The sequence below is a fragment of the Monodelphis domestica genome, chromosome 2 (genome assembly GCF_027887165.1).
Source record: "Monodelphis domestica isolate mMonDom1 chromosome 2, mMonDom1.pri, whole genome shotgun sequence".
NCBI lineage: Eukaryota > Metazoa > Chordata > Mammalia > Didelphimorphia > Didelphidae > Monodelphis > Monodelphis domestica.
Genome location: NC_077228.1, coordinates 200776266 through 200920444, shown reverse-complemented (window position 1 = coordinate 200920444; position 144179 = coordinate 200776266). Strand labels below are relative to the sequence as shown.

The 144179-nt window shown below is 40.3% G+C and overlaps 1 protein-coding gene across 2 annotated transcripts; it reads right to left on the bottom strand.

Annotated features, from left to right (window-relative positions):
- Positions 1-72973: 72973 nt before the first annotated feature.
- On the bottom strand, positions 72974-142454 carry IGF2BP1 (insulin like growth factor 2 mRNA binding protein 1). Of its 2 annotated transcripts, none has more exons than XM_007482375.3 (15): positions 141900-142454; positions 140624-140684; positions 101154-101202; positions 99060-99111; positions 95912-95975; positions 93795-94076; positions 92542-92676; positions 89184-89306; positions 88602-88737; positions 86818-86940; positions 86247-86363; positions 85319-85393; positions 84183-84314; positions 83362-83475; positions 72974-80022 (listed from the first exon to the last, which is right to left on the bottom strand). In XM_007482375.3, the coding sequence occupies exons 1-15, from the start codon at positions 142072-142074 to the stop codon at positions 79930-79932; spliced, it is 1731 nt and encodes a 576-aa protein (XP_007482437.1). In that variant the 5' UTR covers positions 142075-142454; the 3' UTR covers positions 72974-79929. The 2 variants fall into 2 exon arrangements, with proteins under 2 accessions (XP_007482437.1, XP_001367379.1); XM_001367342.4 differs by having other exon boundaries at positions 86247-86366; positions 141900-142451.
- Between the last annotated feature and the right edge of the window lie 1725 nt (positions 142455-144179).

Below are 144179 nucleotides of genomic sequence, written 5' to 3'. Positions count from 1 at the left end.
GAGGATCTGGAGGGGATTCTGTAGTAGAGGTTAGTTTTGGGGGAGGGGAAGGTCTTGACTGCTCCGCAGCCAGTGTAGGAGATGTTATCTCCCTACCCCTCACAGAAGCTAAATTGCTTGGGAGAGCTAAGTCATCCAGAACATCCTGTTGGGGACTTTCCCCAGAAGGGGTCAGTAAGGAGGTGGCAAGGCACATTCAACATGATCATCTTAGCTCAGGATTCTGGCTGAGTTTAATGAAAGCGGAAATGTGGGGAATGGCTGTCCATTTTCCTTCCCTTCTGCAGAACAAATCCAATTGTCTGATGGTGTTATAATGTAGGGTACCATGGATAGGCCAAGTTTCTTGATTATCAAGGATGTAACGTGGCCAGACAACATTACAAAAATAAATTAATTGCTTTTTCTTTAAGCTGTTTAGTGCCAATTTTTCCAATGATTAAGTATACACCCCAAAGGGGAATCTCCAGGTATGCTCTGTCTCTGTCCCATTTAGATGCAAAAGTGGCCAATTCCACACCGAGGGTCAACAGCTATGCGTCCACAGGTTTCCCGACCAAGAATACTCAGTTCTAGCACTGAGGCGGTGTGAATTTTAAAAGTCTCCATCTTGGTCTAGCACCCAAAAATTGTGCACACCCACACTACACGGGCATGTGCTAGTCAATGACAAATCAGAAATAACTAACTGCCCACCTGGGCTGTCCTAAGCCAAGCTAGAGCCAACCATTGGATTTTGTGAGACACAGGAAGTGAGGTAGGGAACAGCCTCTGGAATTCGCGCACTTCCTGTGGGGAGAGGGGACGCGAGTGGGTGTTAGGAAGAGTTGGTGTTAGGAGCTTGGAGAGGGAGGACGCCCGCAGACAGCTTTCCTTCAGATTGGTCACGTGAGTTAAGGACTGACTCTTTCCACCTGGGCCTTTGGGCCTAAAACTCCCTCTGCCTTGGTCAGAGGTTGAGTAGCCCCTTTTTCCCTTTTCTCTTCTCTCCTTCTCTCCCTCTCCTTTCCCTACTCCCAGTGTGATTAAACCTCCATAAACTTCATTCTGACTTGAGTGTTTCATTTTTAGGAATTTCATAAGTAAATTCCTTGGCGGCCATTGTTTAATATTACATAAATCCTGTAGCCACATTTTAGCCATTACAATATTATAACCTTCTCCCAGAGACCTAAATTTCCACCATTACAGCGGCAAGACTTTCCCACACAACTAAAACGTCTTCTAGTATACGGGGAAGCTGACAGACAGACCCCAAACTCCAGCGGCCAGACTGAACTGGGGCCGATGGGAGAGAGAGCACGAAAGAGTTCCCACAAAGATATCACCCAAAAGATGGGGGTTTCAGGAGTCAAAGAAAAGCTGTGTCCTCGTGGACAATCTGGGGTACAGGCATAGCTTTCAGGAGAGCCAAAAAACCACATTGGTGCCAAAAATGTTATGGGCATGGAAGGATAGCCTTTTTGGGGTTCAGGTAAGATAGCCTTTTTGGGGTTTGGGAAGGATGCCTTTTGCAAGCATGCAATGACTCGAAAACTTAGCTTAAAAACAAAAAGAGATTTATTAATTTAGAAAGTAATGTTGAGAGTGGCCAGGAGGATAGCAAGGTAGGACAGCAAGGTGGGGAGCAGTTCCCTGGGAGGACAGCATGAAAGGAAAGGCTGTTCCCCCAGATGACATCAGTTCTGGGGATTTTATACATTTTTCACAACAGATAGTCACTCAGGCATGAGGTGGGGTGATCATACTGGGGTCTGCCTGGGGACATAAAGATTCCTTAGTTTTAGGGGACAAACAGATGTCTGATAGGATCAAGGTGTGGCTTGAAGGTGCATCTTTCTGTCCATCTAGAGGACGATCAAAGGAAGATAGTCATCTCAGGACCCTAGGTGGGCTCATTGGGTGTTTTTAGTCTCAGAGTCAGAAAAAAAACAAGGGAGTTCCCTGATAACAGTTTGCCTGGGTTTCTGGGGTACAGTGCCCATGTCAGGAGATTGTAACCATGAAATTAAAAGATGCCTGCTCCTTAGAAGGAAAGCCATGGCAAATTTGGAAAGTGTACTAAAAAGCAGAGACATCAACTTGCTGACAAAGGTCTGTATAGTCAAAGTAATAATTTTTCCAGTACATATGTATGACTAGGAAAATTGGACTATAAGGAAAACTGGGCACTGCAGAATGAATGCTTTCAAATTGTGGTGCTATAGAAGACTTTGGAGAATCCCTTATAAACTGTAGCAGTTAAAATTAGTTTCCCTGCTAGAAGTATTATATTTTTATGAGGTTTATTAAAGATTAAGAATTAAAGAAATATACAAAATAAGAAAGCACATATCTAGCTCGTGCAGGTGGGAACTCAGGTGAGACTAGAGGGCATCCTGGGAACTAGAGCAAGGACTTCTGGGGACTGAAGTCCGGGGTTCAGATCTCCATTTTTACAATCCTCCGTTTGATAGTTATTGGGGAAAGAAGTTTCCCCAAAAAGGATCATGAAAACATAATCAACTTAAACATTACACCAATTGAGGATAAGAGGGGGAAAAAAGAACAAAGCTAATAATTGCTAGATGCATTGACAAAAAGCCAGTTGGGGGCAGTGCCCTTTGGCATGAAAGTATACATACAAATAAATATTCAATCAACCACACCCAAAGTTCATTTTTTATCTTCTTGTGCAGCTTATGATCTAGAGGCATCTTTGTGGTGTCTTCTCCAAGCAATTCAGTTTCTGGATTCAGAGAGGTATCATGTTTCTTTACCTAAAATTTTTCTTAAGAGGAATTTAAACTTTGCAATTTAAAAATAATAATATTTTTACATTTCCCTGTGAAGAGGGTGATTGAAAAACACAGGATCAATTAGAGATGCATGGCTGACTGGGTATATGAATCAATTGGTAAGAGAAATTTTAAAATCATCAGAAAAATCCAAATAAAAAAATTTTCTGGATGAAAATATAGATTATCAAAGTCTTATGTGTAAAAATTCCAAGTAAAAGGAAAAAAAATCTATAAGAGGTCCTTGAATCAGGGCCCAATTAAAATGTTCTAAGCAATGATGCATTTCCCCAGTCAGTAGCCAGGACTACAGAAAGTTTGCCACTCTATGAAAGACAGAAAAGGGACCAGATTTTAGGAGTCAAGTAGGAGCCAAGTTTGGGGATACTTGTCTGTATTTTCAGAGTGAGTGTGGACACAAGGAAGGCCTATGTCTTAACAGTGTTAAACATAGAAACCTCAAGTCTTCACACTAGGTTCAAGACCTTTGTATTGGCTTGGAAGTGCATCAATTCATCCTGGATTGGTTTATCTTTGGCCCTATGCAATGGCTCTTTTGTGTATATCTTGTCCTGGAATCAGACAGAATCATAAAGCAAAGTCCCATAATTTTTTTTAAACAATTAGTGACATCATTTTTATAGTCTCAAGCTTTTAGGATATGCATTAGCATTATAGCAAATGTATTTTAAACTTATATTACTGCAAAATTTAAAAAGTTAAAGAAAATTCTTAATACTGGTGACATGTGCTTTAAATATAAAAAGGAGAGGAAAAATAAAAAAACTGAAATAGTATATTGCGCATGCAAGAAAATATAATAATAAAAGTTTTAAAATAAAAATGTAGCTTATAATCATTGACACACTGTGTCAGCTAAGAAAATATAGAATGCAAGGCTTTCTCACCAAAAATGAGATCCATTTCCTCTTCATATCTGGTCATGGTCCACTGTGAATGCAAGCAAATGAATTGAACAAGGTAACGTTTTTCATTTTTAAAGAATAGTAGTACAAATATGTAGGAATCAGAATCCCCAAAGTTCTCAATAGCCCAATTAATTACAATAGCAAACAAACACACTATCATATTTCACATAAGTTGCTGTGTGACATTTTTAAAAGTCTATGAACTGATAGATATTTGTCACAATTTTTACAAATGTAGCAAATCTTTCAAGCTTGGTAAACATATTTTTAAACAAAGTAAAACTCATTTTGGGTTTAGAACATCATCAAGAAATCTAGATATTCTGGTGGAAGCAAAGTAGTGAGCTGAAGAGTTATAAATGAGGGGTGCTCCTTTTTGGGGGAGGCTTCTAGGGGTACAAATGCCCTGAGATTAACTGCCCAACTTCCATTCACATTTTTAGAAATGCAGGAGTTGGGGGTTAAATTGTATTTCACTTCAGCTGCTAGAATGGGCCTTACACCTCATGTTAGGGGTAGGCAAAAATGACCAGAGATTGTTAAGAAAAATTCTAAAAATCATGTCTAAAGAACCCTTAAAATCGATTTGAGATATTTAGCACATTAAATTTTCCAAAGGTTGTTATAACAATTTTTCTGATGAAGTCCATCTATCCTCTGTGTGACAATTTACAAAGTCAAAAATAGAAAAGCTGTTTTTTATATGGGCTTATTCAATGTTTTTTTCAGAATGGTTATAGGAGGAAAGCAATAGAATTGAACAGTAGTTAAAACTCGGTACATTAAAATGATTCAGTGTAACAGAATAGGATGGAATGCAGTAATATATGAACTTAAAATCACAAAGTTAAATCTTAAACAAAACAATCAGCAAATGCAATAGAATACAGAGATTTTTATAAAACACAGATTTTGAAATGTCTTAAAAATATAACCTCCAATCTCTTTAAAGTTCCTTGGGTTGTTTTTTTTTTTTATCCATTTAGATGCCTATTGTCAGAAGGCAGATTGGTAATGGTTAGGCAATGGGGTTTAAGCGACCCATCCAGGGCCACACAGCTTGGAAGTATCTGAGGCCAGATTTCAACTGAAGACCTTCTGTCTCTAGGCCTGGCTGTCAGCCCACTGAGCCACCCATCTGCCTCTCCAAAGTTAGCTAAAGAGTTGCAGAGAGCTGAATTTTTCCCCTGAATCTCATGTGAAGTAAATTAAATTATCAATATAGTTAAAAGATATCCTTTTAAAGTAGCCATGCTTGTAAGTTCCTGTTTGGAAAAGTCTCTTCCTTCTTTTCCTTTCTTTCTCCCCTCCTGCCTCCAGTCCATGTGGAGGCTAATTGTAGCCTAAGGGAAAATTACCCTCATTTTTTACCAGCTGATAGAAATGAGTCCTGGGCCTGGGGTAATGAGTCAGAATTGCTGGGCTGGGTGGTTCATCTGGGTCGGGATTGCAGGCAGGCAGAACGAGCTGGGACTGGGGCCAGGTGAGCAGCAAACAGCAAACAGGTCTGGAGCAGAGGGAGGAATGCAGGCAGGCAGGACTGGGAGCTGGGAGTCCATGAGCTATCTACTGGCTGGAACAAGCTGAATCAGCAACAGCTTTGTGAAGATAAAAAAAAAACCTTGGCCAGAGAAATGTGGCTTAAAAAAATATTCTAGGCAGTAGCTATGAAAAGCTGAACTTAGTAGAGAAAAGAATCAGAAGGTTGAAGGTATTTTGTCAACCAACGTGGCTCGCCAAACTGAAATTAGTTTTCCTGCTAGAAGTATTATATTTTTATGAGGTTTATTAAAGATTAAGAATTAAAGAAATATACAAAATAAGAAAGCACATCTCTAGGCCCAGAGAGCCCATTCACAACCACTCACATTTGCCTGCTAGGTAGAGAGCCGTGTGTGCTCTGAAGTGGAAGTAGGAAGAGCGCTAGTAGGCTTTACAGCCAGTTTAAATAGAAATTTTGATCCCATGCAGGTGGGAACTCAGGTGAGACTAGAGGGCATCCTGGGAACTAGAGCAAGGACTTCTGGGGATTGAAGTCCAGGGTTCAGATCTCCATTTTTACAATACCAAGGAGAATAAATAAATCAGTCAATACTTACAGAAATTAATTCAGACTATTTACTGAAAGGTCACATACTGAAGCTAAAGCTTAAATATTTGGATCATATAATGAAAATACAGGATTTGTTGGAAAAGACCTTAATGTTGGAAAAGATCAAAGGCAAAAGAAGGAGAAAGAAGAAGATGAAATGGATAGATAAAAGAAGCAACTAATATAAGTTTAGACAGACTTCAAGAAATAGTGGAAGATAGAAAGGTCTGGTGTGCTATGGTCCATGAGGTCACAAAGAGTTGGACTTGACTGAACAATTGAATAAGTTGCTAATTTGAGGTCTATTTCACCACCTAGCTTCCTCAGAAGGAGGGACAATTAAGAGTTAGTAGATGATGGTTGTGAGTCTTGGTGACTAGAAAGATGGAAGTGATAAAAAAAAAATTACTCTATAAAACATCCCAGAATGGACAAGAAGCAAAACTCTATAAGTGGGATAGGGGTAGGGTTGAGGGAGGATGTATAGAACTTTGAGGAAGAATTTAAAGTACAATTAATGCAGTCATATTGTCATCAAGCTTCAAAACTAAGACAAAAACAATACTTCAAATAACAAGCAAAAGAAAACCACAAAGTAAAAATTTTCCATCCAAATATCACCAAAATTTTTATCAAATTTGAGAAGAACAAAGATTATATAGCCTAGATCCAAGAAGCAATGGGATTCACTCCCCACCATTCCCAGACAAATTGGTCTACTTGCTGTTCTTCCCATATGACATTCCATCTCTCCACTTCCGTGCTATATATTGTTCAAGCTGCACCTCCTGTCTGAAGTGCTTTCACTCATTTCAACTGCTGGAATTCCTAGCTTTCTTCAAGATAGCTTCAGTGCTACAGAAGGCCTTTCTGATCTCCCTGGTTGTTCATGCCCGCCACTCAAAAATTATATATATATATATATATATATATATATATATATATATATATATATATATATATATATAGGGAGAGAGATTAATTCATTTTGTTTTTCCTTATTTGTGAAGGCATTGTTTTCCATCCTCAATAGAATATCATCTGCTTGAGGAAGACAAGGCTCATTTCACTTTTGTCTTTATAATTCTTATACCCAGCACAGTCCCTCACATATAGCAAAGGTCTTTCCAATGCCTGTTGAATTAAAAATGGAACAAGTAAAACCATTTTATCAAACATCTTGAAATCTCAGTGTAAGAGAGAGAAGAAAACAAAACATATTGACTTTTCTGGATAGGTTTGGCAAAGGAAAAAAAAAAACAGGTGAACAAAAAAAAAGGATTTGAGACATATCAGAGTATATTTCAGAATGCCTTAAATATCATTTCAGAATAACAAAGAAAAAAGAATAATTTTTAAAAGGGGAGGTAGAGACAATTAGATGGTTCAGCAAATAGAGATCTAGATCTGGAAATAAGAGATCCTGAAGTCAAATCTGGCCTCGGACACTTCCTAGCCATGTGACTCTGGACAAATCACCTGACCCTGTGAATTTTAAAACTATTCCACCCTAATCAGACCATTCTTTAGAAGATCTGATTTAGCTATTTCCTGATCAATAACAATGGAGATACTTGGAATAGCAGAATCAGGTCTTGGAAACTCTACATTCTCCACCCTTCTTAATTTAACAAGATTAGGAAGGTCTGCATCAACCTCAAGATTTAATTATCTGAGGAAATGGCCTTCAACAGACATGTGCAAAAAAAAGGACAGACCTCTGGGCTGTCCTAGGTCAAGCTAAGTCATCATTGGTACAGATGAGACATAGGAAAGTGATGTAAAACTGTCTATATAAGGCATGTCACTTCCTCTCTCCTTCTCTTTCCCCAGAGAGACAACTCTGGCTGGCAGCGTGCTAAGTGTTCCGACATCTTGGAGTGTTGGGTGGTGAGTTTTGCCCTGGAGCTGATTTCAGGTTTGGGCATCTTAGCTGAGCCCCTTTGGAGGTCAGGCTGATTCCTTCCTCTTTCATATTCCAAACCCTCACTCCCTTATCTCCTGATCTCCTCGCCCTATACTAATCAGGAGAGGGAGAGAAAAAACCTACTCCTTCTTCTTCTTCCTTCTCCTTAATCTTCTCCACTATCAATTAAATCACCATAAAACATTCCAGCTGACTTGGGTATTTTATTATTTGGGATTTCCCTTGGCGACCACTTAAATTTAGATTTTTTAGTCTCAACCATAATTTTAACCTTTACAACCCCAGTTGCCTAACCCTTAGCACTCTTCTGCCTTGGAACCAATACTTAGTATCAATTCTAAGACAGAAAGTAAGGATTTAAAAGGGGGGGGGGGTTAATCTCAGGACAAAATTTCCAAGGAAAACCTATAAATCACTTAACCCTTTGTTCATGTGCCCTTAAAACATCTTTTATTAATTCTTTAAGACCAAGAAGCCATTTCAACAGATTCTTACCTGCACCAGGGTTAAATGACTTAGGGATGATTGGTTAGCAGATGGTCACAGAAAACTTAGCTACTGAGTAGCGCCACTCAAGACTCACTGGAAAGAGAGGGGATAGAGAGTTGGGGCCTGAGTATCTCCACATCTGGGTTCAGCTTCAAAAAACTCTATCTTGAAGAAGGGTAAGAGAATATCATGAAAATCTTTTATACCTTTTCATTGTCCCTTTCTCATATCCTGTGTTATATTCTAGAAAATCCTTCATTTCTCTAGGCTACCGTTTCCTTACTGATAGGAAATCTTTCTTTGACTCAAATGTGAACACATCCTTGTCTCTATGTCTACCTCTATGTGTTTGTGTGTGTGTCTTTTTGTCTGTCTGTCTCCATCATTTGGTGAAGAAGAAGGAGGAGGAGGAGGAGGAGGAGAGGAGGAGGAGAAGGAGAAGAAGGAGAAGAAAACAGATAAAAAAATATATTGTCCAAAGGCAGCTAGGTGACTCATTAGATAGAGAGTTTTGAGTTCCTAGGTTTAAATCTGGCCTCAGACTCTTCTAACCTATGTGGCTCTAGGCAAGTCACTGAATACCAATTGCCCAAGTACTTACCACAGAAGGAGAATTAGTTCGGTCCAAAATTTAATTATAAATGATAATCATATTTTGGGACATGAGGCCTTCTAATGGTCCCAATCTTCCATTAGGAGGGGGCAGTGGCCAATAATGGGCGAGATATACTTGCTGACCTTCAACTTGTAAGACTTTCATGGTAGGTAGTTATATTCTCCTTATCAGCAGCCATGCCTCAGTGGTTCCTGGAACCACTGTTCTGTTTCATGAGTGGCCCACCCTCCTCCAGCATGTAGGTGTTTGGCAAAACTGCGAGAATGGGGACAGTCTTACCATGTGTGAGTCCAATTGTATGGCTGTATCAGCACCCTGAGTGCTGATAAGCTTAATGGAAAAGGAGGGGATGGATATGCAATAGATAAAGTGCCTGAGGAATTCAAATCATTTGCAAGCTGTCCACATAAGTTATCTATCCATGGAGGATGACTTTTACAAGGCAATTCCACTGTGATTTCTGAAGGCAGTTGTCACATCATCTTGGCCACACTGGAAACGCCACATCTGGGAATTGTTCACATGAAAGCTACATTGGCTAGAAGTTACATCTGATCTGATGGCCTGGAATTGATTCAGATATTTTAAAAGGCTGGGAGAAAGTTTGAAATGTGCCAGGCTACCTACCATAAGCATTCCCATTAATTCTATAGGACCACTACAGGACAAGGATATATTAACTGTTGTAGACCCCCCCCCACCCTCCAAATGGTTTAAAGTAGACCTACTTCCACCTTAAGCATCTTAAACCTTTATACAACAATCACTACCCCACTCAAGGAACAGAGGGATATCATGTGTGTGTATGTCTGGGGGGGGGGAGGCGGATAGCATAGCATTGGGGCCATCATGATCTCTCTCTCTTTCTCTCTCTCTCTCTCTCTCTCTCTCTCTCTCTCTCTCTGTCTCTATCTGTCTGTCTCTGTCTCTCCTTCCCCCCTCTCTCTTTTTCTCTTTCTCTGTCTCTGTCTCTCTCTTTCTCTCCTTCTCTCTCTCTGTCTCTGTCTCTCCTTCCCCCCTCTCTCTTTTTCTATTTCTCTGTCTCTGTCTCTCTCTTTCTCTCCTTCTCTCTCTGACTCTGTCTCTCTCTCTCTCTCTCCCCTTCCCTTCCTCTCTCTGTTTTGCTCTGTCTCTCTGTTTCTGTTTCTCTCACTCTCTTTGGACCTTCCCTCTACCCCTCCTCAACATGATCATCAGGTATCCCAAAGTGACTTAATCTAGTTTAACTATCAATAAGCACAGATAAACAGAAGCCCTGTGAAAATATTACAAACCTTGCATGGTCATAAACTTTATCCAGATTTTCCAGAATTTTCCATGTTACAGATGAAAAACCTGAGAGTCAGAAACATTACATTACTTGCCTTAAGGCACATAGCTACTTATTGCTAGAGTCAAGACTTGAAACTCTGGGACACATCTATGGGAGGTATTTCCCATCTCATAGACATTGATGTCAGCATAGGGTAGGAGTAAGAGTGGCATGTGAAAAGCAGTATAAGAGAAGAGTAATGAGGATGCTCTAGAAAGAGTCAGAAGGTCTAATAGTCCTAGTTCTATATCTAAATTGCTCTCAAACTTTGGCCACACAGCTTCCCCTCTCAGGTCCTCTGTATTCTCTCAATTACAAGAAAAAGGACCCAGATGAACTGATCTTCCTCCACGAATTTATGATCTAAATAAATGGCAGGAGAGCAAGGCTAATCATAGTGTAGAATAGTCATTAGGAATGTCTTCCTGATCAAAATTGTCTCCCTCAACTGCCATGACCTATATTTCAAAGACCTTCCTTTGGGTTATTCAGTCAAAAGACTTTCCCTTCTGGTTCTCTTAAAATCAAATTACCCCTGCCCTTTCAAGACTACTGTATTAAGCCAGTCACAGGCATTAACACCTATTTCTACCAAATTTGTCAACTATCTGAAATTTATCTGGGAGCCTCCCATCTCCTCTACTTTTTTTTTATCCTTATTTTTTTGTTTTAGTAACAACTTTTTAAAAAACTCTTACCCTCCATCTTAGAATCAATAGTAAATAGGAAAAATGCTAAGTTTAAAAAATAGTAAATCCAAAGCAGAAGGGAATTAAGGACTAGGCAATTAGGATTAAAATGACTTGCCCAGGGTCACACAGCAAGAAAGCATCTGAGGCCAGATTTGAATCTAGGTACTTGTGACCCTAGGCCTGGAGTTCTATCCACATAACCACCTAGTTGTGCCCCATTTCTTCTACTTTAACAGAAGTGTTCCTTCCAAGTATTCTGTCCAGTCTCAGTCCTAGATTTCCCACATTAGAAAGGGAGAGTCAGAACTGGGACAAAGAAGCCAGGACTTTGGTCTCCAGGCCATATTCTGACATCTCCAATAAGGAACTTGGAAGTACTTGTCAACATCTCTCTGTCCTTCACTCTAAATTTAAAGATATCAATTCTAGAGTTATAAAAATGCCATAATTTTGACCTAGTCCTATTGTTCATTCTTTTAGAAGCCTCTAGGCCAATTTTAAACTCTAAACTAGGAAAAGGAATTGTCCAAAAGTGACTTTCCTGTTCACAAATTCTCCAGCACTTCTAGAACCTGGTCCTGATGTCAGCATTCCCTGGTTCTTTCACTATCATCTTTAAGCCTAGCACAAGACCCCTAAAGAGGCTGCTTCATCTAGACCTCTGCCTCTAAGCAGTTCCCCTACCCATAAAAAACACACAACAACATTCTATCCTAGGAAAAGAATTCATCTATTCATTCAATAAACATTCATTAGGCACCTGTTACATCTATTGCATTGTGCTAAGCACTAAGAAAGAGGCAAAATTAAAGTTGCCCTGATCCCTCAAGAAGTTTAAAAGTTTAATGTCTTACATGCTTAATCCTTCCCAGAGAAGAAAATGTAATACCACCTCAACTTCTCTCTCTCTCTCTCTCACACACACACACACACATACATACCCCAACAATACTACCAATCTCCATGTCACCTAGTCAGTAAGCTTTTAAAATTTTTTTTATTTAATTAGATGATTTAGAATATTTTTCCATGGTTACAAGACTCATGTTCTTTCCCTCCCCTCGCCTCACCGCCTTCCTGAATCTGACATGCAATTCCACTGGGTTTAACATGTGTCATTGATCAAGACCTATTTCCATATTATTCATATTTGCACTAGGGTGATCATTTAGAGTCTACATCCCTAGCCATTTCCCCTTGACCCATGTGATCAAGCAGTTGTTTTTCTTCTATGTTTCTGCTCCCACAGTTCTTCCTCTGGATGTGGATAGCATTCTTTCTCATAAGTCCCTCAGAATTGTCCTGGATCATTGCAAATCTGCTAGTAGAGAAGTCCATTACATTCGATTGTGCCACAGTGTATCAGTCTCTGTGTACAATGTTCTCATGGTTCTGCTCCTCTCACTCTGCATCAATTCCTGGAGGTCGTTCCAGGTCACATGGAATTCCTCCAGTTTATTATTCCTTAAGTTTTATTTTATTTTTATTAAGCTTTTAATATTTGGCCTCTAACCTCTATCCCTGATATCATAGCTTCAGTTCAACATTCCCTTAACAGCTTGAAGGGACCATATTGTCTCATACAGAAAGGAGGGTCTGTGCCTTCTAAATTAGAGATATTTTGCATGAGTCCCAGTACTTTAGTTTTTGTTCCAGAGACAATTTAATAACCCTCCATCTGTAAAATTGTTTCCATTACACCAGAATGGCATAGCCCTGGTAATGGAAAGAGAAGGAGCCAGAGAGTACAGCAAGATTGGGGGTGGCAGACATTCACCATATTTCTTCATATGTAAAGATGTTTCTGAGTTCTTCTTGAGGCAGGAGCTTCAGGACAAAGGGAGCAACATTCGGAGTATCCAAGAATGGTATTAACTTAGTCTGGAAGTCCAAGATATCTCAGTAGAGAAAGAAGAAGATAGCTAACAGCAGAGCTATCAAGTACAACTTCTTCTTGAAAGAGCCTATTTATCATTGGGTTTCTCAACTGCTGAAAGAAATATAAAAATGAATATTATTTTAAAATTATCATTTTCCCCAACCCCATCACCAAAGATCCTTAGGGTGATACCATGCTGGAATTGGTTATACAAAAGAAATACTGCTCCTGCCCTCCTATAATTAACCAAGATCTATTTGTGGCATGTGAATATAATGGAATAGTCTAGTACTCTAAGAAATTATGAAAGAGGTGGTTTTGGAGAAGCTGAGGAAGACTTGTATGAACTGATACAGAACAAAATGAGAAGCAGGAAAATAATTTCTACAATAACACCATTGTAAAGTTAAACAACTCTGAAAGACTTGAAAACTTTATCAACATATGTGCAACCATGATTCCAAAGTACCAATAATGAACAAAGAGGCTTTTGTTTTTCTTTTGTTTCAAAAGAAAGAAGCAGGAGAGAGAGACAGAGACAGAGACAGACAGAGAGAGACACAGAGACAGACAGATAGAGACACAGACATAGAGACAGAGAGAATAAGTGCTTGTTAATTTTTTAAAGGAGTTAATTAAGCTTTTGAAAAGACTAAGATATGAGTGCAACTTGAGATGTCAGAGTGTCCTAAATAGTAGAAACATTTAACCAAGACTCAGTGAGACAATCAGTTAATAATAATACCTTATATTCAAGTAATATAGTAAGGATTTCAAAGTACCTAATCATATATTATCAGATTTCTCAACCTGAAACAGGTGTTGATTTTTTTTCCCCATGCATAGGGACTAATTTGCACTTAACTAACCACATTCTTCCCCATTTCCCTTTATGGCAGATATGAAGTGGCATTTAATAACAACAATAAAAAATGGAATTATCTCCTGCATAAAGCAAAATGGGTTACACTAGGGTCAAACCCTTAGGTCTGGCCCACTTAGTTTAGTACTTGACTTGAAAGTCAGAAGGCCTGAGTTCTAATATCAGTTTTCTCACTTTTTTCCTGTATGACCATAGCCATATTCTTTTATCTCTCTATGCTTCTGTTCCCACAGATTCACATGGAAATAGTAATCCCTGCCTTGCTCATATCATGAAATTATTGTGAAAATCAGATGGGATGATGAATGAGAAATGTACTTTAAGAAGTATAAAGCCATTACTTCCCATTGATGGGGACAACTCAAATTATAGTCATTAACTGAGTTACTCCTTGGAATAAAGAATATAAGCAGGAAACTATGAGGTCCTCATTGGTCCAAAAGTACAAAAGTGGGAATGAAATAAAAGAGGTTTTTTTTTGTTTGTTTTATGTCACAGGCAAGGTCCAGACTCACTCATGACTCCAGGGGTTCCCAATGTGACAAGGAAATCACTTTAAAAGACTGATATATATTAATTTAAGGTCATCAAGGAAATCAGCTATGTAATTCCTAAATGAAAACTCAAGTCAGCAGTCAACCTTTTATAGAGTTTAATTACAAACAGGAGGAAGAAAGGAATTAGAGATAGAGAGAGAGAGGGAGAGAGAAAGGGGAGAGAAGGGGATAGGGCTTAAATACCCCTTCTGTTTAGGCTGGGCCAAAAGGCCCAAGCCCTTAGATAGCTGAGGCAAAGAAAGGAGATCAGTCCCTATTACTCACATGACCAAAATGGAGAAACAGTCTCAGGGGCCTCCACCTCCAGCTTCCTTCAGAGCCAACTCTCAAAGCACCACCTCTCAGACCAAAAACCTCTCCAACCAACCCCCCTCAGTCCTCAGATCCCTCTATCTTTAAGGAAACCATCCAAGTTCCCTCCCCTCAGTTCTCACATCCTCCAATCACTGTCCATGTCTTCCCTGTGCCAATGGTGGCTCTAGCTTAACCCAGGACCACCCAGAGGTCTGTGGCTTTGCACATGTCTGTTGAAGGTCATATTCTCAATAATTAAATCTTGATCCTTTGCTGCAGCCCTTCCTAAATCCTGTTAGGACTGAGTGGGGTCGAAATTGTATTTTCCAAGACCTGGTTCTGTCATTCCAAGTATCTCTATTGTATCAATTCTAAAATCAATCATGACTCAAAGAAATTCCTGTTCTATGCTTAAGCATAGGTCAAAGCCCTTTCCATTGTTCAGCAAAAGGTTTCTGTCCTAAAGTAATCTTAAGAAGGGAGGAGGAGGAACCTCCCATGCCAATGGGGTTCACATTCCAATAGAGTTCCCACTATCAATAGGAAATTTTTCAAGTATGAAATTTCCCAATGGTGAAATTTCCAACATTTATAAGTCTAAGAAATTTTAAGGTTTACATCAACAGGTGGCAAATGATAATCAAGAAAATAACAAACAGAAGACAGCTGTATCTTTATGGCTATAGGAATGCTTTGCATCTGATAGCTGCTCCACCATCCCGAGGCTTGATGTTTATTTTTATACCCATTTTCTTGGCACACAGATACATTACCTAACACACATGTCTAAATAGAGATAATTGGAAAAGTGATACATTAACTTTTAACAAATCACTTGATTAACATTCTATATTCTTGTATTGTGATTACAGATTCTTGACAGAACAAAGGTTTCACATGAGATAAATGATTTTGTCACAGGTGGCTTAAATTTCTCATTACCCTGTGAGAAGTTTTGAACTTACAATCAAGAAATTTACTTATTACTTTTAATAAAAGGAAATAACCAATCAAAAGCTCTTAAAGACAATTCAACAATCATATCATTGAGGTTGAGAGGTCTTGGGAACACAATTCAGATTTCATATTAGACTGATCATTTCTCAGGGTTTACTAGGGAGTTTCTGAATTACTGGTCTGTGAAGTTGAGTCACTGAGGCATGTTGAAGCTTGGTGTACCTGTAGTGTATCTGTACATCTTGTATGGGCCTTTATGATTTATTTGTGTGCTGGCTTCATGAGAATAAGTTTCTGTGAGTGGGAAAAATCTGGGCCTGGCCTGTAGCTGCGGTTTTACTGGGAATTATGTACCTAAGTAAAAGTTAACCCATGATAGTCTTTTGGGGTTGGGTTTGAGGGTCTGATCTTTTGGTGATGTTTTGGGGAATTGGGGTACAGGTATTTTGCTCTTGCATTATTCCTTCTGAGACTAGGGGGAATAATAATCATGTCAATTCCATAGCTAAGGGATAAATATGAGAGAGACTATGCAAAGGGGATAGAGTGGGCAGTCACATCTTGCCAAGGACCACTCTGTGGCCTACTTAGCTACCACTCGTGACTTTGTCAAGGTGTCATGGCCTGATGGCTTCCAACAGTTTTGGGGTTTTTTTTGTTTATTTTATTTTATTTTAATTTATTTATTTAGTCAATTTCAAACATTATTCCTTAATTACAAGACTCATATTCTTCCCCTCCCTTCCTTTCCCCCACCCTTCCTGTAGCTGACATGCAATTTCACTGGGTATTACATGTGTCCTTGATAAAAACCTATTTCCATGTTGTTGGTGTTTGCATTAGGATGTTCATATAGTGTCTACATCCCCAACTATATCCCCCTTGACCCATGTAATCAAGCAGTTGTTTTTCTTCAGTGTTTCTACTCCCACAGTTTTTCCTCTGAATGTGAATTATGAATCTTAAAAACTATTCAGACTGTACTTTAGAAGATTGGATTTAGCCATTTCCTTATTGTAACAATGGAGATACTTGGTCTAACAGAACCAGGAATGTCTTGGGAACTTTACATTACTCCACCCATACTTAGACATACTTTAGGGGAAGATAAAGTTATAAACTCCTGATTGAACAATGAAGGTACTTAACTCATACCTTTGTAAAAATGGAGACTTGAATCCTGGACTCCAATCCCCAGAAGTCCTTGGCCACTTCCCAGGATGCTTTGTAATCTCACTGAATTCTCACCTGGGCAAGAACACAAATTATTATTTAAAGGAGCTCTCCGCCTACTGAGGGCTCTTTCTGTTTTTGCTTGCGAGCAAACACATTTCATGATGTAGGTAAGGTTGAATGGGCCTCTCGGCCCACCTAGACACGTGCTTTTCTTGTATTTTCTTAAACTCTTAATCTTAAATAAACCTCTAAAAATATAATACTTCTAGAGAGAAACTAATTTCTACCTGCCTCAGTTTGGCCCCTAAATTTTAATCTTAACACCTTATAGTGAAGCTAGAACCTTAAGCTGTCTATTTTTAGATCTAATACAAAAAGGTGTTAAGTACCTGTAAAGGTTAAATTAATCACAAAAAGGTCAAGTAACTTACAAAAGGTAAGCTTAACAAAAAAGTGTGAAGTACCTCAGAAGATATAATCTAACCAGAGAAGGTGAGAACTAAAAAGTGGTGAGAACTAAGAATGGACAGTCCTGGAAAAAAGTGTCTACTGTGATTGGTAGATGTAAAAATTTAGGGGACGTGACATAAGAGAAAATTATCTTTAAAGGGAGGCTAATAGTCAGTTCAAGATGGTCTGAACTCAGTTCAGGAGATTGAGTTTAGTGGAGGACTGGAACCCAGCTTGGAGATGGTTTTGTAGTGAGTCACTTTGGCCGAGGCCCTTAACTATTGCCTGGCTCAGTTTGAGCCAGAGCAGTTTAAATTAATTCTCTCTCTCTCTCTTTCTTCTCTCTCTCTCTCTCTCTCTCTCTCTCTCTCTCTCTCTCTCTCTCTCTCTCTCTCTCTCTCTCCTTTCCTTAATTCCTTCTCTATATATTAATTAAAATCTCCATAATTCCCAGCTGACTTGGGTATTTTATTATTTGGGAATCATCCCTGGTGACCAAAATTATTTAGATTTTTAAGTCAAAACACTAAAATTATCCTTACAGGTTAGTGTTTTTTTTTTCTCATAGATCCCTCCAAGTTGGTCAAGATCACTGCATTGCCACTAATGGAGAAGTCCATTACATTCAATTGTACCACAGTGTATCTGTCTCTGTGTATAAGGTTCTGCTCCTTTCACTCTGCATCAATTCCTGGGGGTCATACCAGTTTCCATGGAATTCCTCCAGTTCATTATTCCTTTGACCACAATAGTATTCCATCACTAACAGATACCACAATTAGTTCAACCATTCCCAAATTGATGGATACCCCCTCATTTTCCAATTTTTTGCCACCACAAAGTGCATGGCTATAAATATTTTTGTACAAATCTTTTTCCTGCCAGGCTGCTTCTTGACTTACCTCACTGTGTGATTGTCCTTTGTTAACTTTGTCACAAAAAAAAACTTTGATCCTGGGAGAGGAATGCCTGGGGGAAGGAGTACCAAAAGCCACACAATAAATCAGCTTGTTGGAATGAAGGGAGAACTGGCAGAACCAACCTTAAAATCTTTTATCCTAATCTCAAGATGGAGAAAACAGCAAAGAGAAAACCAGAGACTCTTTCACAGTTGATTTTTACTGGTTTATGGGAGGATAGTTGGTTCTGGTTTGCTTGCCTTCTGACCTGCTAAGCTTCAAAGTGAAAGGAAACCAATTTTTTCTTGTCTCCTCCTTTCCTTAGTCATCCAGCACATACTACAATAGAAGGGGAAAGGCACCTGGAGACTGACAGTCTCTCTGAGATACTCCCAGGGCAAATTTCTTATTACCAGGTGATAGGAACTCCCAAAATCCTTCCTCTTCACTATGATGATTTATTGAGTATGGAAAGAGATGAGGTGAAGAGATATGTTCCTGCACTCACAGTTCCCAGGCCTGCAAACATCCATAAATGGTAGACAGTCAAAGAAAAATAGTTCTTCCCCTCCTAAAAATCTGAATTCTACTGCCTGGTACCCTGAGCTGGAACTTTGGGAATCTGGATATTTGGAATGTTCCAATTCAGCATTTCCCAACAGAGGCTGATATTCTATGTCCAACAGTTCCAAGGGAACCCAAAACTTCTGATGTGGAGGCTGACTGAGGTCTGCTCCAAAGAGTTAATTGATGGCTCAAACTGATTCCATTGCAAGAAAACAAGCTTCATTATAAGAGAATATAGTGATAATGTGGCTATAGATAGTTAGCCAGCTAGTATAATAAGGTAAGGTAGGTAAGTAAGGTAAGCAAAGGTAAAGGGCAAAAATGGTAAGCAAAGATTAAAAGTTAGAAAGTGAATAGGAATTTTCAGGAATGTTTTTTATCTTGATTAGTTACTAAGGAAGGAGTCATTTGTTTGGGCAATTGTTGCCCTGCCATTTCCAGGGAACTGGCATCACTTTACCCATAGTCTACATGGGTCTTCATGAATTTACTCATGATTCACTCTGTATAGGGGAGGGAGGGAACAAATCACAATATAAATGGGATGCTAATGATATGTTAAATAATCTGGGACAGCTTTTGGTCAAGTATTGCTCTTTTTTGCTTGCTCTTTTTTATCTATTATTATTACTACTGACCTTTCCAAAACCTTTTCAGTAAATGGTTAGGATCTACTTTTTTTCCTACTGACAACTAGGAATCAGCAATTAGATGGATGTCATTTATGACTAACATTTGCATCCAAGATACATTTGGACCTGAGAGCAGCCCTCTACTTCCTGTCTTATGATTGTGCAATAGGGTGTGGTGGGCTTGGTTGAAACTTTTGGGTTTCAGGTTTCAGGTCAAAATGCTTATCAGCAAGATTTTATACCACCCTTAAACTGTATTTTTCTTACTTACTGTTTATAATTCATATAAGGCAAACTATATCATTTGTGTTATAATCATGATGGCTAATACTATTATAAACATAAAAGGGGGCAGGGGATTTCACACTCATACCTCCCAAATTCAATCAGTTGCCAAATCCCATCCCTTCTGCTCCATTATATTTCTCTCATTCACCCACTCACATGGCCACCACTATAACCTCTTGATTGCTCTCCTAGATTTTTAATCCATTCTGCTATCTGCTTCCATTTTATGGGTGAGTTCATCCCATTCACATTCACAGTTACAATTACTATCTGTGTATTCCCTTCCATTTTGACTTTCTTCTTTAATCTTGACCTTTCTCTTTTCATCTTTCCCTTCACTCCAGTGTTTTGCTTTTAGTCAATCTCTCCCCCTTTCCCCTCCCTTATATTACTCCCCTTATCATCACCTCCCTTCTTATTCCCCTCTTATTATAGGACCTTTTGATCACTCACCCAACCTCTCCCTCCATTGTATTTCTCCCCTCCACACCACCACCCCATTTCTTATTCCCCTTCTACTTCTCATTAGGGTAAGATACAACTCTAAACCCCAATGAGTCTAACTGTTCTTTTCTCTCTGAGCCAATTTCAATGAGAGAATGGTTTAAGTATTCCCTGTCACCAACCTCTTCCTCTCTTCTATTATATTGGTCTTACTCACACACACCCCACTCCCATCCTGTGCTTCTTTATGTGATATATTTATCCCATTTTGCTTCTCCTTTCCCATTTCTCTTAGTATTATCCTTTTTCACCCCTTGTCTTATATATATATATATATGTGTGTGTGTATATATATATATATATTTGACATATCATCCTAAACAGCTTACTACCACATCCTCTTATATATATACTTCTTCTAACTATTATGATAATGATAATAATTTTAAGACTTATAGATATCATCTTTCCATATAGGAATATAAGTCATTTGGCCTTATTGAAGCCTTTAAATATTTTCTCTTTCTTATTTACCTTTTTATGCTTCTCTTGGATTTTATATTTGGACCTAAAATTTTCTGTTTAAGTCTGGTCTTTTCTGCAGGAATGCTTGGAAATCTTCTATTTTATCAAATGACCATACCTTTACCTGAAAGAATACAGTCAATTTTGCTAGGTAATTAATTCTTGATTGTAGACCCAGTTCCCTTGCCTTCTGGAATATCACATTCTATGCCTTTTGGTCCTTTAATGTGGAGGCTTTCAAGTCCTGTGTGATCTGTCTCCCTTTCAAGTTGTATTCAGCAGGAGACTCCTGTAGCTCCATCTTGTTGGGTTTGGACTTCTATCTTTTTTGAAGTGCTTTTTTAAAGTTTGGTATGAAAGTATATTCAGAGAGTTTTCAACTTCTGCCGCTTCCAAGCTACCATCTTGACTTCACTACCAGGAAATGAAATGCCACGGGCAAGGTCCAGCCTCACTCGCAACTCCAGGGGTTCCTGACAGGAGATGAATGATCAGTCAAGAAAATAACAAACAAAAGACAGCTTAATCATTATGGCCATGGGACTGCTTTGCATCTGCTCCACCACACCCATGCCTGATGTTTATTCTTATACCCGTTTTCTTGGCACACAGATACATTACCTAACACACATGTTCAAAGAGAGATAATTGGAAAAGTGATACGCTAACTTTTAACAAATCACTTAATTAACAGTCTATATTCTTATATTGTGATTACAGACAGCATACAAGATAAATGCTTTCATCACAGGTGGCTTAATTTTCTCATTACCCTGTGAGAAGTTTTGAGCTTACAAACAATCAAGGAAATTTACTTATTGCTTTTAATAAAATGGAATAATTAATCAACAGTTCTTAAAAGACAATTCAACAATCATATCATTGAAGTTGAGGGGTACTGGGAACACAATTCAAATTTAGACTGATCATTTTCCAAGGTTTCACTAGGGAGTTTCTGAGTTATTGATTTGTGTAATCGAGTCACTGAGGCATATTGAAGCTTGATGTACTTGTACTTATTGTATGAGCCTCTATGATTGATATGTGTGCTGGCTTCATGAGAATAGGTTTTTGTTAGTGGGAAAGTTTTGGGCTTGGCTTGTTGCTAAGGTTTCACTGGGAATTATGTACCTAAGTAAAAGTTAATCCATGATAATCTTTTTGGGATTGGGTTTGAGCGTCTGATCTTTTTGTTTATAAAAGTTAAATTTAGTCTCTACTGATAAAAATATTATATTTTATGAGGTTTATTAAATATTATTAGAAATCAAGTATACAAAATAATAAGTCACATGCCTAGGGCACAATTAGCCCATTCACAGTCTACTTACAATATGTTGCAATCTCTGAGTAAAGGAAGAGCGCTCTTGAGAGGCAGAGAGCCCTTTAAATAATAAATTGTGATCTCATCCAGGTGGAGACTCAGGTGAGATTATAGGGAATTCTAGGAAGTACCAAGGACTTCTGGGGATTGAAGTCTGGGGTTTAAATCTCTATTTTTACATGGTGAAGTTTTAGAGAATTAGGGTATAGGTATTTTGCTCTTGGATTATACCTTTTGAATCTTGGGGGGATAGTACTCATGTCAATTCCTAGGTAAGGGATATTGGTGAGAGAGGTAATGCAAGGAAGACTGAGTGGGCAATCACATCTTGCCAAGGGCCACTCTGTGGCTTTCTTAGCTACCACACGTGACTCTGTCAAGGTGTTGTGGCCTGATCGCTCCCAGCATCTTCCCTCTCCAAACCATCCTCCATACATAATCACCACATTGGTATTTTGCAAGCACACTTTTTAAAAAATCATTATGTTCTGTCTTAGAGTTAATACAAGCATAGTTTCCAAAGCAAAAGAGCAATAAGGGTTAGGCAACTGGGATTATGAGATTTGCTCAGGTTACACAACTAGGAAGCATCTGAGGCCAAGTTTGAATCTGGACTCCAGGCCTGGCTCTCTATCCACTGAGAATTTTGACCATGTCACTCCCCTGGTTGAGTAGGGTTTTTTTAGAGCTCCAATGACTATTGCCTCTCAGTTCAAACACAAATTCCTCTTTATGGTGATCTATAAAATATGTCTCCCAGCTTTTTTGCAACCTAACTTCACACTACTTTCTTCTATTTAGTTAGGTAGCAAAGTAGAGCACTGGGCCTTGTGAAGATGGGATTAATCTCCCTTGCCCACTTTTAGATTTAATCACCAGAAATGTCTACACCCCACTTTATGCCTAAGTCAAGGGGAGGTCTATAACCCATGTGTGCTAAAAGTGGGTGACAAATTGGAAATGACTGACTGTCCCCTGGGCAGTCCTAAGAAAATTCTAATTCTGTGATTGGACCACATAAAGTGGAGGAAGGAACAGGAAGTAGCTCAAAGAAGCATCTTTAAAAGTAGTTCTAATGTCCTGTGAGGGGGAGTTCTTCAGAGTTCAGAGTTAGAGTTCCAGCTGGAGTTCAAGTTGGAGGCTAGTGAAGGATGTGCTTTCTGGACCTGAGACCCTGACATTGGTGAGGCAGCTCTTGGACTTTCTCTTAGGACTACCACATGGGTGAGTGAAAAGGCTGACTCCTTTTCCTGGTTTCTGGAGGGATTAGCCTCCAGAGAGGCCCCATCTTGGAAGAGACTTTGTGGCTAATGCCCTTGCTTTATTCATCACCAGACCCTTGGCTGAGGGCTGAGGGCCCTCCAATGGAGGACTAATTAGCCCTGCCTGGGTTGAGCCAGAGGCCGTAGCAAAATAAGTGTGTTAGTTTAGATAACTTGCACTATCCTCTTTCATATTTCTAGTACTTTCACTCTCTCTCCTTTTGTAAATAAACTACCAGAAAAAGTCATTCTGCCTTGAGTAATTAATTTCGGTGACCACATTTCTCATAAATTTAGTACAACTTTTAATTTTTAACCCTTACAGCCTGAAATAAGAACTGAGTCAAATGTGGCCTTAGGAACTTAATGGCTATATGACCCTGGGCAAGACATTAAACCTCTATATGCTTCAGTTTAGTCAACTGTAAAACAAAAATCATAATAGTATCTACCCCCCAGGGTTGCTGTGGTGATCAAATGAGTTATTTAGGTAGCACAGTGCCCAACACATAGGAACTTAATAAATGCTTCTTCCCTCCCTCTTCCTTTTATCCCATAGAATCTATGTTCCATCCAAATTGACCTACTTACTGTTCTCTATAATATTTCATCTCCAGCCTTTGCCCATTACTAAAAGGCCTTCTTTCTTCTCCTCTTCTTTTGGCATCTCTAGATATCTTCAAGACCTAATTCATGAATTATTTCCTATGTAACATCTTTTCTGATCCTTCCAATTATTAGTGCTCTTTCTTTCCACAACCACTGCTGAAGTTACTTGATATTTAGTTTGTCTTTGTTGAATCTGTTTCATTTCCTTCAGAAGCAGGGATATGGGCAAGGCAAACATTCCAACAGAAATAAAGATTCTTACCCTAATTTGGTCCATGAATTTGGGTGGGAAAAAAAAATGTCTTTCTTTTCACTAACGTCTAACTGAAATTTAGCATTTCCTTTCATTATAAATGGAAGCAACAATATATAAGGGTCAATAGGTTTCATTGGTTTGCTAAAGGGGTCCATGACACCCACACACAAAAAGTTTAAGAACTAAGCTACTGCAAAGCCTGATGGAATTGTGAGCCTGGGCTATATCACTCTCTATCCTGTCAACTAGAAAAAACACAGAACTATTAAATAGTCAAAATCACTCTTTAATCAAGGGAAAAGGGGTTAGCACTGCTACTACGACAACAGAGCTGATTTCCAAGACTGCACCGGAGTCAAGACGCTCTGGTCACCAGCCCCTGGGAGTGCCACCGACTCAGGATGGACTCCAAGGAACAAAAGAACTTGGGGAACCTATATACCACTCTAGGTGACCTGGGGGCTTTAGGATTAGAGGGACAGTTGATTGACTTTACAATAGTAAGAAAGGAAAATGAAGAGTTCCAGACAGGAATAATAGTGAGGGGCTGGGGCCCCACAATGGACACAAAAGGGAAAGCCTCAGCCTAGGGCTGGGTCACCTTGGTCATGGACTTTAGCCTAGGGGGAAGAAACCATTGGGACAAAAGGGATGTTCAATATTGGATGGGATTAGCTGTTCCCACCCAAACTACCAGGAAGTTCACTGTCTGGTGAAGAGGGACCTTCCCTCAGGGGGAAACCTCTCCTGAGACAAGGTCAAAACCTGGGGTTTCTATACTTAAACTAAATAAACTGGGGATCTCTAGATTTCCATGTTGACACACCCCCCTTTTGGTCAAGACCGAACGTCGCTGACCAAACATGGACAAATGAGTAATGCTATATGGGATTGGACCCCATCCCCTACTGGTGGGAAAGTCTAGGGACACAGATATTGGTGACTGGCATTTGGGGGCGTTCCCCAATGCCACCGGGGCATTGACAATTGAGCCAGAAAGGCAGGCAGTCTGCCTTTGGCCAAAAACTGACTAACAATCAAAACACTACCCCAATTCCCAAAGTCTTAAGTCTTTCACTTCTGATGGGTCCTGATGATGCCTTCAGCCTCCTCTCTCGAAGACTTCTGTCCTCTGGTAGGCTCCTCCTTTGGTATCAGTCAGCTTCCTTGCTGCTGCAAGAGAAAACTTAAGAGAGATCTATAAACACATTCTTTAACAGGACTTGATCTACTCCCTATATGCTTATTCACTATAAGGATTATCCACACTGCTAACCTTAAATCTGTAATTCCATCTTATTAATTTTTAATAATGTCTTTTCCACACAAATCATAAAATCATGTAATTTACATGCTTAATCAGAAAGATTGCCTTACTTTACCAAAATATAAAAATCCTACAAACTGTAGAAATATAAAAGCAGAAAAATTCTCACTATTAAAAATGCTTCTAATTTTCCTCAATTTTAAAACCTTATACACTCAACTCACACCCCCCCCTTTAGGGAGGTTGAGATGCTAGGGATTTTGAAATTGATTTCATTCTTTTTCTTCTTCTTCTTCTTCTTTTTTTTTTTAAGCTACTTAACCATAACCATGGTCCAGATTTAAAATGTTTATCTTCTATTACTAACAATTATTTCTAGGCTCCATCATTTCTTCCTAACCTCTTCTGATACTACTTTGAGACAAATTAGCACTCTGGAATCTTTGCTGCAAATTCTCAGCTGTCACTTTCAAACCCTAGTCAGGTAAAAATGTTCCCTTTTTAAACTTTTCTTACTTCCACTAAGTTTGGGGAATAGCTCTGCCCTTTCTAGGTTCTCTATTTAAAGGGACTTTGCTCAGGGTAAATAAAATTCTCAAGGGAAATAAACTTACTAATACCTCTATGGTTCAGAGAGATAACATGTGAATGGAAGAAATTTTAAAAGAAAAAGAATACTTAGCCAGTTTTTATCTTTTTATCTTCTTCTGGTCAGCTGTATTTTTGAGTCACTCATTGACTTTACTGACCATTTTGGAGTTGGGGCTTTCTTTAGATGAGATAGATGTATCCAACTTTCAATTCCTTTTAGTTTTGCTGCAGATGGATTTACCAGCAATACCTGATGAGGTCCGTCCCATCTGACTTGTAGAGCATCCTTTCGTAGGTGCCTCTTTCTGTATACTCAATCTCCGGGCTTCACTTTAGATGTTGAGGGTGTTTCTGAGGAAGAATTCCTGGAAACTGACTGAGATATAAGGTGGTTAAGGCCTTGGAGAGTTTTTGCTAGTCCCTGGCAGTATGATAAGAGGGAAACCTTGGTGCTCATGGAGTCAGTATAGGGTGGAAGAGACATTGGCCGACCTGTGATTATCTCGAATGGTGAGAGTGAAAGCTTGCCAAAAGGTGTGGCTCTCAGGTTCAATAGAACTATTGGAAGGGCTTTGGGCCAAGGTATGTTTAAGTCCTCCGTAAATTTGGCTAATTGTACTTTAATGATGCCATTTACACGTTCCACTAATCCTGAGGATTGTGGGTGATATGCACAATGTAGATGATGTAATACAGGACATGCTGTTAACAGCTGTGACACTACCGAACCAGTGAAATGTGTTCCTCTATCACTATGTATTTCCCTAGGAATTCCTCACACTGGAAATATCTTTTCCAGTAAGCATTTGGCTACTGCTGTTGCTGTGGCCTGTCTGCATGGAAATGCTTCTACCCAGCGAGAAAACATGCAAACCATTACTAAAACAAATTTGTATCCAGCATGAGGTGGTAACTGAATGAAATCGATTTGCCATACTTGAAAAGGGGCCTCAGGTAATGGGAATTTACCTGGCATAGGTTTTAAAGGCTTACTGATATTATATTTAGGGCAAATTTGACATTGCAAATACACATCCTCCGCTGCTCGCCTCAACCTCCCCCACCAATATTTGCGAGCAATGCTGACCAATTTGTCTGGTCCCCAGTGACTTATGGAATGCAAGTACTCCATCATGGGGCGGCATAGAGGGTCCAGTAGGACTACACACCCATTTGGTCCTTGCCACAATCCAGTATCCCTGTTTCTAACGCATCCTTCCTTCTCTAGTTTTTCTTGGATAGTTCGAGACATGACTTCTTGGGCTGAGACAATTTCTGCCTGGGTCAGCTTATTCTCAAAAATAGGTTCTTCCTTATCTGAAAGTGTCAGACCTATTGTAGTTGGGAGCTGCCTGGCAGCTTCTTTGGCATACTGATCTGCTAGGGCGTTTCCCTTTGCATGGGGAGAATTCTCTCGTGAGTGCCCTGGGATTTTAATAATTGCTATTGCCTTTGGTAGTAAGAGGGCTTCTAACAGTCTCCGGACTTGTGCCCCATTCTTGATGGGGGTTCCAGAGGAAGTTAGGTATCCCCTATGTTGCCACAACATTCCAAAATCATGAGCCACCCCAAATGCATACCTGCTATCCGTATATATGTTTACCCGCTTTCCTTTGGCCAGCTCACAGGCTCTGGTTACTGCTTCCAATTCGGCTTGCTGAGCAGAAATTGCCGAAGGGAGATGCCCTGCTTCAGTGACTTCTGCAGTGGTAGTGATGGCATATCCGGCCACTAAAATGCCAGATTCATTTCGGAGACAAGAGCCATCTGTATACCAGGAAAAATCTGGATTCTCCAGTTCTTTTTCCTGGAGATCTTCTCGTGGACTTAAAACAGAATCAACAGTGTTAACACAATCATGCCCTTCAGTACAATCCCTGTCACTTTCCTCTATATCTGGCAGGAAAGTGGCTGGATTAAGGGTTTTACACCTAGAAATGGTGATGTTGGACTTAGCCAGGAGAGAGGCTTCTAGCTTTGCAAGGCGGCTTGTGGAAAAATGCTGAGTGTGATGAGAGTTCAAAAGCACCTCTATTGCATGTGGGACATGCAGTGTTAAAGGAGATTCTAATGTCACTTCTTCTGCTAGTTCTAGTAAATCTGAAGCTGCCACTACTGCCCTTAGGCATGATGGTAGCCCTCTTGCCACTGAATCTAGACTTTTACTGTAGTATCCAAGAGGCCTAAAGTGGTCTCCATGTTTCTGGCTCAAAACTCCCAGGCTAATCCTGTTTCTTTCTAAAAGGAAAAGGTGAAAGGGTAGTGAATAATTTGGACGCCCCAGGGCTGGGGAGCTAGAAAGAGCTGACTTTAAGTCCATGAAAGCAATTTTTGCAGCCTCATTCCAAATCAGAGGTTCTGGGGACGAGGCCTTGAGGAGATCAAAAAGGGGCTTGGCTACTAAAGAGAAAGATGGGACCCATAACCTACAGTAACCAGCTAATCCCATGAACCCTCGAAGCTGTCTTTTTGTTTTGGGCCTTGGGAAATTCAATATAGCAGCTACTCTGGTGGGATCCAGGCTACGCCCTTCAGCTGATATTAGATGTCCCAGAAACTTCACCTGTGAAGAGACAAACTGCATTTTTTCTTTAGATACCTTATGGCCTTTTTGTGCTAAGGACTTAAGGAGCACAATCGAATCTTCCCTTGAAGACTGGGCATCTGGGGAACACAGAAGTAGGTCATCCACGTACTGGAGTAAGGTGGTCCCAAATGGAAATTTAAGGCCAGCAAGGTCTGCTTTTAGTACTTGGGAGAAATATGTGGCACTCTCTGTATAACCCTGGGGCAGAACAGTCCAGCAGAGCTGAATTCCTTCCCAGGTGAAAGCAAAAAGGAATTGGCTGTCTGCATGGAGTGGCACACTGAAATAAGCACTGCATAAATCAACTACAGTGAAAATTTTTGCACTGTGTGGGATTTGATTTAAAAGGTTGTGGGGGTTGGGGACTACTGGAGCTCTGGGGATAACACAGGCATTTACTGCTCTTAAATCCTGAACTAGGCGCCACCCTCGGCCTCCAGGCTTTCGGACACCCAGTATGGGTGAATTGCAAGGGCTGGAACATTTTATCAAAATACCTGCCTCTAGATAACTATCAATTAATGGTCTAATTCCTTCTGTCGCTTCCCGTGAGAGGGGATATTGAGGGACCCTTGGAAGGGGTTTGGATGGGTCTAACTGTACTTGTATTGGGGGAGCGCTTAAAATTCTCCCGATGTCAGAAGAATCAGTAGCCCACAGAGAGGAAGGAACTTCCTCCAGCTGTGGAAGATCATAGGCTATAATGGGAGCTGTAAGTATTTGGAAGGTGGGAGGGGCATCCAATGGGGATAGGGAAAGCCTTATTTCCTTTCCTGGGGAAAATTCAATTGTGGCTTTGTATTTGTCTAAGAAATCTCTACCCAAAAGATGCAGGGGGGCATCTGAGGAAAGAAGAAAGGAGTGCATATCTTTCACTTCTCCCAGAATAAATGGGAAGGGTTGAGACAAGTAAACAGATTGCACGTGGTTCGTGATCCCCACTATTGAAACTTTTTGGTCACTCTGAGGAAGGGGGCTAGGAAAGGCCATGGGGTTTAAAACTGACATTGTGGCCCCAGTATCTATGAGAATGTGAGTGATGCCCACTGGGGAGGCGGACACCACAGTGAAAACCCCCTTGATACCCTCGGAGCCCCGTCATTGTGAGGCTTCCTCATGATGTTCCTTTTGGGGGAACTTTCCTGAGTGGTATTGAAACTTACCTTGGCATCTCTCCCTCTTACCCTGGAGCCGATGGCAATCTTTTTTTTTAAGTGCCCTGTCTGGTGGCAAAAGTGACATCTCCAGGCTCTTTGCCTCCCGCCTGCTTTTTCAGCAGAATAGGGTTCAGTCGGTCTTTTCTCCTTCTGCTCCCAGTGCTTTAACTGCAAATTCATGATCTGGTTGGTTTTTTTTTTTTGTCATTTCCTCTGCTGCCTTCTCCTTTTCTTCTGTCAGTGTTTGTTGGAATTTACTTGCTAGATAGACTAGGTCAGGGGTGGGAGTTAAATTCCAGTCTACTTTCCCTCTCTTGAGGAGATTTGCAAGGGCCTTGTTTAACCCTTCCACATAGAGGGTGTTAAAGGTAATTAAGGTGTCTGGGCTATCTGGGGAAAGTCCAGAATTTGCCCTGAAGGTATCTAAAAATCTATTATAAAAATCAAATACAGATTCTCCTTCTTTCTGAGTGCAAGTTTGGATTTTTCCCCAATTTACAGATTTTGGAAAGGCCTTGGGGATTGCTTCTAACAAAGCCTCTCCCATCTTCTTTGCCTCCTGAAGATGGATTTCAGGTCCTTCCTTTCTGGCCATTAACTGATTAATATATTCTAAAGGGTTCTCCCAACTTGCAGTTTTAAACCAGTGGGCTGCATCTCCTGAACCTACTAGTATGTGAGCTAGCTGGTAAAGGTCTGATAGGCCAGGCTGGTAGGTAGAGAGAGTTAATTCAAATTCCTTGGCAAATTCTATGGGGTTTTCTCTAGCCTTTGGGAATTCCTTGGCCATGGCTCTGAGCTCTGTTTTTCTCCAAGGAGTAAAAGATACCTGCATTGTTTTGGTTCCTTCCCTTCCCTTAATTTTAAAAGGGAATTGAGGGATGGGTGCCTCAGGTGATTCTAGGGGCTCAGGTATGCTGTCTAAAGAGGTTGCTGGGTTGCTAGAGCCTTTCAGGAGTTCCTTAAGGCTTTCTACCTCCTTCTGTAAATCAGCTATTTGCTTTTTAGTGGCTTCCCTGCTCTGTTCCTTCGGTTGTTCTCCTTGTTCACCTTGATTCTCCTCCTCCTCCCTTACCTTTCTCTTGTTCTTACCAGTCTCTCGTTCTACGGATCGTTCTGACCTGTATTTTCTCTGGGTGTACTCCTCGAGCCATTGGTTGAAGACTTCTCTTTCCTCTCCTTCAATTTCTCGACCTGCTTCACTTAAAACAGACTGCAGAGACAACATCCTTTCCTCATTAAGTGAACCCCACCTTGGCCAGCTTACCTTCGGATTGGCCTTTGTCATCGCTTGCCATTTCTCTAAGTACTTGCTTGCATCAGGTCCATACTTCGAAACCATGTAACTTGCGGCCGTATTTCTAGGTGGTTCTTTGGGCTGCTGACCACCCCCACCAAATTTTGGGACAACAGACAAGCTGTTACCCATGTCCAGTGACTATGGACAAATTGACTAAGGATCCCTTAATTAAAGAGCGAGTTATTCCCAAACCAGAGATGCGAGTCCTACCTCAGAGAGCGCGTTAACCTGGCCCTTGCTAACCAGACTCCTGACCCAACCCCAAACAGGTTGTGTGTGGTACCTCAAGTCTGGGGTCCTCGTTAGCTGGAGGGCTCAGGCCGCGGGGACTTCGGATCTCGGATCTCGGTGGGACCTCCATTAATGTCAACTAGAAAAAACACAGAACTATTAAATAGTCAAAATCACTCTTTAATCAAGGGAAAAGGGGTTAGCACTGCTACTACGACAACAGAGCTGATTTCCAAGACTGCACCGGAGTCAAGACGCTCTGGTCACCAGCCCCTGGGAGTGCCACCGACTCAGGATGGACTCCAAGGAACAAAAGAACTTGGGGAACCTATATACCACTCTAGGTGACCTGGGGGCTTTAGGATTAGAGGGACAGTTGATTGACTTTACAATAGTAAGAAAGGAAAATGAAGAGTTCCAGACAGGAATAATAGTGAGGGGCTGGGGCCCCACAATGGACACAAAAGGGAAAGCCTCAGCCTAGGGCTGGGTCACCTTGGTCATGGACTTTAGCCTAGGGGGAAGAAACCATTGGGACAAAAGGGATGTTCAATATTGGATGGGATTAGCTGTTCCCACCCAAACTACCAGGAAGTTCACTGTCTGGTGAAGAGGGACCTTCCCTCAGGGGGAAACCTCTCCTGAGACAAGGTCAAAACCTGGGGTTTCTATACTTAAACTAAATAAACTGGGGATCTCTAGATTTCCATGTTGACAGTCCCCACAATGACCTGTTCAATTACACTGAACTACCTGTTCAATTACAAGATCTAGAGAAGAAATGCTGGACACATTCATGCTTCCCTCCTTTATCCCTAAAAAATAAACAAAAGCGGGCATGAATGCTTCAGAGCCTTTTCCAGATATGAAAAAAGGAGGGTAGTAGGGAGGTGTTTGGGGAGACAATTGGACAGAGCAGTCCACAGAAGAGCACTTGATCAGTTTCTTTTAATGTTTCCTTATTTCTAGTAAACTATGCGGCCACTATGACCATGTCCTTTGGGTGAGGGGAGCAGAGGGCAAGGTATTATTGATTGAGATAAGAAATTTCATGTGGGGAAAGTCAGAGATTCCCTGCTTTTTTTTTTTAAACCCTTACCTTCCGTCTTGGAGTCAATACACAGTATTGACTCCAAGGCAGAAGAGTGGTAAGGGCTGGGCAATGGGGGTTAAGGGACTTGCCCAGGGTCACACAGCTGGGAAGTATATGAGGCCAGATTTGAACCTAGGACCTCCCATCTCTAGGCCTGACTCTCAATCCACTAAACCACCCAGCTGCCCCCAATTTCCTGCTTTTAATAATTTTGGAGTCATGTTTCCTTTCATGCCCTGTTGTTGTTCATGCTGCATACTAAAAGAGGACCAATGATATCACAATATTGCGGTCAGGATACAGTGTGTAACTGATGAGATGAGGATGGACCTCTCGGGACAGTTAATACCTGAGGGTCCTAGTGACCACAACAGCTGCAGGGACTTTCCAAGGGAAATCCCTGCTCCATATGCCCAAGAAAAAACCATTGCAATATTATTTACACTGACTGTAGGAACCACATGCACCCTAGGGGAAACACCCACAGACCAATTACAATAGCCCAATTTCTCCACCCCACACAGTGTGAGATGGAAATCACATTAAAAGACTGATATATATTAATTTAAGGTCGCCAAGGAATTCAGCTATGTAATTCCTAAATGAAAACTCAAGTCAGCAGTCAACCTTTTGGAGTTTTTAATTACTAACAGGAGGAAGAAAGGTATTAGAAACAGAGAGAGAGAGAGAGAGAGAGAGAGAGAGAGAGAGAGAAAGGGGAGAGAAAGGAATAGGGCTTAAATACCCACTCTGCTTAGGCTGGGCCAAAGGCCCAAGGCCTTGGATAGCCAAGGCAAAGAAAAGAGATCAGTCCCTATCACTCACATGACCAAAATGGAGAAACAGTCTGAGAGCCTCCACTCTAAAGCACCAGGTTCCAACCCCCTCCTCTCCTTCACACAGGAAGTCCCCAGAACTCCTCAGCTGTCCTCTACCTCACTTCCTGTGTCTCACCTGTGCCAATGGTGGCTCTAGCTTCACCCAGGACCGCCCAGAGGTCTCTCCCCTTTGCACATGTCTGTTGAAGGTCATATTCTCAAATAATTAAATCTTGAGCTTTGCTGCAGCCCTTCCTAAATCCTGTTACCTTGAGTAGGGAGGAGATTGTAGTTTCCAAGACCTGATTCTGTCATTCCAAGTATCTTTATTGTTATTGATCAGGAATAGCGAAATCCCATCCTCTAAAGAATGGTTTGAACAGGGTTGAGTAGTTTTGAAATTCACAACAGCTGAAACATACAACATAACATATAATAAGCTTTCTCCTCTGGGGGAAGCACACACGCTATTCCCTTCTGGGGAGGAGTGGGCAGAGTGCTTTATCCCAGACTTCAGTTGAATAATAAAGTTCTGTTATACTTGCAATAGAAAAAGTCTGTGACTGAATTCTTTTACGAACAACACAAACCAGCCTTTTGCCCACATAGTTTTAGTGGCCTGTATGGGAAATTGTCATTTTCAGCTCTGACTTTCTCCATTGCCAGGGAGATAACCCTTCTTCCTTGTCCATCTCCAGGGAGATAACCCTTCTTCCTTTTTCTCTTCTCTAGCAACAAGCATTCCCCAATATCCAGGAGGGTTGGAAGGAAAAGATTGGCCTCTAATGGCTGGCAAGTTCCTCGAGATGGGGGACATTCTGTGAGCAACATTGTGTGTTCTGCCACTGGACTCTGTCCCAGAATTTTTATTAGTCCGGAGGTGAGACTAAATAGGAATTTAGGCTTCCTTGGTTTTATCCCTTTTATTGGTGAGTGTTTAGAGCTCTCTTTGTGTCTGTGAGAATTTCTCTTAGCTGTTTCTTATCTGTAATCTTTAGCTCTGACTTTCTAATTAATTAGAGACTAAATTTGTTCTGAAAAATAAACATAGATAATCTCTCTACTGACAAATTTTTAACTTATACTTGATGAGTTCTGGAGGTATCAGTAAACTTATAAAGTCTGAAGACTTTAATTTCTCCACTGGGCATTTCTAGACTGTACTTGTTTTAAACTGTTACATCTTATGTTGAATGTTAATAATTCCAGTGGATAGATTAAAATTGTTTTTGAGAGTGACATTTTAATTCTGAACTTTGTGCTTTTAATGTTTAGAATTTGAAACTTGAAAAACTTTAAGGTTCTATATGGAAATCATAATTCCAGGTTGGCAAGTTAACAAAAGACATGAGTTTTCTTTCCATCAGATTTTACAGGATTAAAGATATTACTAGAGTACTATTGTTTTAATTTTAAACATACTTTATAGGAGCAGCTGGGTGGCTCAGTGGATTAAGAGCTAGGCCCAGAGCTAGGCCCAGAGACAGGAGGTCCTGGGTTCAAATCCAGCCTCAGATACTTCCTAGTTGTGTGATCCTGAGCAAGTCAGTTAACCCCCATTGCCTACCCCTTGCTGCAATTCTGCCTTAGAATCAATACATAGCATTGATTCTGAGGCAGAAGGTAAGGGTTTAGAAAGAAAGAAAAAGAAAGAAACTTCAATTTTACAACTTTCTAGGTTTTAAAAAATTAGTTTATAGTTTATAACTTACTTTATCATAACATCACTATTTAAATTATGGTTATAATTAAAGCACATTTTCCAGTAAAAATCAATGTATTGGGGATGGGAGTGCTGCTTCCCAAAAATTAGGATTTTGTTATAAGAATATTGATGTCAGGAAGAAAAGCACACTCTAATATCTGGGGAATGGTACCAAGCCACTATGGGGTACCTCCTCCTTTTCCCAGGGGGAAACCAGCAAAAAGTCCTTTTTGGACTTCGTCAGGCTACACACTTGGGGGAAAATGCCCTCCTGGCCCTCCTTAAGTAATTGCTGTTTCGACTCTGCTGGATACCCCCAATCCTCGGGGAAAATTGAGAAAATGAGCCATACATTCTCACTAAACTGTGCCTGGAGACAAAATGGGACTAGATCCAAAATATCCCTATAGGTCTAATGAGAATCATGACAGTCCCAAAGACTCTGTCAAGCTTAGGTCTTTTGAGTTGCTCAATATCCTTGTAGACCTAGAACAATTACTTGCAACCCAAAATGTCATCCAGTTGGGGGATATACAGAGGGCCTTACATGAGGATGCTGATGCACACTTCCTAGGCCTGGCATATGGAGGGGGAGCCATTGGCCACCCCAATCCATCCAAGGAACCTAGTCTATGTGAAGATATGGAGGACTGAGGGTACAGAACAACTCAACCCAAGGTGGAAAGGGCCCTATAGGATCATTCTGACTACTCCTACTGCTGTCAAACTTAAGGGACAGCCTACTCTTCTTTCCATATCAAACCTTTTCTTCCTCCAGAGACACCTCCCATCCTGGATTTGCTCACCAAGGACCCCCTAAGTGAGCCATAAAGATACTCTTTGGGGGATATTGTTCTCTTTATCCTTCTCCTCCTAGATTCTCTTAATCATTACCTGTGCTTCACCCTACAAATACCAACCCTGAGTCCTGGCATGCCCAGTTCTACCAGCTTCTCCTCATTGTGGAGATGCCTTCTGGTGACCCCAGCTTTTTAATCTCCTCACCAGACTTGTCTCCTAGGGACTCAAATCTTCCAAATTCCAAATGATGACTCAGGAGAGCTATCTGCCTATCCACCTATACATGGCTGATGCCTCCTTCCAATACCCCCTCAAGACTCAACCCTTCTCAGGCAAGGACAGCTCTATGTCCCTTGTCAGTCTGAAGCAATTACTGAAGATAAGACCTTGGTCCCAATTGTTTGAAGGGGGAATGATGAGGAAGGACAGGACCCTAGGAAAATCAATTCCTAGAGACCACTGTGAGATTTAAAAATGGTTGAGGTCTTAAACTGTAGTGAGTTAAAATGGTGGAAGATATAAATTGTGATAGATATAAGAGAGGGTGAGTAAATTTGACCGCATAAAATATGTTTCACTACAGTGTCTTGGTTTTTAAATCAAATATAAGGTGGTCGCCAGGGAAATATTCCCAATTATTCAAATACCCAAGTCAACTGGGTTTTATAGAGATTTTTAATTAATAATATAATGAGGAATTAGAGAAAGAGAGAAAGAGTAGGAAAAGAATAATTATGAAGGGCCTCAAGCCAATATGGCCTAGACCTGAGTCTTAAGAGAATCAGTCAGTCAGCCTTTTAACACTCACCACAAGGTCTGCCTAAACAAGGATTCTAGTGACACCAGGCCAGCTCCATCTCAGCTGACTTCACCAGAGAGCCTTCCAGACAGAGACTGTTCCAAAAGGCCTCTCTCCAAAGCCTCCAGAGGGACAGAGTCCCCTTAGAGGAGCTCCAGCAAGACCTCCTTAGAGATTGTCCTCCAAGAACTTCCCTTCTCCAGAGCCTCTCTCAAGAGATTCTTCCCAAGCGATCCTCATCAGAGATCCTCCAAAAGGGTTTCTCCAAAAGGATATATCCAAAAGGATATCCTCAAGAGATTCTGCTTTTTCTTATATAGGGGTTTTTCTCCCATGTCACCTCCCCTAAGTCCCTAAATCTACCAATCACTGTAGACGCTTTCCAAAGGACTACCATCTAAATTCCTGCTAAGTCGACCAATCTCCTCAGTAAGTCTGAATCAGAAAAAATGCTGCTGTGTTGACCAAATCTCCTCAGTAAGTCTGAATGAGAGAAAACACAGCTGAGTTAACTAATCTCATCAAGAGAAAACTTGCCCGACCCTTTTAGGTACCTAGCATCCCATTGTATCAATTCTAAAAACAGGCCTGACTCAAAGAACTCCTTGCCTTATTATAAGCATGGGTCCAAGTACTTTCATTGTTTAGCAAGGAGTTTTTTTCCCTAAAGCAGTCTTAAGTACGGTTGGAGTAGAGGTCCTCCCATTTCTGATCCTGGCGAGTTCTCACATCAAAATGGGGAATGTTTCTCAGTAGGGAATTTGTTCCAATTAAGAATTCCCTGATGGGAAAATTTTTAACATTCACAAGTCTGAGAGATTTCAAGATTTACACTACACCACAAGCTGTAGGGACTTTCTATCACTCTACATGCCCAAGAAGGAACCATTGCAATATCATTTACATTGATTGTAGGAACAACATGAGCCCTAGTGGAAACACCCACAGAGCAAATATACTTGTCCAGTTTCGCCATTCCATAAAGCTGAACACATGCAACCCAAATCATGTAATCTGCTTTATCCCTTAAGGAGAGGTGAGCACACACATGTGTATTCCCTTAAGGAGAGGAGTCTGCAGGGTACATTACTTCATACTCCAGTCTAAATGATAATAAAGTTCTGTTGTACTTGCCATGGAGAAAATATGAGACTGAATTCTTTTTGAAAACCCTTACCTTCTATCTTAGAATCAATATATAGTATTGATTTCAAGGCAGAAGAACTGTAAGGGCTAGGCAATGGGGGTTAGGTGACTTGCTCAGGGTCACACAGCTAGGAAGTATCTGAGACCAGATTTGAACCCAGGACCTCTCATATTTAAGTTTGGCTCTCCATCCACTGAGCAACCCAGTTGCCCCCAAGAGTGAATTATTTTCAGAACTACATTGTGAATTTTAGATTTACTCCACCTTGCTTAGTCTTTAGAATTTTAGCAACCAGGAATGTATACACCCCCACTTAAGAATTAACTGTGGGGGATGATGGTCTATGACTCATGTGTACTAGCAAGTGACAAATCAGAAACAACTGACTAACCCCCAGGGCTGTCCTAAGCCAAGTTTAAACCACCACTAGTACATGTGAGACACAGGAAATGATGTAAAGAACTGCCTTTATATTTAGCATCACCTCCTATGAGAGGACTTTTTGTGGACTTTAGCATTGGAACTTGACTTGAAGGTGTGTGAGACCTCAGACTGCTTCCCTGAAGGGACCACGTGGTGAGTGATAAGACTGACTTCCCTTTCCCTTGACCTTTCTGAAGGCACCAGCCTCCAAGGAGGCCCCCTCATCTTAGAGGATGCCTTGTGACTGGAAGCTGAGCTAGATTTAGTCTTCTGGGAAGGCCCCTTGGCTGAGGCTTCTGAACTCCTCCTGGCTCAGACCAAGCCGGAGCCTTTTTTCCCCTCTCTTTCTCCCTCATTCTTTATTTCTTCCTTCTATTGTAAATAAACCACCATAAAATTCCATTCTGAGTTGAGTATTTCATTGGGATTTAGAAGTTAAATACCTGGTGGCCACTAAAATTTTATTCAGTCTCAACCCTAAAATTTACCCTTAACAACACCAACCAGTATTTGACCCCCATCATGACTATGGCCAGTCAGTCCAATATGAGCTCAGAAGCTCCTATCACAAATCAACCACAAGCAGTCCATTTGAACACACAAAACAGAGGTTTGTCAAGATTTTTTATCTCACATTTCATTTGTGCTACTGTGATTCCACTTTGCTCATGGAGCATAGTACTTTCTTTAAGGTGGGCACACCATGCTGGGCAGTCTTATGCCAGCATTCCCATGTCTCATAATAGATATTACAGTTCTTTAGAAAGACGTTGAAAGTATCCTTGTACCACTTCTTCTAACATCCCTGAGAACGCTTGCCTGGTGCTAATTCTTCATAAAATAGTCTTCTACATAAATATGCTTTTGACATTCCAAGGATTCAGTCATTCCACCAGAGTTGTGCTCTCTGGTAGAGTCTGCCAAATACTCCACATGTAATAACTTAGATCGATCCAGAATCCATCCAGTATAGGTTTTCTTTTTTCTGATTACATGTAGAAACAATTGTTTAAAATTGTTTTCTGAACTTTTGCTATCCAAGTTCTCTCCCTCTCTCCCTCCCCTTTTCCTCTCCAGATGGTAAACAATCTGATATGGGTTATTCCAGTGTTGTCATGCAATTCAAATGTCCCTATTCTTCATGTTGTGAAAGAAGGCATATATCACACATGCAAGAAAAAACTCATGAAAGAAATAAGTTGAGAAATGCTATGGTTCAATTGGCATTCATTCTCTGACAGTTCCTTCTATGGTGTGTTATGAGTCCCTTGGATTTTTCTTAGATTCTTACAGCAGCCTAAGTTTTCTTTTTTTTTAAACACCTTTATCTTCCTTCTTGGGATCAATACTGTGTGTCAGTTCCAAGACAGAAGAGGGGTAAGGACTAGGCAATGGGGACTAAGTGACTTGCCTAGGGTCACACAGCTCTGAAGTGTCTGAGGCTAGATTTGAACCCAGAACCCCCCATCTTTAGGTCTGGTTCTCAATCCACTGAGACATTGGCTTTCCCCCATAGATTTTCTAATGTCGATGTAGGGAGAGTTTTGGTGTGTCTTAACAACCTTATTGAGATATGATGGATATATATGTTACATTCCCCCCATGGTTCTCATTAATAACATGGTGCCCTGACTTCCGGGTAAACATGGCAGCAAACTAGATGTGAATCACTTCCTCTCCCCAGCACCTAATGAAATAGACTACCTCAAAAGAACATAAAATCACCTTTGGAAGAATGGAGGGACTCTACAGTAGGGCGCAGCACTGAAGGTACATGGGGTTTGAGCATTTCCACACTATAAAAAGGAGAAAAAGCTCGCACCCAAACATGATCTGAACTACCCTCCCCCACCTCACCTACAGAACCAGAGTCCAAACCAGCGCCCACCAGAGAGAGCAAGTGACCGTGGGATGTCTCTGTAGTCAGTAGGGGGCACAACAAGGTACTTGGGATCTGACTAGGACTGCCAGGGATCTACCCCTGAGAGTGGTTACACAGGAGACCCCTGTGCACTGGAGAGCACAGACCACAGGTGCTCTTGCAAAATACAAATTCTGCTGAGACACCAGAATCTGCCTGAGGCAAAATCCCCACAATGTAACTCAACAGAAAACCTGCCCATCTCACTCAGATTTCTGACTAAAAAGGAAAGAGAAAACCACCAAAGGGATGGCTCATTGTGCCCAAGACCAACCCTCCAAGAAAAACAGGAAAAAAGTGACTCTTGAAAACTTCTACAGAGGGAAAACCCAGGCTACAGAGGAAAAAGAGGATGAAATTCAAACAAAATCAAAACCTTTCCCAAAAAAATGGAAATTGTCAACAAGCTCTGGAAGAATTCAAATTGGAGCTTATCCAAAAGATAAGCTTCCCTTCTGGCAAGAAAAATGGGGGGAAAAATCAAAGCGAGAACAACAGTCTGGAGAAATAGCTGGAAGCCACAAAAAGCAGAGCAGACCGAAGTGAAAAGGAAATCCAGTCTTTAAAGACCAGAATTAAGCAACTGGAAGACAATGACCTTGCAAAACAGCAAGAATTAATAAAGGAAAGTCAAAAAATTAACGAATTAGAAGAAAACATAAAAAATCTCACTGACAAGGTGACAGACCAGGAAAACAGAGGAAGGAGAGACAATTTGAGAATCATTGGTCTACCTGAAAAACCAAAGATAAACAAAAATCTTGATGCCATACTACAAGAAATAATCGAAGAAAACTGCCCTGAAGCCCTTGAACAAGGGGGCAAAATAGACATTGAAAGAGTTCATAGAACACCCTCTAAGCTAAATCTCCAAAAGACAACTCCCAGGAATGTAATTGCCAAATTCAAGAGCTTCCAAGCTAAGGAGAAAGTCTTACAAGAAGCCAAAAAGAGACAATTTAGATACAAAGGAGCACCAATCAGGATCACACAAGACCTGGCAGCTTCCATGCTAAACGACAACAAGGCCTGGCACACGATATTCAAAAAGGCAAAATAACTGGGTCTTCAACCAAGAATCACATAAGCATCAAAACTAACTATATACTTCCAGGGGAAAGTATAGGCAATCAACAAAATAGAAGATTTCCAAGTATTTGTAAAGAAAAGAGCATAACATTGTAAAGAAAAGTGGAAAGTTTGACATCCAAACACAAAGAGCAAGAGAAACATGAAAAGGTAAAAATGAAAGGGAAAAGGAGAAAATTTTTTTTCTATTATTCAAACTCTCTTCTATAAGGGCTACAATTAGATCAACGTATATATATTAATATATGGGGGGAATGTTATGTGTAACTCTCAAAAATTGTATGCATTAATAGAGTAATCAGAAGAACCACTCATAGGGAAAGATTGGGGCATTAAAATTATTTGGAGAAAAAAAGAAAGAAAAAGGGAGGGAGGGAATTGATGATGGTACCAAGATATACTTGAAGAAATAGAAATAAATTAAATAGAATAATATTTGTCACACAAAGATACACATGGGAAGGGGAGGGGAAGAATTTTCTTATAAGAAGGAGAGGAAGAGAGTGATAATTAGTATTACTAAACCTTACTCTCAGTGAAATCAACTCTGAGAGGGAAGAGCATTTAGATCCATTGGGATCTTGAATTCTATCTTACCCAACAGGGTAAGGGAGAAAGGGAAACTAAGTGAAGGGGGTAAGGAAGAGGGAATACAAAAAGGAGGGAAGGAGAGGGGGGAGGGAAATTAACAGACACCCCCAAAAAAACAAGAAGGGAACAAAAAGGGAGGGGCCATAAAGGGAAGCATAGAAAGGGAGAAGACTAGGGGGACTGATTTAAAGTTAACCACTGGTTTAAAAGGTTATAGCAAAAGAAGAAAGGTAAGAATTACGGGAGGATATCAAAACACTGGGGAATTCACAAGTGACAATCATAACTTTGAATATGAATGGGATGAATTGACCCATAAAATCTAGACAGATAGCAGAATAGATTAGAATCCAAAACCCTACCATATGTTGTCTTCAAAAAACACACATGAGGCTGGTAGATACTCACAAGGTCAGAATTAAAGGTTGGAGTAAGACCTATTTGGTCTCAACTGACAGAAAGAAGGCAGGAGTTGCAATCATGATATCAGACAAAGCCAAAATAAAAATAGACCTTATTAAAAGGGATAGGGAAGGTAAATACATTCTGATAAAAGGGAGTATAGACAATGTGGAAATATCACTAATCAACATGTATGCACCAAATGGTATAGAACCCAAATTTCTAATGGAGAAACTAGGAGAATTGAAGGAGGAAATAGATAGTAAAACTATACTAATGAGAGACCTGAACCAACCACTATCAAATTTAGATAAATCAAATTAAAAAATAAGTAACAAAGATGTAAAAGATGTGAAGGAAATCTTAGGAAAAATTAGAGTTAATAGATATATGGAGAAAAATAAATAGGGACAAAAAGGAATACACCTTCTTTTCGGCAGCACATGTCACATTCAGAAAGACTGACCATACACTAGGTCATAAAAACATGGCATACAAATGCAGAAAAGCAGAAATAATAAATGCAAACTTAACAAATCATAAGGCAATAGAAATAATGATCAATAAGGGTACAAGGAGAGCAAAATTTAAAATCAATTGGAAATTAAATAATATGATACTCCAAAATCAGTTAGTTAGAGAAACAATTAATAATTTCATTGAAGAAAATTACAAGGGTGAGACGTCCTTTCAAACCTCATGGGATGCAGCCAAAGCAGTACTCAGAGGAAAATTCATATCCCTGAGTGCATACATTAACAAATTAAGTAAGGCAGAGATCAATGAATTGGACATGCAAATCAAAAAACTTGAAAGTGAACAAATTAAAAACCCCCAGAAGAAAACGAAATTAGAGATCCTAAAAATTAAGGGAGAAATTACTAAAATCAAAAGTGAAATAACTATTGAATTAATAAATAAGACTATAAGCTGGTATTTTGAAAAAACAAACAAAATAGACAAAGTACTGGTCAATCTAATTTTAAAAAAGGGAGGAAGAAAAGCAAATTAAGAGTATCATAGATGAAAAGGGGGACCTTACCTCCAATGAAGAGGAAATTAAGGCAATCATTAAAAACTTCTTTGCCCAATTATATGGCAATAAATATGCCAATCTAGACAATATGGACAAATATTTACAAAAATATAAATTGCCTAGACTAACAGAAGAAGAAATGGAATTCTTAAACAATCCCATATCAGAAAAAGAAATCCAACAGGCCATCAAAGAACTCCCTAAGAAAAAATCCCCAGGGCCTGATGGATTCACACATAAATTCTATCAAACATTCAAAGAACAGCTAATCCCAATACTATACAAACTATTTGACTTAATAAGCAAAGAGGGAGTGCTACCAAATTCCTTTTATGACACAAATATGGTACTGATTCCAAAGCCAGGCAAGTCAAAAACAGAGAAAGAAAACTACAAACCAATCTCCCTAATGAACATAGACACAAAAATCTTAAACAGGATACTAGCAAAAAGACTCCAACAAGTGATCAGGAGGGTCATTCACTATGATCAAGGAAGATTTATACCAAGAATGCAAGGATGGTTCAATATTAGGAAAACCATCCACATAATTGACCATATCAAAAAGCAAACCAACAAAAATCACATGATTATCTCAATAGATGCAGAAAAAGCCTTCGATAAAACACAACACCCATTCCTATTAAAAACACTAGAAAGCATAGGAATAGAAAGGTCTTTCCTAAAAAATAATAAACAGTATATATCTAAAACCATCAGCAAACATCATCTGCAATAGGGATAAACTAGATGCATTCCCAATAAGACCAGGAGTGAAACAAGGAAGCCCATTATCATCTCTATTATTTAACATTGAACTAGAAACACTAGCAGTAGCAATTAGAGAAGAAAAAGAAATTGAAGGTATTAAAATTGGCAATGAGGAGACCAAGCTGTCACTCTTTGTGGATGATATGATGGTCTACTTAAAGAATCCTAGAGAATCAACAAAAAAGCTAGTGGAAATAATCAACAATTTTAGCAAAGTAGCAGGATACAAAATAAACCTGCACAAGTCATCAGCATTTCTATATATCTCCAACCCAGTTCATCAGCAAGAATTAGAAAAAGAAATTCCATTCAAAATCACCTTAGACAATATAAAATAGTTAGGAATCTATCTGCCAAGACAAACACAGGACCTATATGAACACAACTACAAAACACTCTCCACACAACTAAAACTAGACTTGGGCAATTGGAAAAATATTAACTGCTCATGGGTAGGAAAAGCTAATATAATAAAAATGACCATCCTACCCAAACTTATACATCTATTTAGTGCCATACCCATTGAACTTCCAAAAAACTTTTTTACTTAATTAGAGAAAACCATAACAAAGTTCATTTGGAAGAACAAAGGATCAAGGATATCCAATGGAAAAAAAAATACAAAGGAAGGTGGCCTTACAGTCCCAGATCTCCAACTGTATTATAAAGCAGTGGTCATCAAAACAATTTGGTACTGGCTAAGAGACAGAAAGGAGGATCAGTGGAATAGACTTGGGGTAAATGACCTCAGCAAGACAGTCTATGACAAACCCAAAGACCCCAGCTTTTGGGACAAAACTCCACTATTTGATAAAAACTGCTGGGACAATTGGAAGACAGTGTGGGAGAGATTAGGTTTGGATCAACACCTCACACCCTACACCAAGATAAACTCAGAATGGTTGAATGACTTGAATATAAAGAAGGAAACTATAAGTAAATTATGTGAACACAGAATAGTATACATGTCAGACCTTTGGGATTTCACCTTTTAAGATTGTTATAATATTGAACAATGGCCGCCAAGGAATTTACTTATGAAATTCCTAAAATGAAACACTCAAGTCAGAATGGAGTTTATGGAGGTTTAATCACAATGGGAGGGAGAGAAGGAGAGAGGAGAAAAGGGAAAGGGGTTACTCAACCTCTGACCAAGGCAGAGGGAGTTTAGGCCCAAAGGGCCAAGGTGGAAGGAATCAGTCCTTGACTCATGTGACCGATCTGAAGAGAAGCTGTCTGTGGGCCTCCTCTCTGTTCAAGCTTCTAACACGAACTGGCGTCTCCCTCTCTCCACAGGAAGTGAGCGAATTCCAGAGGCTTTTCTCTACCTCACTTCCTGTGCCTCACAAGTGCCAATGGTGGCTCTAGCTTGGCTAGGACAGCCCAGGTGGGCAGTTAGTTATTTTTGATTTGTCATTGACTAGCACATGCCCGTGTAGTGTGGGTGTTCACAATTTTTGGGTGCTAGACCAAGATGGAGACTTTTAAAATTCATAGGGAAGGGAAAGATTTTAAAACCAAGCAAGACCTAGGAAGAGTCACAAAATATAAAATAAATGATTTTGACTACATCAAATTAAAAAGGTTTTGTACAAACAAAACCAATGAACTAAAATCAAAAGGGAAGAAACAAATTGTGAAACAATCTTCATTACAAAAACCTCTGACAAAAGTCTAATTATTCAAATTTATAAAGAGCTAAACCAGGTGTACAAAAAATCAAGCCATTCTCCAATTTAAAAATGGGCAAGGGACATGAATAGGCCGTTTTCAGTTAAATAAAAACAGGGGCAGCTGGGTAGCTCAGTGAATTGAGAGTCAGGCCTAGAGATGGGAGGTCCTAGGTTCAAATCTGGCCTCAGACACTTCCTAGCTGTGTGACCCTGGGCAAATCACTTGACCTCTATTGCCTAGCCCTTACCATTCTTCTGCCTTGGAGCCAATACACAGTATTGACTCCAAGATGGAAGGTAAGGGTTTAAAAAAAAATTTTTTTTAAAGAAATAAAAACTATTAATAAGCACATGAAGAAATGTTCTAAATCTCTTATAATCAGAGAGATGCAAATCAAAACAACTCTGAGGTATCACTTCACACCTAGCAGACTGGCCAACATGACAGCAAAGGAAAGTAATGAATGCTGGAGGAGATGTGGCAAAGTCGGGACACTAATTCATTGCTGATGGAGTTGTGAATTGATCCAGACATTCAGGAGGACAATTTGGAACTATGCCCAAAGGGTGATAAAAGACTGTCTGCCCTTTGATCCAGCCATAGCACTATTGGGTTTGTACCACAAAGAGGTAATAAGAAAAAAGACTTGTACAAGAATATTCATAGCTACGCTCTTTGTGGTGGCAAAAAATTGGAAAATGAGGGGATGCCCTTCAATTGGGGGATGGCTGAACAAATTGTGGTATATGTTGGTGATGGAATACTATTGTGCTCAAAGGAATAATAAAGTGGAGGAATTCCATGGAGACTGGAACAACCTCCAGGAAGTAATGCAGAGTGAAAGGAACAGAGCCAGGAGAACATTATACACAGAGACTGAGACACTATGGTACAATCGAATGTAATGGACTTCTCCATTAGTGTCAATGCAATGTCCCTGAACAATCTGCAAGGATCTATGAGAAAAAACACTATCCTCAAGCACAGAACAAACTGTGGGAGTAAAAACACCAAGGAAAGTCAACTGCTTGAATACAGGGGTGGAGGGGACATGATTGAAGAGAGACTCTAAATGAACACCCTAATGCAAATACCAACAACATGGAAATGGGTTTGGAGCAAGGACACATGTGATACCCAATGGAATCGTGCGTTGGCTATGGTAGAGGTTGCGGGAGGGGGGGAGGAAAAGAAAATGATCTTTGTTTCCAGTGAATAATGCTTGAAAATGACCAAATAAAATAATGTTTAAAAGTTTTAAAAAATATATCATGGTGCCCTGCCTTTCTACAGATTTATAAAAGGATGTTCATGAGCTGGCTTGGTGTGTCACTATTACTGCAGCACCTTAAGCATCATATGCATCCTACGCTTGTGTCACTATTTGTGGCCAGACAGGAGATAGAAAGATTCAACATTGACATCTTGGGTGAATTTTATAATGATTTAATGAATTTAATACTTAATTAACTTAAATGAATGGGAATAAGTGAATTTAATTCAGACAATAATTACATAGACTACTGTGGGAAAGAATGTCTTAGAAAAAATGGAGTTGGAGCAACTAAATGGCTTAGTGAATATAGAGTCATGCCTGAAGATGGGAGGTCCTGGGTTCAAATCTGACCTCAGACACTTCTCTGTGTGACCCTAGACAAGTCACTTAAACCCATTTGCCTCAGTATCCTCATCTATAAAAATGAGTTGATGAAGGAAATGGCAAACCATTTGAGTATTTTTGCCAAGAAAGTCTCCTACAGGGTAACAACAAATTGGATATGACTAAAAAAAAAAAGACTGAACAACCATATTCAGTTTTCAGAAGGTTTTTCATTGACTTCATTTCCCTGGAGTATTACAATCTTGAATTTTTCAAATATAAATACACCATATACCTTTGGTTCTAATTCTATATTATCCATTTTTGTATTTTAAATCCCATGCAATATAGTTTTGATCATACCATGTTGTAACAAACATATTTTGAGTTCTGATGAGGCTGTGTCCAAAGTGACTGAGACAACAAAAGATGTCCACTGAGTCTTCTAAAAGAAATGTTTAAAAAATCCAACCACCTTTCTTTTGAGCATATGCCTTAGGGCTCTGCCAATTCTCTCTGATCTTCCAGTAAGGAGCTACATTGAATATGGAATAAAGGTCCCTCTCCAAGTATCTTGGTGCATTGTTTATGCATAGGCACACACCTACCACCCCATCCCCTCTTCATTTTTCTTTCCTTCTTTCCTTTCTTTCTAGCTCTTTGCTTTCAAGGACAAAGATGGATATAGTTCAAGTGTACTAACCAGGAATTTGACCCAGACACTTCTTAGCTGTGTGATCTTGGGCAACTCACTTAACTCCCATTGCCTAGCCCTTACCACTCTTTTGCCTTGGAACCAATACACAGTATTGATTCTATGACAGAAGGTGAGGGTTTAAAAAAAATGAAAAATTGAATAAAATTAAATTAAAATATAAGAAATAGAAACCTAGAAATGCCCATATAAGTAATGCAAAGCAAAGAAATACTACTAAAGAAATGTGAAATTATCTACAACTAGATAAAAATCTTTATGTATTTGTGTATAGACATATATATTGTGGGTGGGTACAGCAAAAGACAGGCAGAAATGAAGAGGCAGCATCAAGGGAGTGGTTACATCCTTATTGTATGTCAAAGTGTTTGTTCTGGGATTATTGCTAGAAGAGGAACTTGTAGAAGGCAGCTGGAGGATAAGGAATGTTAACAATAATAATTATGGGTCTTGCCTGTTTAAGAACTCTCAAAATGGAATCTGAAAGCTATAAACAGATATAGTGGGAAGTACACAGAGGAGTTTCTAAGGAAACCAAAATTCCTTATGGAGACTTTAAGGAGAAAGAAGCCTAGGCTAGGAGACAGGAGCCTTGGATCCTAGTCTCAGCTCTGCAGCCATCATTGTGTAATTTTTAACAAATCACTTCCCCTCTGGCTTTGGTTCCCCAAGGCGGATGAAATGTCCCTGGTGTCTAGCCTCTCTCTCTCTCTCTCTCTCTCTCTCTCTCTCTCTCTCTCTCTCTCTCTCTCTCTCTCTCTCTCTCTCTCTCTCTCTCTCCCCTTTGTTCTCATGAAGGCTAGTGTTTCTAAATGTAGGCAAAAGAGAGGAAATAAGTACTCTTGGAACTTTGAGAAGCAAAGTTCACTTAGAATCTGCTTCGATAAACATAGATTTACAAATGAAAGAGACATTTAGTTCCCCCTCTCATTTTACCAAGAGGGAAATAGAGGCTGGGAGAGATTGTGGGACATGTTCAGAATCACACAAGTAGTAAGAGTCAGGATTTTAACCTAGGTTCTCTGACCCCAGACCTGGCACTATCCCTGGACCACATACTGGACCTTTCACTTCCCCTTCTGTCATCATTTCCTGTTTACTTTCTTCAGGGTAAACATTTCTCATACCTTTCCTTCCTGAATTGACCCTTTTTCCATACTTAAAAAGAATCCATCTCTGCAGTTGTTCTGATCTCAGCACCTCTTCTTGTTGGGTAAGACTTGAGCCATCATTCCCTGGAGCAGGAGGGGTGTGAATTTCAAAACTACTCAACCCTGTTCAAACCAATATTTAGAGGATGGGATTTCGCTATTTCCTGATCAATAACAATAAAGATACTTGGAATGACAGAATCAGGTCTTGGAAACTACAATCTCCACCCTACTCAAGGTAACAGGATTTAGAAAGGGCTGCAGCAAAAGCTCAAGATTTAATTATTTGAGAATATGGCCTTCAACAGACATGTGCAAAGGGGACAGACCTCTGGGAGGTCCTGGGTTAAGCTAGAGCCACCATTGGCACAGGTGAGACACAGGAAGTGAGGTAGAGGACAGCTGAGGAGGGCTTCCTTCCTTCCTGTGTGGAGGAGAGTATGGTGGTTGGAGCCTGGTGCTTGGAGTGGAGGCCCTCAGACTGTTTCTCCATTTTGGTCACGTGAGTGATAGGGACTGATCTCTTTTCTTTGCCTTGGCTATCCAAGGCCTTGGGCCTTTGGCCCAGCCTAAGCAGAGAGGGTATTTAAGCCCTATTCTCTTCTCTCCCCTTTCTCCCTCCCCTCTCTCCCTCTCTCTCTCTCTCTCTCTCTCTCTCTTCTCTCTCTCTCTCTCTCTCTCTCATACCTTTCTTCCTCCTGTTTGTAATTAAAAACTCCATAAAAGGTTGACTGCTGACTTGAGTTTTCATTTAGGAATAACATAGCTGAATTCCTTGGCGACCTTAAATTAATATATATCAGTCTTTTAAAGTGATTTCCATATCACATTGTGGCTGACCACATGGGAGTCTAAAGAATTCTCTCAATAAACTTCTGAATTTTCTTGCCTTTTTACTCTACTTTCTCACCACTTAGTCCTTTTTAACAGCTAACTTGGCTAAAAGACACAGCTGCTAGAACAAGTGAGTATAAAAAACTTCTTCTCTCTTCTCTTTTCTCCTTAAGTTAAATTGGAATCAGCAGTTTTTCTTTTTCTTCCCTTTAATCTTAAGGGGCAGCTGGATGGCTCAGTGGATTGAGAGCCAGGCCTAGAGACAGAAGGTCCTAGGTTCAAATCGGACCTTAGATACTTCCAAGTTGTGTGACTCTGATAGTTAGATAGAAAACAGCTGTTTTAAATCTCAGCAACAGGACCCTAAAGTCCTGGCTGGGAGAGCTGTTTCTAAATATCCTTTCCCTTAAGGAACAACTTCCTAGATTAGAAAAAAAAACAAAACCCTGTGGAAAGTTTTTTTGCTTTGCCCTGCTCCCCACGTGTTTTGTGAAGACTGTTAGAGAAATAATTACTATATATATATATATATATATATATATATATATATATATATATATATATATATGTATGTATATAAATGAGTACTACATTCTTTGACATTTATATGGCAGTTGAAGAATTAGGGGCATTGAGGAATACAGGATACCTCCAATTTTTATATTAATATGTACTGTCATTTTTGTACTCCTCAATACTGTATTTAGAGATGCTAAAATGAAAAAAATTGAGGATAAAATGCAAGCCCAATTAGAAGATCTAAAATGTTTCTTACAGGATCAATTGGCAAACAACCACTCTACCAGAAACAGACCTGTTTCTGAACCTTTGAATGAGGAAATTTCCTTCCCTGAAATAGAGATGGAAAACACCTTCCCTATAGCTCAGTTAACAGACTGCTTCTCTCGTGCAGTGCAAATCTTGACTGAATTTAATCCCCAAAACCCTTCCCCTGCAATCCCAGTTTCCCATGTTCCCTCTCCTACAGAAAACCAAATTCCAGCCAAAAGGGAATCTTGTAATCCTAGAAAAACCTGTCCTTGTCAAACTGACCCACAGGTACAAAACTCAACTAGAGGCCTGTTTCCTCTAAGAGAAGTACCTGAAATAGGATGGAATGGGGATGTGGTGACTTTAAGACATAGGATACCGTTTACTCCCCAAAAAATAAAATGAATTTACATGAAATATCCCCACATATGAACAAGATCCTTTTCTAGTAACAAAAAAGATGGGAGACATATTTTTTCAGTATAATCCGTCTTACAAGGATGTTGAGAACTTACTACAGGCTTTTTTAAGTGAACGTGAAAAAAATAAAATAATTGCTCATGTCAACAAAACCTGGGGGCTTAATGCAGCACATTGGCCATCTCAGGATCCCGAATGGGACTATAACAATCCTGAGGATTATCTACAACTATACCTTTGTAGAGAGGCCATCCTCACGTCAATGAAGGAATGTGCAGACAGTACAGATAAGTGGATGGAACTTGAAAAAATTAAGCAAAAGGAGGAAGAATCACCCTCCAGATTCATGGATAGAATAATCGAGTTTGGGGACAGATACTTAGATTGGGACCTAACTAAAGAGAGTAGCTTAAGACAAGTTAGAAGGATCTTTGTCAATAACTCTTGCAAAGCAATTAAGAATTATTTTAGAACACAATGCCCAAGATGGTCAGATATGGACCTTGAAGAATTGCGAAAAACAGCTATATATGTTTTAAAGGGAAACAAAGAAAAGGAGGAAGAAAATAATGATGACATGGAGTAAATGAAGGGAAAATGTTTTTTTTTGTTTGTCTTGTTTTTATTGTTTTTGAATTCTTTTAATAACTGACTCATATACCCCCATAACTCAACAATGCATCCTGAGCTGAACTGGATTTTTTTAACACCCATTTCAGGGAGGATTGTATTTTAATAAAATTCCAAGATTTTGAAAATTTTTTTTGTTTGAAAAACATCTTCAAGAAAGAAGCTTGCTAACTCCTAAATCCAGAGAATGAACTGTTGCAAAAAGATGCCAGAAAATCTACATTACATCAAGATCAAGAATGAACCTTGGGGTGTGGTTGCTTGAACTGAAGGTTGATTGAATTTATTTTGAATGTACACTCTTCTGCCAAAGGAGACTGCCCCCTAATTGGCTTTTGTCAATGTGCTCAGCAAAACATTGGTTTTGCTATCTCTGTCTATCTCTCTTATTTTTCCCTTATCTCTAACTATTGTAATTTCATAGCTAGTATGTTTACAATACCCATCGGAGAGGTTAGCCTTCCTTGGGCCTCAGGTGAATTTCAAAACTACTCAACCCTGTTCAAACCAATATTTAGAGGATGGGATTTCGCTATTTCCTGATCAATAACAATAAAGATACTTGGAATGACAGAATCAGGTCTTGGAAACTACAATCTCCACCCTACTCAAGGTAACAGGATTTAGAAAGGGCTGCAGCAAAAGCTCAAGATTTAATTATTTGAGAATATGGCCTTCAACAGACATGTGCAAAGGGGACAGACCTCTGGGAGGTCCTGGGTTAAGCTAGAGCCACCATTGGCACAGGTGAGACACAGGAAGTGAGGTAGAGGACAGCTGAGGAGGGCTTCCTTCCTTCCTGTGTGGAGGAGAGTATGGTGGTTGGAGCCTGGTGCTTGGAGTGGAGGCCCTCAGACTGTTTCTCCATTTTGGTCACTTGAGTGATAGGGACTGATCTCTTTTCTTTGCCTTGGCTATCCAAGGCCTTGGGCCTTTGGCCCAGCCTAAGCAGAGTGGGTATTTAAGCCCTATTCCCTTCTCTCCCCTTTCTCTCTCTCTCTCTCTCTCTCTCTCTCTCTCTCTCTCTCTCTCTCTCTCTCTCTCTCTCTCTCTCTCTCTCTCTCTCTCTCTCCCCCTCTCTCCCTCTCTCTCTCTCTCTCTCTCTCTCTCTCTCTCTCTCTCTCTCTCTCTCTCTCTCTCTCTCCCCTCTCCCTCTCTCTCTCTCTCTCTCTCTCTCTCTCTCTCTCTCTCTCTCTCTCTCTCTCTCTCTCTCTCCCTCTCTCCCTCTCTCTCTCCTCTCTCTCTCTCTCTCTCTCTCTCTCTCTCTCTCTCTCTAATACCTTTCTTCCTCCTGTTTGTAATTAAAAACTCCATAAAAGGTTGACTGCTGACTTGAGTTTTCATTTAGGAATTACGTAGCTGAATTCCTTGGTGAACTTAAATTAATATATATCAGTCTCTTTTAAAGTGATTTCCATATCACAGGGGACAAAGGAATACCAGGGCACAGGGGTTGGGTGGTGATTCTGGAAAGTGCAGTCCTATATTCTAGTTACTTCTTTATCTCCTGTAGCAGCCCAGGCCACATGTATAATTAAGATGCAAGGATTGTGTGTGGGCACATGGCCATTCTTGCACATGGCAATGAACTCCAATCCCAGCATTGCTAGGGTTAAGGCGCGAAAACTTAGGTCCCTTTGTCCTATCCACGCTGGGATAAACCCCATCTTTACCTTGTCATAATTTACAATTAACCAATGGCAATACACTATGTAATTCATCAATATGTATTGGGTACATTTGCGTATCAAAGACATTAAAAGGAGCACCCACAGTCACCTCGGTCTCTGGGGATCTCACGGTTGCCTAACGCTGTCTTTTCTCTTTTCTCTCCTCTCTCTCTCTCACCTGGTTTGGCCAGGTGCCTTTCTTTTCCAATGCTAATACCTAGCTCTTTCTAATTCATCCTATTATACTCTGTTTATTCTCTCAGCTAAGCTATATCATCCTCTGGCCAGTGTAGTGTTAAATTTGGATCACTGGATGGATCTTGCCTTTGAGTTGTCCAGAAATCAGAGTTGCTGTGGGCTCCATTAAAATTAATACGGCCTGGTTTCTGACTCAATTCTGCCATCTCTTACCTGGCTCCGTCACGCCCCCCACGGAATTCCAAACTACTATCCTTTCTCTCTCTTTCTTTTCTTGTGGCACTTGCAGGCGAGGCTGCATCTCCAATCTTGCCATTTCCCTATCTCTACCTGGGATAACCCAGATCTAGCTCCAATCTCTTTATCCAACTAGACTCCCTCTCAAGAAGGGTTCTTTCCCACATTCAAGGGGTGAATGTTTCATAATGTTGGGGGGTTTGAGAGCTATATTGTTTATCCTAGCAGCCCACCACTTACAAACTGTTGCCCAAAGAATGAATCTGACCATAAACATGTGAAATAGCCAGGGAGCATCTAAGAAGATGCCTATATTGGGGGTGATTAGGAAGAGGTGAAAAGAAGGAAAGACACAGAATTTGAACACTTCCCAAAGAGAAGCATCTGGGATGAGTCACACTTGCTTTGCCCTAAGGGGTCAGGTTTGTGCCTCCTACAGAGGCAGACCAGGCCTGCACACCACACATCCTGGGTGTGCTCTAAAGAGACTGGATCCACCAGGGCATATGGCACATGGTAGATCTCACCCTCTCTCATTCCCTATCTCAGACAAGGAGTTAGGAAAGAGCAAAGGAAAAAATACTCAGTATATATGTTGTATCTACATAGTTGTTTGTAAGTTGTCTATCCTATTAGAAGATAAGTTCATTGAAATAAGAGGCTATTTTTGCTTTATCATTATGAATCAATCTCTAGCATTTCACACATTTTGAAGGGTTCCAGATATGAATGAATCATGAAAGTATCAAAGATGTATTCAAAAGCTGACTCTAATGAGCAAAGTGCTCAGGGACCGGCTTATGGATATATTTCTAATATTTCACATGATTGATTTTTTTCTGGATCCTTGAATGGAATTGGGGTACAAATTTTGTGGAACTCAAACCTCTCCCCAAGTCTGCAGTCTGGAAGGCTGGCATTCAAATTCTATAGCTTCTTTGTAATTGCAAAGGCACTCACTCAGCATTTGTTTGAGAGGGTGCCAAGGCTATAGAGGAAGCAGGACTTCCGAATGAGCTTCTGGTCTGTGCCATTGTGTTGGGTTCCTTTCTTTTGTCTTGTACTGATCACCAATATGATGCTAATGTTTCCATCACACCACCTGTTTGATTGACAATCCCAGATCCCCATTCCTGGAAGCCTCAGTAAAAGTCAGTTCTCCTGTAGGTCTCTCTTTCACCATCAGAGGAGGACCTGACAGGCTGGATGTGATGCTAAAGAATCCTGTGTCTCCCTGTCTCTTTTCTCTCTTATGTCCTTCCTACCTTAATCTTTAACCCTTGCACCCATATTCCCTCAGTCCCCAGCTTTCCTTTCAGGTGCTTAACTCACACAAGAATATCTTGTAGCTACAGGACAGCTACACATTTCATGATACATAGGAAGAACTTAAGAAATGCATGATGACTTGACTTAAAATACCCTAAATTGAGCAGGGATAATGTAGAATCCATTTAGAATTTCCTGTGGATTAAGATGACTTGATGGCTGGGAGTCAAGGTGGCGGCCTAGAAGGAGCAGAAGTTCAGACCTCTGAATACCCTTCCTAACCAATCAGAAACTTAATGCTCCCAAGGGATTGAAAATCAAACTTAACAACAAGACAGAGAAAAGGAACCCTCCTGCTGGACTTAATTCAAAAGGTACGCCCCCAGAAAAGCCAGAATTCGAGAACACTCGGGTTTAAGGGGAAGACAGAATGAAGGTCCCAGGACCCATCCCCCCTCCCACCGAGAGTGCTGAGATCCCACCAGCAGCAGGAACTTCTGGGCGGGCAAGGGTGCTGGTCTGAAGGGCATACCTTGTGAGCACAGCTGGCCAAGTTCAGAGCGTCCAACACAAATGGCGGGGAAGGAGCTAGAGAGGGAGCATAGAGCTGGCAGCCTGGCCAGAGCTATGGAGATCCTCCATATTTGCTCTGACTTCCAGGAAGTTTTGGTCTAAGAGCACACCCAGCCCAACTAAGCTGAACTTAATCCCATCAAGTCTCCAGAACTCATGGAATCCCAGACTCCACACCCATCTTCATTGACTGCTGGACTTTAATCCAATCAAAAGCCTCCAGAGGACAGAGAAGCTCAAACCCCAACAACCCCCCACCAAAGACTATACCGAGAGATCTCCTGTTAAAGCTCCAAGAGGGAAGACTGACAGAAGCCCCCAAAACCAAAAAAATGAGAGGAGCAAGAGCACAGACAAATACAGAGAGTTAAAAAGGGGTGAATTTGAGCCAACAACAGAAAAAGAAGAAAGAAACCAGTTTTACAAAAAATCAAGCCATTCTCCAATTGAAAAATGGGCAAGGGACATGAATAGGCCGTTTTCAGTTAAAGAAATAAAAACTATTAATAAGCACATGAAGAAGTGTTCTAAATCTCTTATAATCAGAGAGATGCAAATCAAAACAACTCTGGGGTATCACCTCACACCTAGCAGACTGGCCAACATGACAGCAAAGGAAAGTAATGAATGCTGGAGGAGATGTGGCAAAGTCGGGACACTAATTCATTGCTGATGGAGTTGTGAATTGATCCAAACATTTGGGAGGGCAATTTGGAACTATGCCCAAAGGGTGATAAAAGACTGTCTGCCCTTTGATCCAGCCATAGCACGGCTGGGTTTGTACCACAAAGAGATAATGGGGGAAAAGACTTGTACAAGAATATTCATAGCTGCGCTCTTTGTGGTGGCAAAAAATTGGAAAATGAGGGGATGCCACTCAATTGGGGAATGGCTGAACAAATTGTGGTTTATGTTGGTGATGGAATACTATTGTGCCAAAAGGAATAATAAAGTGGAGGAATTCCATGGAGACTGGAACAACCTCCAGGAAGTGATGCAGAGCAAGTGGAGCAGAACCAGGAGAACATTGTACACAGAGACTGACACATTGTGGTACAAGAGAAAGTAATGGACTTCTCCAGTAATGGCTTTACAATGTCCCTGAACAACCTGCAGCAATCTACAAGAAAAAAAAAAAAACTATCCTCAAGCAGAGGACAAACTGAGGGAGTAAAAACACCGAGGAAAAGCAACTGCTTGACTACAGAGGTTGAGGGGACATGATTGAAGAGAGACTCTAAATGATCGCCCTAATGCAAATACCAACAACAAGGAAATGGGTTCAGAGCAAGGACACATGTGATACCCAGATGAATTGCGCATCGGCTAGGGAAGCAGTGGTGGGAGGTTGGGGGGGAAGAAAAGAAAATGCTCTGTTTCCAATGAACAATGTATGAAAATGACCAAATAAAATAATGTTTCAAAAGAAAAAGGAAAAGAAAAAGAAGAAAGAAACTACAATAAATAGCTTCTACTCAGCAAACGGAACAGAGGGGGAGAGATCAGCAAACAATAAATCATAAATCCCAGTGAATTGGATACAGGCTATGGAAGAACTCATAACACAATTAAGAGAGGCTGAAGACAATTGGGAGAAGAACTTAAAAATTAAAATAAGTCATCTGGAAACAGAGGCACTTGAACTAAAATGAGAAAATAGTGTCTTGAAAGCCAAAATCAACCAGCTGGAAAATGAGGCAAAGGAGATGAAAGATGAGGTAAAGAGGATGAAAGACAACCTTCAAAGAAAATCAGACCTAAATGAGAAGGATGACCAAAAAGCCAGGGATGAAATACAACAACTGGAATTAAGTGACCTCACAAGGTAGCAGGGTACTATAAAACAAAATGAAATGAATGAAAAAATTGAGGAAAATATGAAGCATCTCATTCACAGAACAGACAATTTAGAAAGTCGTTCAAGAAGAGACAATTTAAGAATCATTGGTCTACCAGAAGACCATGACAAAAGAAAAAGCTTGGACATAATACTACAAGAAATTATTCAGGAAAATTGTCCCGATATCCTAGAATAAGAGGGGAAAGTGGAGATTGAAAGAATCCACAGATCACCTCCTACAGGAGGTTAATCCCCAACTGACAACACCCAAGAATGTTATAGCCAAATTCAAAAACTATCAGACCAAAGAAATGATATTACAAGCTGCCAAGAAGAAGCCATTCAGATACCATGGAAACACAGTGAGGATAACACAGGATCTGGCTGCATCCACACTGAAGGACCGAAAGGCATGGAATATGATATTCTGGAAAGCAAGGCAACTATGTCTATGACCAAGAATCAAATACTCATCAAAACTGACTATATTCTTACAGGGGAAAGTATGGTCATTCAATACAATAAAAGAATTCCAAGCATTCGTAAAGAAAAGACCAAACCTGAACAGAAATTTTGATGTCCAAGCACAGAACTCGAGAGAATCATCAAAAGGTTATTAAAAAAAGAGGGGAGAAAGAAAAACAAAACAAAACAACAACAACAACAAAATTTTTAAGAGACTCAATAAGTTAAAATGATATGTATCCCTATAAGAAAAGAGGTCATTGGTAACTCTTAAAAACTATTGCTATCACCTGGGCAGCTAGAAGAATTACACTTAGAGGGAACAGTGACAAACTGTATAGGATGAAAGGACAAGACATAAATAGGTATATAGATATATGCATGCATTAATACAGATACGTGTGTGTGTGTGTGTGTGTGTGTGTGTGTGTGTGTGTACAACCAGAGCTAAAAAAAAAAAAGAGGTCAATACTAAAAGAAATGGGAAAAGAAACAAATGGGGGTAAATTTATATGTCACAAAGAAGCTAATGGCGGGAGGGGGGAGAATATTGATACACTAGAAGGGTAAAGAGGTTGGAGACAGGAAATACTCAACTCTTATGTGCTTTGAAACTGACCCAAAGAGGGAATAACAATCCAATCCATTGAGGCAGAGAATAGATTTGCACCCTATAGGGGAGTAGAAGGGTAAAAAATGGACTGGTGAGGAGGGAAGCAGTACAAAAGAGGAAGAAGGGGGGACAATTTTAAAAAGACTACAGGGGAAAACAAGGGGAGGAATAAGAAGGGAGGGTGTAGAAAGGGAAGTAAAATAAGGGTGGGAACTAGGGGGACTGATTATAAACAAACATTGGTGTAGAAGGAAATAGTGAAAGAAGAAAAGGCAGGACCAGGAGTAGAAATCAAAATGCTGGGAAATACACAGCTGATAATCATAACTCTGAATGTGAATGGAATGAACTCACCCATAAAACACAAGCGAATAGAAGAGTGGATTAGAATCCAAAATCCTACCATATGCTGTCTGCAAGAAACATACATGAGAAAGGTAGACACGCATAGGGTGAAAGTAAGAGGATGGAGCAAATCTATTGGGCATCAACTGATAAAAAGAAGGAGGGAGTCGCAATCATGATATCTGACAAAGCCAAAGTAAAAATAAATCTAGTTTAAAAAGATAGGGAAGGTATTTACAACCTGATAAAAGGCAGTATAGACAACGAGGAAATATCTGTACTCAATATGTATGCACCAAATGGCATAGCATCCAAATTTCTAAAGGAGAAACTAGAGGAGCTCAAGAATGATATAGATAGAAAAACTATATTAGTGGGAGATGTGAACCTTCCTCTATCCAAACTAGATCAATCAAACCAAAAAATAAATAAGAAAGAGGTGAGAGAAGCAAATGAAATCTTAGAAAAATTAGAGTTAGTAGACATGTGGAGAAAAATAAATAGGGACAAAAAGGAATATACCTTCTTTTCAGCAGCACATGGTACATTCACAAAAATTGACCATGTATTAGGGCACAAAAACATTCCAAACAAGTGCAAAAAGACAGAATTAATAAATACAACCTTCTCAGACCACAATGCAATGAAAATAATAATTAGTAAGGGCACATGGAGAGATAAATCAAAAGTTAATTGGAAATTAAACAATATGATTCTCCAAAACCGGCTAGTTAAAGAACAAATTATAGAAACAATAAATAACTTCATTGAAGAAAATGACAATGATGAGACATCCTTTCAAAACCTATGGGATGCAGCTAAAGCAGTACTCAGGGGCAGAGGTCAATGAATTGGGCATGCAAATTAAAAAACTAGAAAGTGAACAAATTAAAAATCCTCAGATAAAGACTAAATTAGAAATCCTAAAAATCAAAGGAGAAATCAATAAAATTGAAAGTCAAAGAACTATTGATTTAATAAATAAGACTAAAAGCTGATACTTTGAAAAAATGAATAAAATAGACAAAGTACTAGTCAGTCTAATTAAAAAAAGGAAAGAAAAAAACCAAATTGACAGTATCCAAGATGAAAAGGGAGACCTCACATCTAATGAAGAGGAAATTAAGGCAATCATTAAAAACTACTATGCCCAAATATATTGCAACAAATATGGCAATCTAGGTGATATGGATGAATACATACAAAAATATAAATTGCCTAGACTAAAAGAAGAAAAAATAAATTACCTAAATAACCCCATATCAGAAAAAGAAATTGAACAAGCAATCAAAGAGCTCCCTAAGAAAGAAATCCCCAGGTCCATATGGATTCACAAATGAATTCTATCAAACATTCAAAGAACAACTAATCCCAATATTATACAAACTATTTAACAGAATGAGCCAAGAAGGGGTTCTACCAAATTCCTTTTACGACACAAACCTGGTATTGATCCCAAAGCCAGGCAGGTGAAAAACAGAGAAAGAAAACTATAGGCCAGTCTCTCTAATGAATATAGATGCAAAAATCTTAAATAGGATACTTGCAAAAAGACTTCAGCAAGTCATCACAAGGGTTATCCACTATGATCAGGTAGGATTCATACCAAGAATGCAAGGAAGGTTCAATATTATGAAAACCATCCACATAATTGACCATATTAACAAGCAAACCAACAAAAATCACATGATTATCTCAATAGATGCAGAAAAAGCCTTTGATAAAATATAACACCCATTCCTATTGAAAACACTAGAAAGTATAGTAATAGAAGGGCCTTTCCTAAAAATAATGAATAGTATCTATCTAAAACCATCAGCAAACATCATCTGCAATGGGGATAAACTTGAAGCCTTCCCAATAAGATCAGGAGTAAAACAAGGATGCCCATTATCACCTTTATTATTTAATATTGTACTAGAAACACTAGCAGTAGCAATTAGAGAAGAAAAAGAAATTGAAGGTATTAAAATTGGCAGTGAGGAGATCAAGCTGTCACTCTTTGTGGATGATATGATGGTCTACTTAAAGAATCCTAGAGAATCAACAAAAAAGCTAGTGGAAATAATCAACAATTTTAGCAAAGTTGCAGGATACAAAATAAATCCACATAAGTCATCAGCATTTCTATATATCTCCAACCCAATTCAGCAGCAAGAATTAGAAAGAGAAATTCCATTTAAAGTCACCCGAGACAATATAAAATACTTGGGAATCTATCTGCTGAGACAAACACAAGAACTATATGAACCCAACTACAAAACACTCTCCACACAACTAAAACTAGATCTAAACAATTGGAAAAACATTGATTGCTCATGGGTGGCACGAGCTAACATAATAAAAATGACCATCCTATCCAAACTTATCTATCTATTTAGTGCCATACCCATTGAACTTCCAAAAAATTTTTTTACTTAATTAGAGAAAACCATAACAAAGTTCATTTGGAAGAACAAAGGATCAAGGATATCCAGGGAAATAATGAAAAAAAAATACAAAGGAAGGTGGCCTTACAGTCCCAGATCTCAAACTATATTACAAAGCATTGGTCATCAAAACAATTTGGTACTGGCTAAGAGACAGAAAGGAAGATCACTAGAATAGACTTGGGATAAGTGACCTCATCAAGACAGTATATGACAAACCCAAAGACCCCAGCTTTTGGGACATAAATCCACTATTTGATAAAAACTGCTGGGAAAATTGGAAGAAAGTGTGGGAGAGATTAGGTTTGGATCAACACCTCACACCCTGCACCAAGATAAACTCAGAATGGTTGAATGACTTGAATATAAAGAAGGAAATTATAAGTAAATTAGGCAAACACAGAATAGTATACATGTCAGACCTTTGGGAAGGGAAAGATTTTAAAACCAAGTAAGACCTAGAAAGAGTCACAAAATGTAAAATAAATAATTTTGAGTACATCAAATTAAAAAGGTTTTGTACAAACAAAACTAATGCATCCAAAATTAGAAGGGAAGCAACAAATTGGGAAACAATCTTCATTACAAAAACCTCTGACAACGGTCTAATTACTCAAATTTATAAAGAGCTAAACCAGGTGTACAAAAAATCATGCCATTCTCTCATTGATAAATGGGCAAGGGACATGAATAGGCTGTTTTCAGTTAAAGAAATAAAAACTATTAATAAGCACATGAAGAAGTGTTCTAAATCTCTTATAATCAGAGAGATGCAAATCAAAACAACTCTGAGGTATCACTTCACACCTAGCAGACTGGCCAACATGACAGCAAAGGAAAGTAATGAATGCTGGAGGAGATGTGGCAAAGTCGGGACACTAATTCATTGCTGATGGAGTTGTGAATTGATCCAAACATTTGGGAGGGCAATTTGGAACTATGCCCAAAGGGTGATAAAAGACTGTCTGCCCTTTGATCCAGCCATAGCACGGCTGGGTTTGTACCACAAAGAGATAATGGGGGAAAAGACTTGTACAAGAATATTCATAGCTGCACTCTTTGTGGTGGCAAAAAATTGGAAAATGAGGGGATGCCACTCAATTGGGGAATGGCTGAACAAATTGTGGTTTATGTTGGTGATGGAATACTATTGTGCCAAAAGGAATAATAAAGTGGAGGAATTCCATGGGGACTGGAACAACCTCCAGGAAGTGATGCAGAGTGAGAGGAGCAGAGCCAGGAGAACATTGTACATAGAGACTGACACTGTGGTACAATCGAATGTAATGGACTTCTCCATTAGTGTCAATGCAATGTCCCTGAACAATCTGTAGGGATCTATGAGAAAAAACACTATCCTCAAGCACAGGACAAACTGTGGGAGTAAAAACACCAAGGAAAGTCAACTGCTTGACTACAGGTGTGGAGGGGACATGATTGAAGAGAGACTCTAAATGAGCACCCTAATGCAAATACCAACAACAAAGAAATGGGTTCAGAGCAAGGACATATGTGATACCCAGTGGAATCATTCATCGGCTATAGTAGGGGTTGCGGGAGGGGGGGAGGAAAAGAAAATGATTTCTGTTTCCAGTGAATAATGTATGAAAATGACCAAATAAAATAATGTTTAAAAACTAAAAAAAATTTTTTTAATTAAAAAAAAAGATGACTTGACTGAAGATACTTATGCAAACTACATGCAGATCATAGTCAAGTTAATTCATCAGTCATTCATCACAGATTGGTGCTCTTGTCAGGAGAGTTCTATGCTGGGAACTCAGAGAGACTGAAGGGAAAGGATTCACAATCTTGCCCTCCGGTTCTCAGAACCAAAAGGGGTTCTTGTCTTCATCAAGTCATCCTTTTCTTGGCAGAGATACTGAAGTGGTTTGCCAATTCCTTCTCCAGCTCATCTGACATATGGGGAAATTAAGGCAAACAGGATGAAGTGAGTTGTCCAGGGTCCCATTGCTAATAAGTGTCTGTGGTTAAAAATCCTGGATTTGAAATTAGGAAGAACTCAAATAAATAGGGACTAACAAGAACAATTGTCTGCAGGCTCAGGAATAATAGACAAAGTCTGTCTTAAGTCCTCTGCTCTTTTTGTGGGTCATAGTCCACCCCTTCCAAGAAACCTAGCTACTATTAATAAAGTGATAGCTATGTAGCCCAGTAAAATAAGCTGTAGAAGAACAGAAATGACTCCTTGGTACTCATTCTAACTCATTCCCAGAAATTATGTAGATTTTTAACAGGGTCAAGTGAAAGGGAAATGAAAGAAGGCAGAAAAACTCAGCTCTTGTGCTTGTTTCCCCAGGGAATCCAAGATAAGCAAGTACATAAGGGGCACCTATTTGCCTAAAATGATTTCAAGACACCAGGCTACAATAAACTCCTTCTATAGAGATTGAAAGAATTCATGGCTTTGACCCCTGAGATGTTTGCTAATGGTGATCTCAAAATCATGGAGACTAAGAGATAGGCACTACTGGTCTAGAAAAGGCAAATGACTTGATGTTTCTAAAAAAGGGGTTGTCAACGTGGAAATCTAGAGATCCCCAGTTTATTTAGTTTAAGGGTATAAACCCCAGGTTTTGACCTTGTCACAAATAAACATCCATTTCAGCTTTGAAGCAGTAGGTAGCGCATTAGTCTTGCAAGCTGAAAGTCCCGAGTTCGATCCTAGGTAAGGAGGGTGTGATATACTTGGAAAGGCTTCTGGAGACAAAATTGCTACTTGACTTCTGATGGGGTCTACCTCCCACCTGAAGTGGATATCTATTGTCTGGCGAAGTGGGACCAGTAAACTGGTGACATTGGCTCCCCTTCCAAGAAAATCTGAGAATGCTTTGTTCAATGAATGTTTTATAAACATTTAGAAAAGGAAGTAGTGAATATTACATTATTAAGTCATTATGTGTTTGTCAAGAGAAAGTCATGTCAAAGTAGTTTCATTTTCTTCTTTGACTCATATTATTAGTCTAGGGAATCAAAGTAATGCCATGGATATTGTATACCTGAAGGTTTATACTTAACCAGCTTAAAACATTTTTTTTCAAGTTTTTTAAAAAATCCACTTGGTCGTCATTTCTTCTGGCACAACAGTATTTCATTACAATCATATACAACTTGTCCTCAATTGATTGACAAATCTCCAGTGGAATATACTTATTGTTTTAACTTCCTTCCTAAAATTCTCTTATAATTTTTCAGTTGTATCTTTATTTTATTTTAATAACAAATTTACATATGTTTTCCAAATTTATATGATTCCTGTTGTCTCCTTACCTTCTTCTGTCCCCCTTTCTATGGTTGACAAGCAATTAATCTAGGTTGTGCATGTATTATTGTTATGGGTGAAGAGGTGCACCCTTAGGGTTCGGGAAGGATACCTTTTGCAAGAATGCAAGACTCCAAAACTTAGCTTAAAAACAAAAAAGAGAAATTTATTAATTTAGAGGGTAATGTTGAGAATGGCCAGGAGGATAGCAAGGTGGAACAGCAAGATGGAAGGCTGCTCCTTGGGAGGACAGCATGGATGGAAAAGCTGTCCCCCAGACGACATCAGTTTTGGGGATTTTATACTATTTACAACAGAGTGTTAGTCACTCCGGCATTTGGTGAGGTGGGGTGATCATCTGACTGGGGTCTGCCTGGAGGCATAAAGATTCCTTAGTTTTAGGGAACAAACAGATATCTGAGATGTAGCCTGATAGGACTGAGGTATAGCCTGGAAGTGCATCTCTCTGTCCATCTTAAATCTAGAGGACAATCAAAGGAGGACAATCATCTCAGGACCCTAGAGGGGTCATTGGATGTTTTTAGGCTCAGAGTCATGAGGATGTAAGGGAGCAAGGGAGTTTCCCTGATAATAGTTTGCCTGAGTTTCTGGGGGTACAATGCCCATGTCATCATCACTAAACATATTTCCTCATCATTCATTTTAGTAAGTGAATAATCTTATAAAATCAAAACCCCAATTCATATACCCAAACAAACAAGTTATAAATCATGTTTTCATCTGCATTTATGCTCCCATAGTTCTTTCTCTGGAGGTGAGTAGCATTCTTTTTCATAAGTCCTTCAGAATTGTCCTGGATCATTGTATTGCTGTTAGTAGCAAAGTCTATCACATTTGATCATCCCACAATATTGCTGTTACTGTGTGTAATGTTCTCCTGGTTCTGTTTATTTCATTCTGTATCAGTTCATGGAGGTCTTTCCAGCTCTTTCTGAAATCATCCTGTTCATCATTCCTTATAGCATAATAGTATTCTGTCACCATCATATAACACAATTTGTTCAGCCATTCCCCAATTGAGGAACATCCCTTTAGTTTCCAATTCTTTGCCGCCACAAAAATCACAGCTATAAATATTTTTGCACAAACAGATCCTTTCCCACTTTTTTTTCCTCTCTTTGGGATACAGACCTCATAGTGGTATTGCTGGATCAAAAGACAAGCATTCTTTTATAGCCCTTTGAGCACAATTACAAATTGCCTTCCAGATTGGTTGAATCAATTCACAACTACACCAGCAATGCATTAATGTCCCAATTTAGCCATATTTCCTCCAACATTTATTATTTTCCTGTACTGTCATATTGGCCCATATGATAGGTATAAGGTGGTACTTCAGAGTTGTTTTAATGTACATTTCTCTAATCAGGAGGGATTTAGAACATTTTTTCATTTATCAATTGGGGAATGACTTGGATTCTTATAAATTTGATTTATTTCTTTATATATTTGAAAAATGAGACCTTTATCAGAGTAATTTGTTATAAAAATTTTCCCCCAGTTTGTTGTTTTCCTTCTAATCTTGGTTGCATTGGTTTTTGTTTGTATGAAAACTTTTTAACTTAATATAATCAAAATTATTCATTTTACATCTTGTAATGTTCTCTATTTCTTGTTTGGTCATAAATTCTTCCCTTCACAGACATAACAGGTAAATTATTCTATGTTCCCCTAATTTACTTATAATATTACTGTGTTTAAATCATAAACCCATTTTGGCCTTTGGTATAAGGCAGTGATGGTGAACCTATGGCACAAGTGCCAAAGGTGGCACACAGAACACCCCATACACACTCCTAGAGTTGGTTACTAGAAAGACAGAGGGCTCTGGAAGAACTATTTCCCTCCCCCTCTCCACACACAGAAGGGTTGTTGGGCATCTCACAGGCAGCAGAGCTAGAGGGGAGTAGAGAACTCAGGCCACTCCCCTCCTCCTCTCTGCACTCACTGAGGACATTCCTCACTTCACCCACTCCTCCACCCAACAGCCCACAGGAAGCATTTTCTCCCTCCCCTTTGTGGGGTAAGGGGGGCACAGCACACCCAGCATGCAGTCTGGTGGGAGAGGGGCAGTTAGAGATTGGGTCTAGGGAGTGGGGTGGGGACAGGGCCCAGCACTGGGTCTCCAAAAAGTTCACCATCACTAGTATAAGGTATTAATCTAAACCTAATTTTTGCTATATTGTTTTCCAATTTTTCCAGCAGTTTTTGTCAAATAGTGAGTTCTTATCCCAAAAGGTGGGATTAAAACATTATTTTTCACTTAATAATCATGATTTCTTTTCCTTCTCTCCCTCTTTCTCCATTGAAAAAAAAAGCAAACTGTTTTAAAGAAACACTGAAAATCTTTCAAGATAGCCTTGCCTTTTAAATGAAATTTTATTTTTCCAGTTGGCAAGCATGTTTTTTTCCTTCCTCTTACCTCCCACCTAAAAGCAGCTGGTGGTCTAGTAGATAAAGCTCGGGGTTAGAGTTAAGCAGTGTTGAGGTTACATTTGACCTCAGACATATGTGACCTTGGGCAAGTTACTTAACTTCGATTTGCCTCAGTTTCCTCAACTGTAAAATAAGGATAATAATAACCCCTACCTCACAGAGAGAGACTGTTGTGAAGATCGAATGAGAAAATATTTGTAAAAAGTGCTCGGCATATACTAGGTGCTATATAAATGTTGAAGACCTTCCCTTCCCTCCCCATCCCCTACTGAAATCAAGAGATGCTCATAAACAAGATGGAGAGAGAAAAAATATGGTGGCTAGATAAGAGGAAAATTAGGTAGATCTGAAATTGGATGAATGAGAGGCCCCAGAGTAGTAATCAGGGGTGCAATCTTGCTCTTCACTATTTTCTACAAATGACTTGAATGCCCCAAATTGGCAGATGACATAAAGCTTGCAGGAATAGCCAACAAATAAGTTGTAAGGTGGAATGTCGGTCATTCCAAATGGTTCTGATAGGCTAAAATCATGGGCTAAATAATCTAATGAAATTGAATTTGGAAACAATTGACATAGATTCCCACACTTGTGTAAAAAAAAATCACCAGCACATTTGTAAACTGGGGAAAACATATTCCCAGGTCATAACAAAAGAATTGTAGGTTTTAAAGGCGTTAAAGGCTATAATTCGAATCAATCAGGCCCAGGGCTAGCAAAACAAAAACAAAAACAAAAACAAAAACTTAAGTAAGTCTCATCATCCAGAGAGTCATACAGCAGAAGCTGGGACTTTGTTGCCCCCTAGTGGTGATAAGTGACAGTGAGAGGCTGGGGCCGGCATAGAGGCAAACAAGCTATGTGGTCCAGAAAATAAGGAACAAAAGATGGCAGATAGAAAAATAGAGATCCTGCCAAATCCCATGGGTTAGGGGCTGAGTTTAGCTGTTTCTTTCCAAGACTGTTGATTCTCTTTTCCTCTCCTTACCCATTCCTTCTTTCTGAGGACACTCTTAAGTCCCTTTGGTTGCCTCAGTTCTCTGAATAAGTCTATCTCTACATCCATCTACCCAACTTACCTTCCATCTTAGAATCAATACTGTGTATTGGAGGAGGCAGCTGGGTAGCTCAGTGGATTGAGAGCCAGGCCTAAAGACGGGAGGTCCTGAGTTCAAATATGACTTCAGACACTTCCCAGCTGTGTGACCCTAGGCAAGTCACTTAACCCCCATTGCCTAACCCTGACCATTCTTCTGCCTCGGAACCAATACACAGGATTGATTTGAAGACTGAAGGTAAGATTTTTAAAAAAAATACTGTGTATTGGTTCCGAGGCAGAAGAACGGTCAGGATTAGGCAATGGGTGTTAAGTGACCTGCCCACGGTCACCCAGCTAGGAAGAGTCAGAGCTCACATTTGAACCCAGGACCTTTTGTCTCTGGGCCTGAGTCACTAAGCCACCTAACTACCTCTTAACTCCAGATTTTCCCATGTGACACTCATTTTAGAAATTTCAGCTCATCTACCAGCTGTGATGTTAGCTAAATCACTTCATCTGTTGTATCTTTTCTATTAACTCTTGGCTCTAGTGAGGGATTCTTATCCTTTCTGTGTCATGGACCCTTCCTCAGAATAATGTTTTTATATAATCAAAGAAAATGGTAAATTAGAGGTAACTGAAAATAGAGGTCATTTTTTCCCATCAAAGTCCATGAACCCCCTGAAAACTATCTACAGACCCCAAGTTAAGAATACCCACTTTATGTTCTACATCTCTTATAATCAGAGAGATGCAAATCAAAACAACTCTGAGGTATCACCTCACACCTAGCAGATTGGCTAACATGACAGCTATGGAAAGTAATGAATGCTGGAGGGGATGTGGCAAAGTGGGGACATGAATGCATTGCTGGTGGAGTTGTGAAGTGATCCAAACATTTGGGAGGGCAATTTGGAACTATGCCCAAAGGGCGATAAAAGAATGTCTGCCCTTTGATCCAGCCATAGCATTGCTGGGTCTGTACCCCAAAGAGATAATAAGGAAAAAGACTTGTACAAGAATATTCATAGCTGCGCTCTTTGTGGTGGCAAAAAAAATTGGAAAATGAGGGGATGCCCCTCAATTGGGGAATGGCTGAACAAATTGTGGTTTATGTTGGTGATGGAATACTATTGTGCTAAAAGGAATAATAAAGTGGAGGAATTGCATGGAGACTGGAACAACCTCCAGGAAGTGATGCAGAGCGAGAGGAGCAGAACCAGGAGAACATTGTACACAGAGACTGATACACCGTGGTACAATCGAAGGTAATGGACTTCTCCATTAGTGTCAATGCAATGTCCCTGAACAATCTGCAGGGATCTAGGAGAAAAAACACTATCATAAGCAGAGGACAAACTGTGGGAGTAAAAACACCGAGGAAAAGCAACTGCTTGACTACAGCGGTTGAGGGGATATGACTGAGGAGAGACTCTAAATGAACACTCTAATGCAAATACCAACAACATGGAAATGGGTTTGAATCAAGAACACATGTGATACCCGGTGGAATTCCACGTGGGCTATGGGAGAGGTGGTGGGAGGGAGGGGAGGGAAGAAAAGAAAATGATCTTTGTTTCCAATGAATAATGTTTGGAAATGACCAAATAAAAATTAAAAAAAAAAAGAATACCCACTTTAAATCAGGTTGGTGTTGGAAGAAAGCCTAGTTATCATCTAACACAATATAGCAGCCTCCCAGTGACACGCCCAGGCTCTTCGAATGTCTAACCTGTGGCTGAAGCGGAATGGTGGTCCAAGAACATTTGGCCTGCGACCAGTTGAAATCTGAGGTCAGGTTATTTATTACCTCCCAGTTAGAACCTGGGCTTCCTTACTTATCATCTATAAAATGGGCATAATTTCTAGAGCCTACATCACTTGGGAGAACCAGAGGACAGTACTTAAAAAAAAAAATCTGTAAACCTTAAAGCCCTATATATTGCATATTTATTCTATTGTAAACCTAAGGGAATTAAATTAAACAATGACAAAGTGAAGATTTTCCTTTTAAGAAAACAATGTAGGATATGAAACTCCACAATTTTTTCAACCACCTGGTTGGGGTGAGAGAGGGAGTCTTCTTCTAAATGTGGAGCTCTCTAATGAAATTTCAATGATCTCTTTACAATTTGGATCATATAACTTTGGAAAATTATGTGGAAATTTGTGATTACATGTAATTAGTAAAAATAAATTAATTTTTTTAAATGTATAACCCAGATGCAATTGCTAGCCAGCTCTGGGAGAGGAGAAGGAAGGAGACAATTTGGATCATATAGCTTTGGGAAATTTTATAATTTTTTCTTTATTTTATTCCAGTAACAAATATACATATACGTTTTTCAAAGTCACATGATTCATTTTGCCTTCCACCCCTTTGCCCTCCCCTCTCCCATTAATGTTGGAAAACTTAAGTGAAATTTGTTATTACATGTAATTGGTAAAAATAAATGAATAAATTCAATGATCTGGTCACAGATTCCTGTAAGTTTGAAGGGAGATAGAGAAGAGCAACAAAATATTATAAAACAAAGTTCATTGTTTTAACTCTGGAATTATAATTATCAATTTGGACTCCAAGAAGAGAAGACAATAGGTTTTGGTTAACTGGGTTGCTATAACAAGGGAAGGTTCATAAAGGAGAAAGGAAGGATTTGGATTTAAGCCACAAAAGCATCAATAAAACATTTTAAGACTCACTCTAGGAGGCAGCTAGATGGCTCAGTGGTTTAGAGCCAGGTCCTGGGTTCAAATTTGACCTCAGACACTTCCTAGCTGTGGACCTGGTATGGGTTTTTAAATTAATATTCAATAACTATTATATTTTAAACATTTTATTAAAAATAAAAAAGAACTAGCTAAAAAGGTGCTAACCCAGCTGGCTTGTGAATTAAAAAAAGAGGAAGAGGGAGGAGCTACAGAACTTATAAAACAATAACATGGCCCCACAAAGGTGGAGGCACTGGAGAGATTAAAGGGAATTTTGGGAAATACTAAGGTACTGGGGTGAAGGGATGAAGTTCAAAGGTTCAAAATCTCCATTTATACACTGGGGCAAGATACTTGACCCCCATTGCTCAGTCCTAACTGCTCTTCTATCTTGGAACCAATTCTTTTTGTTTGTTTGTATTTAATTAGATGATTTAGAATATTTTTCCATGGTTACAAGACTCATGTTCTTTCCCTCCCCTCCCTCCATCCCCTTCCTGTATCGGACACACAATTCCACTGGGTTTAATATGTGTCATTGATCAAGACCCATTTCCATATTATTAATATTTGCCCCAATCATGTCCCCATCAAACCATGTGATAAATCATGTTTTTCTTCTGTGTTTCTATTCCCACAGTTCTTCCTCTGGATGTGGATAGTGTTCTTTCTCATAAGTCCCTTAGAATTGTCCTGGATCATTACATTGCTGCTGGTAGAGAAGTCCATTACATTCAATTGTGACACAGTGTATCCGTCTCTGTGTATATTGTTCTCCTGGTTCTGCATCAGTTCCTGGAGGTCGTTCCAGTTCACGTGTAATTCCTCCACTTTGTTATTCCTTTGGGCACAAAGTATTCCATCACCAACAGATACCACAATTTATTCAGCCATTCCCCAATTGAAGGACATCCCCTTTGATTTTTTTTCCAGTTTTTTTGCCACCACAAACAGCATGACTATGAATATTCTTGTACAAGTCTTTTTCCTTATTATCTCTTTGGGGTACACTTGGAACCAATTCTAAGACAGAAGATAAAGGTGAGGTTTTTTTTTTTTTTTATTCTAGTGTCCTTTAGGGCTGTATAAAAACAATCTGATTCACCCACAACTTTTTATGAACTGGAATGTTGTGTGTAGTTATGAAGGTTCACTTAGAGACTTTTCCATTTGGATTTTTCTTTGGTTGTACTTTGGTCATTCATGCATCTGTCTGTCCCCTCACCTATAAAAGAAATGTCTGAATCCCAATAATTAAAACCAATTAACATTTGGGACCATCAAATGATTAATCTTACCCTCTCCTTTCTTTCTGTACAAATTAAAATAAATTGGATAAATTCTCAAACAGAAGGCTGGCAGGGGTTGGGTAATCAGGGTTAAATGACATGATCAGTCACACAGCTAGGAACTGTCTAATGGAGGCTGGCAGTGGGCAGTGGGGGAGGGGGAGTAGTAATAGGAACAAGACCCTCATACTCTGAAATCTCGTATTTCTCATCAGTTAGCACAAGTTAAACATCAACTGAAAATCTGTCGTTTCAGCATTAGTCAAGCATAAATTGCAGCATGAATCACCTGTACTGGATCTGTAATGTTCTATTCTGGACATCAGCTTTGTGCTGCTGATCTATTAATTATTCATTATTATTTATTATATTTATATATTATATATTATCATTATTAACTATTCATTCAATGTTTTTCTATATTTACTTTAGTTCTGAACTGTAAGATATAATTAATTACCTGTAGTGGAAGTCCAGTGTACTACATCCCCCTCCTCACTCCTATCATTGAAGAAAACACTCCAGGATAGGTGAAACCTCTCTCACATTGACAAATGATGACAAGGTGGACAATGGGGAAACATGGGATGTTCACACCAAGGACTCTGTTGTTCCAGAAGGATCCCCCAAACCTGCCCATGCCCCTTATTCTCTCTGACGTACGTGTCAAATCCCAAAACACACCTCCACCCGAATTTGGCCATGCCCATTTCCCAAGGTTTTGGGGAAAGGTGAAGATTTCTCTGGAATGGGAGATGACTAGCCCCCAGACCCTAATCACTGTGGCTACCCCGATCCAGAGGGCAGCACCTGGAAAGTTGATATTCTGTCAACTCCAGAGGCTACTCTATAAGCCCCCAATCTAATCCATCAGCCCTAAGACTATCTGATTAGCACTCCGACTACTCCACCAGCTATTAGGGCTATTATACTATCTTAAACCTCTTCAAATAAAATTCTTTTCTTACTTCTGGACTGAACAGAGGTTGTTCTCAACTTCTCAAGGACAGACCTTGCTACAACCTTGGATGCTGTTTCTCCCACTACATGTCTGGGGCCAGATCTGAACCCTCGTTCTCCCCATTCAGGGTCTAGTGCTCCATCCACTGGGATGCCTAGCTGCTCTCTCTCTCCTTTCAGTGAGGGCTGTGGCTCCCAATACCAGTAACCGACACAATGATAAATAGACAGCAGTTTGTCAGTATAAGTTTCTTTTTATTTTAAAATGGAAACAGTGGAGTAAAGGCGGTTTGTGGCTAAAACAACCTTCACTGGAAAGAAAACTGGAGCCCACATAAATCAAAAGAACAAACTCCAAAAGTCTGAACCAGCTGCCCCGCCTCCCCAAAGGATAGAGTAAAGGAGAGGGTAAAGCAGAGGGTAGAGGGAGGGTACAATCAGAAAGAAAGGTCATTTACAGTCAAGTACAACTTCCCAAGGCAATACAATCACATAGAAATAGGGTAGCACTTAAATTGAGACACATTCAAAACCACAAGCCCCACTCCACCCCCAACCCCTTTCTTAACCAGTCTTCTCCGATGATGAGGAGAGAGCAGGGGTGGGAAGGGATGGTCCTTGGCCTCGGTTCTTTCACCAAGGTCAAAATGCTATCAATGGTGGTTGTAGGAATTGGGGTGGTTCTTGTTTTTTTTTCCATAAATGAAGTGGAAGAATCCAGTGGAGGATTCAGGTATTGGTCGAGGTGTTACCAGTCAAGAGTTAGTTTACAATGTTATACATGAAGTTGTGAAGAAAAGTTTTACTACACAAAAAAATATTACATTAAAAAAAGTTCCTCCCCCCCTTACAGGCGCAATGGTGGCTAAGGCGTGGAGCCCTCCAAAGCAATGGCTTTTGTGGGGTGACCTGATTCCCAGGTGTGTTGGGGAGAGGGAAGTGAAAAGAGCCCAGCTGAGGCTCGCCAACAGCAGAGGGGTGGGGGCTATTGTAGATAGTTGGGGCATACGTACCCAGAAGGAAATCAAGGATCTTCAGAGTGGGAATAGGGAGAAAGTTGCAAAAGATTGAAATGTATTTAAGGGAGAGGAAAAAAATCACCAGGGGAATGTAGACAGTCTATTGGATATTGGAAAAATGTCTCTTTTATTTTTTTTTTTTGGTTTTTATATTTTTGGAAAGTATTTTTAAGGTAATATTTTTTCTCTTTGGAAAAAAGAAATCTTTCCCCCCTCCCTCCCCCCACCCAACCTACAGTCTGTGGAATTGCCACTATCTAATTCTTTCTATTGTTTTGCTAAGAGGTAGATTTTTTTAAAAAAATCAAAATGGGTTTTCTAGGAGGGCCACTGGAGGGTGTGGGGGAAGGGGGGGTTTGTCCAAAGGGAGCTCCCTCAAGACAGAGAGCCTGATGGGGGGGAGGGGTTCCCTTCAGCTCCCAGGTGGGGATTCCTGCACCAGCTCCTCTCCCCACATAGCAAAAAACGATTCCCCAAAGAAAGGTTTTTGTTTTTGTTTTTTGAGGGCAGGGAGGAAATCTCTCTCCCCTCTTTCCACCTTTTGGGCTGAGTGAATGGTAGGTGAGAGGTCAAGCCCCAATCTCAGCCCCACGAAAGCTCCTCCTCCTTCTGCCAGCCCATCTCTTAAAACAAGATGGGAGCCAAGTTGAAGAAGTGGAAGTAAGAACAAAGTGGGGCTCCAGAGCAAGGGTGGTGGTGCTGGTGGTTGTGGTTGTGGTGGTGGTGGTAGTAGTAGTGGTAGTAGTGGTGGTGGTGGTGGTGGTAGTGGTGGTAGTGGTGCCCTTAGTCCAGCCTCCAGATTTATCGGGTGTGAGTAGGGGCTCCTAGTGGCCCTGCCAGTCCCCACTCCCACCCTACAAAGTTACCAAATGGGGCTAGAGCCTCAGTTGGCATTCTGCTGGGAGGGTGGATCCTTTCACCCGTTCATCCGTAGTCCCTGCTCTTCCTTCCAATCGTATTGTATGGTAAGGATTGAGGTAGTTAGTCCATTTTTACTCCTAGTCTCACCTGTGGTTACATGCTCATGAGGAGCTTCCTGCTTATTCCTTTAAGAAAAACATTCTTTTTTCTTTTCTTTGTCTCTTCCATCTGGGAACAACATTCCCATGGCAGCCCTAGACTAGAGTGCTGCCAATAAATCTTGCCCCAGGGATGGTGCTAAATAAGAGCCAGAGGAGGGGAGGGGAAGCATGGAATAAGGATCTGGTCTCTTGCCATCATCCCTTCCAAAATTCCCCTCACCCTTCCAAATCCATCTTCAGTCTTGAGGCCTCCTTCCTGTTCCTGGGCACCCAAATGAGAAGCCTTATGTATCTGAAGGAAAGAAACTGAAGTCTTCAATTGGTGTCACTCCTAGTCTGTGTTCAGGATAATTATTCTGCATCTAAAGGATGGATGTATCTGGGAGGGAAATGGCTTGTGTCTGTCCCCTAGTATCAGAGGGATTTGTTCTACCATTTTTTTATTATTTACTGGTGCCTAGTTGAATAAAAGATTTCCTGTCCCCTGAGTTCTTACTTAGGAAAACACCAAATGGTTATCCATTTGAATATTTACCCCAGAGTGATCTGAGCAAGTTGGGGGGGGGGGGGGGGAGGAATTGGGGATGACAAGGAGCTCAGAAAAACATAGTAGGTGGAGGGGGAGAAAGTGAGGAGTCCTTCTGCCTCCACCGGAGTGGAAAGAGGTAGAAGTGGGAGATACTGTTGCTATTCCCTAAAGACATCAGGGCAAGAGCTCTGGGCTGTTCTCTCACATCCTCCCCACCAACTCTTCCATCAGCTCTGTGAGGTAGTTAAGTAGCATATCTGTTCCCCCATTTGGCAGAGGAGTATGTTGGATGGGAAAGATTAGGGAAGAATAAAAAAGAAGTTCATGGGAGAGAAGGGAATGGGACCAGATATCAGGTGCTCAACTTGTGTTTTGCCTCACAAGACTTGGCTTCTTCCCTTAACTAACCACTGCCTCTACTTTCCTTTGCAGTGAATAGTAAGGTAAAAAGCAAAGGAATGTTAGACAGGAGCACCCAAATCTTCAGAGCCCTAAACTCCCTGCCATTCCCAAAAGTGCAATCAGGAGTCAAAATGGCCATAAAGGGAACCATATTAAGGCAGGTCCCTTTTGGAACTCTCTACTCTTGGCAAAAACCATTTCTAGATCTCACACACACAAGAGAGGCTAGGATAAAATTTTGTCTCATCTTTCAAGCACTCTATATTCTCCAGCCCAACTTCTTCTAGATCCCTTCTCCACCAGTCATACCAAGGGATTTGAAGACAGGCCCAGAGAATAGCTACTGCTTTCTTCCAGAAATGGTCACTCTTTTATGTCAGTCTGTGGCACAGAGGAAAATGGCAACACAGAATGTTCTGCTGGTAGTAGAGCATTAAAAAAAAAAATCTCCTATCTCCCTGATATGAGGAAAGTTCAGGGAAGGGGAAGGAGTAAGATTTATTTTTTTTTTTAATGGTGACAAGGAAGTTGTGGGGTGGTAGAATGAGCTATCTGTTCCTAAGCACCTCACAGGGGTTGAGTGAGTACACAAGCCAAAAAGTACCCAGCCTTAGACCTTTGGGGTTGAAGCCCTTAGCTATGGCTAGGATTTGTGAGAGATGGGAAAGGATGGGATTGGCAGATGCAGCTTCAAAGTAAGTCAGCGGATCAAACCATTCTGTTTTTCAATGGGATTCAAAGAATTAAAAACAATATCCTAAGAGAAGAGATGGTCCTTTCTTAAAAATATATAGAACACATATGTATCTATCGCCGCACAGAAGTGGCTTTTTAAAAAGTCGCCTTATCAAGTCATTTCATCCAAGTCTCCCAAGTGCTTTTAGCCAGCTAGTTTTCTCTCTTCACCAACCAGGAAGTGAAGGCACCATGGGGAGTGGGCGAAAGAATAGCCCTAATTACAATTAGCCAATGGGAAAACAAGACCCTACATCAAGGCAGAGCCTCTGATCCCTTTGCAAACCTTCTGCTATAACCAAAAGTCCATATTCCCCGGGAGTCTCACCCCCACCCCCACCCCCATTTCCCTGCTAGGCAAACTAAGGCTATCTATGAATGTAGATCTCACTCAGTCCAAGTGAGTAGTGTATTACAGTCAAAGTCCCCATTCTGCTCCTCCCCAGTACACCAAGATTGGCAAAAAGGAAGAGGGAGGTGGGGAGGTGAGGGGAACAGGATCCCAAGGAAAATGGACGCTGCAACAATAAGATGTCAGATATACTGTGGGGTATTTTTTTCTCTGATAAAACAGTCTGAACCAGGTATCAAAACATGCTTGCTGCTGGAAATTGGCTTTAAATCATCAACTGCCGATGTCTGAATAAACGGTTTTCTGCTTCAATTAGGATGAAGTATGTAGAGCCAGAGGTTGAAAGAAACTGGGAGATGCTTTTTGCTATAAGGATAGGTGGGGAGCTAAATTACACTGGCCTCATTTTGTCTCAAAATGCTGTTTCCTTCATCTCTTAGGAAGAGATGGATGTGGGAGCTTAGAAAGGGGCCCGATGAGGTGAGGATAAAGACCAAACTTTTGAAAGCTAACGGAAAAACTGTCCCTCAGTAATGACTGCATCTCAAAAGCTGGTGTGAACTGCCCCTTTAAACCCACTATCACCTACCTAAAGACCAAAAATGCTCCAAGCCAGGTTTCGTGTTTAAAATCTGACCGTTCTAATGAAAAGGAGGTGAGGGACTTTGGGAACAAGCAATGGTATCTGTTTGTCCCTACAGGTCGAGAGTGAGAGGAGCAGCAGAGATGGAATTGAGTCCAAAAGAACAGACAATGCAACTATAATGAAAAACCAGGTAGGCCTCTTTGGGGCAGATGGGTCAACCCTATGTTTTGTTTTTCTTCTGTGCATAAAGTCTTGGCTCCCAAATTTTAGACACAGATAGACTGGGGGAATTTTTAGAGGATTGGTTTGTTCTGGTTTTGATTTTTCTCCTCAATAAAACAGAGGCAATATTTGCAAAATATCTCAACAGTGCCACAAGTGGGGGAAAACCAGCTGGAAAGATCTTAGACCAAGGAAAATGAAGGGTGTGGGAGACATCTTGATGAGGGCTATTCCAGGCCCTTCCATAGCACTCACTACCTTTTACTCCCCAGAGTCTAGGCAAAGAGCCAGATAGGTAAGGCTTCTCCAACTGGGGCAAACAACGTTGGACTCTGAAAGTCAAGAATACAAGTGGAGCAGCTTAGCTCCCACCACTTTCAGTATTTTCCTTAGCTCTGCCCCAGAAGTTTCTCCAGGGCAACCAGCAGTCTTTCTCCCACTAGGCCTGTTCTCCATACTGAGTTCCTATCTGGTGACTGGCTCATGTATAAGAAATTTATGAAACATAACTTTCTTCTTTTTTTTTTTCATTAAAAAAATAAAATATTCAAGACTATCAGCTTCTTTTGCTTTTTGTTTTTTTCTCTCTTATATAAAATATCAGCAAGCCAAAAAAAGAAAAAAAAAAGGAAAGGGGGAACAAAAAAAGAAAAGAAAAAGGGGGGGTTGGGGACAATTGCTGAGGTAACTTCATACCTTGAGGTAGTTTTACTATCACACACAGCATCACCTGACTCCGCCCACATCTTGGGTTTTGTTGCAAGGTGAGAAAGGAAGGTAACTTTATGCATGTGGCTTGTCCACACACACACATACACACACATACAGACCTTCCTCTCTTCCCAACACACGCGACAGCATTTTCCAGGGTGTCAGCAAGTTCATCACCCAGATTGGTGTCCAGCAACAATCAGCTAATTAGGTGGTACCTAAGCTGGTGATTCCCTCCACCATGTACCGATGGGTCTAAGTGAAACTGTCAGCCGCTGCCTCTTCCTTTGGCCTTGTCAATGTTGCCAAACCCAAGGTTCCAGGTCAGCCTGGGAAAGTGGGTTCGCCTTTGCGTAACCCTTTGGTTCCCAAGGGCGGGAAATTTTTGAATTTTTTTTTAAAACATCTTTTCTTTGGGCCAACAGCAGCTAGGGAGGGCATAAGCTCACAGCTACACAAATAAGCCACCAAGAGAAAAATGGGAAAAGCACCATCCCTTCTGATGGGCCGATTGTTGAGGAATACTCGCCAGGTAATGGACTTAACATTTCTATGGAGCTCAGGGTAAATAAAGGTCAAAGTCCCATCCTCAGAGAGGGAAGAAGAGGGACTGCTCCTCTCTTCATTTTCCATGAGCTTTCCCAAGACCAATCAGTGCTCCCCGGGGCTTGCTATCATCTCATCCCAGCCACGAGGGCCAGGGGTAGGAAGCACCATGGGATTACCCAGGCCCTCAATGGAGCTGAGGCTTTGCCAAGGGGAACTCCTTGTCCCCTCTTCTCGGTTCTCACATCCAATTGTTAAAACAGACTTTTAAAAATATAAAATCAGCCTGAGAGTGATGGGAATCAGGGATGGCAGCTAGCCCCCTCCCACAAACACAGTGCCACATGTATAGGTCTGTGTGCTAGGTGGGGAGCTTCGTGAGGAAAAACCCTAATAAGGGTTTGGGAAATTGTGTCAATTTCTCCCTAGAGTCATCCCAGGAACTCTTTTAAATGTGGATCACTGTAATTCAAACTTTTTCCTTTTTATCCCATTCTATTAGGTTTAAAAAGATAAGAATGGTTATTTTACTCTATTGCCCAAATCAATGGCTTCTCCCTTTCGGGCAATATTGAAATACCCTGGGCTGTGGTCAGCATGCACCAACAGAGTGCATATAGTCCATTGAGGTATGAGGGCAGGAATATTTTCATCAAATGAGGAGGAAGTTCAGGGGTGTTGTTTTCAAAGACAAAACCCAGTCTTTCTGAGAGGTCTCCTTCAATGTGGGAATGAGGGTGGGGAGAATAAACCCTGACAAAATTCATATTTCTTTTCCTGGTCTAGGAGAACTAGGGCTTGAATCATCCACATTTAAAAGCAATTGACACCGAGTTAAAATTTAGATAGGAATGCCCAAGGGGAAGGCAGCCAATATTGTTGAGCCAAATGGTTTGGTCTTTTATAATAATCAAGTTTTCCTTTTGAAATATTTGTTTTAAAGAGTGAGATGATCTGATTCAATATCTTGATTGAGCATCCCTGATTCCCATTCATTCTTAAGCTTGCAACTCTCTTTAGATTTCTACTTTTTCTGTCCTGGGCCAATAGGGTTGGTGGAGGCAGTTCATTTCCTCCGTGCCTGAGTCTGGTTGTTCTGTCCCTTCTGGTGCTGTTGTTTAACCTGAGCAAGAATGTCTCGGATCTTACGCTGCGCCATCTGTCCAGGGGATAAAAAAGAGAAAGAATGAATGAGACAGTGTTAAAGGGGAGTCAGGGCAGCTTAAATTCCCCAGGCTCATAGGTTTCTGAAGAAAATCACAGCTCAAAGGTAACAGACACTAGAGCAACATCCCCAGTCTCCTAGCCTCTCTGTCAGCTCATTTGCTAGTATTTCAAAACCTCCTGAGTTCAGAATAGGCACAAGCTCATTCTATAAAACCAAGTACTTAGGGAACTTTTAGGTAAGGATAACATAACATACTGTTTAAATGGCACCATCAGTTTATTTATTGACACTGCCACATGACCCTCTTCTCTCTGGGTTTCCATTAATGCTATTCTGTTCTGGTTCTCGTCCTATTGATCTTTTAGAGTCTCAGGTAGGTTTTCCAAGGGCTCTGACCTCTTCTCCCAATATGTTATTTCACTTGGTGACTTCATCAGCAATCATTTATGTGTATGATTATTATTCTCAGATTTCTGTATCCAATTCTAACTGTAACCAACTCTCTAACTAAGAATCTATTCTGTCTCCTCACTTCTATACACATATTTTCAACTTCATATTTTAAACATCTCAAACTGGATGTCTTATAGACATCTTAAACTCAACATATCCTAAACTGAACCATCATCTTTCCCCAATCACTCTCCCCTCTCCTCCTTCTGAATTTATTACTGCCAAAAGCAACAGAGAAGAGAGATGGTAGAGGCAGACAGATTTAGCAATTGACTAGATCCATGGCATAAGCAGGAGAGAAGATTTGGGTATGACTGAGACTATGAATCTATGAGTGAGTGGAAAAAAGCATACATTTTTACTAAGCTCTTTCTATATGCCAAGTACTATACTAAGCATTTTATAAATATCTCATTTAATCCTTATAACAACCCTACAAGATAGGTGTTATTACGCTCTCTATCCTCAGTCGAGGAAACTGAGGCAGACAGAAGTCAAATGACTTATCCAGGATCACACAGCTAATAAGTGTCTGAGACCAGATTTGAAGCAGGTCTTCTTGTCTCTCAACCCAGAAATCAGGGAACAAACTTCTAGATACTTCCAAAGTAAAGTCCAAATGTCTAAGCAAGAGATCACCAGAAAAGGTAATGAATGAAGTAGGCAAAAATTAGATTTTTAACTTTCACATCATTGGCCAAACCATAGGGGATGCTTTCTTTGTCAAAAGTTTTTAACCTTACAAAGTGGGAGAAACAAATGTCTAATTTTATAGTGAAAATCAATGAGAAAATGGAATTCATTTGTCCTGAAGACATTTGTAACCAATGAAGTGATATGTGTGATTGGCTTTTTGATTCTAAGAAAGAAAAGAGGGCTGTAGTTGGATTCAATAGACCTAAAGTCTAGTCCTATCCTCTGCCTCTCACTCACTTTGTTCTCACGGGCTCTCCTCTTTCTGGACCTTGGTTTTCTCAGCTATGAAATGAATAAGCCAAGGTCTATGGCCCTAAGAGGGGTTAGCAGGACTTAAGACATTTGCTTCTCTCCTTTCTCTAAAATGTGCAGAAATGCTGAGAGAACACAAAAACTCCTCTTTGGTGGAAGCAGCAGCAGGAGGACAAACTGCTTTTGGGAGGGAGGATGTCAAGTGCAAAAATCAGGCTTAAGAGATTGGTGTCACTGAGAGAGTCTAGGACTTGAAGTCATGAAATAAATGTAGAATCAAATGAGACTTACTCTGATGTTGACTAGCTGTCTGAACAAGGTCAAGTTACTGACCCTCCCAGAGATTTGGCTTACACCCCAGTAAAATGGAGACAACAACTAGAGTACCAGTACCACCTAAAGTCTCTTCCAAGTTCAAATAAAGAAACATGAAATATTTTCCAAATTTGAAAGGGCTAAAAAAAATGAGATTGAGGACTATGATAATGGTCTCTGTTCTCACCAATCCATCCTCCACAGAGCTGCCAAAAGTGATTTTCTTCAAACATACTTCTGACCATCAGTTTACCTACTAAAGAAACTCCAGTGGCTCCCTCTTGCCTCTTAAGATCAAAAACAAACTCTTTTGTTCTAGCATATAAAGCCTTTCACAATCTAGCTCCAACTACCTTTCCAGGCTGATTACACAATCACTCCCTGCCATGCATTCCTTGGTCCAGCCAAATCAGTCTCCTCACTGCTCTTCACACCCAAGATTCTAGTGGGTAGTTTTGTGCCGTGGTAAAGGTTAATCCTCATGCCTACAAAGCACTTCCCTCTCCTTGTAAATCCTACATTCTTTCCAAGCTCAGCTCAAATGCTGCCTCCTATATGCTTTCTTGATCTCTCCAGATGACAGTGAACCTCTGCTCCTTTAGCCTGTATTTTGAAGATATTCGGTATACTTAAAAGTGTACTTGTGCTCACCCTCCATAAGAATGAAAGCCCATATGTATCCATGTAAATTCAACTAGATAGCTAGGTGTCCAATGGCAAGAGGATGACTAAAGTTAAACTGGACCTCAGACACTTACTAGCTGTGTGGCCCTGGGCAAGTCACTTAACCTCTGCTTAATTCTGTTTCTTCAATTGTGAAATGGGGATAATAACAGCACATATTTCACAAGCTTATTTTTAGAGTCAAAACAGATAAGATTTCTAAAGTACTTAGCAGTTTCTGGTGTGTGTGTCTGTGTGTCTGTCTCTCAGAAGACTTGGGTTCAAATACCACCTCTAATGCTTAGTACCAGAATGGCTTCAAACAGGTCACTACACATGTTTATGGGACTCAGTTTCCTCATTTTTAAAATGAAGACACTTAATTAGATGGCTTCTGAAGTCCCTTCCACTGTAACCCAATGTACCATTATCTATTCAATCATAGATAAATGAAGAACATTTAAGAATTATTGGACATTACCTTATAACCTAACTTCAACTCAGATTTTGATTGGTGAACATTGGAAAAATCTGTACAGAATTTGTGATTTATGTCATCCTAGGGAACTCTCTCCAATTTCTGAGGCATAGAGGCTGAATGATTTTCTCAAGGTCAAGAGGATTTAAACCGAAATCTTCCAGATTCCAGACCCAGAATTCTATAGTATATACTCTCCCACACTGACATAATATGGTTTTATTGAAGGGGTTATAGGGAGATGAATTAGAACCACAATGAGAGAGAATAAGGATAGAATCCAAGAATTTCCAATAGTGTAATATAGACACAACTGACCTAAGGGGACCAAGTTGTGTCTTTTCTCAAAATTTTTCATTAATCATCAGATACTCTTGCTCAAGCCCATTCTGAAAGAATCTCAGATTGTTAATAGGACCTAAAGGGACCTTCTATTCTCAGGAAATCCTAAGAATCCCTCCCCAACTGCATACCTGGCTAGCATAGAAGTGTCCAATGATCTTGACAATGACTTGCTCATTCTCATCAGGAGTCTGATCTCTGGGTACCACCACTTCAGCTGCAGTCAAGTTCTGCAACTCATTGACCTAGATAGAAGAAAGGGAGCCATGTTAAGTTAGTTTGTGGAATAAGAGTACAAGGGGCTAAAGAAAAAATCAAAGTCGTATCAGGACTAGAGAGTGGAAATGGAGAGTGGAATAGAGTTGTGGCAACAAACCTATGGCACGAATGCCAGAGGGGTCACCCCAGCACAAGAGTTCACCAGAATTGATTACTAGAAAGTCAGAGGGGCATGGGGCACTGCTTCCCTCCCCCTCTCCCCATGCACTCACCCACCCCTCTAAAAGGTTTGCCATCACTGGAATAGAGTCAAAAGGTAAGAAGCAGAAAGGAAAGGTACAGGGAGAAGAGAGGAAATCAAAGTTGGGGCAAAGCCATATATGCTCAGAGAATCAGATGGCTGAGCAGTGAAAACATAGTAACTGAGGGAGGGAGATCTCTGATGTTCATTCAGTGTAGTATACAATCTGAATTGTGGAATATCAGGAATAGAGAAGATCTAATTCACTAACATGCTCCTTAGCCCCCTTCACTCCCCATATTATAGACAGAAGAAACTGAGACATAGTTAAGTGGCTAATCCAGATAGTGAACAGAAGAGTTGAGATTAGAATTAGAGTACTCTGACTTCAAATCCCCTTTCTTTTGACACTTTGCCATACAATTGGATGATGAAGTAAAAAAAATTCCCCATATTTCTTAACCCCCTATCCTCCCACATTCCATGACTCACAGTTTTGCCACCTTTGCCGATGACCCTGCCAGCTGCTGATGCAGGCACCCGGATGTGGGTTTCCAGTTTCACCTCTTCCTTAGGACCAAAGAAATTCTCCTCTTTGAGTTTTCCATAGATTCTTCCTTGAGCCTAGGGAGATAAGAAAGGGTTAAACAGAGTCCCCTTTAGCAAAAAGAATGGGTTCTAAGGCCTAAGGCAAAAGTAGAAGGTGGAACAAGCAAATGGACAAATTAGTAGTACCTATTTCTATATCTCTCCAATCCCTTCCTACACCAGAGTAAACCAACTACCCAACCATGATGAGCATGGTAGTAATGATTTAGCCAGAGTGAGCTGGAAAATCTGTTTAGATTCTCATTCTGCTGGCTAATTTTCCATGATACAAGCAAGAAGAAAAGATAATGAAAAAGAAGAAAAGATAATGTAAGAATTAGTCCTTCTTCATTCGGACAACAAAACAGGAATATAACAATGATCCCTCGAATGAAATCATGAAGCAATTGAGTAAAGACCTGACTCAGAAGGACTCAGAAAGCTGTTCAACTCTCAATTCAGCCTGTTCTCCTGCTTTAAAGCTTACTAGTTGGCTAATTCTTATCTTTTCTAGAAAAGGCAGAGAATGGAGAGCATAAACCTTTCCCTGAGAACTAAACCCAATTAAAAGAAAGAAGAGGTACCTATTCTGGAAGAGATAATACAAATACAAGTGATTCAGGATAACAACTTGGGGGGGAGGGGGGGAGAGGGAGGGGGCGCGTAAATTTTTATTTAATTAATTTAGAATATTTTTCCATGGTTACAAGATTTATATTCTTTCCGTCTCCTCCTCCCATAGCCCACATGCAATTCCACTGGGTTTTACATGTGTCATTGATCAAGACCTATTTCCATATTATTAATATTTGCATTAGGGTGACTGGTTAGAGTCTATATCCCCAATCATAAGAGGATAACAATTTTTTAAAGTTAACAGTAACTTCTGTTGCCCTACTCCTCGAGTGACAGTAGTGGTGGAACTTCTCGATTTGGCAAGGATTTGACAGATAAACTGAAAAATAAAAACAATAATTACAGACGCCCTCTGGAACAACTCCAGACTTCATTTCCTCAAGAAAGCAATGACGTGGAAATACCTTAAATTGAGCCTCTGGGGGTCCAGTGATGATAACCATCCGAACTTTGGAATCTGGGGTCTCTGGGGGAGCAATCTGGAAATCCAAACAGAAGAGTCAAAGAGAAATCCAGAAATACTCACTGCTAGAAAGGATCCCAATTTTACCAATCCCAAAATAAATATTTCCACTGGTAAATCCATAATAGAGACAAATACTAGCCTTCCTAGCATAAGCTGAAAATTTTATATCAATAAGCTTTTGAAATCTTTAATGGAAGGAAACTACCCAAATTATAATGCTTTCTACTTTCATCCTAAAGATTCCAGAGGCTAGTAAGGTAAGATTTTTTTTTTAAATACTTTCCTTTTTCTTAGTATTGATACTAAAGGTAAATGCCAGGTAGCTGGGGTTTAGTAACTTGCCCAGGGTCACAAAGCTAGGAAGTGTCTGAGATCAGATTTGAATCCAAGTCCTCTCTACTCCAGGCTTGTACTCTATAAAGCTGCCCCTCAGGTACAGTTTTGCCTATAAGCAAAAGTATGACTAGGTGGACACTGATTTCCCTTCCCACAGTAAGCAATGAGGAGGCTGGACATATTATAGTGGCTCCTGTTAGGGTACTATTTGGGATTGGATGACCCATTGAATCTTTTCAAACTGTTTTGATCCTATGGCTTAATGTTTCTGACTTCACTGTTTCTCAGGTTTTTTTTAAAGGAACCCATCCCTCCAACGTGTCTCTCAAAACACAGGATGAAAACTTTTCCCAAGACAGTTCTTTTGAGCATACACAGGAGGCACCATTCACCTCAACAAGGGCCTGGGTACAGACAAATAGAAACTCCCAAAGTGGGAGGGAGAATTTTCTTCCCTGAGGTGTCTGGAGGGATTGGAATGAGAAAAGATGAAGTCCTGCCCCAGGATAGGAAAAAAAAAGAGTATTCACCTTGATGGAAGCGCTGGCAAACCTTGAAAGCTGCTTAATATGCTGCCCCTTCTTGCCGATAATGGCACCCACTGCCTGGGCAGGGATGAATACCTGGACCATCTCCTGCTCTGGAGCCTGCTGCCAATACAGGAGACATTATCAAGAGGGCCTGTTAATGCTCTGAAAACACCCCAAACCAAGGCAGAGGAGAAATCTATACATTTCCTCTTCTTCCTTCCCCATCCCCGCCCCAAAGACAATGGTTTACACTTTCATTGTGGGCCATGAAGATTCTGTAGGTGCATTATGTAGCATTATGTAGGTAGAGAGATTCCAGGGAATGTTAGGTTGCTAACACACAAGGGGTATGTTATAAACAATTCGGGGCCAGAGGATACTAGGGTAAAAGAACTTTCAATGCAGACATATAAGAGGGTTGCCCCTACAGGAGAAGGTTAACCCACTCCCCTCAAATATGAAGTAGAAGAATTCCCTGGGTTATAGATCCATAAGGAAAGATTTAGTCATTCAGGAGAATGAGGACTGTGAAGGTCTCAAAGGGTCCCTTAAAAATAATTCTTCTACCTACCATGAAGGAGCTATAGGGGGCAGCCCCTGAGACACTGCTTGGAGGTGGGGGAACAGCACTGGAGGAGGCTGGGAAGAGGCCCACAGCAGCCAAGTTGAGTCCAGGGATCAAATGAGACTGGAGCTGAAGAAGAAATGTTGAAAAAGAGGCAATTAACAGAGATGCCCTTCTCATGTCAGGGGGTGAGAAGAGATGTCAGTTCTCTGGTCCTTCTCTCCCCTACAATTCAGCCAGCCTGGTAATACATCCGGAAGCCATGTTCCCGAGATTTCAAAATGGACCATATATTTATATTAATAAGAGGATGTGTGTATATTTTCACAAATCTGCCTGGATGATTTTCCCCCCATATATACAAAATTGTAAAACACTCATCCCTTCTATAACTAGCCAGACTCAAACCAGATCCCCTAGACAAACATAAACACAACCACTCCACCAGAGTGGAGTAACAAAGAGGCCAATGGTATGAATCTCAGCTCTGCTGCTTCTTCCTGCTGTAATCTCTCGGGGCTTCCATTTGCTCATCTACAAAATGGGTAGGGATGGTCTGGACAGAACATTCCTAAGATCTCTTTAATCTCCAAATTGATATTCTTTATATCACTTTATACCACTCTGGAAACTATTTAAAGACATTCTCAAAACATTGATAGGACACGATTGCAACAAGTGCCTAGTGTTGGCAATACTAAGCCAAGCATATTCTTTTAACCCTTTATCGTTCCTTTTTCAACTAAGCAACATATCTGGGAGATGGCTCTGATTGGGCACCACAATGTTCTTGTTTAGGAGGCCAAATAACTTGCACGGCACTTTAACATGGCTTTGACTATGGGCAAACTTATCAGACAAAATATGAATGAGAAATCATGGGAGATGGAAGATAGGGCATGGGCTTTAGATTTCAATAGTATAGAGAACTCCCAAGTAAAGAAACATTGCATTACAGTGTAAGTCAAGACATTCTCTGCAATTCATGGAGAGGAGGTGTCAGAGGAGGTCCTTTAGCCCATATTTCCTTGGTTTCAAAGTCAACACCATCTACTATATGACACATTTTTTTAACCCATACCTTCTGCTTAGAATCAATACTAAGTATCATGCCCAAAGCAAAAGAGGAATAGGAGCTAAGCAATTGGGGTTAAGTGACTTGCCTAAGGTCACACAACTAGGAAATATCTAAAGTCACATCTGAATTGAGGACCCCCCCCATCTCTGCCCCTACACTGAGCCACTTACATTAACTCTCTGAGTACTTCAAGTTTGGAAATCTAAGGTCAGGTTCCATAATATTAAGCACTCCCCAGCTTTTTTTTTTTTAAGGGAGGGAGATTTCTTCTTTTTCTAAGAGTCCTAAGGGTGGCCCATGGTCACAAATATAACTAATATAAGTCCAGTGGATGGCCTTGAACCTGAGTCTGACTCTAAGACCAATCCTCTAACCATGACATTATAGTGCCTTTCAGGGAGGTCCATTACCCAAATTTATAGGGTACCTCTCTTCTAAGCTCCAAAACTTGATTTAACATATCCCTAAGGTAAGAAGGCAGCAAGGACTGGGATTGTTCTCATGTTTCTCTGGGTAAACCAAAGCCCAGAAAGAGTTTTCTCAAGTCACACAACATGAAAGCTCATCTTCTAGCTTCCATTGACTTAGAAAGCTGGAAAAAGTTTATTACCAGAAAAACTTATTTCTCTATATTCTTCATGCAAGACTCACAGATGGTCAGAAATCTAGAAGAGGGAGTCTAGTAGGTTCTCTCATTCCTCCAAATACTCACGCTCATGGCCGCTACATCATTCTCATAGGCCTCACGAACTTTTTTCATAATCTCCTGCTCAGCTTTACAGCAGTTCTCAATAGAGCCTTTAACTGTGATGGTCCTTTCAGGGTTGTAAAGGGTCAAGTCTTGCAACCTGATGAGAGTAAAGAAAAGAAAGAACCTTAGCAAGCCATTTCCCATAGGATAGTACCAAGCCCCAGACAGAAAAATCTAGAGACTTGAAAAATTAATGTTTTAGATTATAATTTTTAAGGCAAATAGATTATCCTATCTCTCAGGATCAGTTTCCCTTATCTAGAGTACTGGGCAAGACTAGTCCAGACCTCCAGAGTAGGTTAGAAGGACAATAAGAGATTAAATGTATTTAAATTATTTGGGAGGGATTTTCTTGTAATCTAAGGGGTGACCAAAGATATTATTAATTTCCATCAAGATTGAATTTGCCCCCACAGAATAGAAGGAAGCACTGAGGTCCAAGGGAGAAAAACTATCAACTCCAACATTTCCAAGGATTGTGGTTAATATAATCCTAGCAATTTATTTCTCTACATATGCTAACAACAAAAGAGAAAGCCTTACGAAGAAATGGTGATTTTGGTCTCTGTATCCTGTTCCACTTTTTTCAGGTTTCGTCCTTCTTTGCCAATTAGACGTCCTACAAAATTATTGTGGGCCAAGATCTTCAGGGGGACCTCATCAGCTCTTGAAAGGGAGGAAAAAAAAAAGAATGAACAATGAATGAAAAGGTACTTGCTGTGTGCAAAATGCTGGAGATAATGAATTGAAAAGTAAAGCAGAACTTGCTTATATTTTATTGTGGAGAGGGAAATAACACATAGGCACTTTCCACTTCTAGTCCACTCACTAAACAGATTTATTCAACCTGAGATGTAAAGAGCTATTTCAAATGGCTCCAGCAGGAGAAGACATGACAGAGAACCACAATGTAATAAACACCATGTTATATACCTTAGCCCATCACTTGATTTTGTGCCAAAGAAGAACTATTAAAATACGACTCTGGTCAGGTAAGGAAAGACAAGGGTTACCTATTGGCATGACTCCAAGTGGCACTGATGGCATACTTTAAGGCATAAAAGTTGGGCTAACAGTTCATTTGCTTTTGGAAGAGAAGATATATATATTTAGCACAAAGTGATAGGAGTGCTTTCAATAAAACTGTATTCAAATACTCATGGCCAGCCGTCAAATCATAAATAAGCCTGTCCCTCTTAATACAATCCACAGGAAAAACTCCCACATAACCCAATAGTGGGGCTAGGCCATCATCTCCACACTCTTTTATTTTCTCACTTCTTCAAGGTTCAACTCAGGTACTACCTCCCCTGTGGGGTTTTCCTTAATATCTTCTAAATGAAAGTATTCTCTTGCTCTTTCTTGAGTCGTAGGTCTTCATCTCTTTTGTCCTCAATTAGAATATTAACAATTTATATAACAATTTAACATTGTCAGATTGCCAAATACATATATATATATGTGTGTATGTATGTATATATATATATATATATATATATCATCACATTTGATCCAACAATCTATTAACTGACTACTTAAAACCTCAATTTTATCACAGAGAAAACTGAAACTCAGACTTCCTGCCATGAAACATGACTTTCCCAGGGTCACACAACTAGCAAGGATCTGAGAATAGTAAGATCTTTAAGCACAATGACTGTTTCATTTATATCTTGGTCTGTACAACATTTTGTATAAAGGACACATTTAATATTTGTTTAAGGTAACTGAAAACAAAAAGATAGCAAAGATCACAAAAGAAAACAGGTGATTTTTACTACATAAAATGAAAAACTTTTTGCACAAATAAAATCAATAGAATCGGAAGAGAAACAATAGACAAAAAATTATTGATCATTAAGAAATAACTGGTGGTCTTATGAGAATTCCCAAGAGCTTAACTACCTTCTCTATGCTAAGGAGTCTTAGATCTGCTTCTCCAGTCCTCACCTTCAGATTCACATTTCCAGCTACCTATTGGTTATTTCAATATCTTTTTTTTTTTAAATTTGGTCATTTCCAAACATTATTCATTGGAAACAAAGATCATTTTCTTTTCTTCCCTCCCCACCCTCCCACCACCTCTCCCATAGCCCATGCACTATTCCACTGGGTATCATATGTGTTCTTGATTCAAACCCATTTCCATGTTGTTGGTACTTGCATTAGAGTGTTCATTTAGAGTCTCTCCTCAGTCATATCCTCTCCACCCCTGTAGTCAAGCAGTTGCTTTTCATCGGTGTTTTTACTCCCACAATATTTCAATATCTTTAACAAAATCCGAAACTGAACTCATCATCTTTCCCCTCAAATTCACTCCCTTTCCAAATTTCCCCTTTACTAAAAGTTTAAGGGTAAATATGATTCTTCTCAGGCACCCAGTTTAACAGAAGATGTTATCCTTAATTCCTTACTCCTACCCCCACCCACATCCAATCTGTTGCCAAGTCCTGTCAACTTTTCCCTAGTAACATCTCTCGTGTATGCTGCCTCCTACTCTCTTTTGAACCTGCCACCATCCTGGTGCAAACCCTGATTACCTCATATCTGGATAATTACAATCGCCTACTGCTAGTTTTCCCTGACACAAGTCTCTGCCTACTCCAGTCTATTTTCTGTTCAGCTGTAAAAATGATCTCTCTAAAACAGCTCAGCTGACTGCAAGTCGCCCCTTTCTTCAATAAAACCCCAAACCTCTCTGATTAGCTCCAAGATAAAGAAAAAAATCCTGTTTGAGGGGCAGCTGCGCACAGTGGCTAGAGCCAGAGACAGGAGGACCTGGGTTCAAATATGACCTTAGTCACTTCCTAGCTGTATGACCCTGGGCAAGTCACTTAATCCCCTTTACCTGACTTGCACCTTTCTCTCTTATGAGTGATTATTAAGACAAAAAGTAAGAGTTTTGTTTTTTTTTTTAATCGTGTTTGGTGTTAATAATCTTTTATAACCTGGCCTCCCCTACATTTCCAATCTACTTACTCCCCTCTCTATCTGTTCAATTATCCTACTAGACACACATTCCATAAGACACTAAATTTCACCACTCTATACATTTCCATTGGCTGTCCTCCATGATTAGAATCCTTTTCACACTCATCTCCTGGTTTCCTGTCAGTCTCAACTAAAATCCCACCCTCTACAAGAAGTATTTCCTGGTCTTTTTTTTTTTAAGCCCATATCCTCTGCCTTAGAATATATCAGGGTTCCAAGGCAGAAGAGAGTTAAGGGGTGGGCAATGCAGTTAAGTGACTTGCCCAGGATCACACAACTAGGAGTGTCTGAAGTCAGATTTGAACACTGGGTTTCTATCCACAGAGCCACATATCTAGCTCTCAGATTATCTCCAATTTATCCTATATTTACCCTTGTTTGTAATAATTATTTTTGTGTCATTTACACTATAAGACTGTGAGTTTCAAGGAGGTTTTTCCTCCTTGCTTTGTTATCTCTGGAGCTTAGCACAAAGTCTGACATATAATAGGAGCTTTATAATGCTTTTTAACCAACTGATTAAAGTTGTGGAATTATTCAAGAAAAAGTGGCTTGTCTATTCCCTCCCTCTGACCAAGTGACCCAGCTACTAGGTACATATAATCAAGGAATAGAAACAAAGGTACAACTTACAAGAAAATAGTCATAGTATTACTCTTGGTAATGACATGGAAATAAAGGGGATATCTTTCAATTAACTTCATAATAGTAAAAAAAAAATGAACAAAACTAAAACCTTATGATATGGGAATGTAATGAAATATTAAGCAGTAAGAAATGACACTCCAGAGGTGGCCAGAAATAATCTGCATCAGAATGCAACAAATATTGGTTTGGGAAAGGGAAAATTAGGAGTAACGGGAATGAGCTTTTACCTTCCCACAACCAAGAAAGGAAAGCAAAGTCTTACGTCTTGGTATCTTTTGCTTCTTTCTGCATGATTTCCAGAATCATCTTGCAAGCAGAAGAGCATCCTTCTGGGGTTGAGTGAACACTGATTGCCTTCTCGGCTGCTCCAGCATTCTCCTTTCGGTGAACATCAATTCTGAGGGATAAGAGAGTAAGAGATTATTATATCCCCCCAGCTGGTTCTTATACTTGGAACGAACTCCAGGAAATACAGTCCCTGAATCAGGGCAAAGCCAAATGCAAAGCTGGGCAGTACATGGAGATAAAGGAAGAACACCAGGTACTCCATGGTGCCAATTTTGGTCTCATTGACACTATGCCTTAAGAAAGGCTGACATACTAATCAGACAAAGATTCTTAACCTGGGGGTGGAGAGGAATAGTCTCTAAACACAGATGAGAGAGAAATGACATCTTCATTTTCATTAACTGAAATTTAACATTTTATTTTCTTCAGAATAATTGATAAATGATTCTGAGGAGGGGTTCATAAATAATACCAGGCTGCCAAAGGTATATAGAAACAAAGAAGATTTAAAAACTCCTGCTCAAGGGTCACATTCAATGTTTCACATACAGATTTTGAAATAAACCCAAAGTAGGAGAGAGGGGTGTGACACCTATCCCCACCACATACCCACAGCAGCCTCTAGCAAAAAAAGGGTATCACTGGAAAAGGAATAGATGAATAATATAAGCATGTCAGTTGTATTCAGTAACTAACAAATAAATTTGGCATGAAAATTTGGAAACTATTTTCCTCTCTCCAAACACTGGCCCCAATATTTGGTCAGAATAGCCAACTTCTTGGTTTTCCTCGTATTAGTCATAGTATCAAAATTAAGTTGGAAGAGACCTTAGCAGTACTAATTTAATCCAGCCTCCCCCTGTATGGAATACCCAACCATTCCCACACACTGTGAAGCCTGTTTAGTGATCCATCAGTTTGGGCATCAAATGCAATCATGTAACAGGATATCCCCACCCAATCATTTCCTGTCACCCCATATCTCCTGAACCCCAGACCAATTGCTCCCTCCTCATCTGATATTTATAAAATGAGAGGAATAGGACTGAGAAGCCTGGCCCTCTGAAGGGGAAGACATAATACATCAATGACACCAAGCCTACTTCTTAGAAGTAAAGATTTAGATTTATAACATTCATCTATTTCATCTTATCCTCCAGCCCCAACACTAAGCAAGATTTTCAAAGTCATCAAATCCTCATATACCCCAATCATTTATATACTCACTTAGACTGGGTCTGTTTAGTGATGTTACGGATAGTGGCTCCTTCCTTGCCAATGATGGCACCTACATACTGTGTGGGCACAAGCAGTCTCAAGGGAATGTCCACTGGCTGTTGTTTGGAGGGCGCACCTGCCACCACAGGTGAGCCCTGGCGGGGTTGACCTCGGGAATTAAAGCCACCCCGGCGACCATTCTCAGGACCTTGAGCCATCTGTTCATCGGGGATGTAGGAGACCTTTAATGAATGGTTCTCCAGCTGGTGGCCATTCAATTTCATGATGGCTCTGTAAGGACAGGGAAGAGACAAGTCATCCACCTCCCCATTAGCCTCAAAATAAAATTGAAAGTGTGTACACTCCGTCTGTTTACTGTATTTAGTACTGGAGAAATTTCGGGAAGTACTAACTATTCCCACAACTGGAGATCCTCTAGTCTAAAAAGAATAGCAGAGAGATATGATTTAAAATCTTGGGAATTAACCCAGGGAGCCCTTAACCTGAACAGAGACCCTGCTTCCCTGAAAGAACTAATTCTCATTCTGATGCAGAGACTTTGCAGACTTGTTATTTACAACAAGGAAGGCATATGCTAGTTTTGAGAATTATATATGTAATCTTATTGTGATTTGGCAAGGAAAAAGAGAGTAAAGGATAAAAACTTCGGTGTTAACAGTAATCACTGACCTAACGAGAATCCAATTATACTCAGAGAACACCATTAGAGAATTTTAGAACTGAAAAAGACCTAAGCAGTCATCTCTAATAATTCACTCAAAGTTAAACCATTACTATGTGCTCAGCAAAAGCTGAGACAGTTAGGGCCCAGAGAAGTTAACCAATTGATGGCTCATTAATCAAGAGTTAACACAAGCCCCAAATAATCAAATTTCTATCCCCCTCCCCATGCAACATCCAAAATAGGATAAAGTACTAAAAATATGAAATATAAAAAATGAAAGTAATCTGGTAAACCTAAGGTAGAACACTGAGCAGTCTTGACAATTAGTGCAAACTAATAGTTTGTGATTACTTTGGACTAAGTATTATATATGGGGGAGGGGGAGCAAAAGAGTGATCAGCCAGGATTTTCTATGGGGCTATGAGCTTTGAAGGGCAGAACCAAGCAGGAAAATGGACTCCCAAGACAAACAGAATGCACGAGTTAAAAAATAGCTTGTAGCATTTGGTAGAGGAAGAGGATGAGATATGGGCAGAGAAGAAGTAAGAGATGGTATTGCAGACTGGCTTAGCAGGAAGCCATGGTAGTGGGGCTTTTGCACAGTGTGTCTCTTAGAAAAAGCATGAAGAGAGGGGGGAAAAGAACACCCTTCTTCCTTGCTCTTAAGAGTAAACTAGAAAGTCATTAAGGAACAAAAAGAAGGAAATACCAGAGAAGGATGTTAGAGCTATTGAAGATGAGGAATTTGGGGTTCAGAACATGTTTGTCTTTTTTTAATGGATAGCTACTGCTTGGAGAGTCTAAATTTCAGGGATTTAAAAGTAAAAAAAAAAAAAGATACATCTGCCTCTATCCCCCCAAAATTCTAAAGACCTAGAGAAGATGCCTGCAGTGAGGGCAGTGCCTCCTAAAAAGAGAGATAGCATGTGATAAGAAAGAACAATCCTAGCTTATGTAAAATGCCAATGACCTCTGAGAAAGCCTTCTTTTCCCAACCAAGGAGAGTAGGCAGGTCTTCCTTTTGACCAACAGATGGAGCCATTGACCCAGCTAAGAACCCTTTGAGTCCGACTATTTAGCAAGTAGGCTGAACTCTGAGATCAGTAGGCTCTCAGAGAGCTCCAGAACGTCTTGGAAAGAACCCAGACACCTTGGTTTAAAAGCAGACTCCTGCCAATTATCTGTGAGGGGTTTCTAGCCATTGCTTACCCTCTACTTCATCAGGAAAGCTGGGGTCTCTCTTGAGAGGAGCTTCTTGTTTAGATGATATTAATAAATTACTGCTATTACACATATTTGTATAAACCCTTAGAAGGTTTCCGAAATACTTTGCTCACAACGACTCAAAGTGGTGTAGAATATACATCAATACGGTCCTCCTCAATACCACCACCCCCCCCCCAAGCCTCCCTCCATACTGCCCATCTTTCAGCTAACTCACTGCCTGGTCTGTTCACGGTTGGAGTAGGTAACATTCACCACTGCAGTCTCACTCTCCGTGTTCACTAGAGGAGAAAACGGAAGCCAGAGTCAGAGCTAGGGAGCCAGTCACCTTCTTCCCACCTCCATCCCCTTCCCATGGTTTTAAAAATTCCATAGTTCTTGTTTAAAAGAGAAAGAAAGCTCACATCACAAAAGCCTGTTCCAGCACTAACCCCACCTTTCCCAAGAGGTAACTGACTATCCAGTTTGGAGTGTTGGGATTTTTTTATTTCACCAATTCTAGGACAGGTTAAGTGATACATCTATGAACTAAGGAAAGCTTGAGGGAAAAGCCTAGATAAAATCTAAGCCTCTCAAATAAAATCTTCAAAACTTATTCAATCCCATGTCCTAAAATACTGAATGCCTGCACCTATGTAGACCAGTAGCATTGAGCTAGTCTGATTAAAAAGAGACCTGATTCCCTGAAAGGTATCCAAGTCAAGGGCTGGCAAACTATAACTGTTGGCCAGCCTACTGCCTGCTTTTGGCACAACCTAGAGAGCTAAAAAGATTTTTTTTTTTACATCTTAAAATAAACTTTTATTGTATTTTAAAATGTAAACAATCCAGTCTTAGTGACAAAAGCAGGCAGATAAACTCCAGAGATAACTATAGCTAGAAATCCCCAGCTCAGTTAGTGAAACTCACTGTAGGCTCCTCAAGTCACCTTCTTAACCCTACTTGTCCAGTCAAGCCCAAAGTGATTTTGTTAGTACAGGCTGTGAACAATATGGGGCAGCATGATTATTCTATGATGTGAGTTTTATCCTGGCATTTATGACAAATGTTCTAGACAGCTTGCGGTCCAACCCCCTGCTTTCAGGCAAGTGGAATGTAAGGCTTATCATGGACAGGTGACTAACTCTTTAATAAGATCTCTAAGGACCATGAAGTAGGTGTCCATTCCAGTATCTTATCTCTCTGTCCATGAAGGTCTTCCTCATGTCTAATTTAGGATTACAGAAATGAAAAGAAAATTGGAGATTAACATTATGGGTTCTGATACCAGGAAGAAAACTGAAGTCTTAAAACCTTGCAATTTTCTCTCTTGGGGGGGGGGGGGGTCATTGAGCAGAAAGCTAGAAAGCCATTTGTCAGGCAAATTCCAGGGAAGATACTTTTCACAAGTGGATGGACCTAGATGATCACTGGGGTCACTTCCAACTTTCAAATTCTGTGATTCCACAATATGCCCCCTCCCTATAGAGACACTTAATTCTGTCAAGTTTAAAAGGTCTAAATAGAGAAAAATAAGATAATAGTACAAGGGCTATGATCAAGGAATGTACAATCTAATAACCCTTTATATATGTGAGAATATTTTAATATAATAACTAGCTACTAAATCATTTTAGAGTCTGCCTTTTTTCTCTTATAGGATAAAAAGTCTGATCAACATTCTTTATACCTATTTTCTATATTTAGGTCATAAGTCTCTGAAATGCTCCCCTGATTTTTCTTTCTTTTTTTTAAATGAATGTGTGGTGGCACAAAGTGGTCATAGCCCATTACAGATCAGCTGTTGCTGCTCAGTCATTTTAAAATATTTTTACATTTCCCCCAATAATATTTAATGAGTTTCCAACATTTTAAAAATAATATTGAATCTCAAATGTTTAAAGCAGCTTTTTGGGGGAGTAAAGAATTGGAAAATGAGGGGTACCCGTATATTATTGTAATGGAATAACATTGTGATATAAGAAATGAGGAACAGGAGGAGCTCAGAAAGACCTGGAAAAATGAACTGAAGCAAAGTGCAATTAACAGAACCAGAACATTTGAGTTCTCTTCCTCAGTAAATTTTTACAGCTCTTCTTCCATATGGCCAATTGTGCCTTTTTAAGGAGATTTTTGTGCCTCTTTTACCAATTGTTCTATTCTGTTTTTTTAATTAATTTCTTCAGCAACTTTTTGTGCCTCTTTTGCCAAACTATTGATTTTTTTCATGATTTTCCTGTATCACTCATTTCTTTCCCCAATATTCTTCTACCTCTCTTATTTGGTTTTTAAAATCCTTCTTGAACTCTGCTATTAATTCTTTTTTTTTTATTTTTAAAAACCCTTACCTTCCGTCTTGGAGTCAATACTGTGTATTGGCTCCAAGGCAGAAGAGTGGTAAGGGCTAGGCAATGGGGGTCAAGTGACTTGCTCAGGGTCACACAGCTAGGAAGTGTCTGAGGCCAGATTTGAACCTAGGACCTCCCATCTCTAGGACTGGCTCTCAATCCACTGAGCCACCCAGCTTCCCCCTTCAGTGAACTTTCAAAAAAAAAAATTAACTCAGAACTAATATGGGAAAATGTTTTACATGAGTGTACATGTAAAAATCTGTATTAGATTCCTTACCATTTCAGGCAGGGATTGGGAAGAGGAGAAAATTTGGACCTCAAATTTTTAAAAAAGAAAGTTAAAAATTATATTTACATATAATGGGGGGATTGAAATATTATTAAAACTTTTGCTATAATTATTTCAAAATAATTAGTTCCCATTTCAGTCATATATATTTTATTTATGCCTTTATAAAAACCTCATTCTGTGGAGGTTCATAGGCTTCAGACTGTCAAAGAAGTCTTGGCGTAGTCCAGTGTTGGCAAACCTTTTAGAAATCACATGACCAAACTATACCTTCAAACTATCTGCTCCCCCTCTCCCTCCCCAATTAGCTCAGGCAATGGAGGGAAGAAGTGCTCACACTGGGCTGCTGGATAGAGGGACAGGTTGTGTGAGAAATGTTCTCAGATATGGTGGAGAGGGGGAACAAAGTTGCCCACTCTGGCACACCAGGGCATGCTTTCCATGTCTTCACCAACACAGTTCTAATCTAACTCCCATGTTTACAATGGAGGAAAATTAAGATTGGAAGGAAGCGACTTCACCAAAGTCATCCAGTGAGTTTCATGGCAAGACCAGGACTAATTCCCAAGTCTCTTGATTCAATCTAAAGCTCTTTCCACTATTCTATACTGCCCTTTCTTGTTTTTATGAACCTTGGAAAGGATTCTTTCAGTGAACCACACAGATATTCTCATGGACATCAAGGAGCCAGTTGATTTCTTAGCCCTTCCAAACTAAATCCCATCTTCTCCATCTCACCCTCTTACCTTGCTCACAGCTCTCTACTGTGCCATACTGAGCCAGCAGGCTGTCCAACACCTGTAAAAGCATAGAAAAGTTCCATGGATGGGCACCATCCCAATCTTCCACAAGCTCCACTTCAATTAACTGAACAAACATTTAAGGCCCTACTTTATGCTAGGCACTGTGCCAGGCACTGGTGAGAGATTCAAAGTCATTATCTTCCAGGTGCTTGTATTCTCTATGAGGGAACCTCACTTCTGAAAACCCCTGCTCTCACAAACAGGATTGGACTCTCCCTGAAGGCACTGAGACATGTCCAGGGAATCTTGAAATATTGTGGGGGGTAGAACGGAGGCAGTTAGAATAATGATGATGATGATGATGATGATGATATGAATTTACATAGTGTTCATTGCTAAGGGCCAGACACTTCTAAGCACTTTGCAGTTATTATTTATGCCTCACATATTATATATGCCTCACAACAACTCTGGGAAGTAAGAGTTTTTATTATCACCATTTTATAGATGAGGATACTGAGACAAACAGAGGTTAAGTGACATATCTAAAGTCAAATAGCTAGTATTTGAATCTAGATTTGAATTCGGGTCTTCCTGATTATAGGGCTGGTACTCTATCTACTGGTACCACTCACTAGCTGCCTTAGAATCCATAACCTTTGGATAGTGAAAGCAAGAAGGAAGGGGGGGGGGTGGATCTGGATATTATATTCTACCCACTGTCTTGGGTGGTGGGCCAGACCACTTGAGGAGAAGTCATCTTATTCTTGTTTCAATCCTTAGAGAACAAAACTTTGATGAAAGTTGGTGGTTTTCCAACCTGTATCACCTCTAAAAATGTAGAGACACATGATTCAACAAAGCTTGCTGGCCATATTTATATGTATGACATCCCAGCTAGAAATATTTTTGCAAAAGAGCAACATATATATCTCTGGTATATGTATCTTAGTTTAGTGTCTCCAGAATAATTTATGACTAGAAAAATCTCTGGGGGTAGGAACCACCATCTTTCATTTGAATCTAGGACTCCCCACCTACGACAATCAATGTTTAGAACAAGGGACTTTACTCATTAGATATTGGTTGAACTATATGATTTCTAAGGTCACTTCCAATTATTTCTTTTTCAAACCCTTACTTTCTGTCTTGGTAACAACTCTAAGACAGGAGGGCAAGGGCTAGGCAATGGGGATCAAGTGACTTGTCCAGTCACACAGCTAGGAAATTTCTGAAGTCAGAAATAAACCCAGGTCCTCCCCACTCTTGGCTCTCTATCTATTGTTCTATCTAACTGCCCCATTCACTTCCAGCTCTTAAGATTCTGTGATTTATGGGTAATAGGGGGTCTTGAGGCATATAAAGAAGGAATGAATAAGCCTGGGCTATCAAATTGGGGGGGGGGGGGGGTCAGGTCTGTTAACTCCCTAAATCAATTTTCTGCCCCTCTCAATGTTCCCAGGTGTGGCATATATTTCATAAACCCAATAAATCACTTGTACCCCTCTCCCCCCAAGGAGATAATTAATGAGGAACAAGGTGGTAGGGTAGGAACAGGACTGGAACTGGAGTCACAAAGATCTACTACAGTCACAAAGACTAGAGATTGAATATAGCCAAGGTACTTACTAGCTATGTAATCCTGGAAAAGTCATTTAACCTGGTTGCCTTAGTTTTTTTAATTGTAAAATGGGGATAGTAATAGCACCTACATCCCCAAGCTTGTTGTCAGGATAAAATTTGATAATACAAACAAGGTGCTTAGCATAGTACCTGGTACATAGTAGGCACTATATAAATGCTAGTGATGATGATGATGATGAAGATTGAGCCTTGGTGGGGGGAAGGGGACTCCAGAATCTGCCTCAACTCTGTGCTAGCCACCTAAATTCTATAATTAGAAATCCCCCATCCCTTAACTACCATCCCTTTGCCCAACCCCTTTGAAGCAACATCTAGAAACACCTTCCCCTCCTTATTTTAACCTGCAGACATTGAATGGCATGTCCTTTCTTTCTATATACCTCCTGTGTCTCTCTAATAAAAGCAGCTACTTTTCCTCCAACCCATCTGGAGAGTCCCCTGAAGGACACTTACCTCCCATCGAAGCTGGGGTGGGATATTTCGGATCTGAATTTTACGACTCCTGAAATGGAAGGAAAAGGTGGTCAGTCACTGGCCTCTGGACTGCTATCTATATACCAAAATAACCAATGACACTGCCATTAACATTTTCCTTGATGTTTGTTTCAGCTTCATTTTAAAAATATTTCCCCTTGTGGGTGGAGCCAAGATGGTGAAGAACTTACATAGACCCAACTAATCTCTATCAAATTACCCTCCAAAAAAACTATGATATGTATCTCAGAACAAATCCTGAAACAGTGTAGCCCACAAAAAGGAGTGAAATAATTTTTCAGCCAAAATCAACTTAGAAGGCCATCATAAAAGACCTAGTACACTGGGATGGAAGTGGAGAGCAAAGCAGCCCACCAAAGCAGGCTTTAACCATACGCCTTGGGGGCAGCTGAATTGGCAGCAATGATTCCTAAACTCTCAACCATAGACAATAAGAATGGATGGGACAACTGCTCAGAAGGAGATTACAGGGGTCTCTTTGCTGATTCTGGAAGCAAGACTCTTGTCTTACCCAAATGCAGAATCAAGTCAAGAGCAGGGGCAGGGTCTCAGGGCACTAGCACACACTAGTCCACAGGGGAACAGGGAACTTGAGTTGTAGTTCAAGGCAGAAAAGGGTTTATGGTTTCTTACAGATCAGAACACAGGCAGGAGAGTATTAAACACACCTCTCCTTATATCACACAACCCTGTAAGACCTGAAAATTTATAGATCACTTGAGCTAGTTCTGAAGGCAGCTGTACAAAGAACCTGAAACTTGAAACAGTACTGCCATCACCATAGGCAGAGAACTTAACATTAGAAGCTTTTTCTTTTTAATCAAAAGAAAAAGGCTAGAAAATGAGCAAACAACAAAAAAGAAACAACATAGAAAGTCATTTTGGTAACACAAGTAAAAAACAAACTCAGAAGACAAAAGGCAATATTGCAACACTCAAAGCAAGAAAAATATTAATTGCTCTCAGGCCCCAAAAGAATTAGAAGTCAAAAAAGGATTTTAAAAATCAAATAAGAGAGGTGAAAGAAAAACTTAGAAAAGAAATCCAAGTGATATAGGAAAATCATGAAAAAGAGTCAACATCTTGGGAAAGGAGGTACAAAAAATGCTGGAGAAATCAAGTAATCAAAAAACAGAATAGGGACAGCTCAATGGATTGAGAGCCATACCTAAAGGCAGGAGGGCCTAGGTTCAAATCTGACATTAAACACTTCCTAGATGTGTGACCCTAGCCAAGTCACTTAACCCCCATTGCCTAGTGCTTACCTATCTCTTCTACCTTAGAACCAATAAGATGGAAGGTAACGGTTTAAAAAAAAAAACAGATTAGGATAATTGGTAAGAGATATAAAAATCCAATGAAGAGAACTCCTTAAAAAGTAGAATTGGCCAAATGGAAAACCAAAATACCTTGAGAAGAGAAGAAAAGAAGAAGAGAAGAACTTCTTAAAAGGTAGAATTGGCTATATGGAAGAAGAGCTGCAAAAATTTACTGAGGAAGAGAGCTCTTTAAAAGGTAGAATTGGGGGGTAGCTGGGTAGCTCAGTGGATTGAGAGCCAGTTCTAGAGATGGGAGGTCCTAGGTTCAAATCTGATCTCAGACACTTCCCAGCTGTGTGACCCTGGAAAAGTCATTTGATCCCCATTGCCTAGCTCTTACCACTCTTCTGCATTAGAACCAATACACAGTATTAATTCCAGGATGGAAGGGAAGGGACTAAAAACTAATTAATTAATTAAAGGTAGAATTGGCTTAATGGAAAAATGGAAAAAAAAACATGAACTATCTCATTGGAAAAATAATTGACCTAGAAAATGAATCCAGCAGAATCTAAGAATTATTGGACTACCTGAAAGCCTGAAAAAAGGGGGTGGGGGTGGGGGGTAGACATCAAGAACTTGAGGGGAAAAGACCCACCAATCACCTCCAGAAAGAGATCCCAAAAGGATAACTCCCAGGAACATTATAGTCAAATTCCAGAATTCCCAGATCAAGAACAAAATATTGCAAGCATCTAAAAAGGAACAATTCAAATTTTGTGAAGCCAAGGATACACAAGATTTATCAGCTTTCCACACTAAAGGATCAGAGGGCAAAGGAGCAAAGACTATCACTAAGATTAACCTAGCAAAACTGAGCATAATCATTCAGGGGAGAAATGGGTATTCAATGAAATAGAAGAGTTCCAAACATTCCTGAGGAAAAGATCAGAGCTGAATGGAAAATCTGACCCTCAGATACAAGACTCAAAGAAGCATAAAATAAAAAAGCATTCAATAAAGTTAAACTGTTTTTTTACCTACATGGGAAAATTTTTGTTAACTCCTAAGAACTTTATCTTTATTAGGGCAATTAAAAGAAGTATACATAGACACTGAGCAAGAGTGTGAGTTGAATATGATGGGATGGTATCTAAAGTAATAAAATTAAGGCATGAGAAAAGAGGAATGTATGGGGAGAAGGGGGAAAGGAAAAATAAAATGGGGTAAAAAGTTTCACACAAAAGAAGCATGAAATGAGCTTTTACAGTTGGAGGGAGTGGAATGGAGGAGGTGTCAAGGGAAGCACAAGAACCTTACTCTCATTGGAATTGGCTCAATGAGGGAAGAACACACACTCAGTTGGGTATAGACATCTAACTTATCCTCCAGGAAAGTAGAAGAGGAAGGGGATAAGAGAAGTAAAGCAGTATAAGAAAAGAGTTATGAGGGCAAATGGGGGGAAATGGTGGTCAGAAACTTAAAGATAGGGAAAGAGGATAGATAAATAACACACAGTAATCATAATGGTCCAAAATTTTTTATAAGAAGTTATCTAATAAAAGCCTCATTTTTCAAATTCATAGAGAAATGAATCTAATGTTTAAGAATATATGTCATTCCCCAATTGATAAATGGTCAAAGGAGATGAACAGAAAATTCTCAAAGTATTTAAAGCTCTCTATAATCATGAAAAAAAAATGCTTTAAATCAGTATTAGAGGTACCACCCCACATCTATCAGAGTGACTATTATGACAGAAAAAGAAAATGGCAAAACTTGGAGGGATACAGCAAAATTGAGACACTAATGCACTATTGTAGGAGTTGTGAACTGATTCAGCTGTTCTGGAGAGCAATTTGGACCTAAGCCCAAAGGGCTATAAAATAATGCACACCTTTTAACCCAGAAATACAATACTAGGTCTGTATCCCAAAAAGAACAAAAAGAGAAGGGCCTATATATACCAAAATGTTTAAGGCAGCTCTTTTTGTGGGAGCAAAGAATTGGAAAATGAGGGGGTACCTGTCAATTGGGGAATGACTGAGTACATTATAGTATATGATCATAGTGATATAATAAATGAGGAACATGAGGAGCTCAGAAAGACCTGGAAAAATGAACTGAAGCAAAGTGAAACAGAACCAGAACATTGTACACAGTGATAGGAATATTCTATAATGAATAACTGTGAATGACATAGCTATTCCCAATGACACAATGATCCCAAATAATTCCAAAGGAGTCATGATAAAAAATGCCATCTACTTCCAGAGAAGGAACTGATCAGAGTCTGATTCCAGACAAAGCAAACTTTTTTCACTTCCTTTCTTAATTTTTTTGCTCCTTTCACAAAAGGAGTACTATGGAAATATTTTCTACATGATCGTACATGTAAAATTTATATGAAACTGCTTAATATCTCAGTGAGGGTGGAGAGGGGAGGAAGAAAGAGAATTTGAGGATGAAAATTATTTTTTCAATATAAGAAACTGTTTTGCATATAATTATAGAAGAAAATAAAATATATTTTCAAAATATTTCCCCTCCTCCTCCCTACTTAGTGAGGGGATCTTCCAACCAAACTGCAAAAAAAATGGGGGGAGGGGAATGATTCAAACAAACAAAATTCATCAAATGTGTCCAAAAGTATATACAATATTCCTCATTCCCACATTTCCCACCTCTGGAAGGCGGGGAGAAGTGTTGCCTTTTTTCACCTTTTTTTGTAGGTCAGCCAAGATTGGTCTTTATAATTATATATCTTTCAGCTCCATCTTTTTGTTCTTTCCAATTACTGCTATGGCATGCCATTTCTAATAACCACAGTGACCACATACATACCATGGATACCGCTATATAACCTTAATCCCCATGTCTCAAGGCTAACCTACTCACAGATATTTCTAAAAGACCAAAAAAGTCATTATCCCCAGCTTTTTATAGTGGCAACATAATGTAGTGGTAGAAAGTACTCAACTATGAACCAGAGGATCCGGTTTTGAATTCCTCTTCATTACTGTGCAATCCTGGCCAAGTCACAAACCCTGTGGCCTCAGTTTTTCCCATCTACAAAGTAATGTGTGTTGAATTATCTCTAAAGATCCCTCCTAATTATAAATCTATGCTCCTACAAACCTCAATGCTGGGAATAAAGGTCTTCAGCCTGAGTAACTGAGAAGAAAGAGTCCCATTGCAGAATCTCAGTTTCTTCTCTAAAACCAAGATATCAATAGTAGAATTACAGGTTATGGGAATTGGCTAAGCAAGCTAGTAACCTTAAGAAGGGAGTTAAATGTTGTTTTCTCCCTCCCCCCAACCCATCTCTGCATACCTTGTACTCACCCATTTCTACCTCTCAGTAGCCATCTGTATATTATACTACTTCACACCATTCCCACTCTACTCTCCAGAAGGCCAATATTCAAAATGTGAACACAATGCAAACTCCTTGTTTTTGTTTTGTTTTATCACACTTCTCCTCCTCAGCCCCACTAATAGATGATTAATCTAGTCCAATCTCTTCATTTTACACATCAAGAAACTAAGGCCCACAAAAACTGGAAAATGAGGGGATGCCCATCAATTGGGGAATGGCTGAGCAAATTGTGGTATATGTTGGTGATGGAATACTATTGTGTTCAAAGGAATAATAAAGTGGAGGAATTCCATGGAGACTGGAACAACCTCCAGGAAGTGATGCAGAGCGAGAGGAGCAGAACCAGGAGAACATTGTACACAGAGACTGATACACTGTGGTATAATCGGACGTAATGAACTTCTCCATTAGTGGCGGTGTAATGTCCCTGAACAATCTGCAGGGATCCAGCAGAAAAAACACCATTCATAAGCAGAGGATAAACTGTGGGAGTAGAAACACATATTTTAAAATATGACAATACTCTCATTCCTGTTAAAAGATCAGAGTCGCCTTTAACCTTTATCAAATAAAGGTAGAAGTCGAGTCCCCTCAGAGTCAACAGCAGAATTCAGTGATCTTAAATGCCGTATTGCATATGTCTCTTTGCTGGATAGTGCTGACATTTGTTAACTCACAGGGAGGCCAAGATCATAGTCCTTGAATATCCAGCAGAAAATGTACTAAATCTAGAGTAAAAATATTTGTGGTTACATCTTTATTACAAAGATTGCAGTCATCTTTTTGAGTTCAAATCTGCCTCAGATCCTAGCTCTTACTTAGCCCTGTTGACATCAGTTTCCTCATCTGTAAAATGATCTGGAGAAAGAAACGGCAAACTACCAGTATCTTTGCCAAGAAAACTCCAAAATGGGGTCAAAAAGAGTTGGACATGACTGAAACAACTCAACCTCAGTGTCCTACTTTAAAAAATAAGAGCAAATGTTTTAGATGTACTCTAAAAATCCTTCATGCTCTAAACCTGTGATCCTCTGAGCCTATATAAACCTCTACACCTCAGAGAAAAATCCTTCCTGGACCGCAGATTGACCAGTGACTTCAGCTCTAGCTCAAATGCAATGCCATTGATATTAAAAGGAAGAGAAAAATGGACAAAAGACCTGGGAAGATTCAAATTGTCCTTGCTAGTGAGATAATTGAATAGTTATATAATTAATCTTAGAGGGAAGAAAGTAAAAAGAAACCATTCTAGCAGCTCTCAAAACAACACTACCATTTCCTGACTAGGACATGTCAACCAAAGCACTCTTCTCTAGTTATCTTTCCCCAGAAAATGCAAATTTATAGAAGGCAAGGAGGGCCTAGCTGGTTTGCATTTGTATCTCCAGCACTTAGCAAAGAGCCTACCACAAGTACAGATGTTTTCCCAAGGGAATTTGCTTTTTATATGTAGAGAAACCCCAGTTTGGATAATTCACCATCACTGGCAAACAGGAAATGGAGACTTAACCACCATAGGATCCTTATGGAGTTTCCTCATCTACAAAATGAGAGTGGCAATACTCTAATTCAGCAATAGCATTGATAGAGAATCAGAGAAGGGGGAGGGGAAGGGAGGAGAAAGAAACCTTATGTACAAAAATATTCATAGAAGCTCTTTTTGTAGGGGCAAAGACCTAGAAATGGGAGGATGACTGAATAAATTATGGTATATTACAATAGAATGTATTATGAAGGGAATATTTCAGAGAATCCTGGTAAGACTTGTAGGAAATGATGCAGAATACAGTAAGCAGAACCAGGAATACAAATGACAGCAACATATTATGATAAAAGAAAAGGAACTTTGAAAGACAACTCTAACCCATGTAATAACTAACCACAATTCCAGAGAACTGATGATGAAGCATGCTACCTATGTCCTGGCAGAGAAGACAGACTAAAGAGGAAAAATGAGATATATACAAAGACTTTAAAATGAAAGCTTCACAAATAAAGGGCAAAATGGCCCATGGTCAAAGCTTTCTACCTCTCAATTTATGATCTTTTATCCCAAATACAGTTTCCTACACAAAATGGACACAGTAAATATTGAGTAAATTCAATTGAGTTGTTTCTGGGTTAAATTGTGCCAGTCCTGGAAAGTATCTTTGGCAATATAAGTCCAATCACCTCATTTTACATGAGGAAAACTGAGGACCAGAGAAGGAAAGCTATTTGTCCAATAATCACATGAAAGAGTGTAAGATATGACTAAGACTAGATCCTAGAAATCCCAACTCCCCCAAAGCATTCCTGTAGTCTAGCTTATCTAGGTGCCCAAATAGCAGTGATTCTCTCCAAACTACAATTTATTTCTCCTAGGATCTGGTCCCATTATGGAATTTGATTTGGACCCCAAATGTACCAGACTGCCCTCAGGGCCCAAGGCTTTTTAGCTTCCCTGGAAACTTAAATAGGGACAAAAATCACATAAACTGTTATCCTTTGTCTAAATACATCAAAGATCACAAGAAGATTCATTTATTCCCTTGCCTTCCTACCCCAGATTCCCTCTAGGGCCGTGATGCTGAACCTATGACACGTGTGTCAGCTCTGACATGCACAGCCATTTTTGATGACACATGGCTGCATGCAGCCTCATACAGAGAAGTATGGGGTCGCATACTAAGAAGGACTTTTTTTCTCTAAGTGACATGCCACCAGAGTTATGCTCGATTTTTTATTGAATTTTGACACACCAAACTCAAAAGGTTGTCCATCACTGCTCTAGGGGCTTTCTTTTCTGGTAGGTTACTTAAAGATTGGGAGTTCAGAGTGGGTAAGAAATGGGGAGGTGTGGGTGTGGGAAGGTAGGGCAGTGGTGAAATCAAATCTCTTCTTAGGATGTTAATCCACATCCTGAAAGCAATGGCAGGGAGATTGTCTGGAATGTCAGGAATGTCCCAGTCCCTGGAAGGGGGGTGGGAGAACTTGAACAATCCAACCAATGAAAGAATCCAAACCCTCCCCCTCCCCCATCCATAGGCAGGACCCACCCACCCACCCCTCCCAAACACACACCCAGCCTAGATAACACAGCCTCAATCCCACCACCTACCCCCAGCTAACTAAATTTTTCAGTTCTCCCCTCCAACATCAGCAAACAGGGAAGTCCAGACTCTTTCCCAAAAAAATAAAACATCAAATCACAGGGAATGGAAGAGGAGGCCAACAAACCTCCAAAGGCATGCGTGACTTGTGGCAGACAATAAATTAAATGAAGGCAAGGCAAGATATAACCTTTAGCTCCAAAGGGTTTGAAGGTTACAAATGAAGTAAAAGAAGAATATTACCAATGCAGTAAAATGTTACTAATGGATAAGCAGATCAAACTACAATCTGAGCTTTCTCAACTTTCTCCTATTTCAGTTACAATGTATTAGGAATATGATAATCTCCAATGAGTGTGGGATGGTAAACAAATGTCATCAGGCTATGGTCAGATTCTGATTTCTTTCCGTCTCTTCCTAAGTTTGCCACTTTAAGCAAATGAAGCAGTGCCTGAAATATGGTAGGCAAGGATATTGGATGACATTCTCAAGACAGCCAGGAGAGGCTTCAAGCAAGACTCCAGTGTGGGTGGTTACAAAACAGAAGAGCTCTGGAGTAGAAAGCAAGCAAAAAAAGCCCAGTTCCAGTTCTGTGGAATTAATTACCAACTACTATTTCAATTCTTTTGGACTATTTCTTTCTTTCTTTTGATAACAACTGTTGGTTACAAGGCAGAAGAAAGCTAGACAATTGGGGGTAAGTGACTTGCCCAGAATCACATAGCTAGGAAGTGTCCTGAGGTCATATTTGAACCCAGGGTCTACTGGTCTCTAGATATGGCTCTCTTTCCACTGAGCCACACCTAACTGCCCCTGGCCTGTTTTATCAATTGTAAAATGAGTGTGCTGTATTTTTGACCACTGGTCTTTCTAGCACTACAATGAATTCTATAATTCTATGACCCTTGGGTTGTTGTTGCTTGGCTACTATCAATCACCAAGAAAACCAAGGGAAACTTTGAAATATGAAAAACCTAAGAAGCATATTTGGGGGAGCCTATAGAATTCTATGATTTTGTGACTCAGGTGTTTGTTTTTGTTTGTTTGGGTTTTTTTTTTTTGGCTTCTACTCATCATAACTATAGCTAGAAAGGACACCAGAGGTAATTTAGTTCATCCTCAATCTCAAGATTTTTGCACACCACAACACACTGCCTGGCACACAGGAGGCTTTTAATAAATCCACATTCCCTTCCCCTTCCTGTCTTTTGTTTTAGAGAAGAGAGGCTCCAAAATATTAAATGATTGGTAGTCTCAGGCACAGTAATAAACTCTGATTGGGCAGATCCTTTTCAGTCCAAATCCTGTACCATTTTTACTGCTGCCTTTCTTTGTGAATAGATGCCACACCATCCCCTGGGTATATTATCCAGAGTTAAAGGGCACTGAATAACCACATCTGTTCTGTATGTTCATTGTACCACTCCAGTGGCTGAAGAAAGTTAGCACAGAAGATGCATAATGACAATTCTTCAGAAGAGTGAAGAATTTAGGATAGACATTTTGGGGGAGGGGGAGGAGGCCAGGTAAGCAGGGGATAAAACTTCCCTTTTGCCTTTGGTAGGATAGGAACTTGGCTTGGGAGACCAAAGCACTGCCATTATCTCATAAAAATATGCTTCATTGATGGAGTGGCTCAAAAGACAAGATAATTAAGGAACAGGAAATGAAGGAAGTCCCAAGAACTGGCAACCCAGAAAAAAAGAGCACCAAATGGCATTGACTTCATCCTTTCACATTCCAAGCACAGTGACAAATCACTAATTTGGAAAGAAAGTCTATTCTGAAATAGTGTAAAGCCTCCATTCAATTAATGTGGCAGAGATGTAATTGTGTCTCCTTTCAAGTATGAAAGAGCTCTATACTAGATCATGTGAGCTTTAATCTGTTAAGTAATGTGATTTCCCAAGGGAGAAGGCTGGACTAGATAGTCTCAAGGTCCCTTCTAACTCTGGCATTTTATGTACTCTGATTCTGGATAAATATAGTGATTAAAACTAGACTAATATAGTGTTGCCACAGAAGTAAGTCCTACCAAGCCTGCTTTCTTAAAAGAGCTAGCTAGCATGTACAATAAATGAGTATGGCTCAACATATTTTAAAATGTTGCTTTCCTGTAGGTTAAACATTCCCCAGAATCTTTGCTTTGCAAGATATGCATTTTCCCATAGCTAGTGCAAAGGTACCTCTCAGGGTTAGAATGATCACATACTCAAATTAATAGGTCTTAAGCAATTGGCCTTTACTGAAATAATCTTGTTTTATTATCAAGGGCTCTAGTTGCAGCTGGCTGGTGGGGAAATGGGAGGGAGGGGGTTAGAGTGCATAGGAGTGGGAAGAGCAGCTGCCCAGGACACCTGTCCTTTCTTATTACCCAGGCTGGGGCCTCCAGAGAATGCCAAGTACACACCTGATAACTAGCTAGCATTTCTGGGGAAGTCAGAAACGCCCTCCCCCTCCATACTTAGAAAAAGATGACACTCTTCTAAGGTTCATCTTACTCCCACTTCCCAGTTCACTCCATAATAGGGGCCATTGTTATTTAAGAGTAGGGTCATTCCATCATTTCCTTTGAGGAGAATGAAATCTACACCCAATCAGCTACCAAAAGTCAGACCACCAAATGTCAGTTTTTCAAACACAGAATCACCCAGCTACATGCCACTTCCTCAAGATGCGTACTGTTCAGTTGAGCTATACTGGTTCTACTTATAGTGTGACCTGAATCTCAGTTTGTTCAGCTGTAAAATAAGGCAACTGATCTATAAGACTTTATCACATCTCAGGCAGAAACTTCAGTTATCTGGGAACAAATCTGGGCTCCTTGCTCTCTGCCCCGCCCCCCTACAGTAGAACCCAAATGGTCCTTTCCAAAAGGAAAAACTGAAAACTTTTAGCTATCCCCTACTCCCTACTTCTACTACCTAATGGATTAACCATTCTTTATCTTCTTTATGGGTTCTATCATCCAACTTCCAGCCTCTCTTATCGTGGTGTTAAAGTCTCTGCCCTTGGACTTCTTTATGCTTTTTTCCCCCAGGTGACTTCATCTCCTCTCATAAATTCAATCACTATCTCTTTGCTAAGGACTTCCAGCTCTACATATTCAGTCCCTCTCTCTCTCTCTCAAGAAGTCTAGTCAAGCATCAAATAGTCTGCTAAACCACATATCCACTAGTATCTCAAACTCAATAGACAGTTCTCACTTTTACATGGACCATTCCCAGAAAAGTGATTTTTACATAATGCAAATTTTCCTCTAAAGCCATACATTAAATCATACCTCTACACAAGTCACAAAATGAACTAAAATGCAGCCATATTAAATACTGAACCATGATAATAAACAGAATTATGGAATGAAAGGTAAAAATTAATGATAAAGTATACACAATACCATGCAGTAAAGTTAACATAGGTGTACAACATGTTACCCCTTCCCCATCCTTCTGCACTTAACCTTTATCACTAGTGGTTGGCTACACAACTATTAAAGGAGATGTGGGCAGTGGCTCTTTTTTTCTTTGACATCTGATATTAACAAGCAATATCATCGTCAACTAGTCTTTGAACTTTTAAAATCTTGTAGTAGTTGCATCTATCTTTGCAATACAGGGGGAAAAAATTCATTGAAACCATGAAATGCTTCTGTCAACTGTTTCATTGTGAACTGTAGGTTCCAAAGCTTCCCTTCCTCCTTCAATCTTTGCTGCCAGCAGCTCAATCAGATTCTCAATGGACAGTTCTTCTCCATGAGATTTAAGCAACTCCTCCACAACATTCTCATCCAACTTCTAATTCCAAATTCTTGTGCTAATTTTACAATCTTGTTAGTCACTTCTTTGAACCCCTCATCTTTTGCAGGAACATTCCTTTCCAAACTCTCTTCATATACATTTCTGTTATATCTTCCCATTCCTCAGCAATATTTTGGATTGCATGATATTATAGGGGCTTCCAGAAATCTTTCAATGTCAATTCCTTATCTGTATCTAAAGCTGCAATTGCCTAGGCAAATATAGTGTACATACAAATAAATTGCACTCCCAGATCCACAGATTGTAATAATGAGGTAGTGATAGGGGGAAGTAGACCACTTTTACATTTTCATTAAAATCACCCCAATGGGGAGGGTGCCCTAGTGCATTATTCCCAAGTAAGGAGAATCCTGAAAGGAATGTCATCATGGCTTCTTGAAACAGGGAACGGAGCTGTGCTTGAACCATTGTTCAAAGTTGATGAGGGTTTATCCATACCTTGGCCTTAGTGAAATAATGTACAGGTAGTATTGCCTGACTGGTTCCTTTCAATGCTCAAGGATTTTGAGTGGTGCATAAGAACAGGTTTTTTTCATTTCCAAGTCCTAGATGTACTCCTTCAAGCAGAAGTATACTACTTTTCTGAAGCTTTATACCCAAACGTAGTTTTTACCAAGATGTAGTTCCAAATGACATTCTTTGATAAAATAGGTTAGTTTTGTCTACAATACAAACTTATTCCAGGAGCATCTAGATGGCTCAGTGTATAGAGAGTTGGGCCTGGAGATGCAAGATCCCAGGTTCAAATTTGGCCTCAGTGGCCTCAGACACTTCTCTTAGCTGGGTAATGGTGGGAAGTTAACTCACCACTCTTCTGCCTTGAAATTGATATTGATTCTTTTTTTTTTTAAACCCTTACCTTCCATCTTGGAACCAATACTCAGTACTCAGTATTGGTTCCAAGGCAGAAGAGTGGTAAGGGCTAGGCAATGGGGGTTAAGTGACTTGCCCAGTGTCACACAGCTAGGAAGTGTCTGAAACTAGATTTGAACCTAGGATCTTCCATCTCTGGGCCTGACTCTCAATCCACTAAGCCACCCAGCTGCCCCCACTTGATTTTGATTCTAAGACAGAAGGTAAGGATTAAAAAAAAAATTACTCCAGAAAATAGGGACCTTCATCTTCATCTTCATCCTCAACTGTGAATTTCTTTGATGCTTTAATATCTGCCCTAGCAGCCTCTCCTGACACACCTATATATATATCACACCTATATTCCTCCAGAGTACTTTACCTTTAAATCTTCAAATGAGGCTTTGAGGCTTAGCTTGAATTGTCAGCAAACATAAAGAAATATTATTCATGTTTGTTGTTCTTTCCACATAGTTAATAGTTTCTCCTTCTCTAGAATAGCACTTTCTCTTTATTTCAACAGATAAGGCGACTTCATTCAAACACTGTGTTTTGCATGCTCCTTTATGCAAGGATCATTCCTTCAGGATGGTGTTCACAGTTAACACTGCAAAGCTAAGTTCATGTGCTATTGCGGACAATTTTTGCCCTCTTTCATATTTTCTAATTATTTCTATTTCCAAGTGTATTGGTTTAATAGATGGTTCACTTTTCCTCTCAAGTGGACATTTACCTCCAGTCCTGGTGAAAACATGAGAATCACTACTGAACACAGAGAAGCATACTATCACTCATAATCTGCAAACATGTAGGAACTGGCTTAGAGATGCTTCTCAGCTTCCCATCACTATTTATACTGCCCACATGGCATCATACAGCATCTGCTTTGTGTAAAGAATTCACATAATTTTGAGAGAAATGCAGAATTTCTTTCAGAATTCTTTACATAGTCAGATTTGTGTGATGTGAATTTCTATGAAGAACTGTCTATCAATCTAAAACTTCATTCCCCACCCCACCCCCCTGACCTACTCTCCCCCCCCAACCCCCAAAGCATCGCACACCACTCAATTCACCCAGTCATCTAAGTTGGTCCCTCAGTCATTCCCCTCCCTCACCACCTCCCATTCGATCAACTACCAAATCTTGATCAGTTGAGCCTCCTACCTCAACTCCAGTCCCCATCTCTTCACTCTCCCTTGGCTAAAGCCTAGTTCAGCTTCTCCTGACCTCAGAAACCTTTAGAGGCTTCACTTCGCCTCTAAGACAAAAAAAGAAAGAAAAGAAAAGAAAAGAAAGAAAATGTTCAGCCTGGCTCCAACTTACCTTTCTATTCTTAATTTTATTTCATTCCCTCTTATATTCTACATTACAAACTGGATTAGCAGCTATTCCAGTTAGTGTTTTTTCCCTCCAACTAATATCTTCTAATCTATATACCTATTGTAATGCTCAAAGCAGACTATAAGTTCCTCAAGGTCAGAAACTCTTTTTATTGGTTTATTCGTTTATATTTTTTTGGTCTTTGGTCCAGGGTCTGAAGCCAATATCATACATGAAAGGCACTCAATAGATGGTTGTTAGATTTGTTTCCCTGGTTTAGTGAATCCAACCACACAAATTATTAACTACTTAGGAGGAGAAAAGAAACTGAGTTTCCAGAAAGAAATAAGAACAAAAATATTCCCACTCTTCATTCAGAGGGAGTTCACCATTAGGATACCTTTAGGAAGGAGTCATTGAATGACTCTATTACCCACCCACATAAACTGTAGAAACCAACCCTCTAGGTGTCCTACCTCCTGTTTTCCAGCAGGAGACAGGAGAGTAAAGAAATGTAAACTTTGTTGTCCTGGTTCCTCCAAGACCACAGATTTAAACTTGGAAAGGATATATTATCTAATCCAATCCCCTTGTTAATTACAGATGAGGCAATAGACCCATAAGAAAAGGTGACAGACACATAAAGAAGAGCAGAATTAGAATTCAAACTTTAACACTCAGCACTTTTTTTAACCCCTTACCTTCCATCTTAGAATCAATACTGTGTATTGGCTCCAAGACAGAAGAGTAGTGAGGGCTAGGCAATGGGGGTTAAGTACACTACTAGTTAGAAATATGAGATTGAGGTGGCCATCCAAAGTGTTTATCTGGTTGCTGTCATGAGTCCTCTGAAAAGTTCTACCAAATCCTCCCATCTTTAGAAACATTTCCAGACCTATTCCCTGGTGTTTAAGCAGACAACCAGGGGTCAAGGCAGCAAGGGATTTTAGAGGTCATCTACATGGGGAAATAAAAACCTAGAAATTACTTTTCCCACATCATGATACAGCAAGATAAGCAGATCATAGAGAGAACTCAGGTCTCCTTCCAAACCAGTGATCTTTCCACTATAGCTCATTCTCTTTTCTGGAAAGCAGGTGGTAAAGAATATGAACAGATGATTTCCAGTCTTAGCTTCTTTTTTTAAATCAAGTAATCATGCCACCTCTTTTCCATCCTTTCCCCCTTTATGGTACAGAAGTATGAAAGGAAAAAAATCTCTGGACCTTAGCCCAGGGCAGAGAGCCGATAGCCAGAGTCAGATCGTCTGGGAAAACCCTCTCTGAAGGGGGTGGAACTGGCACGCTCCAGGGATGGCAGCAACTCAGACAGGGGGTGGGTCCTGGTGGAAAGAGGGGAGGGGAAGAAAAGGAGGTGGAGTTGGCTTGATGCCCAGGGCTCCCTGCCCAAATTGTATCAAGAAGCAGAAAGGCAGGGCGTGGGCAGGCCCAAGGGCTGAAGGCACTACAGCGGGCTGAGTGCCAGGGAACAGGCAGAGGACATGGGACAGAGAGGAAGCTGCCCTCATGGAGGCTGCTGCAAGTTGAGAACAAGGAGTAGAAAGCATCCATGAGAGGAAGTGGGATAAATGGATAGAGATAATAACCTGTGCACATGGTCATGTAAACATTTGCATGCAAAGTCACATGTACATAATGATACTTGTTCCAGAGATGGGGACTCAGTAGCTTCCTGAAGAAGTATGGGTTGCCTGAGACATGCCTAAAATCTCCTTGTTCCAGATCCTCTAAAGGGTACTAGTTTCCTGGGGCTAAACTCTTCATTTCCCTGGGCCACAGTTTCTATATCTGCAAAATTTGACTTCTAAGGTCCCTTTCAATAAAACCAGTGATCCTGAGTCAACATTGCATTCACTGCTGGGGTTCACTTGAAGATGAGGGACTAGACAAAGGGGAAAACAGAAAAGAAATGGACATTTATGGCATTTTAATGTTCATAAAGTACTTTCTATATAAAGATATCTTGTTCAATCAACAGGTTAGCAGTAATTTGAGGTATTATAGCCTCAGATGCACTAAATTGCTCAACAAAGCTAAGTGACTTGCCTGTGGTCAGAAAAACCTCTCAAAGGCAGGATTGGAATCTAGGTTTTCTCTAATCCCAAATCTAGCATTCTTTCAACTATGCACACCACACTGCACCCTCAGCCTTAATGGTCACTTGTAACTCTGAAATTCTTTGATTAAACTGCTATATAAATTAGCTTGGAGGCAGCAAGGCATCTGGGAAAGACAATTGGATTTGGAGTCCCAAAACCCTGGGTTTAGAACTCTTAAGCCCTGCCTCTAATCACGAGCAATTATCTCTCTGGGCTCAGTTTCCTCAATGGAACCATGGGTGGGGTGGGGTGGGGGGTTAAAGTAGATGTAAGATCTCTTCCAGTCTAAATCTATCATCCTACAAGCACTTACACACACATACCATTGTCACACCTCTAATAATCTATCTTTCAGCCAGCGTTTTTCTGGTAGAAACAGTCCCATTTAAATTAAGATACATGGGCACATGTCAAAAGAAAGATCACTAAAATATTTATAGTGGCACTTAATTTTTTTAAACCCTCACTTTATCTTAGAAATAATACCAAGTGCCAGATCCAAGGCAGAATTACCACAAGGGCTAGGCAATTGGGGTTAAGTGACTTGCCCAGGTTCACACAGAGCTAGGAAGTGTCTGAGGTCAGATTTGAACCTCGCATCTCCAGGCCTGGTTCTCTATTAACTGAACCGCCTAGCTGACCCTGGCACTTTTTCTAGTAGCAAAAAGAACTGGAAACATAGTAAAGAACCATCTATCTACTGGGAAGTGGCTACCCAAATCATGCTACAGAAGAAGTGAAGGAAGACTTAAACAAATTTACAAAGTCGAGATAACTGCAACAGAAAAATGCTAGTACAGCAATGGAAATGGAAATGGCAACAAAACAAAATCAAGATTAAATGCTGCAAAAATAATAATGACCATAATTGGCACTCCCCTCCTGCCTTCCCCCCATTTCTTTTCAGAGAGGGAAGGGGAGAGAAAGAGTACAAGTGTCAGGCTTCTTCAATAGGCAGCTTAGTTTTGTAGGACTATATTTCCTCTTTTATATTCTTTGTCATAACAGACAGATTTGATGGTTCTCTGCAAGGGAAGGGGGAGGGAAAGGGGGAACACATTAGGGAAATGTAAGTGATGTGAAAACAAAAGATATCAATAATTTTTTTTAAATTTAGGCATAAATAATTCTTGAGAGTAAGGATAAGATACCCTTCTGATCTTATTTATCAGGCATCCTGAAAAGGGTATAAGTTGGATTGGGGGTGGGGGGGTGCCACAGCTAGGAAGCACAGTGTTAGGCCTAGAGTTGAGGAGAGCTGGGTTCAAATATGACTTTGGATACTTCCTAGCTGGGAGACCCTGGGCAATTCACTTAACCTTGATTGTCTAGTCCTCCTAGCAATTCTGTCTTAGAATTGATGGATGGAAGGAAGGTTAGTGGAATGGAACTTTTCAGTTTTCTTAGAACTCATGGATATTAGACCTACAAGGGACCTCAGACAATATTTCAAACCTCTCTTGTTATACATGGAAACACTCAAGTGGCCTGTTCAAAGCCACACAAAATAGTAGAGTTAGAACCCAGACTAAAGAGAAGACTTTTCTAAATTAGGAAAGAAAGCAAAGGGTTAAAGGTGTGAAACGAAATTCTGGAAAATAGCAAGGTGCTAACTGGTCATACACAGAGTAACAAAACTTTTGTGGTAATTTGAAAACAGTCAAGGCTTTGTTTTCTTAGCCATTCATCTGAAGGAGGGGAGGGGATTGACAGGTAAGGCTCCAGGAAACTCATTTCTTGGCCAATTGATAACACAGGATCCAAAGGATGCCCTAGTGCCTCCTAAGAACCTTAGGAAGCCCAAGTTCTGGACAAATTCCAGGCTTGTCCTTCCTGCTGGCTATCATGTTCCTTTACTTTCTGCCCTGAATTGTATATAGCAGTTGTAAAGCAAAGGTTCCCAACCACAGATATTTCTTCTAACTACAGAGCAAATTTAAACCTGAAAAGAACTTCCAAGAACATTTAGTCCTACCCTTTCATTTTACCAAAGAGGAAATTGAAGCCCAAAGAGGTTGCAACTTGCCCTGGCAAAGATAAGATTCAAACTTGGGTCTTCTTGGATCCAAATCCATCTGCTGAGCCATACTTTCTTCAAAATCAATCCAAGAGAAAAAAAAGAGCTATGTATGCTCATAGGTGGTGAAAGGAGGAAATCATTAAGAAGTGATAACTATGTAAAAGAAAAGCTCAATGGAATTTATTGGAGGTTTTTTTGTTTGGACGTTTTGGGATCTTTTTCTTTTGAAATAGAAAATGAGAAAAGAAAGGAGAATCTAAAAAAGGATAATCAGAACAAATTTGGCCAAGATTCTAGGAGATGGAATTAAATAACAGTATCTGGCTAGTACAGGTCACCTATGGTGACCCATCAAGGAGATCCTTGGGAATTCATCACCCTGGCCACTCTGAAAAACAGAGAACAGTGTTTTTACCTTGAGGCAAAGAAACCCTACAGAAGCTTAAAACCTCACCCTGCAGCTCAAATAAATTAGTAAAGCTCTATTATTTCAGAAAGAAAACTGAGTCTTCTTGGTCAGGCAATGAAAAGCAGGAAAAGGAGTGTGGAAGAAAGAGGAATATTAAAGTTAGGTATAATGTGGAGATGGGTGAATGGAAGAAGTGAAAGGGCAGGTTTATCTTCTACTAGTGAACGTCCACCTCAAGGTAAAAATTTTGTAATCCAATTCTGGAAGCATGAGAAATTGGTTCCCCCAAAAACTAGTCTTTAATAGCTCAACACTAGAGAAAAGATCCTTCAACTCATATGAGAAGACTTGTTTTGAGTGGTGGAATAAGAAGACATATCATTGCAGGCTACACAAATTAATTTTTGATAATAACAATTAGCCTATAGAATATTCCCAACATCCAGGAAGATTCTTTTCGGTCTCTTTTCCTTCAAAGATCACTTGTCCCTTAAAATTTTTTTTAACAAAAAATAACTACACAAGCGGGAACTAAGGCTGAGTTTAAGTGACTTGCCCAGGGTTAAACTGCTATTAAGTTACCTAAGCAAGGCTTTCTTCAACTCTGGTCTACCATTCTATCCACTAAGTTACACATATTCACTTGAAGACCCTGGGGTAAGATGTTTCCTATGTTTCCTCTTTAAGTGAAAATTCTAAATTAGTAAGAGGAGAGATGATTCTCCTCTAGCTAATTTAGTCAGATAGGGTCAAGCCTAGAGCCAAGGAAATGGATAAAAAAGGCCCCCAAGTCCTGGAGTCGTTGGGGTGTGTAGAAGGGTGGGGAATAGATAACAGCTGGTCTGATTGTCTTCTCACTCCACCCTTTACAGGGAAGGAAGACTGTAGCAGGTGGGGGAGGTAGGAGGAAGGGAAGCATAGATAAAAAGTTTTAGAAGAGGAGCATAGAGCAATGGGATCCCAGAAACTGGAAGAGGCAGAAGATGCTGGGCTGACAAACTAGGAGGGGCTATAGCAGCTGAAGGGGGAAGGACACAGCAGCTGAGAGAAGGGAAGAAGAGGGTTCACACCCATGGGGGAATTGAAAAGATTTGAGCAGCTGGGATGGATTGGGGATTGGAGGAAGCAGGCAGGGGGATGGATTGGGGATTGGGGGAGGCAGGCAGGGGGATGGATTGGGGATTGGGGAGACAGGCATCAGCCTGTCTTGTACTCTATGCTCCAAGAGACCCCCTCCATTCTCACTTAGCCCAGAAAGAAGCAAATAGGTCCCCTCCCTATGTTTTCAATCCCACACCCTTCCCTTTTATTCTGAAGCATGGGCTCAGCCCCAGGAGAGAAGAAGAGATTCTAAGGGTGCAGGGAAAGGAGGATGCTGAATAAGATGTCCCCACTATCATCACGGTTGGGGCATTTGTTCACCCTTCCTTCTGATAAGTAAGTCTAACCCCAGAGCAAAAAGCCATGCTCCTAAAGGGGAATGAGGGGGATGGGAGAAGGGAGGAAAGTCAGGACCCTGTTCTTTGTCTCTCTCTTGAACCACCCACTGGAAACCTGACCCCAGCCCCAGTGGGCTCCATCCCCCTTGGAGGTCTTCAGTGAAGCCAGATCCAATCTAACCCTCTCTTCTGCTGCGTTCAGGGCCACTGCTGGGACCAGCCTGGGTTGGGGGTTGGCCTCTTCCATTACAAATGCTGAAATGAGGATGAAGGGGGGAGGGGAAAGCTACAGGACAGAGAAAATGGCAGCCTGGGAGATAGGCAGCATTCCTCTGCTATAGCAGGAACTCTGCCTCTCCTGGAGAGCAGAGAGGCCCAAGAAGAGCAGACAACTAAAGCTTTCCACCTCATTGACAGATGCCTCGATATACTCAACTTTATCCCCTCCTTCATTCTCCCACTTTTCTTCCTAACCTTTCCTTCTCTGATAAGGTAGAAGTTTGTCACTAGATATAGCTGCCAGTTAGTAGCCTTCAGCAAGGGGCTCCCCATCACCAGCACCTGTCACCCATAACCCACTTTCTAGATCTAGAGTCTGAGTGAATACCAGCCCTGTTTAGCCTTACCCTAGAAAAGAGAAGTTGGAAGAATGGGAGTGGGGATCTCACCATGGGGCCATACTCCAAGATATCATCATGATTCTACCTGGCTGACCCAATCACCTCATCTCCCCTTTTCCTCTATGTTCTGACCCATACTAGCCCTTGGATAAACAAAATACATAAGCTAGGCTCCCAACTATCTCAAACAAGGGCAACTGCACCAGGTAAACCTGGTGGCTATAGTGTCAAGAGGTAGGTCTTGAGAGTCAAATGAAATCTAAATTCAAAGCCTGCCTCAAGATCTTGGACATATTACTTGTCATTTATTATTCTCAGACCCTCAAGTTTTCTGTAAAATAAGAATGATGCTTGTTGAACCTCAAAGATTAGTTGCAAATGCCAAGATATTATGAGGACAGAACCCTTAGCAAACCTTGATTTTTTTTAAATCTAGATAGGCAGGGGTAGCTTTCTTTCATCTTCCAAATAATTAACATCCTCACATATTTCACAGCCTCATTTCTTTTCCCAATTCAGAGAGTATGCCCAATGGGAAAGAAAAATTACTAAGCTCCAGGCCAACAGTTCTACCCTCACAGATGGACTCTTTCAAACCAGGTAAGAAAGACAAAGTGGTCCTCCTTGAAAGGAGCACATATTCTAACAAGAAGCCAATATTAATAAATTGTTGTTGAGTCATTTCACAAATGCATGGCTCTTCTTGGGACCTCATTTGGGTTTTTTTGGCAAAAATGCTGGAGTAACTTAATTTCCTTCTCCAGCTCATGTTACAGATGAGGAAACTGAAGCCAATGTGGGGTTAAGTGACTTGCCCATGGTCACACAGAGAGTTAAGTGTCGGAGGCCAGATTTGAACTCAGAAGGTAAGTCTTCCTGATTCCAAATTTTGTGCTCTATTCACTTTGTCACCTAGTTGCCCCTAATAAATAGGTACATGCATACAGGTTATATGCAGAGTAGATAAATGATAACCTAAGAGGGAAAGGCTCTAATGACTGGGAGAACTAAGAAATTACCCCTGACTAAAAAATAGTTTTATCTGTGTTCTCCAAATGCATACATAGCTCATGTCTTCAGTATCCCTGGTGGGGTACAGTTTAGAAGGTACAAAGAAAGATATTCATATCATAAGAAATTCCATTCCAAGTGAAGAGTTCCAAGAGCTCTAAATTTTAAGTAGGAAGTGAGAGGTTAGAATAGTGATTTGATCATTACTAGCTGTGTGTTCTTGAGCAAATCACATCTCTGGGCCTCATATGCTCATCTATAAAATGGGTACAATAAAATTTGCATTCCTTATCTGATAGGGAGGTTTTGAGATAAGCATTTTACTAACTTTAAAGTGCTTTGTAAATATAAATTATCATTATCATTATTATAGTCTGCACATTTCACAGATATAGCCAAGTTCTTCTTTTTTATTATAATCCAGGACCTAAGGAAACAAGGAGGAATGTCTACCATCTATGACCACTTCCAGACACAGGCATTCCAAGAAAACAGGAATAGCAATAACTACAGCTGGCATCTATATAATGTTTTACAGTTTGCAAAGCACTTTTTATATAGCCTGTTACCATTCCATTTTACAAATGAGGAAATTGAAGCAAATGATGGTTAAGTAATTTGCCCAAGGTCCCAAAGCTAGTAAGTACTTGAGACTGGATTTGAACTCACTTGAGTTCAAAGTCTTCTTGTCTCCAAGTCCAGCATTCTATCCGCTGTGCCACCTAACTGAACAGGTCCATGACTCTTTAGAATCTCTCTCCAACCATCTTGGGATTTCCTTAAAATTGCTGGGAGGAGAAGGGGAAATCCATGAAAACAAATTGTTTTATATTTCCAAGCATAGTATTATTTTATGTATATATGTTATATGTCACAATTCCCAAAGATCCAGGAGGTTATATGTCAGACTAAGAAGGCAGTTAGATGACTCAACTCAGTGTACTGAAAGCCAGGCCTATATATGGGAGGTCCTGGGTTCAAGTGTGATCTGGGGCACTTCCTAGCTAGATGACCCTGGGCAAGTCACTTAAGCCCAGTTGCCTAACCCATACTATTTTTCTGCCCTGGAACCAATACACAGTATTGAATTAGGAGCTTGGAATTAGGGGGCAGAAAGCAGTAATGCTTTCTAACTAACCTCTCAGAGCTTTAGCCACCTCATCTAAAAAATGGGGATAATAACTAATCTTTATTTCAGAGGGTTGGTATGAGAATCAAAGGGGGTAATGTGAGTGTATAGCACTTGTGCAAACCTCAAGCTATATACAAATCAGCAGCTACTATTATCCTAAACTAATAATACCACTCATTGAGATCTTGAGCATTTATATATCAAGATCTCAAATACACTCAGATTATAGGATTATTCATTTTAAACACTTTCCCTAGTGGTCTGTAGATAGCCTTTTCTAAACTTTGTATCTCTCTCATAACTTAGCAGACCACTTTATACAAAGTAAACATTTAATGTTTGTGATAAAGATAAAAACAAAAGACAATCAAGCAGAAACAATGTTTTTAATGATCAGAAGTTTTTATCTGTAAATAGAGAGTGTACCTCTTAGTCCCTAGCACCTAGCATAGGGCTCTAAAAAGACATAGGTCACTGTACCAACTGCCACCAAGAAAATTAAAGCTAGATATAAAGGTATTGTATATATAACACAAAACTGAACTAGGTGGCATAGTGGATTGAATCCTAGGCGTGGCATCAAGAAGATTCATCTTCCTGAATTCAAATCTGGTCTCAGACACTTAATAGTTATGTCACCTTTGGTAGACAAGTCACTTAACCACTGTCTGACTCTGTTTCCTCCTCTGTAAAATGAGGTAGAGAAGGAAATGGCAAATAATTTCAGTATCTTTGCCAAGAAAGCCCCAACAAGAGCCAAATAACTAAATGTAAAAAAATTATTATACCTGTATATTATTTTTGCAACAAAAATTGGAGGACAAAAAAATCAAAGACCAAGTCAACAATTTTGGATAAGATGAATGTAATAGAATTATCATTCCACTAAGAATATCTGGAATCTAGAGAAACTTGGGAAGACCTGTAGGTGGTATAGGATGTCCCCAAAAGTCAGGATAGTTTATTGACTTTCTTGGTAGAGAATTTATTTCATTCTCAGTAGAGAATTCTTAGTACTCTGAACTTGGGCTTAGAAAGGGCTAGGTTGGAATTCTGCACTTGACAATTAGGAGTTGTGTTACCCTGAGCAAATCACCTCTCTGGGATTGACTAACTTAAAAGTACCCTAAAACTTTGGGGGATATCTTGTATAGAGAACTGAACTGACTCAAAAGAACCATTTCCATAACAAACACAATAAAATTAAATTTAAAAAACATCCAAAGTAACCAGTGTTCTGCCTGATTAGCACAATGCATCAACTTCAGAGGATGCCAGAAAGATGTGGTACACTACAGGTGTGCAGTGAGGCATATATTATGAGAATGAATACAGCCAAGGTGTGGGTTTGATTCAACTATACTTTGTTGCAAGGAGTGAGTTCTATTGGAGGGAGGAGGAATAATCTGTAAGTGACAAGAATATTGTAAAAACCAACTTATAAAAATCTGAAAGGAAAGTATATGCACAAGGAAAATATGATTCTTGTTAATGTTGACTATGACAAAGTTTTCAAGGTTTTCTTGAAGTACCTCACCCCTCTCTGGACCTCAAGTTTCTCTAACATGTAAAATCAGAAAAACATAGAAATTTGATTAAAATATTCCTGATCAATTGAAGGTCATTGAATATTAGTGAATAAAGAAGGGCTCTTAGAAATCTTATAATCCAATTCCCTAATTTTACAAGTGAGGAAAATAAGACCCAAAAACCAGTGGCAATTTCCCTAAAGTTGCACAAGAAATTAGAACCAGAATGAGAACTAGAACATAGGGTTTTGGACTCCCATGTACCAGGTCCTTTGAGGTTTTTAGGGGGATACATTTTGTGAAGAGCCCCCCAATCTATTTCCTAATCAAACATACATTGCCAGATACTATGCTTGGGAGAAAATTACGAAAATGAAACAATATCTCTCCAAAGAGCTTACCTTCTTTCAAAGGACTTGCATGTTCCAACAAGGCCATAAACTCTCTTTACAGTCATTTAAAAAAATGCTGCCCAGCCTGTGCTCAAGCTTCCCCCTACTCCAAACAATTGGATGTCTGTCCTTCCTTCTGCCTGTTTCATCCCCTCATTCATACCCTACCTAACCCCTTGCTAGTCCAGTTTGCAATAATCCCAACTTTGCCTATTATTATTTCATCACACTGTACCTTGCACAGTGTTCGAAATGTCTTGATCAGGGTTTCCACCTAGATGGTAAACACCTTGTTTGCAGGGACCTTTCCATACTTCTTGGACTCCCTCCATCTAGGACTGGGCACAGGATAGAACACTCAATTAAAAAAATAATAAATAAAAATAAAAACACCTGTTGACCTGAATTCTTTTAGAGAATAGATGCTGCAGATTCCTCAGAGGAAAAAAAAAAGTTAAGATGACAGATAAGCTTGCCACCGTCTATATTTATTACATGACATGGCTTCAGCTAGTGCAAGGGCCTTCAGAGATCAGTTAAAATTAATCATGTGACACACAAGTTGGCTTCTTATTGGTCTATGATCATTAAAAATTTGCAATAATTGATGCCTGATATCTGGCTACCTAACCAGAGTCCATTATATTCCCAATATAATTGTGAAAGGTTGGAGGGAGAGGGGGGAGATTTCATTTTTTTAACTATGTCTTTTCTATCAGAGTCTCTTCTGGATCACTGGGTAGAATCTGAAAGTTGGAAGAAACTAGAAATAAACCCTAAGGTCACCCTGTATTACATATCATATCTCACTGACAGAAAACAAAACCTTATGATCATATCATTCTCCATTTCCAGTTGGATTCTGGCAGCCTTAATAATATTCTGTGTGCCACAAGGAGAAATTTTCAAAAGGCACTTCCATAGTTCAAGCAAAATTGCAATGAGGTATTTAAATGAAACACAAAATTTAGAAACAAAGATCAAAGGTAGTTGGAAAACATATTTAAGTTTCTCCAAATATAGGTTTTTTCATGGTGAGAGGAAAATGGAAATTTTGTGAAATTCCTTTTAGGTGTGCAATCACAAAATTATATTCCAAGAATATAATAATTATTGAGAAGAGATTCAACAAGTAAATTGTTCAAAAATTTATTAGATTTGAAAATGAAATGGGAATTAGGGACGGAAATCAACCTCTTAGCAGCTAAAATTAGATTTTATCATAAAGATTATGCTAGTTTTGTTTTTAATGCAAAAGGGCCTGACACTGCAAAGAGTCTGAGAGTCATCCATCAGACAAAAAGATCAGGTAGTCAAGGAAGAAAGAACCAAATTGCTAAGGACAGTGTACAGATTAGATCACAGAATAGAGATAGAAGATACATTAAAGCCATGTTGGTGAACACATGGCATGCATGCCCTGGCATGCTTGATGGCTGCTGTTTCCCTTCTCCACTGCACCTGAGGACATTTTTTTTTGCATGCCTCACCCCTCTGTCCATCAGACCAATTCAAGCACTTCCTCCCTCCTCCAATCTCTGCAGTAATGCAGAGGGCTCACAGGCAGCTTGAAAGGTGTAGTTTGGGCACAAAATTGCTAAAAGGTTCACCGGCTTTGCCTTCAAGACTAAATCAGGTTAACCTTATTATCCAAACTGAGGGAAGAACAAGTTGATTGAGTAACGTTTTTTCAAATCAACATCAATAAATATTATTGGTCATTTTTTTAAATAAAGGTACAGAGATTTGTGCTAGATGCCAAATTTAGGGAAACCATAGTTCCTGCCCCTTTAGAGTTTACAGCCCAGTGGATTGCTTTTTTTTTTTAATTGTGCAGTTCTATTAAAGGCTTCTCATTTTCTCTCTGAAATTAAGGCTCACCTTTTTAACACCAATATTTCTTTATTGTTGCTGTCTGGCTTTGAGTCACACTCCAAAGAGTTAAAAATTAAATATCACCCAAAATGCAATTAAGAAACCCGATATTAAGCATAAGCAGCAAGACATTAAGAACAAGGCAATTTTCAGGAAATAGAGAAAAAGACACTGTCAGAGAAATGCATGACTGAAAAAAAAAGTGTGAGGCAGCAAGTCCCAGGTCCCATGCCCCACTAGTAGTTATACAAAGTCAAGAGAACCATCAAGAAGTCACACACACCCCCAGGACATTCAGTAAACCCCAGTTATAGGTGGTGACTTTGTAGTAGGACATGGACAAGAGTTGCACAGGATGCTTAGGAAGGTCTAGTTTGCAGTCTGTAGCACTAGAGATAATACATTCATGAGATCACAGATTCATTGAAGCATCTAAACACAATAAAAATAAGACATACAAAAACTCTATCACACAATATGGTCACAATAGTCTATGTTATAAACATGTTAGAAGTACAAAATAAAGTGCTATATTCTTTATGAAGGAGATTGAGAAGCACATTCAGAAGAAATTATACAAGATGGCATAGTCCATGAGATGCCATACTTACTTGGAAGGAAAGGGGGAGATTTAGCCTGAAAGATAGAAGAGTAAGGTGATCATGATGGCCATCTTGAAGAATTTGAAAGGCTGTCAGAAGTTATGACTTGTTCTCTTTAGTTCTAGAGGTTGGAACTAAGAACAATGAATAGAAACCAGAGAGACTTCTTTGGGCTCAATTTAGTGATATCCTAAAGTAGAATGGGTTCTGTTAGGAGAACACAAGTTCCCTCACAGGACATGCTCAAGTGGAGGCTGCCTAACTTATTTCCCTACTAGGGCTATTAGAAAGAGAATTGCTTTTCAGGTATAAAATTTGGGCTGAATGGTCTTTGGGTTCCTTCCAACTCAGATTCTGTCTGAGAGGGAAAGGCTCTCACCAAAAGGAAAGATCATGTACAACTCTTCAAAGTGGTGTGAGTTGGGTTTTAAAGAATAGGCTCAAAGGAATAATAAACTGGAGGAATTCCATGTGAACTGGAACAACCTCCAGGAACTGATGCAGAGTGAAAGGAGCAAAACCAGGAGAACATTGTACACAGAGACTGATACATTGTGGCACAATAGAATATAATAGACTTGTCTACTAGCAGCAATGCAATGATCCAGGACAATTCTGAGGGACTTATGAGAAAGAATGCTATCCACATCCAGAGGAAGAACTGTGGGAGCAGAAACACAGAAGAAAAACAACTGCTTGATCACATGGGTCTATGGGGATATGACTGGGAAAGTAAATTCTAAATGATCACCTAGTGCGAATATTAAAAATATGGAAATAGGTCTTGATCAATGACACATGTTAAACCCAGTGGAATTACATGTCAGATACAGGAAGGGGCTGGGGGGAGGGGAGGGAAAGAACATGAGTCTTGTAACCATGGAAAAAATATTCTAAATCATCTAATTAAATAAATTTTTTAAAAAAATAGTCATGAATTCTTCAAGTAGAGAGGAAGAAGACAGTGGGAGTTGCATAGAAAATGGGAGAACAGAGGGCATTCTCTGGGAGATAGAGTTTCATCCAGTCTGTCTAGAGCAAAGGTTGAATGGATCAGAATTAAAAGAGCTAAAGAAGTTTAGTGCCAGATTGGACATTCAGTGGTCAGTGAAAGAAGGCTGACCTTTACTCCTTGGGTAAACTTGGAGAGTTTTTGAGCATGAATCATATGGCCAAATCTGTAAATATTATCTTGGAAGGGGGCAGCTAGGTGGCCCAGCGGATTGAGAGCCAGGGTCAGAGACCTCTCTGGTCCTGGGTTCAAATTTGACCTCAGACACTTCCCAGCTGTGTGACCTGGGCAAGTTACTTAACCCCCATTGCCTAGCACTTACCATTCTTCTGCCTTGGAACCAATACATAGGATTATTTTCAAGATGGGTTTTTAAAAAATATTCATCAGAATAGGGAGAAAATAGAGGCAGTTGCAAAGCTATTGTAACAATTCAGACAGAAGGACCTAGACTAAGATGGTAGCAGTAGAAATAAGAGAAGATAGATTGTGATCAAATAGGACCCAATGATAAACAGGGCAAATACCATGACTATTCCAGGAGAGAAGGGTTACAGGAGGTATGTAGTTTGGGACAGGAAAGAGGAGTTGAATTAAGACCAAAAAGTAAATCATAGACAAGTCAAATTCCTAAGGATAGAAGATTTCTTAACAAATCAACATGGGCATTGATTTGTGGAAGAAGTTATGAATGCCATAGTTGTCTGCCTGCTGGAGGATTGTACAGTGGGAGCAGACACCCAACAAAGCTTTAGACAGCCCTCAGAGCAGCAGCTCAGACAAAGAACATTTAGATGGAGGTCCAGAACTGGCTAGAATATAAGGCAGAGAGCTGCAATTATCAAAGATCTCCCAAGGTGAGAAACACTATGCACCTTTCTGGGGAATCCAAGAAGAAACTGGCCTTATGAGATGCACGGTCTAAGAAATAGTTCTGAAATTGTGGCCCTTAAGCCCATGGTTGCAAATGAGAAATGGGCTGAGGAGAGGTTCCATTTTGCATTCTTTACCAGGTTAGGTATGCCATAAGTTACCCAGGTTTTGAGTAGCATGAACTTGAAGCCTTTTTTCTCCCTGCTCTCTTAGTCAGTTTCCTCTAACTTCATCCATAGTACTTTGAACACAAGATAGAAATAACATTTCACCAGTCTTCTGAAGAAGAGAGAAGGTAAAGAGGATGAACAAAAATTTTTGTCACTCACAAATCCTGCCAAGATTTTGTGCATCCATTTGGGGCCAGAATTCTTTCAGTCTCTTCCTCCTATTGCAAAATATACCTCCTGACCTCCTGATTGCATGTTTGCTACAATAAATTATGCAAGGGGTGTAAAATCACTGTCCCTAGGGATTTGCACCCTGATTCCTATCTATAAATGAGGACACTTGTCTTTGCCATCTGAGATGCTCAGGGACAAGAGAAATGACAACTTGAGTTTTGACCTCAGATTAAATGTACTGTGAAGGCTGAAATTCTTGAATCCAAGCAAATATTCATAGCAAAGCAGAGGCTTCTTGCCCCAAGCTTTGAACTTCTCATCCATCCTTGTTATGTTCCCCCTCTTTAACTCCCCTAAGCAAATATGACAATTTAGAAAGGAGAATTTAACCAGTGGCACTTCCAATGGGGTCAGGCAAAGGCACAGTAGAAAGAGAACTAGATTTAAAGAAGTGGGACTTCCACCTCTGCTATTTACTACCATAGCATAGTGCACAAAAGAGAGATTACAGGCTTGAAATCAGAAAGACTCCAAAAGAAAATCTCCCTTATATAAGCTTACTAACTGTATGGCCTAGGGCAAGTAATTTGACTTTTTTTAGCTTCAGTTTCCTAATTCCTAAAATGAGAGTTTGGCAAGATATGTTCAACTAGTGTTTCTACATCCCACCAACAAGCAGAAATCCACCCAACCCATTCTGGACAAAGTAACAATAAGTAGTAAGAAGATAGAGGACTGCTGATAAGATAACTACATTAGGCTGAATTTCCCAATCTTCCTAATGAATAGTAAATTGCTATATTATCCTGAAAAAGTATTTCTGGGTCACAAGACATCAGCTTTCAGGGGGGAGGGCTCCACTCAGCTAAAAAGCAGGTTATTCCCAGAGGAGATCCAGTTCAAAAATGAGATAACAAGATTCATCTTCACTTTATGGTTCCATCACCAAGTTCCACCACCAAAGCTATGAATCTCTTCTTGAAGGGAAAGTGGAACACTGGCAGATGGTTAAATAATCCATTCAGAGCTTACTTCATGCCCCAAAGAACCAGTAAAAATGCTTTCAGTGACTTCTTCCCCCATCCCCACCAACAGCATCCAGGTTCCTGTATCTCCTACTCCCTCCCAATTGAAAGATCCTAATACAATTGTTGGGACTCAAATGAGCCCAAATGCCACCAGGACTCCAGAACCAGAATCAGACATCACTTTGTACAAACTAATTGCAAAAAGCCTTTAGAGTGACTGCCAGCTTCCTAATAACAAAGAATTTAGACCATTTTGGATAGTTATCCACACCTGTAGGAAGGCCGATCTCTAATGTGGTGGAAGACTACTTATTTTACCCTCTTTCCCAGAACCAACAGCCTCTCCTCTTTTCATTATTCAATCCTTATTATCCAATCCAAGATTCCTGAAACACCTGTTGCTCAAGGCTCACCCTCCTCCATATCCTCATCCACTTAATTTAGGGTGATTCCCCCACCACATATGCAGAGCAAAGTCTCTTCTGCCAGTATACCTTTTCTGGCCAAAGTACAATTACCTAAAGTGTGAAATTTCAGCTAGTGCCCTGGCATAGCTTCTCAGCTGCTAAAAAATAAAATAAATGGCCAATTTCCTGAAGGATTATGATTACTCTCTGTGAGGACATAACACAATCTCTCTCTTACACCCTTACACTTACACACACACACACACACACACTCTTTCAAATCCACCCTTCATACTCACTCTATACACATGTTTATCATTTCAAAACACTAGCAAAGGTAGCAAGAACTGTGTGAAGAGGGGAGGGCTGAAATTAATGCATAAATGCCAAAAGAAATGTCCAGGACAAAGATATATCAGAGGAAGATGTCCCTCCAGAGCTCTAGAAATTGGCTGAGACAATTTCAAGGACCAGTGTTTTCAGATGCTGCTCACAGACTCCAGTGCCTGAATAGCTCTGGCTGAAAAAAAAAAAAATCATAATGTAGCAGCCAGCTGTCTGGTAATGAGCCTCTCCACACTAAGCTAGGCTGATGCTGGCTATCCCGATGAAAGACTTGCAATCTGTCACCTGCTAGTACTGGAAGTCTCTTCTACTGATAAGATCTGCCAGGGTTTGTGTTCCACAAGCATTGCCTTCCAGCATCCTGGGTCATCTCTCTTCTACCAGGTAGTAGCAAAATAAGGAACTTGAATGGAAGTCAAATTTTAGTTCTTTAAAAAAAGGATTGGTTTTGAATTTTTATTTGGGATTATTCCCTGTGGGGTCATTCAAACCATTTCAAGGGAATACATTCAATGTTCTCCATATGAAAAGTTGCTCAAAGATCATTAGGACCTTGGGCTAGGCCCTGAAGAAGAGCCAAAAACAAAACACTTGTCCTCAAGAATTTACATTCAAAAAAATTTAATCACAGCTTATATATTCTACAGTGGAAAAGTCTGTAAATACATGAAACCAAATGGAGAGGTGTCTGTATAAATGAATAATACTATTTAAAAAACACAAACAAACAAAAAACCAAAAACTTACATTCAAAACCCCACAAAAAAAAAAAGAACCTCTAAGTACAAGAATGAAAAGGGATTTCCCAGGCTCAGTTGGTTATCACTTAGGTTTCTTAATTCTGATCTAAATTCTTCTTTAAAATCCAGAATTTTTTTTTGCTTATTTGATCATTTCGGACATGTAGAACTATTCATGATCCCACTTGGAGTTTTCTTGGCAAAAATACTGGAGTGGTTTTGACTTTTCCTTCTCTACCTCATTTTAAAGATGAAGAAACTAAGGCAAATAGGATGAAGTGATTTGCCCAGGGTCACACAGCCAAGGTTAGATTTGACTTTTTGGATAGGTCTTCCTGACTCAACACCTGGCATTCTATCTTCTGTATCACCAACTGCCCAAAAGCCAAAATAGGATTTTAAAAAATAAATTATACTACATATTGCCAAAATATCTTCTCAGGAAAAAAAACTGATTCAAATCCAACTGTTTAGGACCATATTAGCAAAATATCCAAGTTTCACTAAAATTTTGAATAGAACAACTTGGTAATATGATGATTCTTTAAACTTTCTTTCCAAAAAGGTGTAATACAGAGAAAAGTTCAGGCAGAAATCCTCTAAAAAATTGAGGAAACTAAAGAACTGAAGGAGATGCATTCATCTCCCTCTTCAATTTTTCTCTTCCTAGAGAACGTTCCCAAGTCATGCCTCTTAAACTTTGAGACAACTCTTTCCCTCCATATTGCCACCTAAAGCAGGCCTTCCAAAGGCATCCCTTCAAACATTCAAAGTGTAGATTCTTTAAAAAGCCTATCAGATGGTGCAGCTAACGTCCTTCAGACTGCAAGATTCTGAATGCACCTGGACTAATCAAAATTTCTGTCAATGTCCTGGGTATTTAGTTTCCAGCCAATCAATCCAAAAACGATATTCTTTTCCTAAAACCCTCACTTTCTTTTTGGATACCTATAGAAATGATGATTTAAGTAGACTTATTTTTTTATCCTTCAAGAGACAAAAAAAGGCATCAGGGACAGGATTCAAATCCAGGTTTTGAACTCCAAGGCCAAAGTTCTTTCTATTACACTGTTAGCTCAGGCAAGTGCCTAATAGTGCCTTGTACAGAGCAGGTGTTTAATGTAACTGTTGTCTGATGAATGAATGAAACTCCAAGGGACTGGTGAAAATGCTTTCATTGTTCTGAAATGGTGTCCATTGAACTTTGTTTAAAATAAGAGACCACTGAGCTGAAACTTGGAAGCCTTTTTGTTACACACAGATTTATCCTTGGGGTAGTGCTTGTTTAAATAGGATCTGACCCCTATTCCTAACCTTTTATCGATAAAGAGACATTAACCAAGCCAATCCCCTCTCTATCTAGAGTGACAGGAACTTGGGGGTGCCTCCTGTTTTATCTGTGTCTTTTTAAAAATTAACAAATGTTAAACATTTCTTTAGAACTTAAAGGAAGAAGAGTAAGGGAAGGAAGCTGAGCTGGAGACCACAAAGGATCCCTTGGCTACCACACAAAACACTCCAATACTGGCAGAACCCCTGAAAGGTCAAGGACCTATCTCTGACTCCAAGACAAAAGTGAGAAAATCTAACCAACACCTCAGATCCACCTTTTGCATCAAAAGTATGGTGGACAGGGAGAAATCAGGGCTCACTTATTTTTGTTTGCTTAAAATGTCCTTTGGGACATAAAGGGCAGGGCCTCTCTGTTTGGAGAGGGCTTAAGACTATTCATAAACTGACCCTGTTAACTATTAATGATTCCATATGTGGGTCATATTAAGGTGTTCCAGTGGTGGTGTGATAGGATGAGCTGGAAAGATCTGGTCCCTACATAATTTTTTGTTTTTCTGCTTCAAAGGTTAACTCTCTCTCCCTTTCCCCCAAATGATCCCCATATATATAGCTTGACTAGTACTCAGAAAGCAACCAGTCATTGAGTCTTTCCTCAAAATTATTTCAGTTTATCCATGCCATGAGTCAAATCTGGAGACATAACCTAAGAGTGGTTTTTGGTTTTTTTCTGGCCCCAGCTTTGGATTTCATTCATGTAGGAATTCTTGGGGCAGAAAATGCTTTCACATTGCTAATGAACAATGACTAGACTTTTTAAGAAAACTGCCTGAACCCAGAGGACTGTGAGGTTCGATGACTTTCTTGGTCACAGATAGCATAGATCAAGGCAAGGCTTGACCATAGGCCTTCTTGAATCTGAGGTCAGCCTGTCCATCTAGCCACACTACCATTCTGCCTTAAGAGGACACAAAGGACCAGAAGAGGAGGTGAGTTAGTTATAAGAAATTTGGGAGGGATAGAGGGGGAAGAAGGGAGAAATGGTTTAAAAAGCAGAGCAAAGTTACCAGCATGTGGAATGGGTCCATTCTGGAAGATTTATTGGGAAGGTGTGGACAAGAAGAGCACAAGATGAAAAGTCCTAGAGAGACTTCAATCTATAAGAGTAACCCCAGTAACACTGAAGTATGGCTGTCACTCCACCCTTACCTACTCCATGCACCTCTTGTCTTTTTTCCCATTTCCTATCTTCTCTCCTTCCACTTCTAATCCTCCCTCTACCCTTCTTCTTCCCTCCTTCCTTTCCTTTTTACTTGTATTCTCCCCCCCCCTCCACTTCTTCTTCCTTGCCTCTATTTTAGACATGGCTACTATCACAGACAGGCATTTTATGGCAATTTCAAGGAACACAAGGGCTAAAGAGATTCCACAGTAGTCCAATAGGAAACCAATGTCAAGATCTCCACGCCACACATTAAAGAAATATGGGTGAGAAAAGAATGGATTTAGTTTGGAACAGAAAGATACCCCCCCCCTTCCTTAGCACCCCGGCATATATTCCTATGTCATCCTCCCAGGAATGAGAATTTTACTTATTGGGGGGTTATAGAAGCTTAGTAACCAATGAGCAAGGAGCACACACAACCAGACAGATTTCGAGGTTGAAGGCTTGGGGGAAGGGGGGGAGGGGGTAGCACGGAAAGGGGAAGGGTTAGTTGCTTCAGGGCAAGCAGTTAACTAGCTTTCCAGGAAGCTCTCTCAGCCACCACAGCAAACTTTGCAAGGAAAGAAGACCCTAAAAGACAGAAATAAACTCTTCTCAGACTCTATCACTACTATTCTAAACCTGAGGTGTCTCTCTGACCCCACTCTCTTACCAGAAAGGCTAGGAGCTCTCGGCCACTCCTCCAAGAGGGGAGCGGGAAATCGACCCCACCCCCCATCTCGGAGGTTTTTCCCCCCTCGTCTGGAATTTTCAGCACTGGGCTGACTAGTCTGATTTTTCAAGTCTCCCCTGCTATTTTTTCCTTCTCTATTCTTTCCCAACCCCCCCCCCAAATTGTAGCCACACTTTCTGGAAGACATTAGCCACAATTTAAAACATTTTTAAGAGGGATAAGGGAGGAAAATCGAAGTTTGAAGCTTTCTTTAAAAAATAAAAATACATTGATACATCATTTCCTTCCCACAAAAATATAGAATACTTCACCAAATTTTTCTCTCGTTTTTAATCCACTAGCAAACCTGAAAGGTTTTTAAGTCTCTTCCAAAATGCTCCCCTTTTTAACTAGTTGGCTTACATTAAAAACAGTGGAAATTAATTTAAAACCTCTTCCCCAAACACCCACCCAAATAAATTCGATTCATCCATATTGGGGGAAATTTTATAGAATAAGCCCTTAAAAGTCTTACTGAGATCCTTACTCTTCAATTTGAAAACACCCATTCTAAGAAACCATGTTCTACAAGATACAATTCCTTTAAACATTAAATTGAGGATAGCTAATAGCTCTTTGAATACATGAAGATAAGAATTACAATTTATCCAGTTTGACCAAAGTTCTCCTTCCAGGAAACAGAGTAACATTTTTTTTTCTACTTTGTATAGGAGAGAATTATTAAGGGCTAGTAATCCCTAATTCTTTCAAGTAATAGTCCTAAAAACAAAACAACAACCATGCCCTAGGAAAAGCTAATACCAAAAATTTGTCACAGGTAAGGATTTCAGAGGCCATGTTTATTAATTGATTAATTTTCAAAACACCATTGCAAATTTCTAAGTGGAAATTAAGAAAAAAAAAAGTTGAAGCCAGATTTTCCAGCTATATTTCCAAACAGGGGAGAAAACAATTATAATCTTCTCTGAGATTCAATTCAACATACCCCTGCCCCTCCTCAAGCATGATGAATAATGAAATCTGATTTTAAATTTTTTTTTTTACTAAAAACGTCTGGTTTGGCTTGTGGGTTTTTTTACTTAAAAAAAAAATAATCATCAGATGAAATTTTTATTTTCAACAAGAACTGTTCATTCTCCCCAGCTAGTATATCATTCTCAAAAGTAATCACTGGGGTAAATTTTGCCTTAAAAGCTCCTCCCTCAGCTTTTTTGTCTTTTTTCATTCCTCTGGCTAATTTTTGTTGTTGTTTTTCATTCATTCATTTTAACCCCAAACTACAAGTCTTTTTCATTAAAGACAGACCCATTTCAGAAGGTGAACATCCCTGAGCCTGTTTTCAAACCTTTTTCTAACCTAATTATTTCTTCTAGATCTTTCCTCAAATCTTTTCAAAAATAAACTTCACACACACACACCACTCTCAACACTTCCAACACAAAAAAACTTTGGACAAGCATCCATTCCCAAGTGGGGCTTTTAAGAGAGAAAAAAATCCCAACTAGTCAAAGATTCAATTGTAGAATATTTTCTCAAGTTAAAAAGAATTTATTTTTAAAGGACTCACACTTCTTATGAATGACAAATAAAAAATTTTAAATCATTAGCCAGGAGTCTCAACAATTCGTTAGCTCAGCTAATTTTAGCTTTACTTTGAGAAATAATAACCAACAATTAACCTAAAGAAATCACTTCAACTTTCTAGGTTGCACATACCAATAAAAATATGATATATATTCTTTTTAATCTTTTTTTCACAATACTCTCTACATTTAGTTATCAGTTGATGATCTCTTGTAAGTCACATTCCTCCAGAAGACATACTTAAAGATAACAATCATTAGATTCATTGAAAAAAACAGTCATTTCACCAAATAAGTAGCCACTTTCCCTGGGAACTTAATTATTAATTTAACAATTTCAGTTTTTTCAGATGCTTCAAATTAAAACTCTTTCTACAACCGCTTGGAGAAAAAAAAAACCCTAATTTTTCTCAAGTGTTTTCTCCTTGTTTTATTCTTTTTGACAGTGACTACCATAAAAACACAATCAATCTTGGTAAACAGACTTCTAACTTTAATTATGAACAAGGAACTGAGGAGGAAATAAAAATTTAGAATAAACATTTTAGTTCATCTAATTCAAATTTCTTTAGACTCAAGAAAATAAATTCTAATCAATTACTATTTTTATTTTGATGAATAGTGCTCAATTCCCTCATTTTAAATAAGTTCAAATTAGTTATCAAATAGCTAGAAACTTAAAAGACCAACATATACTTCAGAAATAGCTCTGCTCAGACAAAACTGAAGCAGTTACACAAATCTTTGTTTTTGCCCTCAGTAAATGGGGGAGGTGCTGGAGGGTTTCTAATTAAGTCATAAAAAACAAAAAATAGAAGCTTATTCAGAACCTAGTGTATCAACAAGGAATGTAGTAAGAATCACTCTCATTCTCACTGCAAGTTTCTTTTTCAAAAGAACACATATCTGTATACACACATGGTTGTATGTTGTCTAGATAGACCATGCTATATTTAACTAGCTCTTATTCTATAAACCCACATTACCATAAAATCCAGTAACTGAAGAAATACTTTTCAGAAACCAACCAGGAATGCACATCTTAACTATATGATTTTTTACAGCAAAATGGCAACAAAAACATCTCGATTTTCTCAATAGGAAAAGTCTCGTTTTGGAAAAATTAATTGTACAGACCTCAAGGTAAAAAGAAGAAAACCTTATGATTATCAGCCTTAAATTACATGGGAAGAGGTAAGTATACAAAAGAGATCCATCCATTCTGGAAAGAGAGGAATTGTTACCCCAGTCCTCTCCAGCCAGTCCTACAACCTTCCCCCCCACTCAAAAGATTTCATTGAACATTTTAAAAGGAGCAAGAGGGGATAATAAAGGTGACCTGGAAGAAAGCAGATGGCTTGGGGGTAAACAAATGCATACCCCTTCAGTGGGAATAAAAATCTAAAGGTAATTAATTTATTATCTAGCATCTTGGTATTCCTTTGCATTTCCAGAAGAAAAAAAAGGGAGGGGTGAGGAGAAGCAGTGAATTCCATCTCCATTTTTCAAAATTCCAGTTATCAAGTGTCTTTCTTCAACCCAAATCTCAGATTACTCAAGGCACTCCATAATCTACTGGAGTTTCTTCATGTGTATTGTTTTTTTTTCCTTCCCAATCTCACAGATTTTTAAATGAGAGATTTTTTTTTTAACCTTCGAATTTTATTGCTTCTTTTCACTTAACTCTAATTGTATTTCCAGATACCAGGGTATTGAAGCCAATAGAGATTAAATCACAGACTATAAACATGTAACAAACCACATTGATCAGCTCTAGCTACGATGTTACTTAAATTGCTAAAGTGAAATCACCCAGTAGATATTTGGCCCCATGGTTCCTTTTAGTTCCTCCTAACCCAGAACCTTCCCACCCAGAAAAAGCCAAGAATCACACAACAGAAATCTTGCTAAGAGGGGACACAAATTAATCTGGCCATCCAGCCAGCCAGGGGAATAAGGGTAACTTCCCTCCATCACCAATAATAAGAAGGGGGGTTACGAAGGGAAGTCCATTTTGAAAGAGAGAAAGAAGGACTTTGCCCTTATCCTTTCTCACCTACAGTTCAAGTAGAGGAAAATTCTGAATCTACCATGAACAGGATTTGAGGGAGTATGTGGAGAGTTGTTCCTTCTTCACTAAGAGGAAAGGAAGGAAGGTTAAAGAACACTACTCCCTCCTCTCCATTCATCTAGGCAGTTCTTGGCCCTCCAAGAGCCCTAGCTCGCCGCCTGAGCACAAAGCTCTCACCCCAGATGGTCCCCTTGCAACAATAGACTGATGGGGGTTGGGGGTTCCAAAAGGATAGTAAAGCACTAGCATATTCTTTCAAAAATCCAGAGGGGTGGGGGTGTGAGGAAGAGACACAGAATCAGGGTCTATGTAAACTGGTCTTAGCCTGACGTAGGACAAGAGACAACCATCTTAAGAGGCATTCTTTGGGTGAAGGAATGGGGGAGGTCTCCTCCAACTTCCTCCTGAAACTAGGAGGGTATCCTCTCCCTCCCCCCCACCCCACCCAAGTAGAAATATGGTCTATGTTGAGAAGGTGGGGGAGAAGCCCTACAGGAAGTTCTATGTTTATAGTACCTAGAAATCAGGAACTCTTGCAAACTTAGAGACCTTAGATCTCCACAAAGCACAGGCCCCATTCCCTAAGCAAACTCCTCAGGCTTCCTTCATTTGACTGCTTTGATTCCCTTTTATTTTCCAAATCATTTCTTGTATTCTACCCCGGCCTTCAACCAATCTTTTTTTCCAAAACAAATTGTAAAACACTGCCAAACAAGATAGCAGCGATTTCTCACTAGCCCCCAACAAGCCAAATAGGAGTATGCAGAAGATGTCCTTCTATCTGCCCATGTGTGTATAAAAACATATATATTTATACACACGTGTGTATAAAAACATATATATTTATACACACACATACATATATATGTGAGTGTGTGTATATATATATATGTGTGTGTATATATATGTGTATATATATATATATATGTCCCTCAGCCTCCTCCCAAGGGTATGGGTTTTCCCTACCTTTGTTTTTTGGGGACAGAATGTTCAATTTCCAGTCTTTTTCCCTGCAGTTCCACTTTCCCTGAGGGGAGGGGAAAAGAAAAGAAAGAAATCAGTCTTATTAGTGGAGGTCTGCATGGTGAGGTGGAGGGTTTGGGAAACAAGACCAGGAGAGGGAAATGACCAAAGAGACTGAAGGATCTATTAAATAGATTCCTATGTGGAGTGTTTGTGTTTTTTTTTTTTGGGGGGGGGGGAAGAAACGTTTGGAAAATAGTGAGGAACTGTGGCTCTAGGGTGCTTTAAGTCCCCTTCCTCAGGGCTTGATTATGATAATGAAGTTCATTTATGTCACCCCCAGAGCTTAAAGAAAAAGAGTGAGGAAAATTCACTCTCCTATTCATTTCTCTTCAAAGCCAGGTTGGTTGGAAAGGTGGAGGGGGGATCGAACTTTATTATTCGGTAAGGCAAAGGGCTTTTGGGGGGCGCTATAGTGGGGGGATCCCTTGCACTGTTCGGTTAGAGGGGACAGGGGATCACCCAGAAAAGGCTTCAAGGGTTGCGTGAGCCTGGGGCCTCCAGCAGCCTCGCCGCCTTCCCTTTCCCTAGTTTCTTGTCTCCAAAGGCAGCATGGCGACTACTGTGCTGCTTTCTAGCTCCATCACACGCCCCACTTCAGAATCAAAATGGCCAAAGCCCCTTCCCCTGGGGCCAGGACGCCCTCCCCATTCTGCCTCACCCCACATCCGCCTATCAGCCTATGCTTACCAAGGAAAATGGGGTGAGGGTAGTCTGGGTGGGGGAAAGCGGGAAGCTCAGGGCCCCCTCCCTGCCTCGAAGGGCCTAGGAATGGAGAGGGTGGGGGCAGGGAGTGTTTAAACAGAGGAATCATCCTTCCCCGGGAGAGGGAAGCCAGGCTGGGCAGCAAAACCACGACCTGTTAATGGGTCCTTTGAACCTCTAAAAAAGAAGGGCCTCCCACTTCTTTCAATTGAGGGGGTGCCCGTCCCGTCGGGGAGCGAGGTAGGGGGTGGGGCAGGGAGATTCTAAGCCTTCTCCTCCAAAGTGACTTTCAGCTTTGTGGGAAACCTTAGGACTAAAAGGGACAACTTGATTTTTCCCCAAGATGAGACGTCGAAAGAGGTGGCCATAGGCTGAAATCGGGGGCCTAGCCATAATCTAGAGGACTGAGACTGGGCCGAGTAAAAGGGATGGGCAGAAAGGGCGAGGAACTGCGGGTATTTGGGTGGGCCTGGCATGGGGAGAGGTGTGAGGAGCTCGGGGTGTCCTTTCTTACCCGAGAAAGTTTCGATGGCTTTCATCGCCCAGTGTTCGTCCGGGCAGTCCACGAAGGCGTAGCCGGATTTAACCAAGAACTGGCCGCTATAGGAGATTTTATGCTCCGCGAACACTTTCTCCAAGTCCGCTGGGGTGACGCTCTCGTTTAAATTGCCGATGTAGAGTTTATTCATGGTGGCGGTTTGGGGGGGGCTGGAGGGGGTCCCCCGGATCGCCAAGCCGAACGGGAGAAGGCGACAATCCTAGGCCGAGAGGTGGGGGGAAGGGGGTAGAGAGCGCTAAACTTTCTTTTCCACCCCACCCCTAAAGTTGTCCGAAGACGAAGAGGGGCGGGGGAGAGGGCGGGGAGGCCGGAGGGAAAGGAAAGGGGAGGGGACGCAGCGAGGCGGGAGGGGGGGGTGACTTTTTAGGGGGGGGCCGGGAGAAGGGGCTCGGTGGCTAAAAGGGAGGCGCTGGTAGCGGTGGCGGTGGCGGTGGTGGTGGTGGCGGCGGTGGCGGCGGCGGCTTCCCTTTCGACTCGAAAGCCCAGTGAGCCGAGCTCCTGTGTCACGTTCCTCCCCAGCCGCCCAGGCGCCGCCTCTAAATAAAATCTACTTGGGGGAAAAAAATGGAGCGGAAAAAAAAAAGACGAAGCCACGTGGTGGAAGCCCCCACCCACCCGAGAGGGGGAGGCCTCGACGCCGTCAGCCCCCTCCTCCACTCTCTACCCGGCCTAGCCCACCCACCTCCCCAGTCTAGGGGCTCGGCGCGCCCCCGGGACCAGACTAGCGGGGGGCTGGGGGCTGGAGCCAAGCTTCCGTGGATCTCCGCGCCAGCTCCCCGGGGAGGCAGGAACTTGGGCCCCTAGGAGTGGGCCCCGCCCTCGGTTACCCACCCGTGATGATCGGAGCTGGCGGAGAGAAGGGGATCCCTGCGATCTCTTGGGAACCGGTGCTGGGTTCTTTTTAATTCGTTTGTTTTCTCTAGGTTTCGTTAAGGTTTTCGTTGGTTTTTTTCCTTGTCTTTTTTTTAGTGTTTTTTTTTTCTTTTAAATACATTCACCGCCTGCTTATGTTTCTAGCTCCCAATAGGGGGTGGGGGGAGAAGAGGGCGAGCACGGCAAGAAACAAAGGGAAGCCACGGACTCCAGGGTCCACTGCAAGGGGGCTGAGGGGGCGGCTCTGGAAGGGGAAAAGGACATTTCCCCCAAGATCCTAAAGCCGGGTTCTCTGCCTCAGTCGCGACCCGGACGCTCCCTTGGATCACTGATGGGTGGCCAGTGCTTGCTGGATTGCCCCAGGGCGAGGAAGCGGGCCACACCGGGGCAACCGTGAGGTGCTGTGGGAATCAGAAAGAAACCATGGAGGAATTCGAGGGATATTGTGGGAGGGAGTACAAGATTTGGGGATCCCGTTGACAAGTTCTTTCCAGTGACCCCCGAGGAGAAGAAAATAGGTTCAGTGCATCCACTTTAAGGGCAGAATCGACTAGTTAGATTGATTACAGCGGATGAAATGGACTGAACCCGAGAGAACGAGAGGTTAGGCTGAGGCTAGTGACTCGGATAATGGGATTTTGCCCCCTTTTCCTCCGTACCTGATAGGGGCTGGGAGGTGGGACAACTGGGGTTATCGTTTCCTTGCCCCTTCCGGAGCCACAGAGTTCTCCAGGGGGAGAGCTCTCAGCATACGGATTTATGCTTCCTGGGTCCCCTACTCAGCTTGGGGTGTGGGGGCTGGGGCAAGGGGCAGGAAGGTGGGTAAGGAAGCTGGAAATCCTAGGGCCCAAGCCAGACGGAGTGAGTGGGGGAGGGAGGAAGGGAGGCAGAGTTTCCGCTCGCCGCTGGGGGAAGCGAGGGGCGGGGGCTTTGGGGAGGGGCGACGGGCCCTCCCCTCCCCCCCCCGGATTTCTCGAGGGTGTGGGTGAGGGGAGCGGATCTGCCTGGGTCCTTCCCCACCCCCAACTCTTCTCTCCAACCGATTAGTCCCGCTTCCTCCGACCGAGAGAGGTGGAGTGGGGAAGGGGCGGCACGTGGGAGGTCCGCATCTCCTGTCCTGCGGTGGAGGAAAAGAGGTGAATCGAACCTCCACGCTTTTCGGAATCTATCGGAACGGGAGAAAAGGAACCCTGGGTGAAGAACGAGACCCTCTCCGAAGTTGGGAACCGAAGGAGTTCCCGGCTGCTCTCCACCGTCAGGATACCGGCTGGGAGAAAGAGGAGGAGCAGCCCCAGAACCCTCAGGGCGGGGGAACTTGAATGGGGAGAGACTTGGAGCCCCTTAGCCTTACTATTCAACCAG

Coding starts and splice junctions, on each gene's coding strand:
- IGF2BP1 (XM_001367342.4), bottom strand. CDS start 142,074: ATGAATAAACTCTACATCGGCAATTTAAACGAGAGCGTCACCCCAGCG. Junction 86,941..88,601: donor ATGATGTAGCGGCCATGAGC/GTGAGTATTTGG, acceptor TTTCTTCTTCAG/CTCCAGTCTCATTTGATCCC. Junction 83,476..84,182: donor TCGGCAAAGGTGGCAAAACT/GTGAGTCATGGA, acceptor TCTTCTATCTAG/GTCAATGAGTTGCAGAACTT.